This window comes from Prunus persica, chromosome G1 (assembly GCF_000346465.2).
Source record: "Prunus persica cultivar Lovell chromosome G1, Prunus_persica_NCBIv2, whole genome shotgun sequence".
Classification (NCBI taxonomy): domain Eukaryota; kingdom Viridiplantae; phylum Streptophyta; class Magnoliopsida; order Rosales; family Rosaceae; genus Prunus; species Prunus persica.
In genome coordinates this window covers 13,600,945-13,741,979 of record NC_034009.1, presented here as the reverse complement: position 1 = coordinate 13,741,979, position 141,035 = coordinate 13,600,945, and the positions used below count along the sequence as shown (strand labels likewise).

The 141,035-nt window shown below is 37.6% G+C and overlaps 15 protein-coding genes across 26 annotated transcripts in view; 12 read left to right on the top strand and 3 right to left on the bottom strand.

Annotated features, from left to right (window-relative positions):
• LOC18787839 (agamous-like MADS-box protein AGL90) lies at positions 7,213–8,430 on the top strand. Its single transcript, XM_020554201.1, has one exon. It carries the CDS (start codon positions 7,213–7,215, stop codon positions 8,428–8,430), a length of 1,218 nt encoding a protein of 405 aa, XP_020409790.1.
• LOC18787845 (receptor-like kinase TMK4) lies at positions 14,548–18,458 on the top strand. Its single transcript, XM_007221241.2, has 2 exons — positions 14,548–17,268; positions 17,516–18,458. Exons 1-2 carry the CDS (start codon positions 15,006–15,008, stop codon positions 18,028–18,030), a joined length of 2,778 nt encoding a protein of 925 aa, XP_007221303.1. The 5' UTR covers positions 14,548–15,005; the 3' UTR covers positions 18,031–18,458.
• On the bottom strand, positions 21,781–24,897 carry LOC18787842 (receptor-like kinase TMK4). Its single transcript, XM_007221247.2, has 2 exons — positions 22,632–24,897; positions 21,781–22,247 (listed from the first exon to the last, which is right to left on the bottom strand). Exons 1-2 carry the CDS (start codon positions 24,895–24,897, stop codon positions 21,781–21,783), a joined length of 2,733 nt encoding a protein of 910 aa, XP_007221309.2.
• Positions 25,545–29,201, top strand: LOC18787838 (probable glucan endo-1,3-beta-glucosidase A6). Of its 2 annotated transcripts, none has more exons than XM_020555503.1 (4): positions 25,545–25,566; positions 27,402–28,412; positions 28,694–29,005; positions 29,164–29,201. In XM_020555503.1, the coding sequence occupies exons 2-4, from the start codon at positions 27,494–27,496 to the stop codon at positions 29,199–29,201; spliced, it is 1,269 nt and encodes a 422-aa protein (XP_020411092.1). In that variant the 5' UTR covers positions 25,545–25,566; positions 27,402–27,493. The 2 variants fall into 2 exon arrangements, with proteins under 2 accessions (XP_020411092.1, XP_007221306.2); XM_007221244.2 differs by lacking the exon at positions 25,545–25,566 and adding an exon at positions 27,248–27,293.
• LOC18787843 (probable acyl-activating enzyme 16, chloroplastic) lies at positions 33,888–49,672 on the top strand. 2 transcript variants are annotated; one of them, XM_007221240.2, is made up of 18 exons: positions 33,888–34,315; positions 34,727–34,918; positions 37,004–37,118; positions 38,098–38,185; positions 38,650–38,855; positions 39,893–40,011; positions 40,410–40,559; positions 40,876–40,943; positions 41,646–41,751; positions 44,149–44,307; positions 44,631–44,684; positions 44,765–44,845; positions 45,619–45,756; positions 46,422–46,581; positions 47,615–47,694; positions 47,831–47,976; positions 48,373–48,430; positions 48,510–49,672. In XM_007221240.2, the coding sequence occupies exons 1-18, from the start codon at positions 34,073–34,075 to the stop codon at positions 48,600–48,602; spliced, it is 2,256 nt and encodes a 751-aa protein (XP_007221302.1). In that variant the 5' UTR covers positions 33,888–34,072; the 3' UTR covers positions 48,603–49,672. The 2 variants fall into 2 exon arrangements, with proteins under 2 accessions (XP_007221302.1, XP_020409723.1); XM_020554134.1 differs by lacking the exon at positions 33,888–34,315 and adding an exon at positions 35,675–35,951 and having other exon boundaries at positions 34,830–34,918.
• LOC18787823 (F-box/kelch-repeat protein At3g06240) lies at positions 50,796–56,627 on the top strand. 2 transcript variants are annotated; one of them, XR_002269573.1, is made up of 4 exons: positions 50,796–50,945; positions 54,223–54,957; positions 55,481–55,680; positions 56,126–56,627. XR_002269573.1 is itself a non-coding variant. In XM_007221232.2 (3 exons), the coding sequence occupies exons 1-3, from the start codon at positions 50,882–50,884 to the stop codon at positions 56,158–56,160; spliced, it is 834 nt and encodes a 277-aa protein (XP_007221294.2). In that variant the 5' UTR covers positions 50,796–50,881; the 3' UTR covers positions 56,161–56,627. The 2 variants fall into 2 exon arrangements, 1 of the variants encoding a protein (XP_007221294.2); XM_007221232.2 differs by lacking the exon at positions 55,481–55,680.
• LOC18787832 (F-box protein At3g07870) lies at positions 61,589–74,750 on the top strand. Of its 7 annotated transcripts, XR_002269859.1 has the most exons (7): positions 61,589–62,887; positions 64,066–64,105; positions 64,185–64,352; positions 73,228–73,317; positions 73,880–74,016; positions 74,167–74,301; positions 74,414–74,749. XR_002269859.1 is itself a non-coding variant. In XM_020555584.1 (4 exons), exons 1-3 carry the CDS (start codon positions 61,729–61,731, stop codon positions 64,089–64,091), a joined length of 1,056 nt encoding a protein of 351 aa, XP_020411173.1. In that variant the 5' UTR covers positions 61,589–61,728; the 3' UTR covers positions 64,092–64,105; positions 64,185–65,101. The 7 variants fall into 7 exon arrangements, 2 of the variants coding, with proteins under 2 accessions (XP_020411173.1, XP_020411172.1); XR_002269856.1 differs by having other exon boundaries at positions 73,880–74,301; positions 74,414–74,750; XR_002269858.1 differs by lacking the exon at positions 73,228–73,317 and having other exon boundaries at positions 73,880–74,301; positions 74,414–74,750.
• Positions 77,154–81,006, top strand: LOC18787819 (zinc finger MYM-type protein 1). Its single transcript, XM_007221224.2, has 2 exons — positions 77,154–77,554; positions 78,648–81,006. Exons 1-2 carry the CDS (start codon positions 77,154–77,156, stop codon positions 81,004–81,006), a joined length of 2,760 nt encoding a protein of 919 aa, XP_007221286.2.
• Positions 83,586–84,704, bottom strand: LOC18787854 (F-box/kelch-repeat protein At3g06240). Its single transcript, XM_020554181.1, has one exon. It carries the CDS (start codon positions 84,702–84,704, stop codon positions 83,586–83,588), a length of 1,119 nt encoding a protein of 372 aa, XP_020409770.1.
• Positions 86,095–87,993, top strand: LOC109946434 (exopolygalacturonase-like). The gene is made up of 2 exons (XM_020554176.1): positions 86,095–86,310; positions 86,353–87,993. The coding sequence occupies exon 2, from the start codon at positions 86,767–86,769 to the stop codon at positions 87,991–87,993; it is 1,227 nt and encodes a 408-aa protein (XP_020409765.1). The 5' UTR covers positions 86,095–86,310; positions 86,353–86,766.
• Positions 90,742–91,980, top strand: LOC18787847 (F-box protein At3g07870). Its single transcript, XM_020554172.1, has one exon. It carries the CDS (start codon positions 90,874–90,876, stop codon positions 91,978–91,980), a length of 1,107 nt encoding a protein of 368 aa, XP_020409761.1. The 5' UTR covers positions 90,742–90,873.
• Positions 107,143–117,603, top strand: LOC18787848 (probable acyl-activating enzyme 16, chloroplastic). Of its 2 annotated transcripts, XM_020554905.1 has the most exons (19): positions 107,143–107,377; positions 107,529–107,798; positions 108,799–108,990; positions 109,425–109,539; positions 110,332–110,419; positions 110,853–111,055; positions 111,810–111,928; positions 112,277–112,426; positions 112,697–112,764; positions 113,122–113,227; positions 114,097–114,255; positions 114,565–114,618; positions 114,698–114,778; positions 115,233–115,370; positions 115,682–115,841; positions 116,527–116,606; positions 116,699–116,844; positions 117,228–117,285; positions 117,373–117,603. In XM_020554905.1, exons 2-19 carry the CDS (start codon positions 107,562–107,564, stop codon positions 117,463–117,465), a joined length of 2,247 nt encoding a protein of 748 aa, XP_020410494.1. In that variant the 5' UTR covers positions 107,143–107,377; positions 107,529–107,561; the 3' UTR covers positions 117,466–117,603. The 2 variants fall into 2 exon arrangements, with proteins under 2 accessions (XP_020410494.1, XP_007221278.1); XM_007221216.2 differs by having other exon boundaries at positions 107,143–107,798.
• Positions 125,012–126,050, bottom strand: LOC109949789 (uncharacterized protein K02A2.6-like). Its single transcript, XM_020566118.1, has one exon. The coding sequence runs from the start codon at positions 126,048–126,050 to the stop codon at positions 125,013–125,015; it is 1,038 nt and encodes a 345-aa protein (XP_020421707.1). The 3' UTR covers position 125,012.
• On the top strand, positions 135,254–138,070 carry LOC18787816 (pentatricopeptide repeat-containing protein At4g14050, mitochondrial). Of its 2 annotated transcripts, XM_020555857.1 has the most exons (2): positions 135,254–136,179; positions 136,348–138,070. In XM_020555857.1, exons 1-2 carry the CDS (start codon positions 135,810–135,812, stop codon positions 137,640–137,642), a joined length of 1,665 nt encoding a protein of 554 aa, XP_020411446.1. In that variant the 5' UTR covers positions 135,254–135,809; the 3' UTR covers positions 137,643–138,070. The 2 variants fall into 2 exon arrangements, with proteins under 2 accessions (XP_020411446.1, XP_007221312.1); XM_007221250.2 differs by having other exon boundaries at positions 135,254–138,070.
• LOC18787828 (selenium-binding protein 2) overlaps positions 139,668–141,035 on the top strand; it is a 4,352-nt gene continuing 2,984 nt past the window's right edge. Inside the window, exons 1-2 of the mRNA XM_007221218.2 lie at positions 139,668–139,965; positions 140,461–140,656. Of these exons, the coding sequence (XP_007221280.1) occupies positions 139,809–139,965; positions 140,461–140,656 (353 nt within the window). The 5' untranslated portion in view covers positions 139,668–139,808. The remainder of the gene's footprint in view (positions 139,966–140,460; positions 140,657–141,035) is intronic.

Below are 141,035 nucleotides of genomic sequence, written 5' to 3'. Positions count from 1 at the left end.
GGCGTCCTCTGGGCTCTCCGATCACTTTTTGTCATCCAATCCAATGGCAGCCAATTTTTTTGTGATAAAATAATGAAATCAATTCGAATTTAAAAAAAAAATTACCCAAAATTTAATGAATTTTTTTCTATAAATACCAACCAATACTCTTCACTTTTAACACCAAATCCTCATATATTTTCTTCTCCTTCAACTATTTTTCACTTTCTACTCAATATTTTCACTTTCAAGTTTTATTTTTCTCTATCATCTTATGGCTTCTTTTATCGAAACCGGAGAGGCATGGAGCATCATGGAAGATGTTTTGTTGTGTGAGTGTTGGGTCCAAATTAGTCATTGTCCCGTCTCAGGCAATAAGATGAAATTATGTCATATGTGGATAAAAATTCATACCGAATTTTGTGAAAGATCGGGTTCAACCCATACGAAAATGGCATTGTTCAGTAGGTGAAAAATTCTCAATAAAGAGTTGGGGAAATGGAGAGATGCCTTGGCAAAAGCGATAGACAACCATAGAAGCAGGGAAAATCTTAGCAATGAGGTAAATTATTTGTAATTTTCGTTTTATTAATTTTAATGTCCTATTAATTTTTTTTAAATGTTTCTTGCATTTCCTTTATTTATTTAAATGTTTCTTGCATTTTCAATATTTTGTTAATATGTCTTGAATTTCCAATAATTTGTTAATATTTCTTGCATTTCCATTATTTTGTTTATATTTGTTGCATTGCCAATATTTTTTTAAGTTTCTTGCATTTCCAATGTGTTTTTTTTTTATATAGATTATGCAAGCACAAATGTGGTATGGTGCTATTGAGCAAGGCAAAAAAATTTCAACCGTCACCAATGTTGGGAAGTTGTGAAGAAGTGTAAGAGATTTCGAATTATTTCAACGGGTCCAACCGTGGTGTTGAACGAGATGCCATTCCATGATTCACCGGCATCGGATTTGTTTATATATTCCATCCAAAAGGAGCCGAGGCCTATTGGGAGAAAGGTGGCAAAGGCAAAGAGAGGGAATAATTCTACTAGTAATACATCTAAATTTTTGGAGGAAATTGCAAGGCAAAGCGCCATGAGAATTGAAATAGACATGAAAACCAAAGAAGACGAGAGGGCAATTCAAGTAGAATATGCAAAAGAAAGGGAATATGTACTCAAAGAAAACATTGAGAAGAAGGATCGGGAAACCATGGCCATGGATACAACCCATATGTCCCCTGAAACAAAACAATTTTGAAAGCTAGAACGATGAGATGTTATGAGAAGAAGACTTTTCCGTGATGATGGACCTAGCAACACGGATTGGTTAAATGATCAAAACCATTAAGTAAGTTTGTTTTTTTTGTTTTTTTTAAAGTTCATTGTATTTTAATGTTTTGTTTTAAAAATTAGTTATGTGTTTTATTTAATTAGTAGTAATTCTTAATTACTTGTAATGGTTTTCTTTGAGTGACTAAAGAAAGCATTCAATAAAATACCTTTTTATTCAAAACATTCCGTACATAAAAAATCACATCCAAAGGATAACTACAAAACAAACCACAACCAAAGCATTAAAAAAAAAAAACCACAAACAAAACATAACTAAAAATAAAACACAACCAAAGCAAATAATTTTTTTTTTTAAAAAAAAACACACTGTACTTCATTTACCGTCATTGCCTTTCACCGCCCATAAATGCTCCATCAAGTCAACTTGACGTGTTCATGAATATAAGACGATTGCATCTCCGTATATTGATCAATCATACGGGTCATGAAACGACCGTCCCTAACCAACGGTTCATGTTCCAATGGTTCTCCATTTGGCCCCATGGATTTTTCATAAATTCTTGTCAAGGCCATGTTCATAGGATCCGGTTCGTATACATCTGCAACATCGAAATCATACTCATCCTCCACAATCATGTAATGGAGGATGATGCATGTCATCATTATGCTCCTCAATTCCTCCTCATCAAATATATGTGATGCACCCCTAATAATAGCCTACGGGCTTGGAGGATACCAAAGCACCTCTCCACATCTTTTTTGTAACCCTCTTGATAGGCATAAAATAATTTTTGCTTCTCGGATCGAAGATGCTGAATTGATTTCACAAATGTGGTCCACCTCGGGTAGATGTCGTCTGCTAGATAATACCCATTATGGTAGACAATATTGTTGATTTCATAGATGATATTCGGGGCTTCACCTCTCAAAACATCATTGAACTCCGGGCATTGACCCAGCACGTTTAAATCGTTTTGAGATCCGACAACTCCGAAGAAGGCATGTCAAACCCATGTATCGAATCCAACAATGGCTTCAAGGATGATACTTTTTTGTCCTTTCTTATTTCCAAAATCTCTTTGCCAAGCAGTTGGGCAATTCTTCCATTGCCGGTGCATGCAGTCGATGCTACCAATCATTCCTGAAAATCCTCGAGCTTCGGCTTTTTGTAGAAGCCATTGAAGGTCTTTAGGCGTAGGTCTACGCAGGTAGTCCCTAGTGTGTAGAGTTTCAACTGCATCACAAAATCTTACCAAGCTCTCCAAAGTAGTGGACTTCTCCATCCGAGTACTTCCCCATCCGGGTAATCTCATCCACCTGATCAACAGATGAACCATACGCCAGTATTTGTATAACAGCTGTAAACTTTTGCTTGAGAAAAAGTCCCAAAACGCCAGCAGCATCACACTTTTGAACATAGTATTCATCATAATTGCAAATATCATGCATGACTTTATTGAACAAATGAGGTTACATTCTATATCGCCATTTAAAATGAACATCAGAGTATAGAGAAGTTGAAATAAAATAATCTTTCATAATATTATTACCCTGAAAATGCATATGTCTGTCCACATTCGAGCCACGGCCGACTTGTGAACCATGGTGGTGGCCTTGGTTTTCTTCATTAAGCAAAACCACTGTTATGACAATTGGTTGATCTAGTTCTCCATGCACCCTTTTGCCTTCAGCTCGTCCACGCCTTCTTTATCTAGTTTCTCGCTCTTACCTCTCTAAGACCTAGTTCTTGTCTGACATTGAGAATGGAGTATGAATTCTAAAATATGAGAAATGAAAATATAGGGAAGATCTGGTGTGGGAGGTATGAGCTGAGCTTCTGGTTTTATAGAAAATTTAGGCCGATAGAGATGACACGTGGCGCAATTTTAGAAGGTAAAAATCTTATCTGAATTTTGAATTTTGAAATTTATCTAAAATTTGAAACTGAAAATTTTATCCAAAAATTTTATCCGATTATGATTTATGAATTTTATAATAAATATTGACACGTATGAACCCAAAAATCTTATCCGAAAATATTATCCAAATTAATTGTTTAGGTAAAAAATTTGTAAAAAAAACAAAAAAAATGAATAGTATTTACCCTTTGCCATGGCAATGGGTGGAAACACACATTGCTTTTTGCAAGGACAGCCACTATTTACGTGAATAGTAGTTGCCCTAGCCCTCCCCTTGCCATGGCAAAGGGCAAATGGGTGGAAGTGCTCTTATGGGTAACATGGGGTTGCCACCACATGCATCTTGTGGCAACACTTTCATGATTTTGGAGAATGTAAAACGAGAAAACAAATTTGCATTTTCATGATTTGAGAATGCATCTAATAGATTAATTTGAAAACATATTCAAAAAATAAAAATAGTGAAAACGTATTGTATCAGATAGTATAATTTGAGAATAATAATATTTGAGTTATTTTTCAAGTATGTTTGTGCTACGTTGGTAAAAAAAAAAAAAAAATTTAAAACAATAAGAAAATTCTAATGTGAAAAAAACCTAGAATTATCTTTAATAATAAGTGAAAATGATAAATAAAAATGTTGAATTTTGTTGGTTAATTAATAAACTGAACAAGTATATGCATCTAAGAATAATTATTTATCCATCCAAATCATTATTTTGTCAAAATAAATACAGATTATCCCTCAACCCATCCCACCCCCAAATCCACAACAGTCCCTCTCTCTCTCTCTCTCTCTCTCTCTCTCTCTCTCTCTCTCTCTCTCCATCTCTCTCTCCTAGTCATCTTCTTCACCAATCCATCATACAGAAACACCCAAAACTTTAACATCATCATACAATCACAGGAAATCCCATAAGCGTGCACATCATTGAATATGCTCATGGGTCATGGCCACCTCCTCATATTCGGATTTTCTCAGCAATGGGCAGTAGGGGAGAGAGAGAGAGAGAGAGAGAGAGAGAGAGAGGAGGAGGAGGAGGAGGAGGGATGTGGTGGCGTGTGTGGGTTTTACTTTTGGGAAAGAGAAAGAGGCGAGAGGCGAGAGGCGAGAGGGAAAGAGCAGATGGACTTGGATTGCATTTGTTTTCAGAAAACGCCGAGAACGATATTTTATCGTTTTCAACTTTTGTACACAAGGAAAACGATTTAAGCTTATTTCTCAAAAAAAGTAACCGAACACATTTTCTAACTTTTGGGTCCTAACTATAACTGATATCATTTTTCTTTCAAACTTCAATAAAAAAGTTAAGAAAGTATTGACAGCCCCAAAGTTCTTACATTCTCTCACTAATATAAACATCCTTAGATATAATCAAGAAATAAAATATCGATAATATCGATGAAATATTGAGGATATTATCGTTTTTTTGGGTATATGATATTTTGAAATATATCCATACACATATTGTATAAGTATCAATAATATCGAAAAATATCGACATCGATAATTTTTCTCACACTTCAGTAATATTTGGCCAAAATATCGCTATAATATCAATAATATCGAGATGATGAAGACAATGAAATATTTGAAGATTTACTTACACTAACACCCCATGAGGTTTCTTCTGTTTTCACAAAATCCCTTCAGGTCTAAAAAATTACATGAACACCGCTTGAGGTTTTAGTTTGTTTTCATAAAACCCATTTTTGCTGATTGTTTATCCAAAAATTGATGATTTCATTGAAAAAAAAACTTACGCAAATGGCAAAATTAACCTTAATGAAGTATTTGCAATCTAATCTCAAAGGCCAACTTTGTCATTTGGAGAATATTTTTTTATAAAATCATCAACTTTGTCTAAAACCTCAAGGAGTTTTGTGAAAAAGCCGAAAACCTCAAGAGGTGTTAGTAGGGGTGGGCACTCAAACCGGCGAACCGGAAATCCAAGCCGAACCACACCGAACCAAACCGGAAAAAAACCGAGTTGACCAAAAAGTCAAAAACCGGTCAAAAACCGAACCGGACCGGTTTGGACCGGTTCTGGATCCGGTTCCATGTCGTCAAAAACCGAATCGGGCCGAACCGAACCGGTAAAACTAAAAAAATATATAGTTACAATATATATTTATATTTAGTGCTATATTTTTAATTTCATTAAAAAAAAACTAATATTTATCCAAGTTCAATGTCAAAATATCTCTCTTTTCTCACTTTAATATTTATTTTTTATATAAAATTGAATAATTTGTTAATTTTCAAGTAAAAAAATAATATTTCAGTTGAGAATTGTATTAAAAAATAATTTTTATAATCCGGTTCAAAACCGAATCGGAACCGGAATCGGACCGAAACCGGTTCAAACCGAACCGGGCAGTTTTTGAAATTTTTTTTATTAAAACCGAATCGAACCAAACCGGATGAATAGTACCGGATCGGTTCTAATTTGAGACAAAAACCGGTCCAAACCGAACCGTGCCCACCCCTTGGTGTTAGTGTAAATTACTCAAATTTGAACCTTATAGGAACTCTATATGGTACTAAGTCACTTATATATCTTATAATGCAATGTATAAAGTATAAAATATTGTAGTAAATTATTATAAATAAATGATTATGGTGCGTTTAATCTTCTTTCATGGTTTTCATTCAATTTTATCGATATCGAAAATATCCCGATATTTTTATCAAAATTTCTGTAATTTTAAACTACCGATATTTCTAAAACCATCAATATTAAAACCTTGGATGTAACCATGAATAAATCAATTATGCACCAATAAAGATAATTAACCATAATGACCGAAATAAGTTTATATCAAACATGACTAACCCATACAAATAAAGGAGTATGATATATTAGTCAAGCATGTCTCAAAGACTATTGTAATCGGTCCTCCGAAAGATTTGAGTAAACTCTCCACTACTCTTACCAACTATAGGTTATTCAGGTCTAATAGAATATACAACATATTAGAAGAAAAAAAAATACAATGACATAATCACAATGGGAAAACTGAAACTTTAATTGCATAATCTCATGATAAAAAATAAACAATTAACCTTGTGCATATTCAATAATTTTAAGTTATTTAAAAGAAGAAAATAAATTTTTTTTTTTAAAGAAAAAATGGTTGGAAATGGGTTGTGTCGTGTCAGGATCATTTACATGTCAAGAATACTCAATCCAAACCCGACCCGTTTAATAACGTGTCAAGTTAGATTGACCCGCTAATTTTTCATGCGAGTTTCGAGTCGTGTATTGAACCCACTAAGTGGTAGGAACTAAAAAAATTAGAAAAATTAAAAAATAAATGAAGAATAAACAAATAAATGAGGTAGCAAGTTGGCGGGTTACAAGCGTATTTTAACGGGTTGGCGGGTTATATAAGTATTTTAGCAGGTTGGTGAGTTGACCCAAAATCCACCCGTTTTATAAATGGGTCATGGTGGGTTGACCTAAAAATTTAATCGTGCGGGTTTCGAGTCGTGTATCGGGTCGTATCGAAAATTGCCACCCTAGTAATAGCTACTGTCAGGATGGGGCGGGAAAATGATGTCTATTGAAAATCAAATTGGCAATGAGCGTATGATAGCCAATCTGATCTTTTCTCACCCCTATTTTCATCTCTAATTTTAATTTCCTAATTTCTTACCAACGAATTTATGTGTGGTTTAATACGTAACATTGAATCTTTAAAAGTACAACTGGTTTACGTATGGAACAAATATATTTCCAACACTAGCATATAATAGTAACAAATTGCGTAACTTAGTCAGACAAGAGATTAAATTCTTTTACTTAATAGTAAACGCCATAATTACAAAATCTATAACATAGATTTTATAACTAAAATGCATAACAATTTGGATGACCAAAATGGAATTGCATCCTTGATTTCTAAAATGTCGAATTTATCTTTACAATGAGGTTGTTGAGTCTTCTTCATATTCCTATATAATTTCCTTGGTGTGGGTACAAAGAAATCCCATCAATAGAATAGCATATCAACCATGACTAGGAAGAAGGTCAAACTAGCATGGATAACGAATGATAGTGCTAGGAAAACCAGCTTCAGAAAAAGGAAGGAAGGCCTGTTGAAAAAATTGAGTGAGTTGAGCATCTTGTGTGACGTGAGTGGCTTTGCTATTATTTATGGCCCAGACGACAAGGAGCCGGTTGTGTGGCCTTCACGCCCAATTGCGGAAGAATTGCTCGCAAGGTTTCAGAGGATACCAGAAGTAGATCGGTGCAAGAAGATGATGAACCAAGAGACATACCTTAATGATAGATTAGCTAAATTGAAAGAACAACTGACAAAAACTCACAAAAAGAACAAAGAGATGGAGATGAACATCATCATGTCCCAAATTCAAGAAGGTAAGCCATTGAATGAATTTGGAACTTGTGAACTAACTTGTTTGGTTTTGTTTTTGGAGGAGAAGATAAAAGAGATCTGGAAACGGATCAAGTACCTCGGGCATGAGGCAAATCTTCCCTTAGGTGCTTTTTCTCCTCATGAGGGTGGGGATGCGGAAAACACCACTGTCCCCGATGAATGGAACCCTACAGAGTCTTTGTATAATTATTTTAGCAAAGAAAATGGGAAGCAAAGTCAGAACATGTCTGTTGTTACTGCTAGCATTAGCAATGTTATGGGTAACATGGGTTTGCCACCACATGCATCTTTTGGCAACACTTCCGGTATTAATGTTTCTAAAGAGATGAGGCTGCTTAGTGAGAACTTTGGAATGAGTAGATCAAGTGATATAGGGTTTATGTATGGAAATATTAAGGGTGACATGAGCAATGTTGGAAGTGATTTCGGCACGTCCTTTGGGAGATTTGGCGACAGAAAATATAGGAATGATATAGAGTGGTCTTATGAGAATTTGGGAGCGAGCAGTGATGGAAGTGGTATAGGGTTGCCTCATGTGAATAATGGGTTACTGCAAACTCATTATGGGAATGTTAATGGAAGTAGCAGTGGTAATGTGAGAAATGATGCGGAGGACATTGGAGGGATTAATGGAGGATATGATAATATAGAGGGGCATATACCTCATCCTAGTAACATAACAGGGGGTTTTGGAAGCAATGTTGGGGTGCCTCATGGAGCTGGTAGTGATACAGGACTTCCAAATGGGTTATCTGGAGAAAGTAATGCTGGAAGTGATGCTGGGGTTCTCAATGATATTAGCAAAACCCGGAAAAGATCATTCTCTCCTTGAATTGCAATGCACCTTTGATCCTAAAAGGAAGTACAAAAAAATGCAATGTACTTCTCTAGTGTTTCCTTATGTTGTTTTTGGTGTTTTTTCCTTTCTCCTCATCATGTTTGACACATGTGCCAATGTCTCCTTTTTAATAAAATAAAGTATTTTCTTATCATAACTTTATTTATTAGTCTTGTTTCTTTTCAAGTGCTAACATACACATACATACATGAATGCTTTAACACACTTGCCAAAGAATTTGATCTCATGTAGCACTGAGAATGGTGGGCACAAGTTTATGCACGAGGTGTTGAGACTATATCCTATAAGGGCTAAAATATCAATAATATTTACGAAATATCGAAGATATTATAATTTTTTCGAATATAAGATATTTTAGAACATATTCATACACATATTATATAAGTATCGATAATATCGAAAAATATCGACGTCGATAATTTTTCTCACACTTCAGCAACATTTTGCTAAAATATCAATATAATAATGAGATGATGAAGACAGTGAAAATTTTGAAGAGTTATTTATACTAACACCCCATAAGGTTTCTTGTGTTTTCACAAAACACCCTCATGTCTCAATAATTACAGAAATGCCCCCTCAAGTTTCAGTCTGTTTTCACAAAACCCCTTTTTGTTGATTGTTTGTCCAAAAATTGATGATCTCATTAAAAAAAACTAATGTAAATGACAAAATTAACCTTAATGAAGTATATGCAATCTAACCCTATGTTGGGTTTGAGCCATTTTTAGGGGAGAAGCTGCCAGTTTTCCAGTAGAAGTCTAACCCTAAGGTGGTTTGGAATTTGGGGGCAAGAAGGGTAATTTGGTAATATGGGCCAGACACCAGCAAGATGTCAGACAGGTTCAGGGTTCATCACGAGTTCCCAAAGGGAATTAGGGTGAGTCTTGTCATAAGGTACCTTGTTTAGGAAAGATTCTTGCACCCACAAGCTCCAAGGATATAAAGGAGTAGAGATCGAGGGTTTGGAAAGATAGAATAGCAAGTCTGGCGAGGGGCTTATTTCTAGTGGTTATGGATGAGTTCCTCATTCTAATTCATGAGATAAATAAGGGGGTTTGAAGAGACACCGAGGGGAAATAAAAGGCCTTGAAAAAAAACATCTCGACGACAGCTAAGGGTGGCAATTTCCTACACCACCCGTTACACGACTCGAAACCCGCAAGGAAAAAACACGCCAACCCGCGAAAAAATGAAGAGAAATGGAGACTTCAAAACACACACAAGGGGTTTCAAACCCCCATTACCCTCATTCCTCTCCAACACCTTATCCACCATGCTACATACAACTTTGTGATTATATACTATGCCTTTTAATATTTATAATGTTTCTTTTTCTTTCTTTTCCGTCTATCTTCTCCTCTCTTTTTTTCTTTCTTTTCCTTCTCTCTTCTCTCCTCTCTTTTTTTTTTCTTTCTTTTGCTTCTCTTTAGTTTTCTCTCGTTTTTATTTTTTATTTTTTATATATAATTTCTTTCCTTCTCTCTTCTCTCCTCTCTCTCTCTCTCTATTTTTTTTCTTTTCCTTCTCTCTTTCCTCCTCTCTTTATCTTTTTTTTCTTTTTCTTTTCCTTATATTTTCTCTCCTCTCTCCGTTTTTTTATTTAAATTTTTTTAGTTGTGAGTTTTGTAACATGTATGTTATTATTTATGAATCCATTACAATACTCGAAACCCGCACGATCAAAGACGACCCGAGACACTAAACGTTTATTAAATGGGTTGGGTTCGGGTTGAGCTTCTTGACATGTTTATTATCCCGACACGACACGACCCATTGCCAGCCCAGCGTTACAATACACGCGGGAAGAAAAATGTCACGTCACTGCCAGTGATTTGATTTTTGGGCTGGGTTTGATTATTTAGCCCACTTTACTGCACATTGGTGGCCCCAATAATCAAGGAGGCTAATGTTGAGGACCCAAAAATTCAAGAGAAGGCCCAAATGTATTTCAACCCCAATGCAATACTTTGTTGTAAAAAAAAAAAAAAAAAAAAGCCCAAATGGGGTATGCAAAAATCTGCCACAATTACAAAGTGCCTACATGAGCTTCGATATGCGTGCCACGCCAAGCAAATACATAACCTACAGATAACGCGCAACACCAAGCAAAACCCCTTATTTTCTAGTGCCAAACCACCTGACAGGTTTAAGTGGTCCCAAGCCACGTAAATACATGGGGCTTGTTGAGTGTGTTGTGGTGTGGATAGGTATGAGTGTCCAATAATGCTCATTAATAATTCAAAAGGTGGAGGTTTTGGCTGCTTAGGAGAACCAAAACTCAGGCCCACTCCTTGAGCCCAATCACAAAATCAAACTTTAAAATCAAACTTTAAAACCAAACCAAACCAAACCTCTTTGGTTTGGTAAGCAAAGAGAGAGAAAAGAGATCCTAGCACCTCTTTAAAATCAAACTAAAACCAAACCAACAAGTTATAATCAAACCAAACCCACATGCACGTTGATACACGGGCTGCTGAAAGTGAAGCACCTTTTAGACCATCACCTTTACCTATTTTGACCTCTACAAGCTCATGTAAGAAACGAGGAAAGAAAAGGAGAGGGAGCATTACCAAGGATGGAAGGTGTTGCATAGGCCAGCTGCAAGACGACTTTGGAGCTCCAAAAAACTGTCCTAATGTGCTTGGATTAAGCAAGTTTCACTTAAAAGGGTGAATTGGAGGAAGTGAATGGAAAATGGAGAAGAAGACTTGACAAAATTTGGGAGAACCAGCTATGGATTTATGGAAATAAGAGGCTTCGAGCACCTATAAAAGGAGGCATCTGCTACTTATCAACTCAACGCATCAAGAGCGAGCAAGTAACTTCTCTAGCTACTAGAATACCCTCAAGCTTCCCCTTCAATTTGGTTTTTCTCCTTGAAATCCCAATTTCCAAACACCACCAAGCTTTTCCATTTCCCTCTAAAATAGCCCTCTCTCTCTCTCTCTCTCTCTCTCTCTCTCTCTCTCTCTCTCAACTTGTGGATGATTAGCTCCCTACACCATAAGCTACTCAGGGCAAGCCTAAGATTGTGATTCTCTATAGTCATCAAATCCTTTTGTTGAGAGAAACCAAAGCACTCCGTAAGAATCCATAAGCTTTCGAAGTGCTTTTGGGGTCTAATTCTGGAACTCAGGCAAAGAGACAACATCACCCACTCTCTGTTCATAGTAGCCTTGGCCCATCTAAAGCTGCCAAAACAAAAAAGCCCTTACACCCCCCAACCATTCCCCTTTCTCCCTCATCAACAAAATTCATTCTAGATTCCCTTTTGGATTTGTCGCCACCCCAAGCCCCAAATCTTTCCCCACCCTTAGGTGTCATAGACCCAAAACTCTCCCCATCCCAATAAATCAACCCCTAAATACCCTTGATCCAATTACCCAGCTCATGCTCCCCTCCATGTGATTCTTTTTGTTGTTTTTCTTTCTTTTTGTACCAGTTTATTCAAGACATGAATGAGGACGAGAACTTATCCAAAGCAATCAGGTTCGGTTTTTTTAGCATAGTTGACATTTTTGGTCAACACGGTTTTTTTTCATTTTTTTTGGACTCTGCTCAACTCAGTTCATTGATTCAAATGCCCACCCCTAGGTGAAAGAGAAAAGTTCGACATGTGAGTGAGAGCATCTCCAATAGTATTAGCAAATTAAACTCTTCTAATTAAAGTTTGTTGACTTATGTTACAATTTGAAGGTTTATTTGCTACTTGAATAATTTTTACTCCAACAAACTCTTCAATTCAATTAATGCAATGTCGTGAAAAAGAATAAAAAATATGAAAACATGTGAAGAATGTCTATGTATTTATTATCTGAAAAGAAAACATGCATATTTTTAACATTTTCAAGGTAGGTTTTATTTTATCAAAGTAAAATTGAATGTTTTGAAGAGCCAAAGTCAACTTACCAGTCCTGAAAAGAGAGAAAAAGATTGCAGCTTTGATAACTGAGTTTAACAAGGCTGTTGAAGAGATTTTTTTATGATATAGCTCATATATTTAAGCATCCCAAAGTGACTGAAGAGGTCATTGAAGTTACTTTGAGGATATGAAAATCAAAAGATGAAAAGACTTGAAATTAATTTAGATATTTGTAAACAAATATTTAATCGTTTTATTAGTCCCTAAACTTAGACTCGATTTGCATTTGAGTTCCTCAATTTCCAAAATCATTCTCGTGGTCCTTCAACTTCAATTTCGTTAGGAAAAATGGTACTGCCGTCAATTTTGTTTACTTTTCTATTAAATGAAAGGGTAAAATGGTATTTTTGTATTAAATTGATTAAAATATAAATAAATAAAAATTTAAACTCTGTCTCTCCCACTCTATCCTAATATCTACGCCCCTCAAACTTGAATTTTTTTGGTTGATTTTTTATTTGATTTTCTTTTATTGTTATTTTAAAAATATATATTTTATTATTTTTTGTTTTAATATAAAAATACTATTTTATCCCTGAATTTAATAGAAAAAGTTAACAAAATTAACGGTATGACTATTTGTCCTAACCAAAGTGAAGTTTTGGAAACGATTTTAAAAATTGAGGAATTTAAATACAAATCGGGTCTAAATTCAGGAACTAATTAAACGATTAACCCTTTAAACAAAATTGAAATAATATTAGTGCTACTAGCTACTGTGGTATGTAACAAAGGTCTAGAGACGCGTTGGCCACGGCCTGCGACGTCTATTTGGTCGTGAATCGGCTCGGCCGGCTCAGCGCTCATCGGTTGGAAGAGAACGTTGACGGATGATGAAACGAGAGAAATGGCGTTAATTAACGGAAACCTCCGAAAGAAAAACCAACCGTGGGGGTATACGGTATCAAGTCCACGCGTTATCTACTAAGGACCAACTGTCATTTGCGGGACCCATTGCCAATTCAAATCCAGAGTATCATTTTGCGTCTGTGGGCCTCACCTTATTCAGGCCCACATCAAACTTTTGTTTTTGTTTTTCTATTAAAAAAAAACCATTGCTGGGGAAATATGAATGTTTTGATTATATTTCATGGTACATTGCTTTTTATAGAATAATAAGTGCGTGATTTATAAGGTACTAGTAAGAAAAATTAAACGCTTACTAGGATGAAATTTTAACCAAATCATTAGATATTTCTTATTCATTAAAGGGGAAATTAGATTTCGTATGATTTTTTTTTAAATAAAAAAAAATGACGATCTATTAATCTATTCAACGTAAATTTAATGATTTTTAAGCAACACATCTTGCTTAATGTTCTTCAATAAAAAAAACAATCCACACTAATAAGGATTTGTAGATAAAGTGGTTAAAAGGAGTTATCCATACACCTAAGGTCTTGTGTTCGAATTTCTTCTTCTCTAATATCATTTGTGTCGAAAAAAGAACAACTCACACTAGTAAATGTAGAATAGCAAGTTAGTCTATGAACAACACAATTAGTTAGCCTAACACAATTGACTTCTAAAAATTATGGCAAAACTGCAAACATAGAAGATGAGAGAAAAATGCCTCCTAGCATCTAGTGCCCTTGCCATGTACATTGGGTAAATTAGCCTACAATTCCTTTCTATTTTTTTAAAACATTAATTTATAATTTACTAAATCATTACTTGCAGTTGTAATTTAAATTGTTCTTTAAAACGGTTGTTTTTATTAAAAAGGCTAATTGTTTAGGATTTTGCTTTAGTTTACTACTAAATTCAAACCACAAAAATAACGCATATACTATCTATAAATCATTGAATAGAAAAAATATGCTATGTCCCCACATAAAAAAAGAGGAGAAAAGCATAATGATCATAAGAATGTATGTTTTTTGGCTAACATGCCTAATTCAGTTGAGAATAACCTTGACTTACACATCAGAAGTATTAAGTTTGAATTCACACAGCATCATAGTTGTGTGTGTGTGAGAAATCACCCTCCTATGTAGTTTAGACTATCACGTGTATTTAAAAAAAAAAATTGTACAAACAAAAGAATTGATGAGATTATTAATTTATTAACACAAAGTATTTTGATGTGAGAATTATAATTTTATCTGACAACTAATTACCTAGTTGTATAAAGTTCAATCACATTACAAGTCCAATTCATTAAATAAGGGTTCAGTTAACTAATTAGATAATCAAAACAATTTTATTTCTATTTATTGCATTAACCTCTAATTTCATATTTCAATCTCAAAATTATAAATGATTAATCAAAATAGTCAGTTCTCCATGTTTTTCCCAAATATTTTAAGATCATAACAGCTCATCATTACCGTATATAGTATCCAACTTAACAAAATCTCAGAAAAAAATAAAAAGATTAAAAAAAGAAACTATAGAAAAAGAAAAAGAAAAGAAAAGAAAGAAAACCCTATGGTTTCAAGAGCCGTGAGCAGAACTCTGTCAGCCTAGCACAGCCCATTCCCCAACAGAGCAGCACCCTTCCCCAGCTTGCCTTTTGTTTGTACAAAACCCCATTCACTCACAAAACCGGAGGAAAAAACCAAACCCATCTCTCTCTCTCTCTCTCTCTCTCTCTCTTTCTCGCTCTCTCTCAAACCCAGAAATGGGTCAGCTGAAAACCCTACAAGCTCTCTGCCTAACACTCTCTCTTCTCCTCTTGACCACCACCAGCACCACAGCAGACGACTCAGATGTGATGTCGAAGCTTGCAGAAGGCCTCAAGAACACACCCAAAGACTGGTCAACAGGCAAAACCTACTGCGACTGGGAGGGCATCAAATGTGACGGAAACAGTGTCACCTCCATCAACTTAGCCTCCAAGTCTCTCTCTGGCTCTCTCCCTTCAAATCTCAACTCTCTCACTAAGCTCACCACCCTCTCACTCCAAAGCAACTCTCTTTCTGGCCCCTTTCCTTCTTTAGCCAACCTCTCTTTGCTCCAAGAAATCTATCTTGACACCAACAATTTCACTTCCATTCCTTCTGGGTGTTTTCAAGGCCTCTCAAGCTTGCAGGTTTTGAGCATGAGCCAAAACATCAATCTTGTTCCATGGGTTTTGCCCACTGAGCTCACTCAAGCTTCAAGCTTGGTCACTTTAGCTGCAGGTAATGCAAACTTATATGGGTCTTTGCCTAATATCTTTGATTCCTTTCCAAACTTGCAAAATCTGAGGCTTTCTTACAATAATTTTTCTGGGTTTTTGCCCAAAAGCTTTTCTGGATCTGGGATTCAAAACCTCTGGCTTAACAATCAGCAATTTGGGTTATCTGGTACGATTGAAGTTTTATCAAACATGACCCAGTTAAACCAGGTTTGGCTCCATAAGAACCAATTCACTGGTCCGATCCCAGACATATCAAAGTGTAAAACTTTGTTTGATCTTCAGCTTCGTGATAACCTGTTAACTGGCATTGTGCCAGCCACATTGATGTCCTCAACTGCCATACAAAACGTTTCTTTGGACAATAACAAGCTGCAGGGTCCTCTGCCTGTGTTTGGGTCCAATGTGACAAAAGCCACATTTGATGGTACTAATAGCTTCTGCCAAACCAAACCAGGACCTTGTGATCCGCAGGTCAACACTCTGCTTGAGGTTGCAGGGGCTTTGGCGTACCCAAGTTTGCTTGCTGAGTCTTGGGAAGGAAACAATGCTTGCGATGGATGGAGCTTCGTTGTTTGTGATACGCAAGGAAAGGTTATCACTGTGAATTTTGAGAACAAGCATTTCACTGGCATCATTTCGCCTGCATTTGCCAATTTGACATCTTTGAAAAATTTGGTGTTGAAGAATAACAATTTGACCGGGTCGATACCGGCTAGCTTATTAACCTTGCAGCAGCTTCAGCTTCTTGATGTTTCCAATAACAATCTTTTTGGGGAAATTCCAAAATTCCCATATACGGTGAAGTTAATTACAACAGGCAATGTCTTGATTGGGACTACTCCAAGCTCTGGAGGTGGAGGAGGAGGAACTCCATCCGGGTCTGGTTCGAATGGAACTACACCTAATGGGAGTCCAGCTCCAGCATCGGGTGGTTCTTCAGTGTCTCCTGGTATGATTGCTGGTATAGTTATTGCTGTTGTAATATTCATTGTGGTGGTATTGTTTGTGTCCATCAAATGTTATGCTAGTAAAAAGCATGGGAAATTTGGAAGGGTCGATAACCCAATGAATGGGATCGAAATTGCTAAGAGTGATGTGATGAGTAGTGCAAATGGGTATAATGGAGTTCAAAGCGATTTGCATAGCCAGAGCAGTGGTGATCTTCATGTTTTTGAGGGTGGGAATGTTGCAATTTCGATCCACGTTCTTAGAGATGTGACAAACAACTTTAGTGAGGATAACATTTTGGGTAGAGGAGGGTTTGGAGTTGTTTATAAAGGTGAATTGCATGATGGTACTAAAATTGCTGTTAAGAGGATGGAATCTGTGGCAGTGGGAACTAAAGGGTTGAATGAGTTTCAGGCAGAAATTGCAGTCCTCACTAAGGTCAGGCATAGGCATCTGGTTGCTCTTTTAGGATACTGTATCAATGGCAATGAGAGGCTATTGGTATATGAGTACATGCCACAAGGGACATTAACACAGCATTTGTTTGATTGGCGTGAGATCGGAGTACCTCCACTTACTTGGAAGCAGAGAGTAACAATAGCATTGGATGTGGCAAGAGGAGTGGAATATCTGCACAGCTTAGCTCAACAAAGTTTCATTCACAGAGACTTGAAACCATCTAACATACTTCTGGGGGATGACATGAGGGCAAAGGTTGCTGACTTTGGTTTGGTTAAAAATGCCCCCGACGGAAAGTATTCTGTTGAGACACGGTTGGCAGGGACATTTGGGTATCTTGCACCAGAATATGCAGGTAAGAAAATTTCTAGACTCTCATCCCTTAATTGAAAGAATCATGCAATTTCCTAAGCTTCGAGATACAGATTTTCAAGCTAATCCTATACATGTATGTTGCAAAACTGCAATTTAAAATGCCTATTCAATTACATAGGGCCTACTGTAATCCCTTGTAAATTTTTTGATATGGATTCAGTTTGCTTTATGATATATATGTCGTGATGCTAGAATGTTCATTTTTGGATCTATGTTTCTATGATCAGCTACTGGCAGAGTGACGACAAAAGTAGATGTGTATGCATTCGGAGTAGTGTTAATGGAGCTGATGAGTGGCAGAAAAGCCCTAGATGATACCATGCCAGATGAAAGGTCTCATTTGGTATCATGGTTCCGCAGAGTCCTTGTCAACAAAGAAAACATTCCAAAGGCTATCGACCAAACTCTTGACCCTGATGAGGAGACAATGGGGAGCATATATAAAGTTGCTGAGCTGGCAGGACACTGCACTGCTCGTGAGCCATACCAGAGACCAGACATGGGACATGCAGTCAACATTTTGGGTCCTCTTGTTGAGCACTGGAAACCTACCACCAATGAAGAAGAAGAAAATTCTGGCATTGACCTGCACATGAGCCTTCCTCAAGCATTGCAAAGATGGCAAGCCAATGAAGGTACTTCCAGGATGTTTGATGATCTGTCCTACTCTCAAACTCAATCAAGCATCCCTTCGAAACCTTCTGGATTTGCTGATTCATTCGATTCGATGGATTGTCGATGATATAAAAGCTAGAGATCAATTCACTTTTAAAAACCAAGAAAAAGAGACCCAAAAATGTCGGGTTGAGGAAGATACGATAGAGTAAAAAAGCAGGTAATGCATCAAGAAGTTTTGATCCCAGCGGATCACCCGTGTATCGAAGATTCTTGTATTTATTCTTTTTTCATGTTGTTTTCACAATCCTTATGTTACTAATGAGCTTGCATGAAACCTGCAAAAACTTTATGTTGTTGATTCTTTGATAGCTAACAGATTGAGTTGGTGATCATGAGAAAGAAAAATGAAGGAAACTAAAGAAAGTTTGTTGTATAATATTCTATTACCGTACTCATTAAAGGCAATTTTTCTAATGATATTCTTTTACTTTGAATAATGCTTGTTGGCTGGACTGTTGCCAATTTGCTCTGCTCTTATGACAAATCATTCATTATGTTTGATGTGTTTGAATGATTCTCCAGGCTGTGTAACAACAGGACTGCTTAGGATTCAAGTTATTATTTTGCAAGATTTGATGACAGAGAAAAAAGAAACAAAGATTTTGGTTGTTAAAGGGTTAGGTTGATATGCGTGTGAGAGAGGGAGAGAGTTGTGCATGTTAGTATAGTTGATGTGCATGTTTGTAGATGTATTGTTTTAAATATTTATAAGGGAATTCGGTGTTGGTGTTGAAGCTGTACGTAATTGCACATGGGGAAGAGAAGAGAGGATTTGGAAGGAAACATGTTAGGTGGCTTGAAAAGTGGACCTTTTGTTTTGAAGATGACTTTTGTAGTGCTGCACATGTTGTAGGGACCTTAATATAAGCATATATTTCCTTTCAATTGATATCGGCCAGCCTTTATTTTTTTCCAACATGTGAATTGCTTGTTAATTTAGCGACGTAAGAAAGAGGAGACAGAGACCAAGAAACCAATAATCTGATTGATTGCGTTATGTGGAATGATATAATGACAAGGATTTTATGGTTGAATGTCAAAGCCACAGCAGGTCATGGATAAGCATAGATCCTGGTTTGGGCCTCTTTGAGCTGTCATGTATAAAGTAAATTGCAGTTTGTTGCAATCATAGGCCAGACAAGGTGCTTTAACTTTGGCTAACACATGCATAGGAGAGAATATGTTTTTTTTTTTTAATTTAAAAAAAATAATTATAGGATAAGATTTTTATTTTATTTTTTATACAAGGGATATTGGGGGATGAGAGGTTTCTGACACATTGTCAATGTGTTATGCAGGTTTGAACCTGAGACCACTGATTCGCAAGTCAAGGTCATTTCCAATGTGCTAGCTTGCCAACTTTTTTTTCATTAAAATCGAGTGGAAGACTAAATTTTGATTATTACCTCATGATTAGGGACATTATTTTGGATATATACATAGGTACAAAATTGTTGGCATACTCACATTTATATGAAGGGGTTTATGTTGAGGGTGTCTTGAGGAGTTCAATCTTGCCGTTCAATAATAACTCTGCAGTTCAATAACAATTTTCTACCAATGAAGTGTAGTTGGATTGGTTCAAGTCTTTGGTGTACTCTTATTAAGTGGTTTGAGTTCAAGTTTTTATAGTATCTGTGTGTGAGTTTTTCCCCTCCCCTTTCTAAATTTGGCAACAACAAAAAAAACATAAATTTTCTTTTGTTATAACGGTTTTCTTGGTGAAAAAGTCTATACTCCGTAATAAATTACTAAGTTATGAAAATACTGACATCTGGTTCAAACCTCACCACCACTAAACATGCTATGATATTCGGTGTTTGTGATTCAACTGCTTACTAGCTTCGCTCCTCGACAACCATTTTGGCGTTGGCAACTTGGCAGTGCTTTGCCTTTCTGAGTTGCAAAAAAGAAAAGTTGAGTCAACCATTTCCTATATTTTTTTCCCAAAGAAGAAACCCCATGAACACGTTAGTTGCTATTGCTAAGCTAAATTAGCCCTTCAAAGCCTCAATGGATTCCATTATACTTTGGCACCATGTGAAACGCACCAAAAGACATTTTGCCTGCAAAGTCACGCTCTCAAGATAGCAACCGTTGTTATATTTAGTCTTCATTGAGGTCAAGAACAACAACCTTAGTCTTTTCCCACTATTAAACATGACCTTGTGTTTAATTTTCTTCCTTTTTCTCCGCAATTTTCGAAAGAGAGGTGGAGACATATGTATAATTTTGACAAAAATTCAGTTTTTACTTTGGTTTTTATTGTTTCATTTATGGTGATTTGACCCTTATAATTTGATATATCTATCGCAATTCAAGGACATGTCCAAATTTCCGTCCAATTTCATGATCGAAAAAGAACAGTTCCCTCACATGGATGGATATTTTTGGACGAAATTGGTTATCTAGGCAGCATATAAAGAGTTATATTTAGAGCATAACCAATATAACATTCCAATTACCCAGCAATTTTAATTGAGCATGGTTATTTAGGTCACATGTATGTTGAAAATACCCACAACATTCATTCATTTTCTCAGTCAAAAGAAGTCAAGCTTTTATATCAACATCTGAAAAAAGAGTATGACTGTATTTCACTAGCATAACCCATAGTAATTCAAAAATAGTATTTATCTAGACATGGCGTAACAAAGTTATCTCTCCCAACAATAAACACAGGAAACCAGTTCAGTAATAATAAAGTCAACATCAATAGCATCAATTCAAGTGAAGAACTTACCAGTAAGACAAAGAATCATATTCTCCAAAAGCAAGTAGGATCATCTTCTTTTTCATTTTGGTCATATCAAAAGCAAGAGCTCAATTTGATAGAATGGCAAGAGGACATCCATGTCATTACCAAAGTATATAAAAAGACATAACCGTCCTACCATTGAACAAATCACCCTTCTATAAAATGTGTAATTTCCGAAGGACTATGCCCCCATTTATGCTTATAAGTGTTTTTTTTTAAAGCGTTTTTATTGGAAGCACTACCAAATTTATATTAAAAATTGAGGGCATGTTTGGTGTTCAACTTGAATACAATTTTTTAAACTCAAAAACAAAATTTGAGTCCTAAACAAAGAAAATCTGTTTGGTAGTCCTATTTTTAAAAACTCAGACTCAAGAACAACTAAAAAACACCCCAATTATTAAAAACAAAAAATATATATTTTTTCAGTTTTTTTTTAACAACTCACAAGTTCTCAATTTTTTAAGATTTGAAAACAGTTTTCAAGTTGCATACCAAACAAGTTTTTGAATCTTAAAAATAGATTTAAGAACTCCTTGTTTATAAGAAAAATCAAAGTTTTTGAGTTTCCTATTTGAATAGGATACCAAATGCCCCCGAAGTGATGTTTTCTTTAAAATGACTTGGAAGTGCTTTCTGATGCTTCTTAAAAAGTGCTTTTATAACCTACAATCAACTTTAAGTTTTTCTGCCAAAATCTTTTAAAGACGCTTTTAATTGCTAGAAAATGACCAAAAGCAATTTCAAGCATGCCATAACTCGTTCTCTTTCGTTTTTTTCACAAAAGGTTACATCTTAGCTCTTACCTGGTTTTGTTTGTTACACCGGATTAGCATTTCGATTGGAGTATTTTATTCTGATCCTTAAGAAGAAAGGTTGGCTACTATTAAATTTGTTAAATGAGAATTTAGTTGCTGCTTCAAAATGTCCACCAGTAGGGAACTTGTAGGGGAAACCATTAGGGACCCCAGAAATTTTCTTGCTTTCCATATGTGGAAAAGAGGCTCACATATGAGGGGAAGTGATAGAATATAAAACAATTGTTGGTCCAAAATCCTAACAACTTAAACTTCTGGGAAGACTGGTAAGCCAAGAGACTTCAACATCAGAAGCATCTTCATTGGCTTGCCATTCCAATCCTTGAGGAAGGCTCATGTGCCGATCAATGCCATACTTTTCTTCTTCTTCATGACTGGTAGGCTTCCAATTCCTAACCAGAGGAGCCAGCATGTTGACCACATAGCTCATCTCTGGTCTTTGGAATGGATTATGAGCAGTGCAATGTCCTGCTAGCTGAGCGACTTTGCATATACACTCCATTGTCTCCTCATCATGGTTCTTAAGAGTTTCGTCAATAGCCTTTGGAATGTATTCCTTCTTAATAAGGAATCTGCGGAACCATGTAACCAAGAGAGACCTTTCATCTGGAATTGTATAGTCTAAGGCCTTCTTCCCACTCAAAAGTTGCATCAACACCACTCCAAATGCATAAACATCTACTCTTGTTGTCACTCGTCCGGTAGCTGATTATAGAGACAGATTCAGAGACATCAGTTGTCTAGCATAACTACATTACTGCCATAGAGTTCATAAATTCTTGAGAGGTAATAGAAGGGGATTAAAATTTTACCACATGTGTGCTATACTTTTTGAAGGATGAATTAAACCAAATTATGACAATTAGACAATAGTAGCATCAATTCCAAGTGAACTCAACTGTCTGTTTTTCCTTCCTTTTGTGGAGTTCTCAAAACTTGTGAAAATAAGCATGAGATTAGCTTGCACTTATGCAACAGGCATAAGATTAGCTTTGAAAATCTGATATCCTTGAGGTTTAGGCAGTGCTCCTTGATTCTTTCAACTAAGAGATGAAAAGATAAAAAATTAAGAGTGTTTTTATTCTTCACCTGTATATTCTGGTGCAAGATAACCAAACGTCCCTGCTACCCGAGTCTCAACAGAATTCGCATCAGGGGCACATTTTACCAAGCCAAAGTCGGCCACCTTGGCCCTCATGTCATCCCCTAGAAGAATGTTAGAGGGTTTTAAGTCTCTGTGAATGAAACTTTGTGGAGCTAAGCCATGCAGATATTCAACTCCTCTTGCCACATCCAATGCTATTGTGATTCTCTGCCTCCAAGTAAGAGGAGGTACGCCGGTCTCGCGCCAATTAAACAAGTGCTGTGTTAATGTCCCTTGTGGCATGTACTCGTACACCAAAAGCCTCTCATTTCCGTTGATGCAGTATCCTAAAAGAGCAACTAGATGCCTATGCTTGACCTTAGCTAGGAATGCAATTTCTGCCTCGAACTCATTCATTCCTTCAGTGCTCTCTGCCACAAATTTCATCCTTTTAACAGCAATTCTAGTCCCATCATGCAATTCACCTTTATAAACAACTCCAAACCCTCCTCTACCCAAAATGTTATCCTCACTAAAATTGTTTGTCACGTCTCTAAGAACGTGGATCGAAATTGCAACATTTCCACCCTCAAAAACATGAAGATCACCACTGCTCTGGCTATGCAAATCGCTTTGAACTCCATTATACCCATTTGCACTACTCATCACATCACTCTTAGCAATTTTGATACCATTCATTGGGTTATCGACCCTTCCAAGTTTCCCATGCTTTTTACTAGCATAACATTTGATGGACACAAACAATATCACCACAATGAATATTACAACAGCAATAACTATACCAGCAATCATACCAGGAGACACTGATGAATCACCCGAAGCAGGAGCTGGACTCGGACTCCCATTGGGTGTAGTTCCATTCGAACCAGACCCGGATGGAGTTCCTCCTCCTCCACCTCCAGAGCTCGGAGTAGTCTCAATCAAGACATTGCCTGTTGTAATTAACTTCACCGTATATGGGAATTTCGGAATTGCCCCAAAAAGATTGTTATTGGAAACATCAAGAAGCTGAAGCTGCTGCAAGGTTAACAAGCTAGCCGGTATCGACCCGGTCAAATTGTTATTCTTCAACACCAAATTTTTCAAAGATGTCAAATTGGCAAAAGCAGGCGAAATGATCCCAGTGAAATGCTTGTTCTCAAAATTCACAGTGATAACCTTTCCTTGCGTATCACAAACAATGAAGCTCCATCTATCGCAAGCATTGTTTCCTTCCCAAGACTCAGCAAGCAAAATTGGGTACGCCAAAGCCCCTGCAACTTCAAGCAGAGTGTTGACCTGCGGATCACAAGGTCCTGGTTTGGTTTGGCAGAAGCTATTAGTACCATCAAATGTGGCTTTGGTCACAATGGACCCAAACACAGGCAGAGGACCCTGCAGCTTGTTATTGTCCAAAGAAACGTTTAGTATGGCAGTTGAGGACATCAATGTGGCTGGCACAATGCCAGTTAACAGGTTATCACGAAGCTGAAGATCAAACAAAGTTTTACACCTTGAGATGTCTGGGATCGGACCAGTGAATTGGTTCTTATGGAGCCAAACCTGGTTTAACTGGGTCATGTTTGATAAAACTTCAATCGTACCAGATAACCCAAATTGCTGATTGTTAAGCCCGAGGTTTTGAATCCCAGATCCAGAAAAGCTTTTGGGCAAAAACCCAGAAAAATTATTGTAAGAAAGCCTCAGATTTTGCAAGTTTGGAAAGGAATCAAAGATATCAGGCAAATACCCATATAAGTTTGCATTATCTGCATCTAAAGTGACCAAGCTTGAAGCTTGAGTGAGCTCATTTGGCAAAACCCATGGAACAAGATTGATGTTTTGGCTCATGCTCAAAACCTGCAAGCTTGAGAGGCCTTGAAAACACCCAGAAGGAATGGAAGTGAAATTGTTGGTGTCAAGATAGATTTCTTGGAGCAAAGAGAGGTTGGCTAAAGAAGGAAAGGGGCCAGAAAGAGAGTTGCTTTGGAGTGAGAGGGTGGTGAGCTGAGTGAGAGAGTTGAGATTTGAAGGGAGAGAGCCAGAGAGAGACATGGAGGATAAGTTGATGGAGGTGACTCTGTTTCCGTCACATTTGATGCCCTCCCAGCCGCAGTAGGTTTTTCCTGTTGACCAGTCTTCGGGTGTGTTCTTGAGGCCTTCTGCAAGCTTCGACATCACTTCTGAGTCGTCTGCCGCTGTGCTGCTGCTGAGGAAGAGTACACAGAGTGCTAGAAAGAAAGCCAGCCTGGTTTGCAGCAGCAGAACCATTTTTGGGTTAGAGTGAGTGAGAGATGCGTCTGGTTTCTTTGGTTAATTAGGTGATAACTTGTGGACTTAACACCAAATGCTTGGACCATTATCCATTTTCGTTGCTAATTCCTTGACTTTACTTTCCGATGCCTCCATTCCGGCGGTTGGAAGCTGCCCTGAACAAACGCCATTTGGCGCCAGTTTAGGCACAGTCAGCTTCTTGCCAAAACTTGAAAAAATAATTTTTTTTTTTTGTCACAAGCTTAAAAAACTACTTTAAGCTAACTTTTTCAACAGGAAAACATTTTCTAATGCGAGTTTCAGTCCGTAGAATTGAGTTAGTCTAATTTCCAAGATGAATGTAGTGATAAATTAAGATTGCTGCTAAACGAATCCTAAAATTAATTGAGTACACTCTACTATTAAACTACTTATTGAATTACTAATTTACCATAATATAAAATGACCAAAAAGGATATATTGAATTGTGAAACAAATAAAATTTTAATAAGTACACCTTACTTACTATATTCAACCCTTATCAGACGTAGAAAAATTTTCGTATTGCTTGGTGCTCACGAATAACGTAGCGAGTACTAGTTTAGGATTGGTATTACGAAATTAAAGATTTTGATGAAACCCAAAATCTGAAAAGAGGGCACAAATTCATGTAAAAAAGGAAACCTGGTTTAGGATTGGTATTAGAGTGTTGTACTAGGGCTATTTTTGGTAGTTAAATAGGGTGTACTTAGTTAATTTTATATTTTGATTAAAATATTAGGGTTAACTTAGATTATAAGGTGTACTCAGTTAATTTTAGGGTTCGTTTAGCAGCACTCTAAATTAAACGTTATTTCAATTTATTGATGTCCAAAAATGGAGTCTAACTTAAAGTAGCCCTCAGTACTTGAGAATTTAACAAAAATAGCGAAAACTTGATTCCTAATTTTAAAAATGTCAATTTTTGTAAAAAATTTCAAATATAACAAAAAAACTCATCTAAATAGACACAAATACCCTCAAATTTAAAACCCACATAAACCTATTAAAAAAAAACCCCTTATTAAATAAAACTTTGGAATATTTTCTTCAAACACTTTTCCACCCCTTATTAAATAAAACTTTGGAATATTTTCTTCAAACACTTTTCCAATCACCTCTCTATTTCTTTTTTCTTTCTTCTTCCGCTTTGTCTCCAGCATCACTCCCTCTCTTTTCCTTTTTTTTTTTTTTTTTTTTTCTTTCTTCTTCTTTCCATCTCTCTTTCCCTTTTCTTCTTCTCCCATCTGCATATCTCTTTTCTTCTTCTTCTCTCCCATTTGTCTCCAAAATAAAATGTATGTATTTATTTGGCCAAAAAAAAAAAGTATTTAGAACCAAAAATTCAGAAAATTATTGAATCAATGCACAAGTATAATTTCCTCCTCTCACTTAAAAAATATATATATATTTCACGTAACTTTAATTCTTCAAAAATTGTCACAAATTTAGAGGTAGCCTGTAGAACAAAAAATTCAATAAAATGATCTACATTAAAAAAAAAAATACTTAATGCAATTGGATGAAGTGCAATCGAATTCTTGCAAGTTTGTCGATAATGGCCAATTGAACCACATCTTGAACACTTACGAGTTTATGGTTCTTCTCCTTGTGATGGGATTCTCTTTTACTTACGCCTGCTGTGCCTTCTTCGTGTAATATTGGTGGTAGCACAATTCTATCTCGTACATCATCAGGCACCACCCAATATGTTTGATCCTCAACTGGCCATATAGGTTCTACATACGCAATTACCAATAAGTTTGTAGTATAATATTTTGAACACAATGGGTAGCACGAAATTTGTCGATGCCTACATGCAGCACAAGCATGTGCACATGGTAGTTGGTCAAGATCAAATTCTCGGCACTAGGTAATCGTTAATTCGCACAAGTACATATGTAAAATTAATTCCCTAATCCACACTTCTGCTAACTTAAGGTTAGCTTTGTATGTGATCCAATTTGAAACGATTTGTATGTATAATGAAAGAACGAGAAAATTAATGGAACCCAAGAAAACTCCATATCACCTATATGCTTTTATATCACAATCTTTGCCTTCTACTTTATGAATCAATACCACTTGTTTCTATGCTTTGCTCGTTTCTTTGACCACATATTAACCAATAGAAATCAAGATTTCTTTTGCACACCCTCACAAAAGATCACTCAGGTAATAATTTGCCAAATTAGAACTTCTTGCATGGACATTTAAATTATCTAATCTCAGCTCTATTTGAACATACTCACACCTTCTGCACACCCTCACAAAAGATCACTGCAGTATATATCCCAGCTCTGTAACGATCAAAGCAGCAAGAGATCAAATGGGACCTCTGGTTTTCTTTCTCTTCCCTCTCCTTGGTCTTTCATGTAAGTTTGTGAGGCCATATAGTTAAAATCATCACTTTGCTACTTGGTACATTTATGCAACCCCTTTTTCATGTCTCTACTAACTCCTTTTTTGTTTCCACTTGACAGTTGCAGAGATCTCAAGCAAAATTGGCATAAACTATGGGCAGCTTGGCAACAATTTGCCATCCCCAAACAGCTCCGTTGAGTTCATCAAATCCATGAATGCAGGGCGTGTGAAGCTCTACGACGCCAACCCGGAAATCTTAAACCTCCTGTCTGGCACCAATCTGCAAGTCTCAATTATGGTCCCAAACAATGAAATCTCAACCATTGCATCAAACCAAGCCAAAGCCGATGAATGGGTTCGAAACAATGTCCTTCCCTATTACCCCCAGACCATGATCCGGTACCTCCTTGTAGGCAACGAAGTCCTTAGCTACAACTCCTCGGACCAAGATCGCCAAATGTGGCTTGATCTTGTCCCTGCCATGACTAAATTCAAGTCTTCCCTCAAAGCCCAAAATATCACAAACATCAAAGTAGGTACCCCATTAGCCATGGATGTGTTAGAATCAACATTCCCACCATCGAACAGCATGTTTAGGCCCGATATCTCCAATTCGGTCATGGCCCCAATGCTAAGATTTTTGAACCGGACCAACTCCTTTATGTTCATTGATGTGTATCCTTTTTTTCCATGGTCTTCAAACTCCACGAACATTAGTCTAGACTTCGCATTATTTAGAGGAAACAACAATACTAACTACTACACTGACTCAGGAAGCGGATTGATCTACACTAACCTCCTAGACCAAATGCTTGATTCATTGATCTATGCCATGGCCAAGCTAGGGTACCAGAACATCCGGCTCTTGATCACGGAGACCGGCTGGCCTAATTCCGGTGACATCGAACAGCCTGGTGCTAATATACATAATGCAGCCACATATAACCGAAATTTGATACATAGAATGGTCGCTAAGCCACCTCTTGGGACACCAGCTAGGCCTGGTGTAGTCATACCTACGTTCATATTTTCATTGTTTGATGAGAATCAAAAGACAGGGCCAGGGACAGAGAGGCATTGGGGCTTGTTGCATGCTGATGGAACTCCCATTTATGACATTGACTTGACAGGCAAGCTCCTAAAATATGTTCATTTATCGCATGATTTTACTTAGAATTTTCATATAATTTCTATTCATATCGAAGTAAAATTATTTGTACCATCTTAATTGACTGTTGAGTGTAAAATCTCTCTCTCTAATATATAAACCAAAACATATTTAATTAGAAAAATGATACACTAGATAGTCAATTGAGATGATACAAATAACAAAACTCGTTCTTTCGCTAAACCTACATTTTTGAAATTTTGGTATTTTTATTAATATTGATATTTAAGACCTTGGTTATAGGAAAAAGGCGATTGGAGGACTACAAGCCCTTGCCGGAAGCGAATAATAACAGTCCTTACAAGGGCATGGTGTGGTGTGTGGTGGCTAAGGGTGTAAATAATGATGAGCTGGATTCGGCGTTAAACAATTTGTGCAGTAGTAGTTCAGGGAATGGTACGTGTGATGCGCTTTCACCAGGGAAGGAGTGCTATGAACCAGTTTCAGAGATTTTGCATGCGAGCTATGCCTTCAGTTCCTACTGGGCCAAGTTTTGGAGCCATGGAGCTACTTGCTATTTCGATGGGCTGGCAGAGCAAACAACTGTGGACCCCAGTAAGTTTTCTTTCTCTGCAATTAATGGAATGGAAGATGTTCTTTACCTATGCGCTCAAGGGATTAACAGTATTTACCCTTACGTTCATTCTAAGCGATTAATTAGTCCTCTCGATTTTCTCTTCCGGTTTTTTACTTTTGATATATAATTTAAGCAGGTCATGGATCTTGCAAGTTCCCTAGTGTGACTCTTTGAGGATGACCAGAAATATACGCTTCTCAGCAAAATAATAGCATCAGGCCAAGACATATACTTTTAGGGACACCTCTGGATGATATTGGAGCCGTGTTCAACCACTTTGTTCACAGTTTCGTCATACTTTTTGGGAGGCTATTAACAATGTGGTGCATTTTGTATCAGATCGAAAAAGAAAGAAAAAAAAGAAAAAACAATGTGGTGCATTTTTAGTTTGCGCTCTCAATTTGTGAGGTCACTCTAATATAATTTGAAGGATGTAAGTAGCATGATCTCTAAGATGGCATATAGATATAAATCAAAAAATAATTCAAATTTTTTTTTTTTTCGCACTGCTTGCTTGGAGAATCAAATTTTTATTCGGATAATTTTCTTTTGAGGCCTAAAATAAAATTACTATTAAAGAATAAAAATAAACTTCTCATTAGATGCGACATAACAATGCGGGGAAAAAAATAAATTACAAAACAAAACGACCTCGTCAGCTTCTTTATGAAGGGTTAAAACACAGTTTAAAAACCTTCAAATGAAGTTTTGTTCGACATTGTTTGAGTTATTTTGCTCAATTTTTTTTTTTATACAATTTTTCAAACTGGTGGTCATCAGTGGCGGATCCAGGATTCGTAACCCAAGGGGTCATAGTGTAAATGTTCCAAAAAAATATTTTAGAGAGTTTTTCATTTTTCTTATCTATTATTTCAAGAGCTGTATAAAAATCACAAGTAAATGCAATACAATACAATACAAAACAAATTAACACTATTTGAATTTAAAATTTTATCATGCAAAGATTAGATTAGAAGTTTTAAATTCCTCAATTATTGTTGCATTATCGAATTAAAACATTACTTAAATATTTATAAATTTCTATATATTTATATTGATTGTTAAAATAGTTTTTTTGTTTGTTAGATAATCTTCTATTATATTATATTGGCCCATAGGATAAAGTTTATAAATAATTCACCCATTACCATGAAGCCAAACCTCATAAAACCGATAAAACCAAAACTAGCCCATTAAACCCATCGACAATGACGAGGCAGCCTAATGTTGAACACTAAACCCACCGTTTCACTAAAGGAGGCTAATCACAAAACGGTGTGTTTCGTTTATAAGGGCACCGAGACAACCCAGACATCATCTTCCTTGCCAGGCACACACAGTGCCTCCTCTGCAACTCCGAAAACCTTATTAAAGGAGGCTCTGCTACCCTATCAGTAACAAAGGTCTGGTGCGTTCGGTCTCTGCTTCGTGGAACAGAGCCATCACAGACTCAGAGACAAGCTGGGACTTTCATCGAGCACCTGGTGTGCACACAAGGGGTCGCTCCGCAGCTGTCCAAGGGGTCGTCCATGGAGTCCACAACCAAATTTCAGGCATTCCAAGGGGTCGTTAGACCCCTCTTGTCCCAACGTGCGTCCGCCTCTGGTGGTCATGATTCTGTTTGGTAGTTACTAAATACGTAATGCTCAAACAGTCTTGACAAAATCTAAAAAATATTATTTTAAAGGCAAGGGCTTAAAACGTGTCTACATTTTAACTGATTAAAAGCAATTACCCTTTAATGTAGAGGTACTCGTCTAATCCTCTAGGACTTAGCTCAGTTTTTTATATTTGTATCTTTCCTACTACTATCAATAAAATACTATCGCTTTTATGTTTTTTTTTTTTTTTAAAAGAAGGGCAATACCCCTTTAGTATGTATTAATTTTTAATTTTTTGCTCTTGCACATAAAAAAAAGTGGTTACAGGTTGGGAATGATGAAAATAAGAAGTGCCATGGGGATGTTGGCTCCCCCTCTAACTCAAGTGACCAAAAGTCCATTTGGGGAAAAGTGTGGTCCCTGGAGGTACCTCCCAAACTCAGTTTTTTTAATTGGAGGGCCATTCATAACTCTCTTTCTTGTAAAACTAATTTAGTCAAGGGCCATTTGTAACGTAAATTCTGAAAAGTTCTTTCATGCAGTTTTGGAGTTGTCCTGGCGCTCAAAAAGTCTGGGAGAAAGTGAGATTTGTGGAGGTTTTTAAAGGGCTGCATTTGTCCGCCATCTCCAATGCAAGGGGCTAAACCTAAAATTTGGGATTTTAGTCCAAAAATTCTCCCCAACGCAGGTATAAGTAAATTATTACCTAGCTAGTTTTTCAAACGGAATTTGGGACTATTTAGCAGTCCAGGCAATAATTTTTGTGGGGCCCAAACTGAATCCACTTGAAGGAGTAGGCACATCATGATAAAAAGTCGTCCACTTTCACTTATAAAACTGGACACATGGCATGCGCCGGAATATTGACCATTTACATCCAATGGTTGTATTTGAACTTGCTCCTTTTGGTTTTTTTTTAAATTATTATTTTAAAGTGAAATAATTTTATGGTTGTATTTGAACTTGCTCCTTTTGGTTATTTTTACTATGCTCCTGCACTCATTCTCATTTTAAGTGAAATAATTTTATATTTTGGATTTTTTTAGGTTAAAATTCTCAAAAAATCAATTCACGAAGGTTGAAACAAAAAAAATGTCAATAAAAATTAACGAGAAAATAAAATTAAGGGTTAACTGTAAGATCCCACATCAACCAACGGAGAGGGGGTGATGTGCCTTATATGTGCGCACCCGCATCCATCTAGCACGAGGCCTTTTGGGAGCTCACTGGCTTCGGAGTCGTAGGAACTCCGAAGTTAAGCGAGTTGGGAGCTAGAGCAATCCCAGGATGGGTGACCCACTGGGAAGTTGCTCGTGAGCTCCCAGAAACAAAACCGTGAGGGCAGAGAGGGGGGCCCAAAGCGAACAATATCGTGCTACGGCGGAGCCGATCCCGGGATGTGACAATTTGGTATCAGAGCCACTCTGCCGTGTAGTGCGAGTGTGCCGACGAGGACGTCGAGCCCTTAAGGGGGGTGGATTGTAAGATCCCACATCAACCAACGGAGAGGGGGTGATGTGCCTTATATGTGCGCACCCGCATCCATCTAGCACGAGGCCTTTTGGGAGCTCACTGGCTTCGGAGTCGTAGGAACTCCGAAGTTAAGCGAGTTGGGGGCTAGAGCAATCCCAGGATGGGTGACCCACTGGGAAGTTGCTCGTGAGCTCCCAGAAACAAAACCGTGAGGGCAGAGAGGGGGGCCCAAAGCGAACAATATCGTGCTACGGCGGAGCCGATCCCGGGATGTGACATTAACTTTTTTTAAATAATTTAATAAAGTTGCAGACTCAAATTATGAGTCTACATGATTGGAGGAAAAAACTGTTTGAGTCCGGACAATACATGAATAGTTGTATTTTAAAAAGAAGAAATTTGGGTTTAGCCTCATTTGGATTGGAGATGTCATTATGGTGATTTCTTTGAGGCTGCTATTGTTTTTCTTTCAAAATTTGAATTGCATGTATACATTTGCCGGAGTATTTGGCAAAACAGAAACAAGGTTGTGTTTGAAGCCTGCTCTCAAACAGAGGAGATGATTTTTAATAGAGCATTGCAGCTGGCTGAGGAGTACGGAGGAAGGCTAATGAGAAGGGAGTCTAATATAGTTGTTGAGAACACATCCATTTAATATAGATGCTCCTTATATTCCCGGTGTTGGTGGAATTGGTGCTGTCATTAGAAATGACAAAGGTGAAGGAATGGCAGCTATGACGCTTCCCCTTGACACCGCCACCTCCCCCAAGCATGCTGAGATTAAGGCACTTTCAAGTTGAATTTGACTTGGGATGCTGGGTTCTCTTTGTTAGATAAACAAAAATTAGTGACTAATAAAAATGATTATATGTATAAACAATATATAAACACCAAAGAAATTGAATTTATAACAAATTGTAATTTGAAATACAATAAATAATAAATAAATGAATTGTCTTGGCTTCGAGATAGAGGCTTGCAGATTTGATGCAATGTCCTAAAGACAGTAATTTCACCCCTTTTCGGTGCTTAAAATTCTATAGGTGTCGCCTCCTATGATTTTGATAATTAAAATAGGGTTTGTCCACTTGAGTGGGAAAATTAGCTTCCTTAAAATATTATATATTATCTATATAATATTCAATGCCCAAATCGAATTTGAAGCCCAATTTGCTTCTATTTACTAAGTGTGAGACTTCCACACTTACAAAGATTTCACTCTTTCTTCTTTCTACCAAATGTGGGACAAATGTCCTTGAATTTCATTCAAACTTCCAACACTCTTCTATCATATATTTGAGTCCAATTCACAAGTAGTGATTAGTAACTTAATTATTGATAAGGAGGAGTCTTTTGCATCGTATGCGCATCGCATTGATGATGTTAAGAGGAGTGTGCAATAGTTTGAGAATATTTCAGTTTTTTTTCATTCCAAGGGGTTGTAATCAGGTTGGTCGTATGTTAGCTAAACATGCTTTAAATTGCATCTCTATTGTAACTTGGATTGAAGAGCCTTTGGTTGGAGCCTTTCCTACTTAATGATACTGTTGTACTCTCTTAATTTGGTTAATGAATTCCAATTTGCACAAAAAATAAAAATAAAAACTTGTCTACTTTTCAAAATTTCACGTGATTGCCCTTAAAACATTAATGTTTGTGGTCCGCGCGACAGGTTCCACTTGATGCACTCTTTTTTTGGTCGAAGCGATTGATGCACTTCGATAAACTTCCCCTAGTTCTTCTCTCTCGCTATTTAAAGTCGGTGGTTGTAACTTGTAATGGGCGAATACTTCAAAGATCCCAATCTATCACTATCACACTATATATATTTGGTCGGCTAAAGATCCCAACCATTACACTTTGTCAAACAGTATGAGCTCTTGTCTTTGTTTTTCTCGCTTCCTATCTGTGTCCTGATGCCTATATCCATAGTCTATAGGAAGTCAAACCTACAGTTACAAAAACAGAGCTATGTTTGGAGCTGTGGTAAACCCAATTTCCACAGTTTCTTCTTCTGCTTCTGCAAATCAAATGGCCACCATTTCCGTAAGGAACAACTTGGTCTTGGTTAGCTCTTCTCAATGTGGGCATGCCCTTCAATTCCTCTTTTCTAACTATAAATTCAGAACCAGGCAAGTCTTTCTTGGAACATGGAATGGAAGGCGAGGTGGGTTCCCTCTGAATCGTGGGTTCCGAGTGTTTTGCCAATCAAAGGTGATTCTTGAACACCCTTATAAGAATTTCGATGAATTTATTACTTTGATTGGTCTTTTTTTGATTTGTATTGTCATTTTTCTGCTCTTTTTAATATGTTTTGGTTCGTAATGTTGCCTGCCAAATGTTACTAATTCTATCAGTGTTGGTGAGAATGTGCATGAGATGGCATTTTCCTGAAATAGAAGTTGGGGTTTAGATCATTCATAGACATTTAAAAAGTGAGGTTTAGTTTATGCCATCAGGTGCTTGGTATTAGAGAAATTGAACATGTTCATATCAGATGCTTTGCAGATTAATTTTTAAGTACGGAATAAGACAACGTATATGCTCTGATGATCCAAAATATATGGATTGAAACAGAGATAGAGGGAACTGACGTATATATGTATTCAAAATATTCTGTTATAGACAGAGGAAATGCAGATAAGAAGGTATTCACCATTTCTAGAAAGTGCGTTCCTAGACAGGAATGGTGCCTTTGTGTCCGGTGAGTGGCACGCAGTGCCAGACATTTGGAGATCTTCAGCTGAGAGATATGGTGATCGCATAGCATTGACTGATCCATACCATGATCCACCTTCAAGTATGACTTATAAACAGGTTAGTTTTCTTTCCGCTTTTAATTCTCCCCTTCATATTTGTTTTATCACGACTATTTTTTCCTTTTTCTTTTTTAAATGCTGTATCCCATTGCCTCCATATTCAAGTGTCTGAACTTTGAACGAATTGGGTCCCAAAGCATCATTCCTTGCACTTGTAAATTCTCCAGTGTCAATAAAGAAAATGGCTTGGGGATTAGTTTCTTCCTTCAGAAGGGGATGGGGGGTCTTTCCATTGAGAGGATTACCTCCTGGTTCTTCTGCTAGGATCTTACTTGCTGTTCCAGAACCCTGCATGGGCCTGCAATGGATCAAAAAACTGTTTTTCCTCTTTTTTGTTTCTTTACTCCTTTGTATATTAGTGAAGATTGTGCCTTAGGATTTAGGAATACTAATACTCATTTTAGCATTTTCAGTTTGTTTGTGTGTAATATGGAGTTTGGGATCAATTTTAAGTTAACACAAATTAGAAAATGGTGATAATTTGAAGGGTTTGACTGTGCGAATGACATAAATGTAAACTTAATAGGGTGGCTAATTTCTTAGTGTTGTTGTCCACTTGATTACTGTCAAGTTTGTGGGTTGAAGTAGGATCTGTGAGCAAGAATGAAACTGCATATTGAACTTGATGAAGGTACTGGATATTGTACTTAGCTTAGCTACCATATATTATTTAGTTTCAAAGACATGGTATTTGAGTCTTGAAAGTAGAGTTTGATGATGAACTTAAGAAAATAGGTGTGGATTGTTGTTTCAGTCTTACAGGTATGCTGGAAATTAATACGGAAGCGAGATTCTTGTTCATCTGATAATTTTAAAAAGAATGGAGAAGCCCAAGTTAGAAGAAAAAATTACTCTATGCAGTTGGCTGTCTAGATCATGGCTGTGGTTAGAGATGCCTTCTCAAAAGGAGCATAGTTTCTTGAAGATTCTGCTTAATTCTTCTATATTGAAAGATTTTCAAAAAGAATGAGAGGAGACGAGTTGGAAGAAAATATTTCTTAACACAGATTTCTTTGGAGATTGTGATTCTGGTTAGAACTGCCTTCTCAAAAGGAGTATAGTTGCTTGAAGATTTTTCTGAATTTTTTCTTCACTATATCGAAATATTTACAGACACATGATTAGGGTACTAAATATTTTCTAAGTTCTAAATCTGACGTGAGTTGAAGACTAAATTCAGGAACTGTGAAAGTTGATACTATCAAAACTACTGAAATCCCTATAAACAGACTCGCAATTATAGTTAATAGAAAAATTAATGAACTCTTAGTACTGCCTATGTTCTGAAATTTTGGAAATTATAAATAAATTGACCTTTAATTTAAATAACACTTAACTACTGGGCAGCTTACAAATTAAAAGAAATCTGATCTTGAAAATTGATATCTCTTAGAAAAGGCTCTCAATGTTCCTAAGTTGGGATGATAGTGATACCAAATTTAGATCGAAATTCTACGATGTTTTTCTTAGTGGAATGCGAAGGCAAGGGAGGGCCGTGGTTTACCAGGTAAGCAACACGTGGGTCATTAGACATGTTGAGGAGCGTGCTGTTTCTTTATTACTTTAAATGCATCAATTTGCAGCTCTCACACACTAAACCTGAAATTTTGAAAAGAAATTGTTCGGGATCTTTTTGAAAATTCTGGCTGTAAACTCATGTATCATGGGTCAATGGCATGGCTTTCGGATGATAATTCATTAACTACTTCAAGTTTTAAAATCCTGTTTTTTTTGTACTTTCCAAGGTTAACTCCTTTTTTTTTTAAAAAAAATGTAGTTTTGCTTCACTATTTAAAGTCTTAACTGCATGTTTTAACAAGAAGGAAAATGTTTCTGTTAGCTTATATTTGATTTTCTGGATTATGCTATACTTTTTGCATGGATTTGATATGTCCTCATCTCTCAGTGATAAGTATTGAGGGTCGACCAACTTAGTTCATTTTATCAATTTACTCGTCTATCAAATAATTTTAGTGATTTCATTTACCTATAAGATTATTTCTATGCTTACTTTTTATAAATCCAATAAGCATCTGTCTTCCAGTGTTAATAAGAAGATAAAATACCTACTTTGAAATTGCAGCTAGAAGAGGAAATTTTGGATTTTGCTGAAGGCCTGAGAGTTGTTGGAGTAAAGCCTGAAGAAAAAATTGCACTTTTTGCTGATAATTCATGCCGTTGGCTTGTTGCAGATCAGGGTACATTTTTACCATTTTTGGCCTATAAATGTGTGATTAAAACAATCCTCTATTCCATCATGTATTCTTCTCCATATTAGATTTATGGCTTTTATAGTTCCTTGGTTTATGCCCTTTGTGGTAGTAACTGCTCCCAAGTTCATCCAGCTCTTCCTTTTGGATAAGGCTTTTGAGGTTAAATTATGTGCAAGCAGTTGAAGGGGTGCAGTAATTCTTTTTTGTGAAAACGTATGTCACCTATCAGAGTAACCTAAAGGAGTCTTTCTGTAAGTTTACAGCAGCTTTAGTTAGAGCTGTAACACAGAGGAATCTAATCAATTGGGATATGATTGGACTTATTTGATGTTAGATGTGTGAGTATGATTGCGGAATTAATTTCTTACTTTTCCAGTGTAGTCTGCTTGTGAATTATGGTTGTAGGTTTTTATTTGGCTTGATTTCGTTTATGTTCAGATCACTTTGCAACTAATACGGGGTCAAAGAGGAAAAGTGAGGAAAGTGTTGTTGGGATATCAGCCCTTTATGCTCAATCTAATCTATTTCACTAGTGTACTAAATGCATAGGATTTTTGTTTTAAGTTTGTTGTTAAGATTTCACTCGTTGCTTAAAATGGTATTATGGGAATAGTTTTCGTTGTCGTTGGTTCATCCAAAATTTGAGTTGTTGCTTACTTCTGTCCATTGACATCTTGAATTGTGCTCTTTGTTATGAGAGGTGTCTTAGTTTTAAGATTTTGGTTGTTGTATTTTGGTGGATTTCTTGTTCACTATTTGTACTTTATGGTTTTTTTATAATAAAATTGTGGTTTCTTATAAAAAAGTATGAAAGTTGACAATGCTTAGCAGCTCAATCGTATTCTAGGGAAACATGAAAGCAATTTAAGCTACTACACATGATACTTAATTTTATATTTTTGTTTATTAATATAGTTCATTAGTGAATAGTAATTCTCATCCTCATGTTTTGTTTTTCATTTAGGTATAATGGCCACTGGAGCAATCAATGTGGTAAGAGGTTCAAGGTCCTCAGTTGAAGAGTTATTACAAATATATGATCACTCTGAGAGGTTTGGGAAAAACTCTCCCTTTAGTTTTATGTTTTGCTTATTCAAGTCAATTTCCACCGTCGTCGTCTCAATAATATATATGATTCATAAGATATCTTATGTTTTATAATATGCATCTTTTAATTCACTTCCAATCTTAATGTGTAACATGGCTTGTCTCATTGAGTTCTATTTTGCTACTCATTGTCATGTTTAGTTTTTTATTATTATTTTAATTCCTAATGTTGAAGTAGTTAGTCTTTGACAATCAATGCATTCTATGAGGTTAGTAGGAGCTTTTTTTTTTTTTTTTTTTCCTTTTAACTCAAAAATGGCTTTGAGATCATTAAAAACCATTGGGACCTACCAAAACATGCGTATCATGTGCTGATGTACATTTATGTATTTGCGAACACATGCTTCCTTCTGTTTATCCTTTATGAAACCATGAAACTATCTTAAGTTTAACTTCATCGCTACTACAGTGTTGCACTTGCTGTGGACAGTCCTGAATTATTCAATCGGATTGCAGAAGCATTCAGTTCCAAGGTTGTCATGAAATTTGTAATCCTGCTTTGGGGGGACAAATCAAGTCTGGCCAGTGAAGGGAAGATCCCTGTTTTTAACTACAGGGAGATTCTAGATTTGGGCAGAGAGAGTCGTAAGAGTGCTCCTGATTTTAATGATGCACGTATGTCATCCATCTGTCTACCTTCCTGAACTTCGGTTTCAAACTCCTGTACCCCCTTTTTCAACTTTATGTTTTCCATTCACTTGGTATCATAAAGCATGCATTGCACAAAACATAAGTTTTTTGATGTAAACATGGTTGAAAATGTTGATGTTGGTAGAAATACGGGAAGTCCAGATTTATAGAAATATAAATGAAAAGTTTTAAAACATGGAAATGTTAAATGAAACTTTAGAACATGCACATGTAAAGAGAAAATAGTGTGTGCCATCGACACGTATGACAGTAAACTTGAATATTATTAACGTAAAAAAACATCTGTAATTTATTGATTTTTAATCTTTGACAGATGATTAACATTTGTTAACACGTAAGATACCTAATTGCGCAGTAATTAGAAACTTAGCACTAGAGATTAGTGACAATGACCTGACCTTCAAGAGTTTACTAAAACCAAAGGCATAGAAAAGTAGGATATAAGTCCTAAACCTTGATTTGGCATATACAGGGTGGTATTCTCTTACTGAAAGTTGACATGTTATGTTGCCAAAAAATTGACGCACATATTTAAATAAGAATCTGCTTGATGAATGATTGAGATTAACAGTCTAGAAGCATAATATGTCGCTGTCTGACAAGAGAACATTTCCTTATATGTATGTATATATGTATATAAAGATAGATCATTGCAAATTCACTTGGTGTTTAGACTTCTTCTCTATATTTCATATACAAAAGGGAAAAAAAGAGCAAAATTTTCTTGGTGTTTTTCATGTTTATTATGTATCAATAGCGGTAACCAGACAGAGATATGGCCAGTATGGAAGATTTTTTTTGGGGCTAAAAGTGTAATGGAAGATTGATTATAGTGTGATCAGACTTTGGGAATGCAAATAATGTTTGGCATACTTGATAGCTGTATTTCTTTAATAAAAATTACTGTGCTGTTAATTCTAGTTTCGATGCACTACTATCAGTTATAGAATATTCTTCTCTTGTGGTAAATGGGCTGTAATTGGCATGTGGCTTAATTTCAGGGCAACAGTATGTGCATGAAGCCATCAACTCAGATGATATTGCTACACTAGTATATACAAGTGGAACAACTGGGAACCCAAAAGGTGTCATGCTTACTCATCGAAATCTGTTGCATCAGGTTTGTATGTCAAATAACCTTGGTATTATTGACAACGCAGTAATATCTAGAATAAAACAAAACCCGAAAAAAAAAAAAAAAAAACTCATTAGGGAACCCTTCCTCAAACCTTACATCATATCAAATGCCAAATTGACATAATTAATCTCTTAAAGAATTTCTCCACATAATTTGCAAACCTGGTGGGTAATATGGAACTTCTATCTCACCATGAGTCCATTAACTTATGATGTATGACTTAATGTACTGACAATGCCTTGCTTTGCAGCCTATTTACTGCATTTTGGAATACCCTCCCCAGTTTCATTTATTTATTTATTTTATAATTGAAGCCAATGAATGTCTTTCCCGCAGTTCTTAACTCGGTTTTGAGGCCATTTGGTTTGTTCTTTTCACAGATAAAAAACCTCTGGGATGTTGTACCTGCTGAAGTTGGGGACAGATTTCTCAGCATGCTTCCACCTTGGCATGCTTATGAACGAGCTTGCGAGTATTTCATATTTACGTACGGAATCGAGCAAGTATACACAACTGTGAGGAACTTGAAGGTATTACTATTTTGAATTGCTGCTGATTTTCATGGATGTTAGTTTGCTTTACTATATTATTATTTTACTCCTAGGAAATGTTATTTCCAGAGCAAGTACATGAATGGGTGGTTGTGGATGTGACCTGCATATTGCTCCAATTCTAACAACTTTTTCTTTGGAAATAACTTTACCTAAACTTTTTCCTGTAGTCTGAAAAATTACAAGAATATTGTCAGTGTGATATAAAGTGGGAAAAAACTAATTATTTCACATCCAATTATATGATATGCTTCTTTGGTTTTATGATGTTCTAATTGAATATATTATTTGATAGGATGATTTGCGACATTATCAACCAAATTACATAATTTCAGTTCCTTTAGTGTATGAGACACTTTACAGGTATGTCCTTTTCTTGGGAATTATGGTATTGCAGATGTCTGTTTTTTATTCATGAAAAAGTGTTCCGGACAACTGTCTTTTTTTCTTTGTGTGAACATGTGTCCTTTTCTTTACCTTCTGTTCTCTTTGTTTTGGTTTTTAACGTTCGTCACAGAATGTGTCTCACACATTTGTTACAGAGAAAAGCATTTGTGATCTCTCAAGTGGTTACAACGTTCACATATCATCAACTTTAAAAATATTGTAGAAAAATTATTCATTTCTTGTGTTTGTTAAAGATAGTTTTTCATTAGGGTTACTGTTAAAACCTCTTTGTTTTTTGTAATTATTATTTTATTTTTGTTTCTAAAGGTAGGTATAAATAGAGCCTTGAATGGTTACTATTATGACATCAGAGCACTAGTTCTCTTTTCAGATTTCTTCTTGAAGAAGGTTTAGCTTTCTAAACTTTAACTTTTCAGCATTTTAGCATATTAAACGACATGATTTTGCTTATCTAGACAACAACAAAAATTTCATTCTGAGCAAGGCTGAGGAGTTTTTCGGTTGTGTTTCTTATTGTTATAGATGAACTTGCTTATCTAAACGACACGATCTTGCTTATCTAGACCCTTTTTTTTTTTTTTTGGTACAGTAAACTATTTCCTTCTCATAGCTTCCTCCTTTCTTTTCTTTAATATTTTTGTTACATTCCCTTTGCAGTGGGATTCAGAAACAGATCTCTACGAGCTCTGCAGCTCGTAAGTTTATTGCACTTACATTCATAAGGATCAGTTTAGCATACATGGAGTTTAAAAGGATTTATGAGGTACAATACTCAGCATTTTCTTGTGTTTAAATCCAGCTATTTTCTATTCTCATTGGCCATACTAAACAGATAATATGAACACTGGGGAAATGGGAACACATTTTCCCAATAAGATATTTAAACATGGACTCTATCAATGCAAAGAGATGGAAACAACCTTGACCAAGAAGTTGGAAAGAGCACACAGCTAATTACACATTAATTAGGTTGTGAATGACGACATTCTGGAGGAAGCTCCTTTGTTTTATAAGGTAAAACTTGGGCCATGCATTGGGCCAAGAAATCCCCTGTCAAACCCAGACAGGCTTGAGGGTAATAAGCCTGAAAGGGCTAGCAAGCCTTTTTGGGCTCCACGATCGAAAGGAGATCATTGGAGCCAGACCATGACTGGTTAAAATTCCCATCAAGCTGTTAGTGACCCATTAAATTTGGGTCACTCCACCAAATAACCACCCGCACTCCCAAGCCAAATGGCTAGTTGGCAAGGGAGACAGGACGTTTGAGTTCAACTCAACCTCTAGACTCACGCCACATAACCATCAATGGTTGAGAACAATCCAGACTACTTGGAACAGTATAAATAACCAAGGCCTTCAACTATTTGAGGTACATGATCTAAAGTTACAAAACTTAGTACTCTGGAATCTCTCAAGTCTAACTTAAGCATTGGAGGTTCTTTGATTTCAGGTCATAGAGGTCATGTTACTTAACTCGTGAAAGTCAGCTATAAATTGGCCAATTTGAATAATTGTGACTATGAGTCATGAATTTTCTTTGAATGTGATATTCTAAATTTAGGGAATCAGTTTGTCACAATTTCAACCAAAACTTCTAAATTTAAAATTTTGATGCTCCACTTGAGGAACCCGCTAAAATTAATTTTGCCTACTATAACAACTTGGACATCATGTGCCTACCTACAAGATGGATGATGTTACTTGCGTCTACAACACAAAGACATTGTGTGCGTTCATGGCATCATGTAGTTGACTGCAATGACAGGGCTAAACACTTTTTGGCATCAAAACAGAGCAGATATATATTTTAAATTTGTGGGTAGGATTATCAATAGCCAAGTTTGAATCACAATGTAATACTTTGGGTCCCACATCAGCTATGCGGTGGAGAGATTTAGACTTTTCGAGTACCTTAAGTGAGGCATTAGATTCCAAATGTCAACTCAGATAGCAGTTTTGGAGGATGCTTTTGAACTCATGCTCCAATACCATGTTCAGAAAAAAAAGGGAGAATAGAACACAGTAATTATAACTCTAAAAGGGTTCAAATAGAATACTAATCACACCTGTAAACAAACTAGGAAACCACTCCAGATTCCTAGTCAAGGATGAAAATATAGGCCAATATCCTGATATATCCCTATTTTTAGGTGTCGATACAGATGCAGGAGGGTAAGCCTATTTCTTCCTCCTTATCGGCAATATATCCCCGATATCCTCGATATTTACCGATAATTCCCGATACCAGACAAATAACCCAGAAATTTGTCTTCTGTTTTGAAAGTAATCATAGGTCCCAGCCACTGATTCAATGTAAAAAACCAAGCTTTAATACTTAGAGCTTCTCCTTTCTTCTCTCCTCAGTCATTTCGGCTATCTTTGGCTCTTCCTTTCCTCTCTCTGGTTGCTCGGTTTCTTGTGTGTTTGATTTTATTTTTCACCTAATCTTCTCTCTCATTTCCTTTATCATTAAATCTAACTCTTGTAATATAATGTGGGTTATATATTAATCGGTTGGGTTGGGTTATGTTTGAATGATGTTGTCTTTGTTGTGTTAAGTCTAATTGTATTTATTTTCAGGATTTTCATCGCACATTATATACACGTAGATTTCATCATATGCATATCTTATACTTAGTATATTTTGAAATTTATTTGTTCAATACATTCATTGATAATGTGCTTAATATCTGTGAAAGTTTCACTTCAAAATTCCGTGTTTTTAAGCCAATATCTGTCTTTTTTGTCCATTTTCCGAGATACCTAAAATGACATCGATATATCCCCTGAAATATCCGTAAATTGAAGGCCCGATAATGTCTGTATCGCCAATATTTTCATCCTTGATCCTAATTAGAATATACGTTCACTCTCCGAAAACATCAATAACTAAATCAGTTATGCAGCCTTGAAAATGTGTGACCCCCCAGTTAAATTGGTATTTTGTAATAAATCTACTGCTTCATAATTTTGTTTGACTGTCCTATTGACTAATGTATTTGAATCTTCTGGTAAATCTTTCGCTATCATCTTGTATCAAACTGATCTACAACTGGTTTCGAACTTGATTATTGATCTTATTATGTCTAATGTGTTGTTTGTTGACAATTAGTTTTCCTTTCGACCTTATTGTATCCGATTCTTTCAATTTGGTTGATAGGGGACATATTTGACAAGGAACCAGAAGCAACCATCATATCTTGCTTCAGTATATGATTGGTTGTGGGCAAGAATTGTTGCTGCAATCTTATGGCCTTTGCATATGTTGGGAAAGAAACTAGTCTATAGTAAAATTCACTCAGCTATCGGAATATCAAAGGTTGTCTCTTTTCTAAATCATTTCTTGTGGTCACCTTCTTTTTATTGGAATTTAACATTGTGAAAAGTGGGTATAACAGTCTTATCAATTTTGTGGGTTTCTTTCACATATCACCGGAATATCAGTGGTCATCATATTTTTAGATTATTTATTTTACTCAGTTAGTTTCTACATTTTGTTTCTCATTTGCAAAAGTCTCTATGCTTGTGAGGAAAATTTGTATTCTCTTGTTGCTTTTTCTGGATCTTTTTAAGTATATACCGTCCATAAACTAGCAATTTTGCTGTTGACTGGAATGACGGGGTTTCCTTCACATCCTTCAGGCTGGCATTAGTGGAGGAGGCAGTTTGCCGCCACATGTTGATAAGTTTTTTGAGGTCAGACTCTCAGACATATTTTTCTGGCCAGAGAGAAGTTTTGGACAATCAGCTCTCATATTACTGTTGTACACTTGCAGGCAATTGGTGTGAAAGTGCAGAATGGATATGGTTTAACAGAGACTTCTCCTGTTATTGCTGCTCGTAGGCCAAACTGTAATGTAAGAAATACAATCTAATTCACATTAAAATGTACAAGATCTACTTTTTGGTTAATGGCACCTCTGATAATGCATTTGATAACAGAAAATAGAATAAAATAAACAAGTACCGTTCAGAAAAATTTATCGTTGCTTTGTAGGAGTTAAATTCAAAGTTGTATTGACAAAAATATTCTAAGAACTATAATGATCATCAATAGGATCACTTGGAGTCCCCTAATTTGTTCTCAGTGCTTGTAAATGTCAAAAAAAGAAAAAGTGATTGTAAGTGATGAAAGGCGCAATATTTTATATATTGTGGTGCAAGGCTTGGAATTCCCAATGTGGGATTCTATTCTCAGTATGCTCCCTCAAGTGTGGCATGACTGAACCAAACACTTGGACAGATTATATTGGGTGAATAAGCATATGTCACCAGTAAGTTTGGTACTCAGTTTGCCTGCTTTGATACCATATAGAATTATAGTACCCCAAAACCAATGAGCAATGGGTGGAAAGACCGAAGATCTATATATTTTATGCATGGCTGTGAATTTCTGGGTAAGATAGTTTGTTCTCAAACAGAATCAGTTTTGAATATGACAAGTTCACAAATCTTGGCTGTTATCTTGTTACCATAAACAATCACTGACTTACTTCCTTTGTTGCTAGAATTAATCCTATTCCTAATAGAGAGTTATTTACCATATCTTAATTTAAATTTTTAGCTTATATAAATTATTTTCCAAAATATTCAATTGTGTTTTAGTTGGTTGAATTTTTTTTTTTTGAAGGTTCTTGGTTCAGTTGGGCCTCCAATTCGACATACAGAGTTCAAAGTTGTAGAATCTGAAACCGGTGAAGTTCTCCTACCAGGTTCAACTGGCATTGTAAAAGTTAGGGGCCCACAAGTGATGAAAGGATACTATAAGGTGACATTAATTTTAGTTAATCAAAATATGCTTTCTAAATTTTGAATTATTCAGATATATGCTAAAACATTTGTAGTCATTTTGTATAAATAAGTTCCATGGATTTAAAATGCTGCAAACTTGGTAATGACATAAAACTTTGGGTATTATAATACTGTGAAGTTATTAAAGCTTATCTTGTGCATTCTTCTCGAGATGCTCTGTTATATCTAAATTGCATGAGTGTGATCTGGAACCAGGGAAATCTTCGTAAGACATAACATAGACATTCTTAACGGAACCTCATAACCAGGAATCTTGTATGTTCTTTAAGAGTCTTTGTCCCCCCAGAAAAGATTTTCTAAACTCCTTTGTAATATCAGCAGTAGTCTTCTAGTATTCGTTAGGGAGCAACCCAAATTAATTTTTTTTACTATGTGAGGTACTGAACTGGTTTAGCATGGTAAGTGTCTGTCTTGAACCAAATATTTGCAGGCAAGCATAATACATATATGATTTCCTCAAGATGTCAAGTGACCTTTCTCTTCTAATTCTTAGTCTTCTTCTGAACAATGTCTGATTTTTTGCACTTTTGAAATTTATTTTTAATATTATAATCAGAATTCACGAAACTTTTTCCGTACCTAAGATGTCAAGTGACCTTTTTGCATTCACACTTCAACTAGAATCCAGGTGCTACAGAGCAAGTACTAGATGAGGATGGTTGGCTGAATACTGGAGATATTGGTTGGATTGCTCCTCACCACTCAACAGGGCGAAGCCGTCGTTGTGGAGGTGTTGTTGTCCTGGAAGGACGCGCAAAGGATACTATAGTCCTTTCAACAGGTATACTAAAATCTTAATCTTCTTCTGCTACACTGTCATGGATCTTCTTGCTAGGAAGTGAATACTTGAAATAGAAACCCTAAATTTCATTTGATTTTTTTTATTGAAAAAGAAACCTTCATTAATAGAAATCAAGCAATACAACCTGTGGACAATAAACCCACCTCAAAGTACAGAATCAAAAGAAAATAGTGGAATTCCTATCCTGTCTTATCCGTATACCCACTAAATCATAGCTTATTGCTGCCTTCCCATCTAATAGGATTGCAGACAGATATCTAAAAATATTATTAATAGATACCCATAAGGATGACAACAACTTCACGCTATCGTGCAGCTCCTCCACCTCTGCCTCCTAAGACTCTTTGAAAATTCTTCTGTTCTTGTCATTCACCCAAATTACCGCTAAAACTCTGCACCTGAATAATACTCTAACTCTCTTCCCACCTCCAAAAACCCACTTGTCTCACTCAATGAGGTTGAACACCCCACCTGGAATTACCCAAGCCAATTTCACTTACTTGAAAATTGCCCGCTTCCCTGAAATTGCCCACATGCCTTTTACCTTCCATGCCATTTGGTTTAACTTTCAGCGTTTTCTTTTTCTTGGGCTTGTGACACTCATACTTTGTATAGATCTTTTATATGTATGTGTTGTGTAGTGCCCGTTTTATATTGATGGACATCCTACATGAAAATTTGTGTTTCTTCAAGAACGGGTTATTAAAGTTGCCAGCTCCCCTCTATCTATTTATTCATTTACATTTCAAATTAAGAGATCTTAGTTGCTTCCTCATGCCGATCGCAAATTTACTTGGCTTCACTATTCCCAAAAGTTTTAAGTTGTTTGGATGTGGGTCAGGGCATCTATGGTTTCCATGTTCTAAAATCTGAAAACAGTCATTTAGTGAGAGGTATTTTAGTTGATGCCGATCTTATACCTTAGTACTCATTTTCATTTCTTTTTGTTTCTTCTTAATACCCTACTTGGTATTTTTGGTTGTTCTTTGACACAAGTTGCTTGAAAAATTAGGTGAAAACGTTGAACCAGTAGAGCTTGAGGAGGCTGCCATGAGAAGTAGTCTCATTCAACAAATTGTTGTGGTTGGCCAGGTTGAGTTTCAGCAGCTTTCTTCTGTTCTTTTCCTTTTTCTGTATTGGACTTTCCAGAACTGTAGTTATCTATATTCTGCCACATTTAAGAGGCCACATACTGATTTTATGCATTTGGTGGCATTCCTGTATGTAGGATCAACGACGACTTGGGGCAATAATTGTTCCAAACAAAGATGAGGTTTTACTTGCAGCCAAAAAGTTGTCTATTGTAGATGTTAATGCCTCAGACCTCAGTAAGGATAAAATGACAAGCCTGCTATATGAAGAACTAAGAAAATGGTAAAATTTATTTTTCAATTATTTCGGATATAATGGATGGACCATGTGACTGTGCATGTCAAACCTTGGCTCAACGTGCAACTTATTGTGCTTACTAGAATTAATTACTCAATCGTGGGTTATCTTGGAAATAAAAATATGTTTCTTCTTATATACTCGTGCAAATAATTGTCATAATTAAAAAACGATCAAACCCCCTCGTATCGTCGAGGTTCATTAAGAAAAAACATAAAGCCATATTATTTCCACAATCATAGAAACTTAAGAAACCAAAAAGGACTATGGCCTATGGCCATCAGAGGCCATCCAAATCCAGTAAGGAACAATAGCAGACCTTGTAGGCTATTGCATTCTGATGTTTTCTTTTCCTTATAGTTTTCCTTTAATTTCATGCAGGACTTCAGGGTGTTCATTTCAAATTGGACCAATCTTGATTGTGGATGAGCCTTTTACGGTAAAATATCGTTGCAAGTCTTGTCATTCCAGTTACAGATGTGACTGGCTGGCTGATTAATTGTACCTTTTTATTGCAGATTGATAGTGGTTTTATGACTCCAACTATGAAAATACGAAGGGACAGAGTCGTGGCACAGTACAAGGAGCAAATAGAGAATCTGTATAAGTAAACCTCTAATCTAGGAATTTGCAGAAGCACTTTGAAGTGCATGTACTTTTTATGAAATAAGTTTAGCAAGCCCTTGGTATGTAGCCTTTCCAATATACTTTTGAGTACTTGTTTATGTAAGTTCCTTGCTATCTCTTCAAACCTCGTTCATTAATTAGAATCTGTAGATTTGCATATCTGTATATGAAAAGCAGCATATATCCTAGGTACAAGGAACGGTAGCCAGTGCAAGACTTTCAACTTCCTTTGTTTAGTTCCTGGCTGTAATCTTGTATACGTTTATATGTAATATTTGTAATAATTTAATGTAAGTTGTACAGTACGTATATTTGGTCTTCGTATTCTGTAACAATAACAGACAAGAATGCTTACATGTGCATTTCTTACTTCTTACCTGCAAGGGAGGTAACTGTGTGCGGCAGCAGTTGCGTACCCTACTCAGCACATGATGGAAAGGGCCGTAAATCGGCTTGATAGCTCGAATTCGTCTCCTTCTCATGCTCAGTTTGCTGTGGCTCATTCGAGTTCAAATGTAAGAGAGTATAGCTTGAATAAAAGATTAGGCTAGGCTCATCAACAAATTTGGCATGATCGAGTCGTAAAGCTTGTGAACAACTCAGTATTAAACTGTAAAAATGGTTCGGAAGGACAACTCAATATTATTACCTTCTTACCCAATTGCCGTTGCCTGTAAAAGTTTTTGTTTTTTTTTGGATTTTCAGCCAGCAGTCTAGTATCACCAAAGGGTTGGAGCTCGATATGTCAAACCTAAGCATTTTGTCCACATTTTGTATATCACATCCTATATTGCCTTATGTGACACTTGAGGTGGGAGCCACATCAATTAAAATTATTTTAATTTTTTATTTCTTTTAGCATTTATCAATTGGCAAAAAAGAAAAAGGAAAAAAAAAGAAACAGAAAAAGCCTAACGAGCCAACGCGAGGGCTGGTTCTCCCTCCTCTCCTTCGTTCCTCTCCTCTTCTACAGTCAGCGTCTCCTCTCGCCCTCTTCATCGGCTATCCTCCTACACCATCAATTGTCCCTCCACTGTCCCTCCTTTGATTATTGGTGAGTATATATGATTTTTTTTTTCTTTTCTATTCTTTTTATTTATTTATTGGGATGCTATATTTTCATGTTCGTTCGCCTCCATTGATGACTTATGGTCGTTCTCCATTGTTTCTTTTCATGCCTTTTTAAATAATTTTAACCTTTTTTTTGTTCTGAATCAGTTAGAACCTGCAAGTATGAAAACATAAGTCAGAAGCTTTTACTCTTTATGATCTATGGATAAATTATCAAATTTGAGTCATAAGATTGATTCATGATCCATAAAAGAAAATTTCAAATCCTGATTTGTTTATATTGCTAGGATAATCAATGAGGGTGCCAATTGAATGGAGATATCCATATTTCTTCTATATACCTATCCAAAACAATCCTCTGTATTTTATTTGTATATTTTGTGTATGTCATATTTTTAGGGACTTGATTTCTGTACGCGATGAAAACATGATCTTGTATGCGTGAAATCTTAAGTTTCATCTTTGCATCAAACCTGTTTCCCACAGAAAAATAAAAAAGTTGGGAGGCGAGGCAGGCCGTCAGACACCAACACACCAACTAGAGACGGTGGTGGTCTCTTGACCCAACACTCAGGTTCCACCGCTCGCGATCCTATCTTAGCAGCCAAGTGAGCCGCATGATTTACACTCCGAGGAGCCCACTTCCAGCACACCGCCAGGCCCATTAGTCATACCCATTTTAGTTCATTTCAGCTCTTCGGTTGTACCGAAGCTTTGGGTTGAAGAAGCTTTCTTCAAGCTGAAACTCTGAGACGCTTCTCCGATCTTAGCCAGCCTACCGCAACTACAGCGCTTCGATCAATGAAGAGAATTAAACTACCACCAACCAACAGAAACGGACCCCCAAAACAAGAAGTCGACGATGAAGAAGAAGAGCATGATCAGAAACCCTACCTTCTGCAATTGCCAGGGCACATAATAGCGGAGACCTTCTGCAAAATCCCAACAAAAACTCTCATCCAATGCAAGCGAGTTTGCAAGTCTTGGCGTTCTTGGCTCTCAGACCCTCAATTCACCAAAGAACTATTTTCACGAACGCCCACTTCCATTTTGATCACTGGATACTCGTGCCTGGGTCACTTCTTGGTCGACCTCGACAGGACCTGCAACCCAAACGACGTCGTGTTGAAGCTTTTCTGTATAAAAAAAAGTCTCCGAACTATAATAAGACCGACCATTATAGGCTCGTGCAATGGCTTCCTCTGTCACCACGAAGTCCATCTTGGGGGCGATCCATCATCTCCACATCTCCAATCCTGTTAGGGACAGACTCACAGTGGGGTTAATGGGGTCAAACGACCCTATGGACTCCATGAAAGCAAGATAGAAGGTCCCTTTGAATTGGGGTGTGACCCCATGAATGGCTGAAGGGAGGAGTTGCAAGCACTGAGGAAGAAGAAGCTGAACAGGAAATCTGTTTTTTTGTTTTAAAGAAGCTGGCCAAAACAGCGTCGTTTTGGCCCAGCTTCTAATTTTTTTAAAAAAATAGGCTGGACAAAACGGCGTCGTTTTGGACCAGCAACGATTTTTTTTTTTGAAAACTCGCTGGCCAAAACATCGTTGTTTTAGACCAGCAGTAACGAATTTTTTTAAAAGACCTGGCCAAAACGACGTCGTTTTGGTCCATGTCTTTAAAAAAAAAACAGAACAGATTATATTTGCTGCACAGACCTTCCTCCCTAATTTTCATCTCCAAAACACCTATTTTCTAAACCCTCAAACCTAAATCCCCAATCTCCACCCCCCACAAACCTTTAACCCTCTTCCCCACCAAGCCTTTAAGCCCCAAATCCTCCATTGTCGTTGCTGCCAGCAGCTCCACCACTTCCAAAAGCTTGCCTCCACTTCCACCACCTCACAATTCAAGGTAAATTCTAACTCTAAACCTAAATTACTTGAATTGAAATTGAATTTATGATTGTATTATATTGTTTTGATTTATTGGATGTTTCATTTATGAATTTTTTGTAGTTAATTGGTATAAATTTGGTGTTCTCTTTAATTGATTTTAGTTATTATTTTGAATTAATTTATGTAGAATTATGGAAAGATTTTTTAAGAGAAAGTCATCATTGGGTAGTTCGGATAGTGTGGGTAGTTCAAGAACTTCAAGTTCAAGACAAAGTGAGTTAGATGAGGTTTTGGTTAATCTTCAGGCAGACCTGAGACTAAGAATTCGTATGATTGAGTATGATACTAATATTAGAGATGAGGTTCGAAGAGCATATCTACAAAAAGGACCTTGTCAACCTAGAGGTCATTCTTTCCCACAAAGTAATATCTCAGGAATTAATCGACGCTTCATTCCCCAATGGGTTGATGAATTTGATTGGTTGGAGTATAATGTATTTAAAGATGCTGCATTTTGTCTTTATTGCTATCTCTTTAATCCAATTTTGAACAAGTGGGTAGTGAAGCCTTCACTGGAGCAGGGTTTAAGAATTGGAAGAAAGGAAGAGAAAGAATGAAGGTGCATGTTGGACCGGTTGGTAGTGTTCATAATAAAGCTAGAGAAGCCGCTATAAATTTGATGAATCAAACTACACATATTGAAACGGCTGTGAGCAAACACTCTAAACAAGCTCGTATGGCATATCGAAGATGCTTAATTGCATCAATCAAGTGCACTAAGTTTCTATTGAGACAAGGTCTTTCTTTTCGTGGAAATGATGAAAGTGCCACTTCAAGCAATAGGGGAAATTACTTGGAGCTATTGCAATTCCTTGCAGACAATGATGAGAAAGTTAAAGAAGTTGTGTTGGAAAATGCTCCGGGGAATCTCAAGTTAGTAGCTCCAAAGATTCAAAAAGATATTGTCAATGCATGTGCCGGGGAAACACTTGATGTTATCATGAGTGGTTTAAAAGATAGATTCTTTTCTATATTGGTGGATGAAGCACGTGATATTTCTGTGAAAGAGCAAATGGCTATGGTGTTGTGTTATGTGGACGACAAAAGGCATGTAATTGAAAGGTTTGTGGGGGTTCAACATGTTACCGACACTACTTCAAGTTCACTAAAGGATGCCATTGACATATTCTTTTCTTCCAATGGTTTGAGCTTTTCCAAGTTACGAGGACAAGGTTATGATGGAGCTAGCAATATGAGAGGTGATTTGAATGACCTTAAAACAAAGATTTTGAGAGAACAACCTTGTGCATACTATGTTCATTGCTTTGCTCATAAACTTCAACTAGCACTTGTTGCCGTAGCAAAGAAGAATATTAATATTGCCTCTTTCTTCACAACCACTAATAGTGTGGTTAACCATGTTGGAGCATCGTGTAAGCGGCGTGATGCACTTAGAGCACAACTCCAAGAAGAACTTGTGATAGCTTTTGAAAATGATTGTCTTATAACAGGGCGAGGTTTGCATCAAGAAACAAGTCTCAAACGTGCCGGTGACACACGATGGAGCTCACATTACGGTACCATTATTAGCATCATTTCTATGTTTTCATCTGTGATTCATGTGCTTCAAATGATTATTGATGATAATCCCAATGATAGTGCCGGTGAAGCAAATAAGATTCAAAGAGAAATGCTTACTTTTCAGTTTGTGTTTCACTTATTCTTAATAAAGGCTATATTGGGACTCACAAATGATGTGTCACAAGCATTGCAAAAGAAAAATCAAGAAATTGTGAATGCAATGGCTTTGGTGAAATCATGTAAGGAAAAGCTACATTGGATGAGGAATAATGAGTTTGATGCATTGGTTGAAGAGATGTCTTCATTTTGTGACAAACATCATATTGATGTTCCTAACATGGATGAGGCCTTCGTACTTCCAGGGAGGTCAAGGTATAATGCTCCAATAAAGACAAATCGTCATCATTATCGTGTGGAGCTCTTTATTTATGTAATTGATGAGCAACTTACGGAGTTAGATGATCGTTTTAATGAGACAAATACTAAGTTGCTTATTTGTTTCGCATGTTTGAGTCCGAATGATTCGTTTGTAGCTTTTGATAAACAAAAGCTACTTCGTCTTGCTCAATTTTATCCTTAAGACTTTTCGGATGGGGATCTTTTGACACTTGATGATCAACTTGAGCTTTATATTCATTATGTGAGTTCGAGTAGTGATTTCTCTAACTTGCAAGGGATTGGTGATCTTGCAAAAAAAAATAGTGGAGACAAGGATGCATCGAGCATTCAATTATGTGTATTTGCTTATTACATTGGCTCTAGTTTTACCGGTTGCTACTGCTTCAGTCGAGAGGGCATTCTCCGTCATGTATATTATCAAAGGTCCACTTCGGAACAAAATGGGAGATCAATGGTTGAGTGATAGCTTGCTTGTTTATGTTGAGAATGGTGTTTTTGATTGTATTGAAAATGAAGCTATAATGCTACGTTTTCAAAATATGAAACATCGCCGTGGCCAATTGTAATTTGTAATGTTGTTTTTTACATGAATTATGAATGAATGTACTGTAGTTTTATTTTCAATGTTATTTTAATCTTTAAAAAAAAAATTGAACTTTTACACTATGACCCTACGACATAAAATTCCTGGGTCTGTCCCTGCTGTTACTGGTGAGTTTTTATCTCTCCCAACACCTTCAAAGCCTGATACAGTTCGAGGCCGTTATGGTTTTGGGTTCAGCCCCATCAGTGATGTCTATAAGCTAGTTCGGATTGTGCCTACACATAAACAAGTAATGGTTTTGACTGTTGGCTCTGGGATTTGGAGAGATATTGGGCACCCTCCCGACTCTTTTGATGGAGGAACGTTGGGGAAACCTTGTGTCTACCAAAACTATTTTGGTAGAGTGAATGATCATGGGATTTATGTCAATGGGTTTCTTCATTGGATTGGGTACAGGGACCCGTCTCGTTTGGCATGGGCCTTCGATGTTGAAAGTGAGCGGTTCCAAGAGTTACCACTACCACCTTGTTCCTATGATCCGAGAACAATTTGTTTTAAGCTCGGAGTATTGAAAGGTTGGCTCTCTGTCATTAACTTGAGTGATGTTATCAGTGTTTGGGTGATGAAGGATTATGGGTTGAAGGAGTCTTGGACTAAAGAGCACGAGTTTAAAAACCCAGTTGGTTATTTTGGCACTTTCATGTTGAAAGCTATTACTGGGGAAGGGCAAGTTTTGGGGATACATCAGGATAGATTGCAGGCTTATACTCCCACAACAACGGGCCTTGTGACGGTTGAGGTTGATGGATTACCTTCATGGATTTCGGGGGCATGGGACCTTGTTCCAAGCTTTGTTTCACTTAAGGATATTGCCAGAGGGTTGCAGCTTGAAGGGACCATATGTCAATTCTAAGCATTTTGTAAATTTGAACTTTTCAAAGTCATTTTTTGTTTAGTTTCTTCCATTTAGTTGCATAACCCCTTGTGTTATGTTGGATCCATCCAATTATTGTTTTGTCAGCTGTTACTGAGAAATGGGTATTAGAGGAAACAGATTTTATTTATTTATTAATTAATGGCTCAACATTCTAACTTCTGTCAAATGTTATTCTAGATACGAAAGCTGCAGTGTCATAATTAATTTTTCCTTCTTAAGCAAGATGTATTTGTCGAATTAATGTTCTTTTCTCTTCTTTGGTGGATTACTTGTCCACTAAATTGCACAGTTTTCTCAAACGATGTAAAGTTTCATCTTTTCGTTTCAGAAAAACGTACTTCTGACAAATGTTAGTTTGGATCTTGTCATTTGAATTGATGGAGAGGAGAGTATTTTGGAATTGGTTTCCATTGTTGCGGAGTTGGAATATTTTATTTTCCTTGCCCCTGTTCTTTACAATTGTGGTGGAAATTGTTTAGGGAGATGAAGCCAGATGGGTTATCCCAAAGGGGTGTTTTGAATTTCTGAGCACCAAGTTTGAGGGTTTTGGAAGGGGAAAGAAAGCCAAAACATTATGCGGGTGCTGCTTGTCGGCATTTTCCTGGAACAATTTGGATGGAGCGCAATAAGAATATTTGAGGATTATAAGGGCGCGGGGGTAAATAAACTCTGGGACAGAGTGAGTTTCTGGGAAGCTTTCGGCAAAGTTTAGGGATTTTTACCATTCTACTATAATGTTGGATTTGTGAGCAATTGCGAAGTGATATTAGATGTTTCAAATTTAGAGCTTTTTCTTTCTTACCTCTTTTTTTTAGTGTTTTCTCTTTTACCTCATATTGTGGATTCCTTATCCACTCTTTCTAATTAGCTTTTCCACTTTAATAATTTTCTATTTTTCTTCAAAAGAAAACAAAAAGTTCTATCAATATCCAGTTGATGGGATTGTTCATACATTTATCTGTGTTCGATTATAGATAAAAATGGGATAAGAAATGTCGCCAATGCTTATTATATTATAACTGGGACTTTTGGATGGGGTGGGAGTGAATTTAAATGTATCACTTTAACTTTTAAGTAACCTTTTTAACCATTGCACTCTAATGTTTTCCTTCTATTTCATGCAGGACTTCAGGGTGTTTCCAAACTGGAACAATCTTGACTGTGGATGAGCGAGGCCTTTACGGGAAAACATGCATTGCCATTCAAGGTATATATGTTACCGGCTGGCTGATTAATAGTACATTTTCATTGCAGATTGATAGTGGCATATTGATTCCAACTATGAAAGTTCAAAGGACAAGAGTTGTGGCTCAGTACGAGGAGAAAATAGAGAATCTGTACAAGTAAACCTCTTATCCAGAAATTTAGAAAAGCACTTTAAAATGCAGGAAATTTATATGAAAGAAGTATTGCAAAGCATAGATAGGTCGCCAGTCCAATGCTTTTTTAGTCCCATTTTAGGTCAGTTCCTTACTGTCTCGTCAAACATTATGTACTAGTTAAAGTTTTTGGATTTATAGTCTGTAACAGTGAGAGACAAGAATGCTTGAATTCTGTGCATTTCTTACTTCATTTCTAATAGTTTGCAGCAGCAGTTGTGCAGCACACCCTGCATAAGGTTGTAATCATGTATAGGATTGAAATTGGTTTGATAGGTCGAGGTCGTCTTGTGCTTAGCCTGCTTTGGCACATTTGAGGTCATACTTAAGGGAACCAAATCAAACATGAATAAAATATTAGACTCGTTCACAAATTTGGTATGTTCAGCCTCTAAAGCTTATGAATAGATTTGGAAGGAAGGAACAAACAAGAAAGAACTAGTTCAGGGGAAATGGATGAGAGGTGAAGGGAGAAGGCTGCTGAGAGGGATGGAGTGGGAGGAGAGAGTTGAGTAAAAGTGTTTGACAAATATGCCGTTAAAAGGTGATAATCAGTGTCATCCGCGAATAATGTTGACAGTATTTCAGACGGAAGTATATGCTCATGTATATAAATACAAAGGTTTTAGAAAGCCTTGTCTCGGTTGGCCTTGAGGCAATGTCGATCATGAGGTCTTAAACGATGCAAAGCAAAACAGATAAGGCAGTTGCGAATAGCGGCCGATGCAGAAGGGAGGTGGGGGAGAAGACTTCATTTCGTGCCCTAAGGTGAAACCAGTTCTTCCCTCACGAAAAAAGAAAGGATTAAAAACAACCCCTCTTATTACATCTCAACTCCCACCCATTGCCCCCTCTTCCCCGTCCAACCCCCAGCTGTACTCTTCAACCGGCTCTTCGTCGCATTCTTCAAACAACTCTTAGACTACGACGTTCCAATTTAGAGATCAAGGGAGATTCGAAGGTTTTAATACAAATTATCAATAAGGATATTCAAGTATTCTTAAACATTCATTCTGTTGAACATGATATTTAAATCAAATCTCCCATTTTGTTTTCGATGTATCTTTCGAGAAGCAAATATGGTTGGAGATAATTTAACAAGTGTTGGACAGATGTATGATCATCCGTGGATTTGGTTATATAAGAGTGTAAATTTGAATTTCCCAAGTGAAAATTAATTTAAAAGTTGGAATGTACCTGAAAATGAAATGTAGAAAAATATACTAGCTAGGCCAGGCCCATTAGAGCACTTCCAGTGCTACACCCCAGTTCGGACAGGAGGCCCCCTAGGCCTGCGAAGCAACCTCCAGCAAGCAACAAGCAGCCTGGCCAGATGTGGGCTCCAAAATCCTGGGCAGGCACAAAGGCAAAAACAACCTGAGTTTAGGGATGGCAACGGGTCGGGTATGGGCCGGGTATGACAATACCATCTTTGTCCCCGTCTTCGAACCCATCCCCGTTTAATAGGTTTCAGGAAATCCTCGTCCGAGTCCTTGTTGAGGGACTATCTCCCATACCCTCCTCTAATCCCCCAATTTTTTTTTCTTTGTAAAATCAAATTAATACAAAGCAGGTGGACAAGATTCTCCTAAGAACAAATCTCCACCAAAGGCCTCTCTATGAATTTAAGACTTTCAACTTGAACAATATTCTCTTTACACATAAAAAAGCCATTTGCCAAGCACATATAAATTATATATAGAAAAAAAAATTACGGTGGATTTGTAATGAAGACTTGAGATACAGTTTATATACAAAGAGACTTGAGACTAGAGATATAGAGAAGATTAGGATTAGGAAGAATTAGGAGCAGAGGGAGGGAGAGAGAGGTGCAGTTGGAGATTAGAGAAGATTAGAAAGAATTAGGAAAGGGAGGTTAACTTAGGGGTAAACCTAAATGTTATAATTATATATATATTTATTTAAATATAAACATATATATTTCGGGTCGACTTCGGGGACGGGGACACCAATACCATCCCCGCCCCGTACCCGTCGGAGATTTTTCAAGTTCGGGAATCCCTATATTTGATACCAATTTTACCTCGAAATCTCCCCCTATTAGGGTCGGGCACCCGCCCTCGCCGAGATTTATGTCATCCTTACTTGAGATGTTGCCTGAGGGCGATAACATTAGAGCTAACGTCATCAACGTAAAAAAAAAAAAAATTAAAAAATTAAAAAAAAATCTGAAAAATTTAGAAACATTTTTTTATACATGCCTAGCAATTTTATTATTATTAATCTCACACATATAAATAAAATTAATCTCATGTAAATAGGGATTGCTCTTAGGTTGTCATGGTAATGGGTGAAAACACAATTTGCCCTTTGCAAGGGATGCCACTATTCATGTGAATAGTGCCTGCCCTTACTTGCCCTTGCCCTTTGCCATGGACCATGGGTGGAAAGGTAAGGGAAGGCAATGGCTGTTACTATTCACATGAATAGTGTCAGCTCTTGCACAAGATTTGTTGTGTTTCCACCCATTGCCATGGCAAATGGCAAATATTATGCACTTTAATTTTTTTAAATTTAACTTAAACGATTAATTTGGAAAAGATTTTTAGTTGCTACGTGTTAATATTTATTATTAAATTCACATCTCATATTTTGGATAAAAAATTTTGAATAAAATTTTCTAATAAGATTTTCGGTTACCACATGTCCATTTTTATTATAAAATTCACATCTTAAGTTTCATCATTTACCAATTAAATAAAAGACAAGCAATACAACTAATGAAGTAAAAGACAAGCAATACAACCTAATGGTTTTCATCATTTAATGAATCATTGTTGCTTGGTCCATCGTCATGGAAAAGCCTTCTTCTCATAACATCCTTTCGTTCTAGCTTCCAAAATGACTTTGTTTCAGGGGACATATGACTTGTATCCATGACCATGGTTTCTCGATCCCTCTTTTTCATGTCTTGTTTGTGTGCATGCTCCCATTCTCTTGCAAATGCTTCATCTATTGCCTTCTCATCCGCAAATCTTTTCATGTCTCTCTCAATTCTCATTGTGCCGTTCAGAGTAATTTGCTCCAAATTTTTTACACAATCATTGGTGGAATTACTTCCTTTCTTGACCTTTGCCTCATATCTCCCAATAGGCCTCAGCTCCCTTTGGATTTTTGAGTCTTGATTCATCGGGGACTCCAACGGCAAATCCGATACCGTTGAATCGTGGAGCGGCGCCTCATTCAACACAATGGTTGGACCCGTAGGAATCATTTTGAATTTCAAATAATTTTTCACAACCTCCCAAATATTAGTGATTGTTAAAAGATTTTTTGCCTTGGTCAATGGCATTGAACCACATTTATGCTTGCATAATCTATAATATAAAAAAATTGAAATGTAATAAAATTTAAAAAAATAGGACATTAAATTTAATAAAATGGCAATTACAAAAAATTTACATTGTTGCCAAGATTATTTTAGCCGATCTGAACGTCGTCCCTCGCTTTTGTCAATGCATCTCTCCATTTCCCTAACTGTTTATTCAAAAATTTTCACCTACTAGCCAAGGCCATTTCCGTATGAGCAAAACCCGGTCTTTCACAAACTTCGGCATGAATTTTTCTCCACATATGAGTGAACTTCATCTCATTGCCCATGACCGGGCAATGACCAACTTGGACCCAACACTCACATAAAAAAACATCTTCCATGGTTGTCCACGAGCTTTCGGCTTCAATGGAATATGCCATTTGTATATTTACACAAATGAAATTTGGAAAGGGAATAAAATTTTGTGTGGAAAGTGAATAATACTGGTAGATATTTATAGGAAAAAAATTTCCGAATTTTTTGGGTTTTTTTAAAAAAAAAATTTTAAAAAATTGAAAATTTTTTCAATTTCTTTTTAAGACACAAAAATTGGCAATTGTTGGATTGGAGGAAAAATTAGGATTAGAGACACCAAGACATGACACGTGGCTTGTAGCCGTTGGCAGAAAGCAGGGATGATGCTAGACTGGTGTCAGCGCATGCAATTTTGAAATTTCCACGCTCCAACAGTAAAAAAAATTGAATACCGTGCGTTGACACTAGCTTGGCATCAGTGCTGACGTCATCAACCTTGAGCACAAGCTCGGGCTCGATTTACCTTTGAGCTTGCCTAGTTTGTAGGTCCCCCCCACCACCAGCCCGTTAGAACTGTGCAACGGACCTCGAGCCCCCTTTACCCAGGCTAGCCCAAATTGTTGGAAGTGCTCTTAAGCCTAGTTTGGGATTGCTGTCACTTTTAAAAAAAGTTGCTTCTGCAGTTCTTTGAAAATAATTAGCGGTAAAGTAAACCAGCTCCGTGTTTGGTAAACAATATTTTTAAAGTGTTGTTAGTACAAAAAGCAGTGTCAAAACCATTTGGTAAATTTTAATATAAAATTGTTGTAACTAGGGGTGGGCACTCAAACCGGTGAACAGAAAATTCGAGCCGAACCACACCGAACCAAACTGAAAAAAAAACGAGTTGACTAAAAAGTCAACAACGACTAAAAAGTCAACAACGGCCAAAAACCGAAATAGATCGATTTGGACCGGTTCCAGATCCAGTTCCATGTCTTCAAAAATCGGACTGGGCCGAACCGAACCGGTCAAATTAAAAAATATATATAATTTCAATATATTTTTATATTTAATGCTATATTTTTAATTTCACTATAAAAAAAACAAATATTTATCCAAGTTCAATTTCAAAATATATCTCTTTTCTAACTTTAATATTTATTTTTATATGAAATTGAATAATTTGTTAATTTTCAAGTAAAAAAAATAATATTTCAGTAAAACAATTTTAAAAAACAATTTTTATAATCCGATTCAAAACCAAACCGAAACTAAAACCGGATCAGAACCGGTTCAAACCGAATCGGATAGTTTAGCAGTGGTGGTGGTGGAGTTGGAGGTGGAGGTGGTGGAGGAGGTAGTGGTTGTGGTGGTAGTGGTGGTGACGGTGATTGTGGAGGTAGTGAATGTGATGGTGCAAGTGGTGGAGTTGGATGTAGAAGTGGAGGTAGTGTCATTTAAAAAAAATTAATGATGATATTTGAAAATTAAAAAAATTCATTAAATATTTATTTGTACTTCTTTTGAAAGCAGCTTTGAAAAACAAAATAAAATCTACTTTTAAAAGCTGTTATTAAAAAGTCACTACTTTTAAAATAATTGAAATATTACCAAACATCAGTCGAACTGCCTGTAAAACAGATTTTAGCTCATTTCTGCTCTTCGGTTCTAACGAAGCTCGGGTTGAAGAAGCGTTCTTCAAGCTCAAACTCTGAGTCTCTGAGTGAGGCGCTTCTCCGATCTTAGCCAGCCTACCGCAACGACACCACTTCGATCAATGAAGAGAAATAAACGAGCGCCAACCAACAGAAACAGACCCCCAAATCAAGAAGACGACGACGATGAAGAAGAGCATGATCAGAAACCCTACCTTCTGCATTTGCCAGAGCACATAATAATGGAGATCTTCTGCAAAATCCCAACAAAAACCCTCATCCAATGCAAGCGCGTGTGCAAGTCTTGGCGTTCTTGGCTCTCGGACCCTCAATTCACCAAAGAACTATTTTCACGAACACCCGCTTGCCTCTTGGTCACTGGCGTCCGCTCGCGCTGGGGCCACTTCTTGGTCGACCTCGACAGGGCCGGGTGGCAAAACGACGTCGCCTTGAAGCTTTTCAGTATAAGAAGTCTCCGAACTCTTTGTATGACCATTGTAGGCTCGTGCAATGGCTTCCTCTGTCACTACGAAGCCCATTTTGACTTGAGCCGTCATCTTCACATCTCCAATCCAGTTACTGGTGAGTTTTTATCTCTCCCAACACCTCCAAATCCTGATAGACGTGACTGTTATGGTTTTGGGTTCAGCCCCATCAGTGAGGTCTACAAGCTAGTTCGGGTTTTGTCTCCATACGGAAAGCCTGACCAACCTGACCAAGTAATGGTTTTGACTGTTGGCTCTGGCATTTGGAGAAACATTGGGCATCCTGCCTACTCTTTTGATGGTGTAACTCCTCATGGGATTTATATCAATGGGTTTATTCATTGGATTGGTCACAGTAGTAGTGACTGTTCCCGTTTGGTATGTGCCTTTGATGTCGAAAGCGAGCAGTTCCAAGAGTTACCACTGCCCCCTTGTATTTATGATCTGGATGAAACTTATTTTAAGCTCGGAGTATTGAAAGGTTGGCTCTCTGTAATTCTTAACTTGAATGATGATATCATTGTTTGGGTGATGAAGGATTATGGAATGAAGGAGTCTTGGACTAAAGAGCACGAGTTTAAAAATCCAGTTGGTTTTTTTGGCATTTCAGTATTGAATTTTACTGAGGAAGGGCAAGTCTTGGGGTTACATCGTAATCGATTGCAGGCTTATGCTCTGGTAACAAAGGGCCTTGTGAGGGTTGAGGTTGATCAATTACCTTCAGTGGTTTCGGAGGCATGGGACCTTGTTCCGAGCTTTGTTTCGCTTAAGGATATCGCCAGAGGGCAGCTTGAAGGTACCATATGTCAATCCTGAGGCATTTTGTATTTCTTGCTCTGTGCAATTTGAACTTTTCGAAGTAATTTTTTTATTAATGGTAGTGATAGAAGGCCTAGTTAGTGTAGTTTTGTTTAGTTTTTTCCATTTGGTTGCACATCACCCCGTGTGTTATTTTGGATCCATCCAATTACTGTTATGTCAGTTGTTACTGAGAAATGACTCAACATTCTAACTTGTGACACATGTTATTCTAGATAGGAAAGCTGCAGTGTTATAATTAATTTTGCCTTCTTAAGCTAGATGTAGTTTGTCGAATTAATGCTCTTTCTCTTCTGCTGTTGGTGGATTAAACGTCCACTAAACTGCAGTTTTCTCTTACAAAATAAAATCTTTTCCTCTAAAAAAACAAAAAACAAACTTCTGACAAATGGTAGTTTGGATCTTGTAATTTGTATTGGTGGAGAGGATAGTATTTTGGAATTGTTTTCGTTGCCCTTGTGCTTTATAATTGTGGTGGAAATTGTATAGGGAGATGAAGGCCGGTTGGGTTATCCCTAAGGGGTGTTTTGAATTTCTGAGCACCAAGTTTGAGGCTTTGGGGAGGGGCAAGAAAGCCAAAACATTACGGGGGTGCTTGTTGTTGGCATTTTCCTGGAACAATTTGGATGGAGTGCAATAAGAATATTTGAGGCTTATAAGGGCGCGAGGGTAGATGAACTCTGGGACAGAGTGAGTTCCTGCGAAGCTTTATGGGCATCGCTTTCAGCTGAGTTTATGGATTATTATCATTCTTCTATAATGTTGGATTTGTTAGCAGCTGCGAAGTGATACTAGATCTTTCAAATTTTGAGGTTTTTCTTACTCGCCTTTTTGTGTGTTTTCTTTTCTCCCTTCTCTTTATATTGTGGATTCCTTATCCATTCTTTCTAATCAGATTTTCTACTTTAATAAACTGTTGTTTTTCTTCAAAAGAAAAAGAAAAGTTCTTTCAACATCTAGTTGATGGGATTATTCATACATTCCTCCGTGTTAGATTATAGTATCTAATATTAAAAAAATGGGATATGAAGTGTCACAAATGCTTATTAAATAATACCTGGAAATTTTGGTTGGGGTGGGAGCAACTGTAAATTTATTGTTTTAAGTAATCTTTTAGACCATTGCACTCTAATATTTTCATTCTATTTCATGCAGGACTTCAGGGTTTGCATCGTGTATGAGCGAGCCCTTTACGGTAAAATGTCCATACCCGCATTGTCACACGAGGTATACATGTGACCGTCTGGCTGATTAATAATACCTTGTAATTGCAGATCAATGGTGGTTTAATGACTCCAACTATGAAAGTTCGAAGGAACAGAGTTGTTGCTCAGTACAAGGAGAAAATAGAGAATCTGTACAAGTAAATCTCTTATCCAGGAATTAACAGAAGCATTTTGAAGGGCAGGCAATTTGCATGAAACAAGTATTGCAAAGCATAGGTAGGTAGCCAGTCCAATAGTTTTTCGATTCCCCCTTTTGTTTATTTTTTTTTATTTTATGCCTCTCCTAATGAAAGGTCGATAAATATCTACAAACTCACACACACGCCGATGCGGGTGGTCAAGCCTAGGACCGCTCCTAGGAAGGGGCAAAGCCCCAGCCACTGTAACTGTGGTGCCCAGTCGCTTGATTCCCTGTTTAGGCAAGTTCCTTGCTGTCCTGTCTCTTCAAGCATAATATACTATTTAAATTTTTTGGATTTATAGTCTGTAACAGTGACGGGCAAGAATTCTTGAAATTTGTGTGCATTTCTTACTTCATTCCTGCAAGGAAGGTAATAGTGTGAAGCAGCAGTTGGGCAGCGCACCCCGCATAAGGTTGTAATATTGTCTAGGATTGAAATCGGCTTAATAGTTCAAGTTCGTGTCGTGCTTAGCCTGCTTTGGCTCATTCGAGCTCCAACTTGAGAGAACCAAATGAAACATGAATAAAAGATTAGGCTCGGTATTGAATTTGGTATATTCACTTCTAAAGCTTATGTATAGCTCATGAATAAAAGGATGAGGTGAAGAGAAAAGGCGTATAGAGAAAGATGAGGCAGACAGAGTGGGAGGAGACTTGAGCGAAAAGTTTTGGACAAAAATGCTGTTAAAAAGGTGATAATCTTGTGTGTCGTCCGTGAAGAATTTTAACAAAATTTCAGACGAAATGTATATGCCTATGTATATAAATAGGACCCTTTGTATTTTATTTTATTATTACTTATAATAATTAAAATCAATAAGAACATTTTTGTAAATGAGGTGCTTCAAATTCCCCAAGATTCTTTGCAATCATATTAACGGCGACCTTGCTAAATTTTGGTGGGGAAACTCTGAGTCCGGATCCAAGATGCATTGGAAGGCTTGGAAATTCTTGGGTGCTAGTAAGGAGAAAGGAGGCTTAGGATTCCGAGACTTGAATAGCTTCAATATGGCTTTGCTGGGGAAGCAATGTTGGAGAATTTTGATGAATCCCCAAGCTTTATGGGTAAAAATCCTAAAAGCACGTTATTTCCCAAATGTGGATTTTATGCAAGCTGGAATTGGCCACAGACCGTCATGGATTTGGGCGAGTCTTCTTGATGGTCGGGATCTGTTTAAACAACATATGACTATGCAGGTTATGGATGGAGGGAGTATAAATATTTCGGAAGACAACTAGATTCCTCATTCTCAAGGGGGTTATACCCCTCTGCTCGGCCCTCCTCCTCCCTCTGGCCTTGTTATGGTTAATCAACTACTGGATCTTCCTCACCGAACCTGGAATCTTGATGCTCTAGAAGGAAGCATAAGACCAGATTTGATTCGTTTGATTATTGATATCCCTGTTGGCATCACGGACTGTCCTGATAGAAGAATTTGGCCATGGACGCCTGATGGATCCTATAGTGTAAGATTGGGGTATCACAGAGCTCATATTGGCATGGAAATAAACATTAGTGGGAGTGAACATTCATCACATAGAGTGGCTAATGTGGTTTGGAAGTGTAGGGGTCTTTTTATTCTAGTAGCCTGACGAATGGGCTTGTGCTGCCAAAAAAGAGAAACAGGTGAAGCTGCCCTTGTATCTGAGTTCAAGGATCAGGCTCCAAGAGTGCTTCGAAAGGGTAGCTGAGCCTTAGGAAACACTTTGGTCTTCTTCACTAATGAAACCAACAGTCGCTTACAAATAAATTCTTGGCTTGGCATGAGAAGCTTGTGGCATGGGAGCTGAGCATTCATGAGTTTAGCATGTGAGAGAGAGAGAGAGAGAGAGAGGATGAGATGGAGGAATATGGCTCAAAATTGTAGGGGTTTCAGGGATGAGAGATGATGATTGCTCTCAGGATGTGTGTTTATGGAAAGAGAGGAAGAAGATGGAAGCATGGGTGGCTTTAGCATATTTCCAGCAGCTTGATGAAAACTTTGTCAAGCTCCTGGGTGATTTGACAGAAGAGAAGATGGGAAGCAATGGAAGAACAAGGCTGGGAATCGAAGGGTTCCAGAGATGAGAGATGATGCTTGCTCTCTCTGGATGCGAGTTTTGAGAGAGAGAGGAAGCAGATGGAAGAACAAAGCATGAAATTGAAGGGTTCCATAGGGGATGCTTGCCTTCGATGATTTATCCTGGTTGCTGGGAGGCTTGCAGCAACGCAGGTGATTTTTGAGATCAGATCTCAGATGTGTTTGCTGGGTAGAAAGTGCTTCCTTTTGATAGGCACTAAAAACCTTAATTTTGTCAAGCTTCCTTCCCCCATTTTCTTCACTTTCTTGTATTTAATCTTGTTTGGTGAAACTTCTCTAGCCTGAGCATGTAGGCATGAAGCTTTTTGGAGTTTCAAGACCCTCAGGCAGCTGGACTTCTCCATGTGGGTGAGGAGCCGCCCACTTTTGTTTCTTGTTTTCTTACCAAAGCTTGAAGAGGAAAGAATAGGTAAGGGTGCTAGTCAAAAAAGGTGATCAGCACATGGGTTTGCTTGGTTTTGATGGTTTTGACAAATATGCTAGATATTTTCCATGATGCTGGGCTGGGCTGTTTTGTTTTCCGGAGGCTTGTGAGTTTCCTTTGATTTTGTCAGACTGCTGGAAACTTTGGCTGATGTGGGATTTTTTATGGGCTATGACTATTGGATATTTTTCTAAGTTGTTTGGGCCTTTTCTTAAGGTGATGAGCTATTGGATTTTCTCTTTTTCTCTCATGCTTACCCATATGTTTGGACTCAAGGAATGAGCTTGAGTTTTGATGCTCCCAAGTAGCCCAAAACTTCCACTCCTTGGACCGTCAATGGGCCTCGTGAACGCTTGTAACCATCCATACCACAGCCTGCTCAGTAAGTCCTAGGCATTCACGTGGCTTAGGCCCACTTAAGCTTGTAGCGTGGCATGTTGTTTAAATAAAGATTTTTCACTTTGTGTTGTGCTGGGCCGAAAATATATTTGGCCCAACCTGGGATTTTTGGGCCTCAACAAGAAGGAGCTGTGGAAACTTAAAACTCTCCCCAAGATCAGAATGTTTATCTGGAGAATGGTGGCAAACATCATCCCCACTAAGCTCAATTTATTTAGACGAAAAATCTCATTCAACCCTGCTTGCCCCTTTTGGTGCCTGCATGAGGAATCTATTGAACATATGCTTTTTATGTGCTTTTGGACCTTGCCAGTTTGGGTTGGAGCCCCTTTTTCTTACCTTGTCGATCCCCGATCCATTACTACAATTGATAACTAGCTGAAAGACCTTCTGCAATGGGAGTTCTCTTCGACAGTTGAAAGAGATTGGCCTCTTATTCACATCTGCTTCTTCATATGGGAAATCTGGAAAATGAGGTGCAAATTCTATTTTGAAGGAACACAGCCTGACCCACACAGGGTCATTTCGAATTCTATGGAGACGGCGGGAGATTTCTTATCTGCATCTATTCAACCAACCAGACCATCTGCCTTTGTGATGAGCGAAACTAACGAGTGTCTCTGGCTGCCTCCCAGAAATGGCTAGATTAAGGTGAATTTTGATGCAGCATGGGATTGGTCTTCACACAAGGCTGGCTTGAGAGTGGTGGCAAGAGGCTCAAATGGCTTATTGCGAGGTGGTATGGTTGTTTCGACACGAAGTAGTTTAGTACTGATAGCTGTGGCGTTGGCTGCTCTCCATGCTTTGGCGTTAGCAAAACTAATGAAATTTGATCGTGTGTCTTTTGAAACTGACTCTAAGATTTTGTGTGATGGGATCAAATGGGCTGTTGGAAATAGAATCTGGACAATCTATCCCCTTATTCAGGAGATTAGGAAGGTCTCATATGCCTTCCCCCATATCGAATGGAATTGGATCCCCTGCAAAAGGAATCGAGCTGCCCACATCGCAGCATCGATAGGTGCAAGACCGGTGGAACTGGAAAGTTTGGTCAATCAACCACCTCCGTCCCTGATGCGTGTCCTTGTTTCTGATGGGCTCCCATGCCCTCTATTAATTAGTTCAATTTTGTTTGGGTTAGAAGCTGTGTTCTTTGGGTTGTTCAATGACATCAGATTTCGACAAAAAGAAAAGAAAAAAGAAGTAGCTGATTCTATAAAATGATAGGGAGATTGAATTCTTAAATGAAGACTTTTGGTCTTTTGGGGATCTGTGATGGTGGCACTGCGGTAGGATGGAAGTAGGGCCTGCATTAATGCTGGTTGTGGTACGGTTATCACAAATTTTGAGCAAAACCTCAAACTGCCTGACTATTTGCGGTTTCGTTTTTTTTTTTGAAGCAGTAAACCGCCCACGTTTTGTAGTTAATCGCTTGGTGGTACAACTGCAATTTCAGTTGGTTATTGCGAATTAACGGTTTAAATCGATTGACATATTTTGGGCCTAAATTAGAAAGTTTTAGGTCTTTTAAGTTGGGTCTTTTTGTGTCATAAAAATCCAATCTTTTATGTACTTTTGTAGGCCTAGTTTTGAAGCTTATTTTGAAGCCCTTTGAGTTCAAGTATACTTTGCAAATTTAAGCAAATAAACTCACAACCTAAATAAATAAATTTAAACCCAAGAACATAAAGTTAAAATTTTGGTTATAACCCAAAAGAAAAATGCAAAATACAATGCAAACTTAATTAAAGTTACAACCTAAAACAAAAATGCAATACAAAATTAATTAAAGTTACAACTCAAAAGAGAAGTTACAAACCAAAAGAAAAATGCAATTCAAATTTATGGGCACCAATACAAACCCAAAAGAGAACTCAAGTGTTGGTGGTGGTCGTGAGTGGATTTGAAGGACCAGGTGTGATGTATGAGCACCAATGCTATCTACAAATAAACCAACACAAGTTTAGTACATTTTATTATAAGAAGAAACATAAATAACATGAACATAAATAAACTAATTACTTATAAGTTGTAACATGTTCCATTTCCTTGTAGAATTCAATGTCATCATCTGTGGGTTCCTTGTAAAATGAAAATTTGTTTGCCCTAAGCCAATCACAAGTACACACTAATGCCTTTATCATTTTAGGATGCAAGGAGATTCTAAAAGGATCTACAATTCTCTTACCTGGGCTGAAAGCAATTTTACTAGCAATTGTAAAACTTGGAATTGCAAAGATCTCCTTGGCAACTTGTGAAAGAATAAGATATCTTCTTTGGTTCTCTTTCTACCAATTCAAGAGATTGAATTGTTTGCTCAAAGGGCTCTCAAAAGGGATCCGTCAAGTACTTATCTACTTCATTGGATATCTCAACGGATTGTTCATCCTTCCTTTTTTGCACAAGTTGTTTCATTAGTTGAAATATGACATCAACAATGTCACCAATTTGTGCAACCTCATCATCAACCTCATCCTCATCAGTTTGGCCCATAAAACCCACAACCCCTTTATACTTATTATACAATTCATTCAAACACTTTACAACCTCCTTAACAATCTCATCATGCTTTCTAGAATTCGCCCCAAGATTGCCAAAGCTTATTTGGAGCATTTGAAGCATCATCCTTGGTCCTGCATATTGCCCAAAATATAAGCTTATTCATAACCTCAAAAGCTCCCCCAATATTTGTCAAATTTCAACTTCATTGAAGATGCTACCCGTTGCATGGTAAAATTTCTAGGATCCTTCATTTTTGCTTATATTTGAACTTGTAGCCCAACCAATTCTAGGAAAATTATTGGGGATGTACAAGTTTTGGTTGCAGTAAGTTTTAATGTTGCATCATAAATTTTATTGAGAAAATGCACAAAAGCTAATGCCTTCTCCCAATCATAATCTTTCGGAGGTCCTACTCTCTTAACCATCACTTTCTTAACTTTTTCTTCCTCTAGAAGGTAAGCTTGAAACACTTCACAAGACTATGCCATCTTGTCAAAGACTTGCCTATATTTGAGTGCACCTTCACGCATTTTATAGGTTGCATTCCACCTTGTAGGCACATCCATTTGCACATTTTCCATCTTGTCCGTCCTACATGAAATGGAAAGTTCTCTAAACTTATCCAACCTCACACGGAGAAGAGTGAATAAACTTCACACAATTTCTTATACCTTCTATTGAGGCACTAAGCTCCTTCAACCCATCCTTAACAATTAAATTAAGAATGTGACAAGCACATCTCAAGTGCAAGTACTTCCCATCCAACATTAAGGTGTTCATTGCCTTTAGGCTTTGTGCCATGTACTCAACCGCCCCATTGTTGACGGAAGCATTATCAATGGTAATTGTGAACACCTTGTGTATACCCCAATCCATCAAACATGCATCTAGAATTTTTCCTATGTCAAAGCCCTTATGACTAGTGATCTTTGTGAAGCTAATTATTTTTTTGTCAACTTACAATCAACATCCATGAAGTGGATCATCAAAACCATGTGATTTATGTTTTGGATCGATGTCCAAGTACTGGTTGTGATACTAACTCTTGGCTCTCCAATCACACTTATTATCTTTGCCTTTCCCACACCCCCTCGGCAACCCTCTTCCTACTTGATACCTTCAACCGAGGTTGCACCTTGTACATCATTTCCTTAAAACCCGAGCCTTTAACGACTCTAAAAGGATGCTCATCCTTAATGATGAACTACACAAACTTTAACTCACATTTTTTATTTATTGAATGTGTGAGGGACCAATCCACTACCCATTGTGTTAGTTGTCAAGGCAGGTTGATTTGCATCACCTTGTTGATAGAGATGAGATCCTCTCTATGTGATTTTTTAAACCCGTTGTCCCATTTTTTCTAGGGTCCTCCGGCATCTCCACTTTGCAATAATTGGAAATCCCTATAATCTTCTCTACCCCATTATCTTCATTCTTGATTTGTTTTGTGCAATGTAACCACACAAATCAATTTTGGGGCTTTCCTCCTATCTCCCACCACAACCCCCTCATGTGTGAGATTTTGTGTTTGAGTTGGAAGTTGTGTTTTGGGCATTTCGGTTTGTGTTTGGGGATTAGAGGCATTAGGTGTGTTAGAGTGGCTAGACTCCATCTATTAAATACAACACAACACAACAAAAACAACATAGAGGCATATTAATAACAAATTAAACACAACCAAATTAAAACTAAAAACAACAAATTAAACTTTGAAAATCATAAAAACAGAAACCAAAAAGAACATAGGCATAAATCATAATATTTAACTCAATTCAACAATTTAATTCAACACAGGCATAAATCATAATATTTAACTCGATTAAAAAGACAAAAAAATAGAATCCAAAACAAAACACTCCCAAAATCAAAACTCTATTATTCCCAATTCCATAATCTATTCAAAATTCGAAACCCTAATTTTGAAACCCTCAATTTTAGAAATTAGGTTTGCTTGAGGCTTTACTGTTTGTAGCTCCAAATCCACGACAACTTAGGATGAGCTTGACTGATCGTGATGGCGAGGTTGAGTGCGAAAAGCTTGCTGCAGCGAGGTTGACTGGAGACAGACTTGAGAAAGGCTGAGGTTTAGGGTAACAGACAGACTTGAGAGAGGCTGAGTTTGAGTGAGAGTGGTGGCGAGATTGAGTTGAGACAGAGATCGAGAGAGGCTTGTTTGAGAGAGAGAGAGAGAGAGAGAGAGAGAGAGAGAGAGAGATTAGATTTGATCATAGCCGTTAGATGAATTCTAACAGATATTACTTAGTATCAATTAATTATAAAAATATATTTTAATTATTAATTAAAAATAGATTGCGGTTTGCTGTAACCGCAAGTTTTATTTTTTCAAACCGCAACTGGAATTGCCGGTAGATTCCTCAAACTGCAAATTATAGTTAGTTTTCCCGCATGTTCGGTTCAAATGCAGTAATACCTCAAATTTTTTTTTGTTTTTTCAGTTTTGCAGTTTTTTGGTCTAAATTGCCACCCCTAGGCTGCATACATTGCTGTAGGGGTACATAATTTGAGTAAAGTTTATTTATTCCTTTCTTTATTGTGTAAGATGTGGATTCCGTGTTGTTGGTTGGTTATTTATTTATTTAATGTTACAGTATTAATTTTTTTTTGGTACACGTGATTGGGGAAATGAAGTTTGCACTAATATTCATTTAGTGTTTTGGTTTTTTAATCTCTACTTGTAAGAGAGTGAAAGTGAAATAACTCAACCAAATTAACTATACTCACTAGTATGCTACTATCTTAAATTTGAGTACATATAATATTTTCTCAAGAATTGTGAAACATTGAAAATACCAAAAAATGCCCTTGGTTAATTCAAACATTAAGAATTAAAATTATTAATTAAATGAGGATAATATGGTAAATTTACATATTTTCATATTAAAAAATTAAAATTAAAAAAAAAATCAGATAATGAATCCTATTTTTATAGAGTACTTACTCATTATCTTTTTTAATTCTAAAAAAAATAAAAAATTTTCCGCGTGCAGAAAAGGTAATATACATAAAAGATCAAGGTCCGCATTTTTGTGGGACGCCAAGGGCGTCCAAAAGCACTTATTAAATAAATAAGAGTAATGCTATTTAGACACACAATATTGACCACCTTAGCTGATCACCTTATGTGGCAGTTGATGTGTCTTGCCATATCAATTAATGAATGTTGCCATGTGTATTCTATTTTTTCTTTTTCTTTTTTCAATAATTCTTAAAAAAAACAAAAACATTAAAAATTAAAAAACAAATTAAAAAACCCTAACGTCCCTGGCAAGTGGCCTCACGTCGTTCTCAATTCTTCCTCGTGTCTCCATAGCACTTCGTTCCTCCATTGTTGCTACACTCTGATAAGAGTATCACTAGAATGTGGCTGAGAGTTGGAGCCCCCTCAATTACCGTATTCTCTACTCTGCTTCTCTCATACTGCTTCTCATTCTCTACTCTGCTTCTCTACTCTGTTTTTCTCAATAAGAATGAAATTTGCAGTCCTAGGCAATTGGGTGGGTTGAAGAATGGAGAGGTTCGCTGGTCTATTTTTCTCCAAAAGCCTGTCTGACAGAGAGGTTGAAGATTGAGGTACATACCCAATGTTTAGTGTAATTTTGTTGTAAAAATTGTTGTACAGGTTCTTAACTTTGTGCGCCCTGCTGTTATTAATAACAGATGCCTATAATGCTTTGAACAATCAGCCTTATAGACGCCAAAAGGACAAGGAATTTACAAGTACCTTACAAACAAGGAATTTTAGCTACCTCAAGATTTTTGTCTTAAAAATTGTCATCTACAGTAAAATTCATGTTTGCTTGTCTTCTTTATTTTCCTTTTTCCCGTTGAAGAAACATGCATTGAATGAACAAATATTTATACTTTGTGAATGAATGAGGTTTTGTTATTCTTAGTCTGTATTTTATTTTCTGGTTATTATTTAGATACCATAAAGAAGACTCTACGATCTGATGAAATTTTGAGTCAATGAGTTTAGATACTATTGCAAATTACTGTTGCTGAACAATCACTTACTAGGTATGTTTGCTGAATGTGTATTATTGCAATTTGTTGGGGTCTAGCTAGCGTGTAGTTCATGGGTACTGGTTACTATAATGTCAATTGAATGTGTATTATTGCATATGTATTACAGGAAGTTTATATTAATATTTGGAATCTTCAAGAAGCCATTCAAATTTGGAGATGAGTGAAGAAAATGATGAGGTTGAGATTGGTGAGACTGGACTGGAAAATATAATGAGCCCGGAAGAAACAACACAAGAACCTAAGGTACATATGATTTTGAACACAGCTGATGAGGTGCTTGATTTTTATAAAAAAAATATGCAAATTGAGTAGGTTTCCAAATGAAGAAGAGATCATCGAAGAAAGGAGATTGTGGGGAGTTGAAATATGTGACTTTATCATGTTCTCGATCAGGGATCCCGCAAAGTACTGCAAGCAATGTCTTAAAGCCATATCCAAGAGTAAAATGTAATTGCAAGGCTCAAAATGCACAGGATAGTCATGGTCGTATGGATGATGATTAATACCCCTACATTTCCCATTCAAAATGTGAGTTGTGAAAAGATTCATCTGATATTGTTCTATTACTTTTGTATTTAATTGTTTGATTTTTAATTTAGTGATGTATTTGAAATTATTTGGTTACTGGATTTGTTTATAGAGTTTGCTCAAGCAGATCGTCCACATCACTTGAATGGAGAGTATATGATAGAAAGCACACAACACCCTCCTGTTGTTTATCTACAACCTCACGAACACATGAAATAAGGAAGTGCTCAAGTCCCATTTTAGTCTCCAGAAGTAATGGAGTTGATCTTGTACTCAACCACAAAATTAGTTTTTTTTTTTCTTTTTCCTTTTCATTCATATATATCACTATTGTAGCAATTTAATCTGCATGGTACTGTTAATCATGTCCATTCGTGGATTGGAAATATCATTATTAATTTCTATAGTTATTCTTCCAATATCAGTGTTGTCTAATTACTTCCAGCATTTCTATTAAGAGTTACGTGGGCCTCCCTGCATTGTTGCCTAAGAGTAGGATGGTTATCATCCAGTCAGAAAGAACCACATTCAAAGAAACGCCAATACTGATCCAAAGAACCAAAACATATATGAGTTTCCTTACAAAAATATATGAGTATAGCCATTTATTCATCAGTGAGCATTTACAATCAAGACAGAGAAACCTATCTGCAATTGTAGGAAAAAAAAAATAAAACAAAACTTGGGGTTGCAGAATTTGGACTTGTAAAATCTCTCAATTTCCTTGTCATTGTAGACCAAGCTATGCAACGTTCAGATTACAGAATGTAAATATACTGCTTCAGAATCCAGTGTCACCTGAGCGACCCCTTGTGTGTAAGTATACTGCTACAGAATCCAGTGTCACCTGTATTGAAGTAGAACTTTTCCTGGTAGCCTGCAGCAGAAAAATAGTGGCTTTTATCATAATTAAAAGATGAGATCAAATAAGAGGAACATTATGCAACTTGAAAGAAACTAACTGAGTTGTAATGGGCATTATTTGCCTCTTCAAAGAAACTAACTGGTATTACCACACCCAACTCTTTTGCAAGTTTTTGCATCCTACAAAGCAAGCAATAAAATACATAAGTATTACTGCCAAAAAAGTGTTCCCAAGTCAATTAAGAACCTTTTTTTTTTTCCTCCATTTTTCTTTTTAAAGGTTCTCCTAGTATGTTACTAGCACAATGCAGAATCCAGGATGAGGACAGCTAGGAAGATCAAACCAAAATTGAAAAGCTATTGCCCAATGCTTTCACCTAAGTATTGTTGGATGATCTTTGTAAGGCTTTGCTCGCTGAAAGAAGTCCTCCTTTTGTGCCTGACAGAAGTAATGTCCCTCAAAAAGTTCCTGCAACAATCCAGCACCAATAAAAAGAAAAGACCACATATAAACTATCACAATTTGCATTCAATCACAAGTGTTATGATCTTTATAATTCAAATATTATCACATTCAGTGACATTATAGCCACCCAGTACCCACGAACTACATGCTAGCAAGACCCAACTAATTACACTAATCAATTTTTACAACAAATTGCAGATTCAAGAAACAAAAACTAAGAACCTGTACAACAATTTTTACAACAAAATTACTCTAAAAATTGGGTATGTACCTCAATCTTCAACCTCTCTGTCAGATAGGCTTTTGGAGAAGAATAGACAAGTGAACCTCTCCATTCTTCAACCCACCCAATCGCCCAGGACTGCAAATTTCATTCTTTTTTAGAAAACTCTTAACTCTCACCAACAACAGTGGAGGATGGGGATGGATAAATTTAGTGGAGGAAGGGAGGCAATGAGAGAAGCAAAGTAGAGAATACCGGGGGACTCCAACTCTCAGCCACGTTCTAGTGATTCCCTTATTAGAGTGCAGCAACAATGGAGGAAGGGAGTGTTGTGGAGACGCGAGGAAGAATTGAGAACGACGTGAGGCCATTTGCTAGGGACGTTAGGGTTTTTTAATTTGATTTTTAATTTTTAATGTTTTTGTTTTTTTAAGGATTATTGAAAAAAGAAAAAGAAAAAATAGAATATATATGGCAACATTCATTAATTGACATTGCAAGACACATCAGCTGCTACATAAGGTGGTCAGCTAAAGTGATCAATATTGTGTGTCTAAATAGCATTACTCAATAAATAATATACTAGCCGGGCCCATTGGTGATGCCCATTTTGGTTGTTTTCAGCTCTTCGGTTAAGCTTGGCTTGAATCTTCAAGCTCAAACCTTGAGACGCTTCTCCGATCTTAGCCAGGTACCGCAATTACAGCGATTCGATCAATGAGGAGAATTAAACGACGCCACCGCCACCGACCAACCAACAATAACAGACCTCCAAAACAAGAAGACGATGATGAAGAAGAAGAAGAGCATGATCAGAAACCCTACATTCTTCAATTGCCAGTCCACATAATAACAGAGATCTTCTGCAAAATCCCAACAAAAACTCTCATCCAATGCAAGCGCGTGTGTAAATCTTGGCGTTGTTGGTTCTCAGACGCTCAATTCACCAGAGAACTATTTTCACGAACACCCGCTTCCCTCTGGGTCACTGGCCACTTCTTGGTCGACCTCGACAGGATCGGGAGCCAAAGCGACGTCGTGTTGCAGCTTTTTAGTAATCTCAGAGCTCTTTGTATGACCGTTGTAGGCTCGTGCAATGGCTTCCTCTGTCACTACGATTTCAATTCTGACTTTACCCGTCATCTTCACATCTCCGATCCTGTTACCTGTACGTTTTTCTCTCTCCCAATACCTTCAAATCGTGATAATGGAGACTGTTATGGTTTTGGGTTCAGCCCCATTAGTGATGTTTATAAGCTAGTTCGGGTTTCGTCTCTAGGCGGAGAGCCTGACCAAGTAATGGTTTTGACTGTTGGCTCTGGAATTTGGAGAAACATTGGGCACCCTGGCTACTCATTTTATAGGGTAAATCCTCGTCATGGGATTTATCTCAATGGGGTTCTTCATTGGATTGGTCGCAGTTGTAGGGACAGGTCCCGGCGTTTGATATGTGTCTTTGATGTTGAAAGTGAGCGGTTCCAAGAGTTACCACTACCGCTTTCTTCTCAAAATCTGCGAAGAACATATTTTAAGCTCGGAATATTAAAAGGTTGGCTCTCTGTAATTCATAAAGTAAATGATGTTATCAGTGTTTGGGTGATGAAGGATTACGGGGTGAAGGAGTCTTGGACTAAAGAGCATGAGTTTAAAGAACCAGTTGGTTCTTTTGTCACTTCAACAATGAAATTTACTGACCAAGGGTAAGTCTTGGGGTTACATCATAATCAATTGATGGCTTATACTCTCGCAACAACGAGCCTTGTGAGGGTTCAGGTTGATGGATTACCTTCAACGATTTGGGAGGCGTGGGAACTTGTTTCGAGCTTTGTTTTGCTTAAGGATTTCGCTGGAGGGTTACAGCTTGAAGGTACCATATGTCAATCAGGGACGGAGCTACAGTGGGGTCAATGGGGTCAAACGACCCTATGGACTCCAAGAATTCAAGGTAGAAGGTCCCTTTGATTTGGTGTGTGACCCCATGGGCTGAAGAAGAGGAGTTGCATAAGAGTGAGGAAGAAGAAGGTGAACAGGTTCTGTTTTTTTTTTATAAAAGAAGCTGGCCAAAACGGCGTCGTTTTGGCCCAGCTTTTAATTTTTTTTAAAAAAACCGGCTGGCCAAAATGGCGTCGTTTTGGGCCAGCGAATTTTTTTTTAAAATGCGCTGGCCAAAACGCAGTCGTTTTGGACCAGCAGCAGCTTATTTTTTTTTAAAGACCTGGCCAAAACGACGTCCTTTTGGTCCAGGCCTTTGAAAAAAAAAATAAAACAGATTGTAAAGGGAACAGAACAGCCAGCCTCCCTTCGTGAAAAATCCCCACCCTCAGCCAGCCTTAGACCTCCAAAACCCCCATTTCCTAAACCCTCAAACCTAAATCCCCAACCTCCACCCCCCACAACTCCTCCATTGCCGCCACTACCAGCAGCGCCGCCACTTCCAAAAGCTTGCCTCCGCTTCCACCACCTCACAAATTCACAATTCAAGGTAAATACTAACTCTAAACCTAAATTACATTGTTTTGATTTATTGTATGTTTCATTTATGAATTTGTTGTGGTTAATGGTATAAATTTGGTGTTCTATTTAATTGATTTTAGTTATTATTTTGATTTATTGAATGTTTCATTTATGAATTTTTTGTGGTTAATTGGTATAAATTTGGTGTTCTCTTTAATTGATTTTAGTTATTGTTTTGATTTATTGAATGTTTCATGTATGAATTTTTTGTGGTTAATTGGTATAAATTTGGTGTGCTCTTTAATTGATTTTAGTTATTGTTTTGATTAATTTATGTAGCATTATGGAAAGATTTTTTAAGAGAAAGTCATCATTGGGTAGTTCGGATAGTATGGGTAGTTCAAGAACTTCATGTTCAAGACAAAGTGAGTTAGATGAGGTTTTGGCTAATCTTCAGGCAGACCCGGGACTAAGAATTCGCATGATGGAGTATGATACTAATATTAGAGATGAGGTTCGAAGAGCATATCTACAAAAAGGGCCTTGTCAACCAAGAGGTCATTCTTTCCCACAAAGTAATATCTCAGGAATTAATCGACGCTTCATTCCCCAATGGTTTGATGAATTTGATTGGTTGGAGTATAGTGTATCTAAAGATGCTGCATTTTGTCTTTATTGCTATCTCTTTAAATCCAATTTTGAACAAGTGGGTAGTGAAGCCTTCACTGGAGTAGGGTTTAAGAATTGGAAGAAAGGGAGAGAAAGAATAAAGGTGCATGTTGGACCGGTTGGTAGTGTTCATAATAAAGCTAGAGAAGCTACTACAAATTTGATGAATCAAAATACACATATTGAAACGGCTGTGAGCAAACACTCCGAACAAGCTCGTGTGGCATATCGAAGATGCTTAATTGCATCAATCAAGTGCACTAAGTTTCTATTGAGACAAGGTCTTTCTTTTCGTGGAAATGATGAAAGTGCCACTTCAAGCAATAGGGGAAATTACTTGGAGCTATTGCAATTCCTTGCGGACAATGATGAGAAAGTTAAAGAAGTTGTGTTGGAAAATGCTCCGGGGAATCTCAAGTTAGTAGCTCCAAGTATTCAAAAAGATATTGTCAATGCATGTGCGGGGGAAACACTTGATGTTATCATGAGTGGTTTAAAAGATAGATTCTTTTCTATATTGGTGGATGAAGCACGTGATATTTTGGTGAAAGAGCAAATGGCTATGGTGTTGCGTTATGTGGACGACTCCGGGCATGTAATTGAAAGGTTTGTGGGGATTCAACATGTTACCGACACCACTTCAAGTTCACTAAAGGATGCCATTGACATATTCTTTTCTTCCAATGGTTTGAGCTTTTCTAAGTTACGAGGACAAGGTTATGATGGAGCTAGCAATATGAGAGGTGAGTTGAATGGCCTTAAAACAAAGATTTTGAGAGAACAACCTTGTGCATACTATGTTCATTGCTTTGCTCATCAACTTCAACTAGCACTTGTTGCCGTAGCAAAGAAGAATATTGATATTGCCTCTTTCTTCACAACCACTAATAGTGTGGTTAACCATGTTGGAGCATCTTGTAAGCGGCGTGATGCACTTAGAGCACAACTTCAAGAAGAGCTTGTGGTAGCTTTTGAAAATGATTGTCTTATCACGGGGCGAGGTTTGCATCAAGAAACAAGTCTCAAACGTGCCGGTGACACACGATGGAGCTCACATTACGGTACCATTATTAGCATCATTTCTATGTTTTCATCTGTGATTCATGTGCTTCAAATGATTATTGATGATAATCCCAATGATAGTGCCGGTGAAGCAAATAAGATTCAAAGGGAAATGCTTACTTTTCAGTTTGTGTTTCACTTATTCTTAATGAAAGCTATATTGGGACTCACAAATGATGTGTCACAAGCATTGCAAAAGAAAGATCAAGAAATTGTGAATGCAATGGCTTTGGTGAAATCATGCAAGGAAAAGCTACATTGGATGAGGAATAATGGGTTTGATGCATTGGTTGAAGAGGTGTCTTCATTTTGTGACAAACATCATATTGATGTTCCTAACATGGATGAGGCATTCGTACTTCCAGGGAGGTCAAGGCGTAATGCTCCAATAAAGACAAATCGTCATCATTATCGTGTGGAGCTCTTTATTTATGTCATTGATGAGCAACTTACGGAGTTGGATGATCGTTTTAATGAGGTAAATACTGAGTTGCTTATTTGTTTGGCATGCTTGAGTCCGAATGATTCATTTGTAGCTTTTGATAAACAAAAGCTACTTCGTCTTGCTCAATTTTATCCTCAAGACTTTTCGGATGGGGATCTTTTGGCACTTGAAGATCAACTTGAGCTTTATATTCATTATGTGTGTTCGAGTAGTGATTTCTCTAACTTGCAAGGGATTGGTGATCTTGCAAAAAAAATGGTGGAGACAAGGATGCATCGAGCATTCAATTATGTGTATTTGCTTATTACATTGGCTCTAGTTTTACCGGTTGCTACTACTTCAGTCGAGAGGGCATTTTCCGTCATGAATATTATCAAAGGTCCACTTCGGAACAAAATGGGAGATCAGTGGTTGAATGATAGCTTACTTGTTTACGTTGAGAAGGATGTTTTTGATTGTATTGAAAATGAAGCTATAATGCTACGTTTTCAAAATATGAAACCTCGTCGTGGCCAATTGTAATTTGTAATGTTGTTTTTTACATGAATTATCAATGAATGTACTATAGTTTCATTTTCAATGTTATTTTCATCTTTAAAAAAAAAAAATTGAACTTTACACTATGACCCTACGAGATAAGATTTCTGTATCCGTCCCTGATGTCAATCATAAGCATTTTGTATTTCTTGCTCTGTGGAATATGAACTTTTCAAAGTCATGTTTTATTAACAGTAGTGATAGAATGTCTAGTTGGTGTAGTTTTGATTAGTTTTTTCCGTTTAGTTGCACATAACCCCTTGTGTTATTTTGGATCCATCCAATTACTGTTTTGTCAGCTGTTACTGAGAAATGGCTTAACATTCTAACTTGCGACACTTGTTATTCTAGATAGGAAAGCTGCAGTGTTATAATTAATTTTGCCTTCTTAAGCTAGATGTAGTTTGTCGAGTGGAGAAGAGAGTAGTATTTTGGAATTGTGATGCGGACATCATTAGTTAGTTTCCTTATTTATTAGTTTTTCTAGATTTTTTAGTTTTCAGATTTTACTAGGATTTGAGTTTCCAGATTTTAGTAAGATTTGATGGGGTGTATTCAATTGAGATTTTGATAGATTGTTTTGAAGCTTAAAAATCCAGTGGTATACAATTAGGATTTTTAAGTCATCAATAAAAATACGTAAGTATTCAATTATGATTTTTAAGTAGTCAATAAAAGTATTGTGGTATTAAAAAACCCTTTTTACAAGTTTAAATGAAATAACTCTCGGAGCGGTGTGTCTTTGTACAAGTTTATTTTTAATAAGAAAGAAATAAGAAAGAAAGTGGAAGAGGAAAGAGAAATAGAGAGAAATAAGAGAGAACAAGGGAAAAGAAAAAATAAAGAGGAAAGAGAAGGAAAGAATCGGAGAGAGGGAAGAGGAGAGGGAGAAGAGGAAGAAAATCAGTGAGAGAAAAGGGGAGGGAAGAAAAAAGATAAATGAGAAACATAAAAAAAGTTTTGGGCTGCAGAGGCTTGGAGATGTGATGGGCAAAATGCTTTGGGTAGAGCAAATGGCAAAAACAAAGAAGTAAAATAACCATACTAACCCACCAAACGCACATGACCACTTCGGAAGGAGAGATTTGCTATTTGTGTGGCAGGTTACAATATTATATTGAAAAATTACTTTCTTTTTTTTTAGATGTCAGCCATAATAATTTGTGATATTTAGGTATTGAATATGAATTATATTTTTAAATATATATAAGTATATAGCTATGGGCCAATATTATATTTTGTATAATACATATACATATACATATATATATATATATATATATAATTTCAGGCTCCTTTAGTTGGAGGCCCATGGCCGTCGCCCTCCTTGTTCATGCCTCAGGGCCGGTCTTGAGTTTATTTTTAGGATATAAGAGTTATAAGGACTTATCTCGTAATAATTCTAAAAGTAAAAAGACAAACTATTTCTGAGGAAGATGCTTTAGGATATGATGTTGGGGTATATATTTTGAGCTTGCCCCTTTGTTTACATGTAACATGTATTATGCTGTTGTTTAGGCTTCAATGATTGATTATTGCCTCCCATTTTATAACTCCGGTCTCACTTTACCTCATTTAACATCACCTAACACCCATGAACTTTATCTTTGTATCCTTTAAATTTACTTTATTTGAGCATAAATTATATTACTCAATTAGTACTAGGTAGCTACCCTAAAATTAATTAATTATACTTTATTGAGATTATATTTATGTCCCCGTTTATTGGGGATTCTTAAAATATGAAGGACACTTTGCGGGGTTCACTAAGTTTTCTATTTCAATGAACCAAAGTGTCAATTTGATTTTGATTTTGATTTTTAGAGAAAAACAATAATTGTACTCATAAATTATAGGCACAAAAACCATAAGACACAAGTACCAGTACAAATACCCCAAAAGGTTAATACAAGGAAGGATGGAATGGAAACAATGCAATTCATGTCGTACCTCACGACCAATTCCCTCTCAAATATTGTCAGAATTCATCACGGGTGCAAAGTATTACCTTCCTAGCAGAAATTAAGCAAGAAATGCACACAAATTTCAAGCATTCTTGTCTGTCACTGTTAACATATTTTAAATCCAAAAAACTTTCACTAATATATTACAAAGCGAAACAGAAATTTGTTAAAGTAGAAGAGCTAATTAGAAAGAGTGGACAAGGAATCCACAATCTGAAGGGAAAAGAGAAAATACAATAAAAGACCACTCAAAAAACAGGTAAGAGAGAAAGCTCTAAATTCGGAAAATCTAGTCTCACTTGGCAGCTGCTAACAAATCCAGCGTCAAATGTTCCAGAAAACTTCCCACAATCTCAAACTTGGTGCTCAGAAACTCAAAACACCCCTTTGGAATAGCCCAACGAACTTTCATCTCCCTAAACAATTTCCACCATAATTTCAAATTACAAGGTCCAAACTAACGTTTGTTACAAGCTTCTTTTTTGGAAATTAAAAGATGAAGTTTTATTGCACTTTCGACCAAAAGAAGTTCAAATTCCACAGAGCAGGAAATACAAAATGCTTAGGATGATAGACATATGGTACCTTCAAGCTGTAACCCTATGGTGATCTATCCTCAAGCGAAACAAAGCTCAGAACAAGGTCCCATGCCTCCGAAATCGTTAAAGGTAGTCCATCAACCTCAACCCTCACAAGGCCAGTTCTTGCGAGAGTGTAAGCCTGCATTGAATGATCATCATAATTTAACCCCAAGACTTGCCCTTCCTCAGTAAATTTCAATATTGAAGTGCCAAAAGAACCAACTGGGTCTTTAAACTCATGCTCTTTAGTCCAAGATTCCTTCATCACCCAAACACTGATATCGCCATTCAAGTTAAGAATTACAGAGAGCCAACCATTTAATACTCCGAGCTTAAAATAAGTTTTATCCAGATCATAAAAAGGAGGCGGTAGTGGTAACTCTTGGAACTGCTCTGTTTCAACGTGAAAGGCACATACCAAACGCCGAGAGCTGTCCCCACAAGTGCGACCAATCCAATGAAGAAAACCTTTGTGATAAATCCCATGACAAGGAGTTATGCCACTAAAAGAGTAGGCAGGGTGCCCAATGTTTCTCCAAATCCCAGAGCCAACAGTCAAAACCATTACTTGTTTAGGCACTATCCGAACTAGTTTATAAACACGACTGACGGGACCGAACCCAAAACCATAACAGTCTCCAAGTGTACCAAGCTCTGAAGGTGTTGGAAGAGGTAAAAGCTCACCAGTAACGGGATTGAATATGTGAAGATGATGTCTCGAGTAGTGACAGAGGAAGCCATTGCACGAGCCTACCATGGTAGTTCTAGTTCGGAGACTTATTTCACTGGAAAGCTTCAAGGCGACGACGTTTGGGTTCCAGGTCCCGTCGAGGTCGACCAAGAAGTGGCCCCACTGCCAGCGGAAGCCAGTAACCAAGAGGCAAGCGGGTGTTCGTGAAAATAGTTCTCTGGTGAATTCAGGGTCTGAGAGACAACGCCGCCAAGACTTGCACACACGCTTGCATTGGATGAGAGTTTTTGTTGGGATTTTGCAGAAAATCTCCAGTATTATGTGGTCTGACAATTGCAGAATGTAGGGTCTCTGATCATGCTCTTCCTCTTCATCGTCGTCTTCTTGTTTTGGGGTTCTGCTTCTGTTGGTTGCTGGGTGGCGGAAGCATTGTATAATTCTCTTCATATTTTTTCCCACTCAACACTTTGACACGCCAAACAGAGAATGCGGAAGGTGGTGCAAGTACCCGTGTGCGTATCTTGTAGCCCTGTTATGTAGTTTGTTTTGTTTCCTGTTTATCCCTTCGTCTTTTTTTGGTTTGTTCATCTACTTACTCTTTTTTGGTCAATAATTCATCTACTTACTAAAAATAAAAAAAAGAAACAAATTTTATTTACAAGAATGTTAACTTCCTTCACATCTTGCCTTTTTTTATTCCTCATTAATGTTAACTTCCTTCACATCTTGCCTTTTTTTATTCCTCATTTTATGCCATATGCGTGGCATAAAGTGAAACGAAAATACAGAAGGGGGAAGACAAGATTGAGGAGGAAGCAGGAAGCTCGTGGGAGCTTTTATACGTTTTCTCTTTCTATTTTTCATGTAGAAATAAAAATATAATAACATTTAATATTAACTACAAATAGCATGGTGCCACATTTTTTTTTATTCCCTACCAAAAAACATCATGTATTAAGGGTGAAACTCTGTGTACTACAGTGTATTTGAATGAGGTAAAATAACTCGGGATTTTCACAAAAGGTGGGATTTAAAGCATGGAAAAGGGAAAATTCAACGTTTGGAAAAATCAACTCAGGATTTGCCAAATTATACGCAGAAAATACCATATTGTTGAAGACAAAAAAATGTTGTTACTTCTAATTAAATTCTAATTCTCTTATGAGTATCTAAACATGTGAAATTGTAATTTCTGTAATTTCTTACATTCCACATACATGACATTCAAACACTGAAATGTGCAACTGACGGAATTTTAAATGATGTAATTGGAATTCCCATCATTTACAGTTTCTATGGAAATTAGAACTACTTCATCCAACACACTGTCAAGGTACTAAAATGAAAATTACCCTATTAGATAATTCATAAGAAATTGGGTATTTTTATAAAAGAAAAGGAATCTAAAAAAAAAAAGAAAAAGAAAAAGAAAGAAAAGAAAACACGGTTGAAGTTGAAAAGCTTACCCAACCACACCGGGGTCTACAAAAGAGGCCCATGATAGACCTGGAAATGGCTTCGAGGTCCTTGATTTGCCCTTGGCAACCATAGGAGACAACTCCATGGGAGCAATTGCTCCAAAACACTACACTAGTGGGTCCCTAAACCCTCACACTACTCTTAATTAGTCTATTAGATTACAATATTCCCTAATTAATGATAATATCCCCAAAATAAGACAATATCTAAAATTAGTGATATTATCTTTAATTGGTGTTTATATTCTCAAATAAAGATAATATCTCTATTTTTGGTCTTAATTAATTGGCCAAATAAATGGGAACAATTAATGACCTAGGTGATATTCTTCTTATCCACATGGCGCCTTGTGATTGGAAGCCGGAACATTTGCTCACATACCATGAATTTTCTCTTAATCTTTAATGGATATTTTTTACACAGAGAGTTCATGGGTGTTAGGTGAGGCAAAATGGGATAAAGTGAGACTAAACTTATATAATATTGGGAGGGTAGGGGGGGAGAATCATTAATTAGTTAAGCCTAAAAAACATAAAACTAAAGTAGTTTAAAATTGAAGTTCAAAATAACACATGCTTCATATGAATAACTACCACTCTCTTTCACCTATACCCAGGCTAATTAGGTTGGATGATGGATGATTAGAAAAAGTATATATATAAATGGGCCAATTATTTAGGCATGGTCTTTTCCTGTTGATCTTGTTAACTCTATCCAGGTATGTATGCATGGTTTTGGTCCTCCTTTTCTAGAAATTTTAAGTATATGAGGAGGATAGCAATACTACAAACAGCTTAGCACACGTTCTAGATAGAGATTTGGTGATGAATATTCTTAAGGCTAATTATAGGATGTAAGCCTGAACTATAATGCAACTTGGTATGAAAATAGTTAGTGATTGGTTGGATAGTTTGATGGTGTTGAGCCTTCCCAATCGGACTATAAATTGGCCTAAACTCAAAATGGAGTTGCATCATCCTTCCAAAGAAAAAAGAGAGAAGAAAATTAACAAAGTGGAAGGAAAATCAAAATGGCTCTGAAATTAAGATTCTTGGCAATGCTTTTGTTCTTATTGTTAGCATCTACAGCTAAAGCTAATCCTAGTGTATTTGATGTGACAAGTGCAACATACGGTGCAAAGCCTGGCTCTGATGTCACAAAGGCCTTGGCCAAGGCTTGGAGTGATGCATGTGCATCGCCATCGGCAAGTAAAGTTGTTGTTCCGAGTGGGACATACAAGTTAAAGGAAGCAACTTTCAGAGGCCCCTGTAAGGCTCCTATTGAGATGCAAGTTCGAGGCACATTGCAGGCTCCAGCAAACGCTGGCCAATTCACAAGACCGGATACTTGGGTTGGTTTTCAGTACATTGATAAGCTCACCTTATCAGGTGGTGGGACTTTTGATGGCCAAGGAGCACTTGTTTGGGGTCAAAATGACTGCCACAAAAACAAAAATTGCAAACCAATGCCCATTAATCTGAGGTTCGAATTCATCACCAATTCCAGAGTTCAGGACATAACTTCACTTAATAGCAAAAATTTCCACATGCATGTTTTTAGATGCAAGTACACTACATTTCAACATCTTACCATCACAGCACCTGAAGAGAGCATAAATACAGATGGAATCCATATCGGGGCTTCAACTGGTGTCAACATTACTCATGCAAAGATTAGAACTGGGGATGATTGTGTTTCTATTGGTGATGACTCCCACCAAATCACAGTGACTGATGTTACTTGTGGGCCAGGCCATGGCATAAGCATTGGAAGCCTTGGAAGATATAAGGAAGAAAAGGCTGTGACCGGGATCATAGTTAAGAATTGCACCCTGACTAATACGCAGAATGGTGTGAGAATCAAAACATGGCCAGATTCTCCTTCTAGCAGTACTGCCTCAGATATACACTATGAGAATATTATCATGGTTAATGTCAGTAACCCTATCCTCATAGACCAATTATATTGCCCATATACTCGGTGTGACCAAAAGCCTCCGTCAAAAGTTAAGATCAACAATGTCAGCTTCAAGAACATTAAGGGCTCATCTTTCACTCCACTTGCAGTCAAGCTTGTATGTAGTAGGGGCCTACCATGTGAGAATGTGAAGTTGACTAACATTGATCTCACCTACAGTGGAGACCAAGGCCCTCTTACCTCTCTGTGTTCTAATGTCAAGCCCACAATTACTGGCATGAAAAAGGCTCTTGCTTGTGCTACATCGTCCTTGGCACCTCTTCCTTTATCCAAGAAGTAGAAAGTACTAATTAATGTTCTCTATACATAAATTGATGTGTTCTACTTTGCCTTTGTGCTACATGTTCTCTCCTTTGTATCAAGATAAATAAATAAATAACATGTAGACCATGTACAAAGGAGAGAAGCATTAATCCGGAGCAATTAACATGGAATAAAGCCTCATATTTCAATTCATATGATGTCAAAAAGATAATGCGTACAAGGACAGAGAATTAACATACTACAATCAGAAAACCAGAAATGTACAATGTTCTCAATATTCAAGCAAGCATGCAGAAGAAACTACCATTACTAGAGACTAAGAATCCACATATGAATTAAATTTCAAATAGAAGTAACAGGAATGGCATTGCAGATTCTCTGGGTTTCAAATCCCAAACTCAACTAACCAGAAACGAAGCAGAAACAAAGCAGCCATGGCGAACAACAATACCATGCTTAACCAAGAAACAGATACAAAATCCTTAACCACAGACAGAGAAACGATACAAGAGAACCACACCACACTTGAATACTTGATAGTTAATACAGAAACCAGATAATGGAAATATAGCAATATTACATACATGATACAACACTGGGATTTCAGTTGGGTAAAAAATTACAACATCTTAGATTCTTAACATTGGGATTTCTAAGCAGCTCGATTTTTTATTTATTTATTTTTCTATTGAATGCGAGAGAGCTCTCCATTGATGTTGATTTGGTTCGTTGTTTGGATTATAATTCAATTTGCTAAAAAGTCTATCTGTAAGATGTTATTATTTTTGTTGGTGAAAGTAACCAAGGTGTTTCCTAAAGCTTCACTATCCTTTTGAAGCATTTTTAGGGCTTGATCTTTGAACTCAGACACAGGGGATAATTCCATCAATTCACTCATTACGGCAGCCCAACCCATTTGTAGCTGCCAGAAGAAAAAGCCCCTACAGGCACTTAACTCGGCCATGGTTGGTTGAGAAGGAGAGAATGAGTCGGTGGTGCTACTTCCATGAGGGTTGAAAAAATCATTTGCCTCCATAGCGATGGCGAGGGCTTGAAACTAGAGTCAGCAATTCCAAGATAGCCTCTCTAATACCATGTTAAATTTCAGAGAGGCAAGTCAGCGACCCACTACTAGCAACATCGATATTGTCCCCAACTTAACCACCTATAAAGCCCAATAGGTGTGAGGTTTTATAACAAAAGGCCTCGGTGATATTAATAGTGGAACCGTTCATTATATCTTGTATTTTATTTAGTCAAGCTTCTTATGTGGGACTTATATTCTTCAACAATATATTCCTATAACTCATCATGGCCTTTATCTGAAAGGATTCCTTTACTGGATTGGTCGGCGGCGTAGAGATGCTTCTTTTTTTATGTCTGCCTTCCACATTGAAGGAGAGCGCTTCCAAGAGTTACCACTACCGTCTTGTCACGTGGAGATAATTAATTTTAGCCTTCAAGTCTTGCAAGGCGGGCTCTCTTTCATTGTTGGCTCGAGAGGTGATATCAATGTTTGGGTGATGAAGAAGGAGTCTTGGACAAAAGAGCATGAAATTAGAGACCAAGACGGTTTTAATATTATTCATACTCGAATACTGAGATTTACATAAGCAAGGAAAGTCTTGGCGTTACATTGGGATAGGATTGGTCTCTTATGATCTTGCAAGTTGCAACATCGGTCATGGTGGAGGTCGAGGTTGATGGTTGCCTAAAGTAACGGGCGTATGGGACCTATGTCCAAGCTTGGTTTCATTTCAACATATATAACCAAAGAGAGCTCCAAAAGGGACCATGTATCAAACCTAAAAAGCTTTTGGTTTTTCTTGCTATCTGCAATTTAAACTTTTCAAAGTCATTTATTTTTTTTACTCATGGTTATTTAAGGGTCATCATTTTCATTTGTTTTCGGTTCCTACTAGTTGCAATTTGAAAATAATCCCTGGGTTAATTTGTCTGCATCCAATTTTGACTGCTTCATTTCCCTACATACCCTAATTTTATTCCTGATACAAGAACAGGACAGATTCGATATGAAATGAGTTTTCTTTTATTTTCTTTTATTTTCTTTATATTTGCTTGACTTTTCTTCAAATTTCTCTTTGGTTTGTCAGAATAATACAGAAAGATAAGTTGCAGTTTTGAATTAAAATTGACAACTAACCAATATGATTAAAATTGGCAAAATGGAAATGACATATACCAAACTAAAAAAATAAAAATAAAAAGGCTAAACCACAAGGAAGAAAAAACAATTTGTTAATTTGGCATAAACAAAAATATAAAATTACTCACCCATTTCTTAACCCTAACCCTAAATAAAAGTCAAATAGTTGTATTTTTCACAAGGACAAATGCCACCTACTTGCTTATTTTTATTATCTTCTTTTGCAGCCGCTTGCAGAATTTTGGCAATGTCTCCGACATGTCTTAGATTGAATTTAGACAACTTATAACAGCTTCTGTTTAAGATGGCACGAATTCATCGGGCAACCCGTTAACAGATCAGAATTTGTTTTGATGCTCAAGAGCATCATTTTTTATTTTTTATTTTTTGCGCTCCTTTTTATAAGCACACAAGTGAGAAGAGGCTAGGGTTTTCTTTGCTTGCAACGCACTTCTTTCTTTGCTTGCAGGCAACCCTACTTCCCCCATTTTATTTTTCTTGGACACCAAATTACTTTATTTTGAGAGATAATTTATAATATTATTTTTATCTTTTTGAGAAAACTTTACTCCCAACAAAAGTCAAGAGAACGAACGAGGCTTTCAATTTTAATTCAAACGCGTATTTTTTGCTAAGTTGTTAACTCCTTGTTCGTAGGATCAGTTCTGTATACCCTACATACTCATATCAATATAAATATATGATCACACAATCGACAGTGCTTCATCGATGAAGAAAACTCAAGTGTGCCACAGCCACCCACCAACCGACAGAGGTGGTCCTCCAAGTCAAGAAGATGAAGAGGAAGAGCATCATCAGAAACCCTACATTCTGCATTTGCCAGACCATATAACAATGGAGATCTTCTGCAAAATTCCAACAAAAACGCTCTTCCACTGCAAGCGCGTGTGCAAGTCTTGGCGCAGTTGCCTCTCAGACCCTGAATTCACCAAACACCTATTTTCACGAACACGCCCTTGCCTTGTGGTGTCTGGCTACACCATCCCCGAACCCGCAGGTCACTTCCTGGTCTACCTCGACACAGACTTGAGCGCAAACGACGCCGTGTTCAGGCTTTCCACAAGAGTAGGCCGAGATTGCAGTACATTCATTAGGGGTTCGTGCAACGGTTTCATCTTCTACGACATAGAACGTTTTGATGGCAGCCATCAACTTTACTTATCCAATCCCATCACTGGTGAGTCCTTAACTGTTCCACAACCTACCAAACCTTGTTTTAAGCCAATTTTGGGGTTTGGGTTTGCTCCCATTGCTGAAGTCTACAAAGTAGTTTGGATTGATGAAAACCAGGATGTAAATATTTTTACTGTGGGATCTGGGATTTGGAGAGAAATTGGCTCTCTGCCCTGTACTCCTCTAAGGCATACTGACTTTTATTTGAATGGTTTTCTTTACTGGATTGCTCGGCCTCGAAATACCATTTTCGTGTCTGCCTTTGATGTCGAAAGAGAGCGCTTCCAAGATTTAGTACTACCGCGTTCTTGGTGGGTGGATGAGGAGGTATTTAAGTATAGTCTTGGAGACTTGCAAGGCTGTCTCGCTTTCTTTGTTATCAGGATATGTGATGTGAGTGTGTGGGTGATGAGGGAGTCTTGGACAAAAGAGCTCGAAATTAGAGACCCAAATAGTTTTATTGGTGCTCCAATATTGAGATTTACAGAAGAGAGGAAAGTCTTGATGTTACGTTCGGATAAATTGGTCTCTTATAATCTTGCAACATCGGGCAATGTAGAGGTCGAGCTTGATGGGTTTCCAAGCTTTGTTAAGAATGCGTGGAACCTAACTCCAAGCTTTCTTTCACTTCAAGATATATAACCGAAGGGTGATCAGAGCTCCAAGGTACCATGTATCAAACCTAAAAAGCTTTTGGTTTTTCTTGCCATATCTGCAATTTAAACTTTTCGAAGTCAGTTTATTTTTATTACTGATGGTTAGTTAAGGGTCAATTTGATTTGTTTTCGTTTCCCATTAGTTGCAAATAATCCCTGGGGTTAATTTGTCAGCATCCAATTTTTATTCGTGATACAAGAACAGTTCGGATGAAATGAATTTTCTTTATATTTGCTTGACTTTTTTTAAAATCTCTCCTCTTTTTTTGTTACATCTCTTGAGGAAAAAAAATCCCTTGGGTTTTGATAGTGGTGCCATGGCTTTTTAAAATCTTTCTTTGGTTTGACAGAGAGTGCAGAAAAATTAATAAGTTGCAGTTTTAAATTAAAATACATATTACACATAAAAAGTCCAGACTGGCACGCCAACAGTTATTAGGTAAAAAGAGGGGGGAAAGAAGAAAAAAAACCTAATCGTTCTCTCCTTGAGTTTTAAAGGAAAACTTCATAGAGGGGGAGGAGGAAGAAGAGTCACTGCCCCTCCTCCCCCTCTTCTCTTTTCTTCTTTTCCTTTTAGGTTAGTGAATAAGTTCACTAGTGTCTTTTGAGCCATGCTTAGATTGAAGTTCCCTATAACCCTTTTTAGTCTATGTTCTCAATCAAATCCTTTTTCCAAAACCCACTCTCTAATGCCGTTCATGTTCTCTAAATCTTTGACAGAGGTTGTTATAAATCACCCAATTGTTCATTGATAGGGTTCTTGTTTTTGTTTATTTATTCTCTCTTATGCACAAGTTGCTTGGAAATCATATTTTCCCTAGATCTTATACGAATGAGGTGGTGGGTGTGGCTGCGACGGCCCTTCTTTAGGTGGTCATGGTAGGGTTAGTTTAGGCTCTTGAGTTGTTTTAGGATTTTGATTTTATTAGGTTTGTAGGCTTTGTTTGGGCTTATGGTTAATTATGGTGATGTGAGTTAGTAGTTTTAACGCAGCTTTTATCCGCTTTAGTTTTACTTTTAGCACGTTAGTTTGTTACCCTCTTAAAATTGATATTTTAAATATCTTGTTAATGTCTTTAATTATTATAATGTTTTAGTTTATCTAATGAATTTTCTCTTTTAATCAAATGATAAAAAAGAAGTATGGACCACATATACTTAGCACTAGCTATAGAGGTTTTATTTGGTGGGTACCAATACTATATTCGAAATCATGTTTAGTGGCTCCAATGAGAAGGTTCTATATGAGGGAAAGAGATGAAATTCGGTAAGTCCCACTTAAAGAATACCAAGTCTCAGTTCTGTTATCAAATTTGGTATAGCTATATGAATTTACACTTAATTCCAATGCATTGGGGCAATGCGAAAGCCATTGGAGTTCCAAATTTGAGAATAGAACTCCTGATTTTCTGGTGGATTGGAGATGACATAGTTTATTTGTACAATGAAAAAAAAGTCAAATTACAGTTTTGGTCTCGTAGTTTGACTTATTTTTCACTGGAGTAGTTGGGTTTTGCTCGCACTCAAATTCAAAATCATAAATTTTATCCAAGTAGATGAAATTTGATGTGGCAATATGCAACCACCACATGCAAGGACAGATCCATGTTTGGGCTAGAGTGGGCTTTAGCCCAGTTATGACTTTGAAGAGAGACAAATTAGGCTTAGTTGTGTAAACTAAATCCAAAAAAAGTTTAAATAATAGCCCACCATTTTTTCTAGAAAACAGCCCATATCTACAGCCAAATACTTCAATACTTCAATTATTAAAGACTCTTTTTCTCTCTCTCTCTTCTTTGGTTTATTCAACTTTTGATTTGGCTCAAATAATGTTTATATATCCCTCTGATTTTTTTTTTTTCAAATTTATTGAAGTTGCCTATTTTGGAAATTTTGAAATATGGACCCTCCCTAACTAAACCACTCCGTTGAGCCAGTCCTCGAGCTTCAAATTATTCTTCGTCTGAGCCTCTGAATATTGGTTTTTCCAGGTTTTCTTTGTTTGTTGTACGTTTCTTTGTTCACATCTCTCTGAAAATAGGAATATATTTTTTAGGGGTGGCAATTTCAGATATGACCCGATACATGACTCAAAACCCGCACGAGAAATTAGCGGGTTCAACCCGCACGATAAAAAAACAGGTCAATTTCGGGTCAACCCATTCTGACCCGTTTAATAAACGGGTGGGTTTCGGGTCAACCCGCTATAATACCTATCTAACCCGTTTATTTAACGGGGTCGTGTCAACCCGCATCGAACCCATTAACCCGTTTTATTTGCAAACTCTAAAAAACTAAAACCCTAGCAGAATACTTATTAATAATTTAATACCCTCTTAAAAAAAAAATTAACACACATATATATTCATAAGTTCATAACCCTAGCCTCTCACTCATACGCTCTGGATACAAACGAACGACCTTTCCAGTTTCCACACAGCCGCCTAGCCTTAGTCTGCTCAGTGCTCACCAAACCAGTTCCCTCCTCTCTAAGTCCAATCCAAGCCTCATCTCTTTACTCCCTCTGCTTTGGTCTCATCTCCGTCTACCTCTCGACTCTCTCTCGTCTACCTCTCAACAAATAACAAGAGGGTTGGTCTCGATACCCAGATCAGATTCAAAGGTTGGTTCTTTTTCTTGTGCTTAGTTTGCATTTGACGGAATTCCTTTTGTAGTTTTCGTTTATTCTATTGGTTTCTGATTATTTTGTTTGGGTTGTCTTAGAATCTTAGATTGGTGGTTTTCTGAATTTTTTTTTTTAGGGTTGTTAAAGAGAAACTAATTACTATAATATTAGATTGTGAATGTGATGATAGTGGTGAAATAAAGGTCGCGAAACCTATCAATAATGTACTGGCAGACAATAGCATCAAGATTAATAGTGTTTTTTTTGTTGTTCTATTTCTAATTTATTTATGGTATTGGACTTTTGTATTTCATTTCAGGTTCGATTGGAGGTGTTGGAATTTATAATTTTGTAAGTGTTTTTTTTTGTTAAATTCGTTGTTGTTTTGTTGCACAGATTCTGCTTGATTGTTATTATTTTTAATATAAAATTATTATGTTTCATATAGGTGGAATGGATACTTTTGACGGTGTATCCGAAAGTGCTGAAGGTGGAGTTGGAGTTGGAGAAGTTAGAAACAATGTGGTTGATTCAGATCCATCAAACAACAACAATGCAGTGGTAACTCAGATTGGTAAGCGGCGTAGAAAACTCACATCAGCGGTATGGACTCAATTTGAAATTCTTCCTATAGATGAAAATAATGAGCAAAGAGCAAAGTGTATGAAATGTGGTCAAAAATATTTGTGTGATAGTAGATATGGTACTAGGAATTTGAAGCGTCATATTGAATCTTGTGTGAAAACTGATACTCGTGATTTAGGCCAGTTATTATTATCTAAATCTGATGGGGCTATCTTAACAAGGTCTTCCAAGTTCGATCCTATGAAGTTTCGTGAATTATTAGTGATGGCAATTATCACGCATGACCTACCCTTTCAGTTTGTTGAGTATTCTGGAATTAGGCAACTGTTTAATTATGTTTGTGCTGATATTAAATTGGTATCTCGTAATACTGCAAAGGCTGATGTGTTGAGTCTTTATAATAGAGAAAAAGCTAAGCTTAAGGAAATTTTGGATTCAGTTCCTGGAAGAGTTTGTTTGGCATCTGATTTATGGACGTCTATAACCACAGATGGTTATCTTTGTCTCACTGTCCATTTTATTGATGTTAATTGGAAATTGCAGAAAAGAATATTGAATTTTAGTTTTATGCCTCCTCCTCATACTGGTGTTACATTGTGTGAGAAAATCTATAAGTTGTTGACTGATTGGGGGGTGGAAAAGAAACTTTTTTCAATGACTTTAGATAATGCATCTTCAAATGATACTTTTGTTGAGTTGTTGAAGGGGCAACCTAATTTAAAGGATGCATTATTAATGAATGGAAAGTTTTTTTATATTCGATGTTGTGCTCACATTCTTAACTTAATAGTGCAAGATGGGTTGAAACACATTGATGATTCGGTGGGGAAAATTAGGGAAAGCATTAAGTATGTTAGAGGTTCACAAGGGAGGAAACAGAAATTCCTAAATTGTGCTGCACAAGTTTCTTTAGAATGTAAAAGGGGATTGCGTCAAGATGTACCCACTAGATGGAACTCCACATTTCTTATGATTGACAGTGCACTTTATTATCAACGTGCGTTTCTGCATTTACAATTGAGTGATTCTAATTACAAACATTCTCTTTCTCAAGATGAGTGGGGAAAATTGGAAAAACTTAGCAAGTTTCTTAAGGTGTTTTATGATGTGACTTGTTTGTTTTCTGGAACTAAATACCCAACAGCAAATCTGTATTTTCCTCAAGTTTTTGTTGTGGAAGATACTTTGAGAAAGGCAAAGGTTGATTCAGATAGTTTCATGAAATCTATGGCAACTCAAATGATGGAAATGTTCGATAAGTATTGGAAAGAGTATAGTTTGATCCCTGCAATTGCTGTAATATTGGATCCTAGATACAAAATTCAATTTGTAGAATTTTGTTATAAAAGGTTGTATGGTTACAACTCCGAAGAAATGACTAAAGTTCGTGATATGTTGTTCTCTCTCTTTGATTTATATTTTCAGATATATTCTTCTTCTGAATCTGTTTCTGGTACTTCAAGTGCCTCAAATGGTGCTCGTTCTCATGTTGATGACATGGTTTCTAAAGAATGCTTGGATGTTATGAAGGTAAATAACTATTTATTTTTATAGGAATACATAAAAGTTTAATATACATTTGACTGTTTGTGCTCATATTAATGTTATTATTATTTTTGTATAGGAATTTGATAACTTTGAAAGTGAAGAGTTTACCACTTCTGCCCAAAAGACTCAGTTACAATTGTATTTGGATGAGCCCAAAATTGATAGGAAGACAAAGTTGAATGTTCTTGATTTCTGGAAAGTGAACCAATTTCGATATCCTGAACTATCAATTTTGGCACGTGATTTATTGTCTATTCCAATATCCACAGTTGCATCTGAGTCAGCATTTAGTGTTGGTGGTAGAGTGCTTGATCAGTATCGTAGTGCTCTTAAGCCTGAAAATGTTGAGGCACTAGTTTGTACGCGTGATTGGATATTTGGCAAAGGTATATTTGCTCAAACTTTAATTCTTATTTCTTGTATCTGTTTCTTTTCAACATCACCTTAATCCTTATTATTTACTTTGTAGAAAATTGTACTTTAGCACCCAACCTAGAAGAATTGACTGAGGATATTAGCAAGATGGAAATAAATGCTACAAATTCTGCAGGGGGCTCTAATACTGTCACTGTTGGTGGACAGAGTTGATGTGGTTGAATGAAAGATGAAGACTGATTATTATTAAGTTGGTTTTTATTTGTATTTTGTGTTGTAATTATTTCACTCTTGTAACTTGATTTGAACTTTTCTGTTCAATTTGGAGTTGAACTTGAACTTTTCTATTCAATTTGGAGTTGAACTTGAACTGATGAATATGTATTTGTATTTTGTGTTGTAATTATTTCACTTTTGTAACTTGATTTGAACTTTTCTGTTCAATTTGGAGTTGAACTTGAACTTTTCTATTCAATTTGGAGTTGAACTTGAATTAATGAATATATATTTGTATTTAATTATTTACTTAGGTTGTATTTGGGGGAAGTTTTATCAAACTGTTAAAATTATTAATTTAGTTATAATAAAAAATGAACAGGTGGCGGGTTACATGGGTTGGGTCGTGTCAACCCGTTTATAAACGGGTCGTGTTTGAGTTGACCATTTCTGACCTGTTTAAAATCTCGACACGACATAAACCCGACACGACACGACCCATTATCACGCCTAATATTTTTTAATGAATTCTGAAAATATTTTTTAATTTGAAGGAAATATACTGAATTAGTCACAAAGTATACCACTTTCATTAATCTGAAGGAAATATTTCTTTATATATATATATTTGTTTTAAAATAGGGCTTATAATTGATCCCAACAAAAAAAAAAAAAATTAGCCCACCTCTGTAAATATTCCTAGGTTCACCGTTGACCACATGCACAGTAACTTTTGTCTCTCCAAAACATTGTAGTTAATCTAAAACTAGCCTCTCTGCACGCGCTTCCGCGCTTGCGAGAGGCATTTTTTTAAAAAAATTTTAAAATTTTTTTAGAATTAAAAAGTGTTCCATAAAAATAGGATCCATTATTTTTTTATTTAATTTTAATTTTTTTATAAAAAGTGTGAATTTACCATATTATCCTCATTTAATTAATAAGTTTAGTTCTTAATGTTTACATTAACCAAGGATATTTTCTGGTATTTTGAATGTTTCACCATTCTCTGCCTTTTGCTTTATATATATAGATGCAAGAATTTTGTCTATTGTCTTAAAAAAGTTAACTAACCAATGCTATATGACTAAACTTGACAAAATACAAATGACATATGTACCAAACTAAAAATATATATATATAGGATAAACCAAGGACAAAATGTAAATCTGAGCATGAAAAAATTATATAATTTACTCCCTCTTTTCTTAACCCTAACCCTAAATAAAAATCAAATATTGTGATGACCATAACAGGGATATGCATCCTTTGCTTAGATTTCCGCTGCTATGATCAAATATTTTGGGGGGAGAAATCAAGCAGATCTTATGAGAGAAAATCCAGGCAACATCCACTTGGTAGGTGCTGATACAATAGCCATTGAACTGTGCAATCATGGATCCTTGTAGCGCCCTCCAGAAGGAATACTTCTCAGTCCACTTAGGCATATAAGATTAAAAAAACAAATTAACATTTGTTCCTCAGTTCACTTTGTGCAAGCAATAGGTTCCATTAAAATAAGTTAATCACGTTATATGAAAAGGATTCATCACTAGAAAAAACAAAAAGAGAAAAAGAAGGAAAATGAATGGTGTAAGATTTTAAGAAAGGTAAATTGTGTTAATTTTTCTTCATTTTTTATTTCTTAAATCAAAATTTAAATTTAAATTTAATTTAAAAGGCAAGTGGAGAAAATAAGAATAGAGGTCAAATAGTGCAACCTTGAAAAAATTCATTAAAGGCTTCTTGTGAAAGCAGCTTTCAAAAGCAACTTTAGAGGGTGCTTTTAAAATCTACTGTCAGGAGGCCATTTGCTTTTAAAATAATCAGCATATTTTATTTTTACCAAACACCTTCAACTATTTAACTTTAAAATGATACCAATTTTTGGTGAAAGAAAGCAATCCCAAAACGGGGCTTAAGGGCAAGTTTAGGATTGCTATCACTTTTTTTTAAAAGTTGCTTATGTTTTGCTTTGAAAATAAGTAAGTAGCTCCATGTTTGGTAAACAATATTTTGAAAGAGATGTGTTAGAACAAAAAGCAATGTCAAAATTGTTTGGTAAATTTTAATATAAAACTGTTGTAACAATATATTATGACTAAAATAGACATGATCTTGAAAGTGTTATGCGCTAATCATGTGGTGCTAGTGGTGGTGGTAGTGAAAGAGATAGAGGTGAAGGTAGTGGTGAAAGAGGTGGTGATGATGAAGGTTGTGGTAGTGGTGGTGGTAGGGATGGTGATTGTGGAAGTGGATGTGGAGGTGATGGGATTGAGGAGGAGGAGGTGTTGGAGGTGGTTTATTTAAAAAAAAAATTAATGATGGTATTTTGGGAATTAAAAAAAATCATTAAAGGCTCATCTCTACTTCTTCTGAAAGTAGCTTTAAAAAGAAACTTAGAGCCCGCTTTTAAAAGATGCTGTCAAAAGGCGACTACTTTTAAAATAATCGGGATATTTTATTTTTACCAAATACCTTAAACTACTTAACTTTAAAGTGAAGCAGGTTTTCAATGCAAAAAAAGCAATTAAAGTGTGTTTGGCTCAACTTTAAGGTATGCAGTTCAAACCTGCCCCTAAGCATCCTCAAAAACCTCTTTTGCTAAAATCATGTTATGTTTGACATTCAACTTAAAAAAAAAAATCTTAAAGAAAAAAAAAAGACAGAGAAAAAGGGTTTAGTGATAGTTAAGAACAAGGGATTTGTAGCTCAAGTTATTAAGAGCATTTAATCCTACACACGAGGTCGTAGAAAAGAGAGAGAGAGAGAGAGAGAGAGAGAGAGAGAGAGAGAGAGAGTGAGAGATAGATTAGTGGTAGTTTTTTTTTAAGAATGAGATATCATTCATATGCCAAAACGGCAAACAAATACTGGCATGAATACAGTAGCCTCATTAAAACCTTTCTAGGAAAATCATTTGAGACAAATCCCAGAGTAAGAAAAGAATACCACACATGCCAAGGACTGACAAGAGAGTTTGACCCAGACCCCAAAAGACTAAGAACATAAAAAAAAACCAACTAAACAACAACACAGTAGACACATAAAGAGAACCGCTTCGCATCCCAACTATCAAAAAAAGCCTTCCCTGAGAAAAACTCGTAGTTCTTTGGGCGCCCATGAACTACAAAAATGCACCAAGGACAGAAACACAGGAGAGTACATGGAGGAAGAGCACAAAAACAATAACAAGAGAGGCCTTTGAAAAGCATCCCAACTCAAATCAGAACTTGACAAAGAGAACTCCTACGACCAAACATAGGTTTTCGGTAGTGTAGAGCAAAGATGAGCTGCAAAGGAGCAACATAACAATGGAAAAAGATAGCAAAACATAAGCTAAAATCGAAGACGAAACCAATCAGAGGGCACACCACTGCTAAAATATGAAAACCTATAAGAGAATATTGTTTGTGGAAAATTTCTATGTATTCTTCTCCTTGTAGGAGGTCATATTTATCATACAATAAATCCTTGTGGGTCAAGGAAAGTAAGAACTCCTAATTCTATTTATAGTAGGAAAATATGAATTAAAGTAAATCAATTATATTTAATATAGGAATCCTTGGTGTGAAAGGAAAGTAAATGGGGGTTCACAAGTCATGCCAACATTCCTCCTCAAGTTGGTGCATAGATGTCACTAATGCTCAACTGGTCTAGTAAACGCTCTACTGGAAATTGCCTTTGTCAAAATATCTTCCAATTGATCATTGGACTTTACGAAAGGAAACTGAATCACTTTAGCTACAAGCTTCTGTTTGATATAGTGTCGATCTACATCAACATGTTTGGTGCGATCATGTTGAACTGGATTCTATGCAATAGTTATTGCAGCCTTGTTGTCATAAAAGAGATTCATTATAGATGTAGGTCTATACCCAAGTTCAGTAAGCAACCTCTTTAACCAAATGAGTTTGCAAATTCTTTTGATCATACCTCTGAACTCGGCTTCTACATTGGATAAGGCAACCACTTTTTGTTTCTTGCTCCTTCATGTAACCAAATTACCTCCCACGAATGTGAAGTAATCAGATGTGGATTTCCTATCCGTTATACTTCCTGCCCAATCTGCATCTATGTGACCATCAATATTTAGATGACCATGTTTTGAGAACATAAGTCCTTTTCCAGGTGCAGACTTTAAATATATAAGTATTTGAAGAACTACATTCATGTGGTCTTCAGTTGGAGAATGCATAAATTGACTAACTACACTCATTGCATAAGCGAAGTTTTGTCGAGTATGTGATAAATATATCAATCTTCCCACTAACCTTTGGTATCTTTCCTTGTTAGTTGGAACCTAATCCGGGTATTCTCCAAGATGATTCCAAGATGATGATTATGAACAATAGGAATGTTTGCAAGTTTGCAATATAGCATTCATGTGTCTGTCAGCAAGTCCAAGACATATTTCCTTTCCGACAGAAATATTGCTTACTTTGATCAGGCGACCTCAATCCCCAAGAAATACTTGAGTCCACCTATTTTCTTCATCTCAAATTCAGTATCTAAATAGTCTTGCAACCGAGATGTTTCATGTTCATCATTCCCAATAATAATCTTATCATCAACATAAATTATTAAAGTTGTTACCTTACCTTTCTGATGTTTCAAAAACAGAGTATGATTTGAATTGCTCTGTTAGAACCCATAATTCCTCATTACCAAAGTGAATTGTCCAAACCATGTACGTGGTAACTGTTTCAAATCATGTAGTGCTTTTTGCAACTTGCACACCATACTAGTCTGAGTAAATGTTGTATATGCCGGTGGAATTTCCATGTAAACTTCTTATGTGAGTTCACCATGCAAGAAAGCATTTTTTTTTTTCATCAAACTAATAGATTGGCCAATCCAAGTTAGCCGCAAGTGATAGTAGTACTCTGACTGTGTTAAGTTTTGCTGCGGTGGCATCTTCATAATCAATGTCATAGGTCTGTGTATACCATTTTTCCACAAGTCGGGCCTTGTATCGTTCAATGGACCCATCGGCATTGTGTTTGATAGTAAAACACCCATCTGCATACAACTTTTTTTTACTGGGGGTAATATCTCCAGTGTCCACATATGATTTTTCTCCAGAGCCTTCAGTTCTTCCTTCATCGCTTAGGTCCACTTTGGATCTTTAAATGCTTTAGGCACCTTAGTGGGAATGGCAACAGCACATAACTGATGCACAAATGCCTTCTGTGGTTCATGCAGTCTTTGAGTGGACATATGATTAGCAATTGGGTACTTTGACGTCTTCCCAATATCAGGAGAATACCGGTTTGGCTGTTTTCCGCGGTTGTGCCTAAAAGGTAATTGGTATCCAATATAATCATCAACTAAATTCACACGAGTTGTAGGAATATTTACCTCAAGGATATTCTCAAGAGATTGGTTGTTTGGTACTGTTGAATAAGAGGGGTATTTAGTGTGTTCATGTTCGTCTTCTTTCTCAAGGAAGTCAAAAGTAGTCAAATCGGGAGACGTTTCAAACACAGGCAACCGATCGAATTCTTCAGGGCTACTGGTCATTTTATCCCTAGGCGAGCTATCTTGTTCTACTGTTCGAGGCGGCCGGTCATTACAATCAGAACGAATGGTCTTTTTTCCACGAAGCTTACTGTTTGAAGTGACCGGTCGTTATTGTCAGAACAATCGATCATTTTCTTCCGAACGTCGAATTTTCCATCTTCTAAGGTTCTCCAAGTTTGTGCTTCACTCTGTGTCTCCCCCTGAAGCAAAGAATTGGATACTGAGTCATGAAAGAATGTCTCGAACTCCAAAAAAGTGACATTCATAGTGACATATGTGTGTCGGGAAGGAGGATGATAACATCGATAGCCTTTCTGATGAGTGACATATCCCACAAAAACACAACGATGTGCACATGAACCAAGTTTGCTACACTGATTTTTGTGAGGATGAACGAAGGCCACACATCCAAATATTAGGGGTGTGAGCACCAAAACAGAGGGTAAGGGCCCGTGTTTTGCGAGCACTTATAATGGAGTTTAAAGTTCAAGACACTAAGAGGCGCAGTTGATTAGGTGAACTGCGGTGACAATAGTATCATCTCAGTTATGACTAGGAACATGAGCATCAATTAGAAATGCTCGGCCTATTTCAAGAAGATGTCGATTCTTTGGTTCTATGACACCATTTTGTTGTGGTGTTTGAGGACAAGTCGTATCTTGCTGAACAAAAGGATCCCCAGACATCAGAGTGAATTAACGTAAACGGATAGGGCATACAATGACTGTTGGCCAAAATACAAGTGTCACATTTGAAGTTGGAGCCTTTGAAACATGATAATAAATCTTGTTGAACATGCTTCATATAACTAAAGGATGGATGTCACAAACAATAGTGCCACAACCATATTTTTCTTTGTTTGCTATCAGAGGAATGCTTTGCAATGTTAACCATGTCTATACTGAAGCCATCTACATAATATAGTCCTCTCTTTTAGTATTACGACCAATAATCTCCTCAGTGTGAATATCCTAAAGCAAACAAAAATTCAAATAGATTAGTGCATAACAATTCAATTGTTCAATAACCTGACCAACTGAGATCAACTTATTAGATAAAGATTGAACAAGTAAAGTATTAGGTAATAACATAGAGGATGAGAAAAGCAATAGTGCTAGCCCCTGTCACAGCATAAGTAGCTCTATTGGCGTTAGCAATACTAGTTTGTTTGGGTTAGGTGGCACTCAGAAAATCATCAAGATCAAACGTCATATGATCGGTTGAGCTAGAGTTAATGATCTATCCCGTTGAATCACTTGTATTCGAAGTATGGAACACATAACCAGAACCACTCGTGGTGACTTCACATCGTCTTCGATCTTTGAGTTCATCCCACCAATCGGGGTAGCCATTCAATTTAAAACAAGTCTCATGAATGTGTCTCGGATCGCCATATTTCGTGCAATCTATTCCATTTGTCTGGAGCCCTGTTTGACAAGTCATAATATGTGCAGCGAAAAATTCATTTGGTATAGTCTGGGTCGGTACCTAGGTCTGGATCTGGGTTTGAGTCTAATTCAGGGTCAGGATATAAGTCTTGGCTAGTATATGGGTCTAAGTTTGAGTCGGAGTCTGGGTTTGGGTCTAGGTCTTTTCAGTAACTAGGTCATTCTTTACATTAATTCTACTAAGATCAGGTTAGGGTCGTGGTCGAGGCCTGGTTTTGTATCTTCAAAAATTGGGTTATCTAGGTGGTCAATTCTTTAAGGTTTTGGGTCGGGGTTTGATTCTGGATTTTCAAAAATTGGGTCATCTGGGTCTTCAATTCTTCAAGTTTCTGGGTTTGGGTGGTAGAGGAATCAGTAGTGCTACCCCCATGGGGGATGATTGGATCTTGATCCCCCATGGCGACATCAGCATGTGGTTGGCTAGAGTTTAGTAGCAATCCCAAGATCGCACTATGATACCATACTAAAATAAGAATATTGTTTGTGGGAATTTTATATGTATGCTTCTCCTTGTAGGAGGTCATATTTATAAGGGTTATTTACTGTAAACGTCCCTGAACTTAGCCCCCAGTTGCAATTGGGTCCATGAACTTTTTTTTTCCCAATTACATCTTTTAACTGGACAAATAGTTGCAACTGGGTCCTACCGTCCAAGTCTGTCAATTTGTCCGTCAAAATGAGGGGTAAAATCGTCTTTTTGAGTCTGAACCAGAAAACCTCCAACTCCTTCCTCGCAAAAAACTGCCGCCATTTCCAACCAATCAACCAATGGAGCCCCTTCGCGTAAGCCTAGCCTATTCCCCACTTCTCTGGTCACAAGGCCTCCAGTGTCACCTCCCCAATGGGCCCTATAAGCTCAACACCCGCCGTCCGATCAAGCCCTTTTTTTTCGCCACGCTTTCCCAACAGACTGCCGAGGTTTCCGCCGAACCCTCCACCTTCTCTGCTTTCTTCGAGACCAAAACGACGCCGTCTCCGCCTCCCAACCGGGTCTCGGCTGATTCGCTCCAATACCCGCCGGGCTTCCTCGGAGCCGTACCCGACCGTACTGCCACCGACGGAAACGACAATGGGAACATTGTTGACGCCATAAAGTACTTGACGAACATACTGTCGTCGAAGATGTATGACGTGGCCATCGAATCGCCATTAGAATTGGCCACGAAGTTGTCGAAGTGATTGGGAGTGAGAGTTTGGATGAAAAGAGAGGACTTGTAGCCTGTAAGTGTTGTTCCAAGTGTTCAATTGAATAATTTGGATTGGAAAAATTGGGGATTTTTGACAGAAACTTTTTTGTTGAATTTGCAAGTCTTCTCAAGCTTCGGGGAGCTTACAACATATGGCAAAGCTTCCAAGGGAGCAACTGGATAGAAGGGTTATTTGCTCCTCAGCTAGAAATCATGCCCAAGGAGTTGCCTTGGCTGCTAAGAAGTTGAATTGCAGTGCTGTGATTGCAATGCCTGTAACCACACCAGAAATTAAGGTACACTTTTTTCTCTTTTTTTCATTTTGGAGCTTAATTTCACAATTCTAATGGTTTGGCTTATTGAATTTTGTGGAATTTTGTATTGCTTGTTTGCAGTGGAAATCTGTTGAGAGATTGGGTGCCAGGTTGTTCTTATAGGATTCATATGATAAGGCTCAAACTTATGCTAAGAAGCGGGCTCAAGAGGAGGGAAAGAGCTTCATACCTCCTTTTGATCACCCAAATGTTATTATCGGACAAGGAACGGTTGGGATGGAAATTATGCGTCAAACAAAGAGTTCTTTTATCTTTCGCGCGTTATTATTCATATTTGCCCAAGAGTTCTTTCATCCTGCCTCGAGAAAACCCTTCCTCCCAAGCTTCAATTTTTCAGCTCTGTTGGAGTTTCAAGGGAGGACCTTGCTAGATCTGTGACGGCTAATCCATGTCTTTTGATAGTAAGCTTGAGGGAACGAATTGTGTCCACTTTATTTTTATTTTTAAAGTTTTTTTTTTCCACTTTTTTCAATTTTTGTCTTCATACTCGAAGGATGCTTTTACCCCTCATTTTGATTGACAAATTGACAGAGTTGGACGGTAGGACCCAATTGCAACTATTTGTCTAATTAAAGGATGTAATTGGCAAAAAAAAAAAAAAAAAGTTCACGGACCCAATTGCAACCGGGGGCGAAGTTCAGGGACGTCTATAGTAAATAACCTTATTTATAATACAATTAATTCTTGTAGGTCAAGGAAAGTAATAATTCATAATTCTATTTATAGTAGGAAATCATGAATTAAAGTAAATCAATTACATTTAATATAGGAATTTTTGGTGTGTAAGGAAAGTAAATGCGGAAAGGGGAAATGGAAGGAGAGAGGATGAGAGGGAGGGAAAACGATGAGAGAAGAGAGCGGAAGGGAGAAGATGGGTGGAGGGGAGGAGGGGCAGTGGTCACCTTCCCCAGCTTAGAAAGGGTTGGTTGTCGGCAACCCTATTTGACCCGATATCTAATTGTATGTGTCAGATTAGTGGTAGTTATTGTATAAGAAAAGCTACTGAAAATTATGGAAAATTTTTTTTGTTTAAAAACAAATTCTAATAACTTGTGTACTCTTATTATGTTTGTTTTTGTTTTCTTAAGGAGAGGCAAAATTGGTAAAAGAGGAACATAGGTAATTTTAGGGGTGTAAGTTGGATAGCAAGTCCAAATCAATTCTAACATAGAACCTCAAAATTCTGAAATATATTTGGTTTTCACCACGAACACAACTACTAATTTCTTGCGGGACTAAATATAATTTGACCCTTCAGGAAACGACCGCAGCAGAAGGAAACCAAGAAAAACTTCGCTTATCTGGTATCTATATAAAAGAAAAGTCGTTCTGTTTGTTTCTTAGTGACCGTTTAAGCTCCTGGCTATTAAGAAATGTAAGAGCCTCTCCATCTCATGCGTAAGACAAACACGACTTCATGTTTAATTAATAGCCAATTTATATCTTCTTCATAAATTATCAAATATAAAACCTTTATCTCTTTCACGTTCTTGTTCGGACGTCAACAACTTCCATCGACTCGGCTGAAAAAACGTTGTCCTTGGTACTCATTCATTTTCTGCAGTTTTTGTTTTCTCTTTCAACTTCCTGTAATCTCTCACAGTATTTTTCACAAACACTATCACTACTCTCATCTTTTAGTTTTTCTCGCTTGTCGTCTTCTTTTCCCTCTCTTTCTGTGCATATATGAAAAGGGAAGCACAGACAAAGCTATATTAGGAGCTCAGATGAACCCAGTTTCCATAGTTTCAGTTTCTGCTTCTGATTGGGTCAATCAAATGGCCACCACCATTTTCTTAACGCCCAACTCCATTCTGAGAAACTCTTTTGATTGTGGGCATGCCCTCCAATTCCTCTGTTCTAACCATAAATTCAGAAGCAGACAAATCTTTCTTAGAAAATGCTATGGAAGCCGAGGGGGGTTTTCTCTCAATCGTGGATTTCGTCTGTTTTGCCAATCAAAGGTGATTTCTAAATACCCTTTTCATTCGCAGTTGATTTCGTTATTTTGGTTGGTCTAGCTGTAATACTGTTGGCGAGTCTAGTTAGGATTTTGGTTTCTTAATTAGTTAGAATTTTGGTTACTTACCAATTATTATTTAATTTTCTATTGTAATTTAGATTTATTTTCTATTTTATTTAGGTCAACACATCTTTGTACTGTATAAATACGTCCATATTGGAGAAGAATGAGAATATAGCATATATGAGCATAAAAAATATAAAAAAAGAAGGAAATATATCTAAATTACAATAGGAAATATATCTCTATTACAATAGGACTAAATAATAACTGGTAAGTAACCAAAATTCTAACTAAATAAGGAACCAAAATCCTAAGTAAGTAAGGACTCGCCAACAAATACAAATTTATGTTTGGTATTTTGGCATGTAATGTTACTGTGTCTCCAATTCCATCAATATTCTGAATTAGGAGCTTAGTTGACATTTCTAGACTTTTAAAATGAGGTGTAAGATATTATTTTTTTGTTGTTGAGGAATATAATGTACTTCTGACTAAACGTACTAGGCAATCCGGTTCTGTGTTTGTCACCTTTGGTTTTGTTAAAGTTCTTATATTGATTCTTTTCAAAAATGGAAGTAGAACTTGATATATGTATTAATTCCAGAGTTTTCTGGAGCTATCATCTCTCTGCCTAGATGATTTGCTCTGTTTTTCTTATCCCTCTGCTGGATTTCTTTAAAGTATTCCACATTCATAGAGGCAGTAAGTGTTGTGCTCTAGAATTTCAAAAAGTGAGATGCATGGAATTTCTATCTTCATCATGCCATATTCAAAAGGATACAACCATTTTGGTTCTTATTGATCTCATTGTGCATATGTTATAAAGTTTTTGTTTGTTTTCCCTTAACTGTAGAAGGCTTTGAATGTCTGATATACAGATGGTTATACAGCTAGCGGGCACTTTCATGTATTTTTACTAAATGAAACTCCTGTTTCAGACAGAGGAAATGCAGATACGAAGGTATTCCCCATTTCTAGAAAGTGTGTTACTAGATGCTAATGATGCTTCGGTATCTAATGAGTGGAGAGCAGTTCCTGACATTTGGAGATCTTCAGCTGAGAAATATGGTGACCGTGTCGCATTGGTGGATCCATACCATGACCCACCTTCAAATTTAACTTATAAACAGGTTAATTTTCCTTTCTTGTTCTTGATTATCTCTTTTGTGCTTATTTTATCATGACTTCTTTGCTCTTTTTGTTTGTCACCCACTCATCAGGATATGGGGATTTATTAATGCAATGATTAAGGTTCCTGTTTTGTAACTAGTAGATCTAGTGGGAGTACATTGAACAGACAAAGATTCCTTGTTCTTTCTTTGACTTTAATAAATTTTCTTTGATCGTGAATATAAATTTCTACTAAAAATGAATAACAATCAGTGACATACATAAACTTTTTGTAACATTGACGTGGCCATCAACTTGGTTGTTTATATCAATCTACTCTTGCAAAGTTTTTATGATCTTATACTCTGACTTTATTTTTCAGTTAATCTATTTTCATGTATAGCATTTTACAGATCTATTGAGTGTCTGTCCTTTTGTTTCTTTAATTGCGCAGCTTGAGCAGGAAATTTTGGATTTTTCTGAAGGGCTGAGAGTTGTTGGAGTAAAGCCAGAAGAAAAAATTGCACTTTTTGCTGATAATTCATGCCGTTGGCTTGTTGCGGATCAGGGTATGAATTTTTCTTGACATTGTAGCTTAAAAAATGTTTCATTAAATCAATTCTTTATGGCCATCTTGTATTACTTCTTTAGGATGTGGTATGCTCATTTTCTCTATGGCCACACTATTGCTCTGATATTGTCATTGTGCTCCTCAGGTTGTTGCTTGGAATATGAACTGAAAGCATGCTTGACAGGAAGTCAAGTGCATAGTCTCTATGTAGCAAAATATAGCAGAAAATCCTTAAGATAATCTTTTCTCAAACATCTCACCTGACATCGTTGTGCATATTAATCTTAAAGAAATTAGTTCTATGTTTTAACTTTTGCTAATAGAGGGACTGTAAACTTTGCACTTCCCTTGTATCATCCATTCACTATATTTTTGTGGCCAGTATGCAGCTGTTTCAATCCATGCCATGCACTTGGCAAGCTATTAGTATCTGTTTTATAGAACAAACTTGAACCTGCTGGGTCTAAACTCTTATCTTTGGAGAATACAAGTTGAGGAATATAATGCTATATTCGTATGACATGCGGCTATCACAATATCACTTAACCCATGTGTTTGGCTAAAAAAGCACTTCCTATTTTTAGATTAATCTTGAAACAGTTTTTTTATTTATTCTGTATGATACTTTGGACAATGCTTAGCTGATTAGTTCTATTCTAGGATCAAATTCATTAAAGAAAATTTTAATATGCTAGGGCATGATATATTGTGTCTGTGCCAATTTATTCATATATCTCCTTTGTGCATCTCTGAGAATAAAAGCTTACTGTCATGATTAATTTTGATTTAGGTATAATGGCAACTGGAGCAATCAATGTAGCAAGAGGTTCGAGATCATCCGTTGAAGAGTTATCACAAATATACAATCATTCTGATAGGTTTTCTCCCTATAAAATTCTATTTATTTCAAGTATAGTACCGAGGTCTACTAATATATGATTTATGCATTATGTTGTATGTATTCTATTCTTGGTTTTTTATTTTTGTTCTACACCATTTGTTTTTTCAGTGCAACTTGTTTTAGTAGGTTCCTTTCACGTCAGATCTCTTTTTAAGAGTCAACGAGTGCAAATTTGTTTCTTGAATATATATATATATATATATATATATATATAATGAATAAGATAGTTCATATCTGTTTGAATTCATTGTGTATCTTAATCTGAACTTTCCCATTCTAGCAAGTTAGTAGTGGGATTTGGTTGAGATCAATGAAAAGTACGTGGAATTATAATGAATGAGTTTATGTATTTACAAAAGCATTGCTGACTCCACGGAATAATTTTGAGTTTAACTTCATTGCTACAACAGTGTTGCACTTGCTGTGGACAGTCCTGAATTGTTAAATCGATTTTCAGAAGAATTCTATTCCAAGCCTATTAAATTTATTGTTCTGTTATGGGGGGAGAAGTCAAGCCTGGTCAGTGAAGGAAAGGTTCCTATTTTTAACTACAAGGAGATTCTAGATTTGGGACGAGATAGTCGTAAGATTATGCTTGATTCTGATGATAAACGTATGTCATCCATCTGTTTCTGTTAGTAATTTCCTTTTTTGCCTTGAAATACATTTAAATCCTTTACCGTGCTTAATTCTGATGATGCTTGTACGCCAATCATCTCTTTCTTTTTCTTTTATCCATTAAGCCCTTTTCATAATTTCAGTGTTGCTATCACAAAGCATGCATATTAGACAAAATAAATCATGATTTAGGGCTGGAACATAATAATTAAGTGCAGGCAAAGCATAATACGCAATCCCATAAAAATTACAACACCTCATTAAAATACCTAAGTTTATGAATTGGATTGGGTTGGTTTTTTGGTTTTTTAAACTCCAAACTTGACAGAACAACTGGTTGAACCAGTTGGTCTTGTAACTTTCAAGTCTGACCCCAAACAACTTGGATTGGATTGTTTGGTCAGTTTCTTCTGTTTTTTCTTTTCTTTGTCTTTGCTCTGCCCCAGATAAGTAGTAAGCTTTTTTTGTTGAATTACAAATTCACCTAAAGGGTTAACCTTGGGGCTCTTGTGATTATAGTTTTGGCATTAGTCATCTGGTATGCCATAAAGTTTATAAAAAATTTAGGCGAAAGAATACCCTCTGATGGAAAGGCATGCCACTTAGAATTTGGAAAACAGAGACAGTTATTTCATGGAATGACTTGTATTCTACTGGTTATCTTCTAAACATTCTTCTATTGTTTCTGTAAATGGACTATGATATGGTTGGTCAGTATGCAGCCTCTAATGTAAATATTCTGATTGCAGAGCAGTACTGTCTGCATAAACCTATCAAACCAGATGATGTTGCTGCATTAGTATATACAAGTGGAACAAGTGGCAACCCAAAAGGGGTCATCCTCACCCATCGAAATCTGATGCATCAGGTTGGTATTTGGGGTGTATATTTTACGAAGATATAATATCTAAAATAGTAGGCCCCACCTTTGAACGTTCTATGATAGAGATAGATTTTGGGTACTTTTGTTTTGTTTTTAGTTGTATTTTTTCGAGATGATTATGTGAGTTTGTATGTCAATGATTGTTGAAAGAGGCAGTTCTATTAACTATTTCTTTTGTTTTCCACTGTTCTTACTTGTATTGCATTTTGGGCAAGTATTTGCTGCATCTTGAAACACCTTCCTCAGTTTCTTTTTGGTATAATTGAAACCAGTACTTGCCATAATAAATTATATTTGACACATATTGCGGCTATTTTTGTTGTTTTTTCCCAGATAAAGAACCTCTCAGACATTGTACCTGCTGTAGGTGGGGACAAATTTCTTAGCATGCTCCCACCTTGGCATTGCTATGAACGAGCTTGTGAGTACTTTGCTTTTACGTGTGGCATTGAGCAGTTTTACACAAATGTGAGGAAATTGAAGGTATTATTATATTGATGCTGATTTTCTTGCAATATGTTATTTTCTTTGGTATATTCAATTTTTTGGAAATGCTATTTCAGAGCTAAAATTTAGTGGCAAGACACTCTAAGGGCTTGCCTTAACAATTCTTGCTTTCTATATTAACTTTATACTATTTGGCGGTGATTTTGTAGTAGAATTAAAAGAAAATCTGTTAGTTTGAAATGGAATACTTAAGTCTCGTTATGATTCTATAAGTTGAAATTGATTGGTGCTTTTATTGTGTGATAGGATGATTTGCGGCAATATCAACCAAACTATGTAATTTCAGTTCCTTTAGTGTATGAGACACTTTACAGGTATATCTTTTCTTGGGTTCATAATGTTTGTTTAAAGTTGATGCTCATATAGGGTTATCTGTTGAAACCCCTTTCATTTCTTTACCGGTAAGGTTGGTTAAAATCATGTGGTGGATGTGCCAAATAAAGATCAAATTAGCTTCACATGTTAAACTGAGATGTCTGTTTAGATCTCTTTTAAATTTCCTCAATTCTGAAATGTTGTACTGTAATTATAAGGATGGAATGATGAATGCTCTGCATAGTTTACTGGTATATCTAGACCTTTGTTTAGGTGAGATAGAATAGATTCCTTTTTTACTTTTTCTTTTTTTCTTTTTTTGTTGATGTTAAATTCTTTATTTTGTCTCTTTGCAGCGGGATTCAGAAACAAATTTCTTCTAGCTCTACAGTTCTTAAGTTTGTTGCACTTACATTCATAAGGATCAGTTTGGCATACATGGAGTTTAAGAGGATCTATGAGGTTCATTATCTGAGATTTTAGTCTTCTTTAACAAGTCTTGTTATTTGTTATTCTCATTTCCAAACAAACATTCAGTACACACCACGTTTATTTTTCTATTTCATTTTCATGTCGATTACTGATAATCTGATTGTTTTAATAATTTATTATTTTGTGGAAAAATCAGTTAATAACATATGATATAAGTCTGCCATGGTATGACGTAACTATTTCATTGTTCTTTAATGGGTTCATGGCGTCTTATTGCTGTAAGACAACTAAATTAATACCTTTCTGTATGGTCGAATTGCTCCCTGTTAGTAATTAACAGGGACATGCGTTTTGCTTCATATTTGTGGTTGTGTTTTTTTAAAGTTAAAATATGTCGATACTTAGTAAACAGAGATTGTTGTAAAAGAATAAAACATTACTGCTGGTCAACCACTGTACCCAAAGTAAATGATTGTGGGTTCCCTCAAGGTAACCCCACTTATATTTATCTCCTTCATACTTAGCTTAGTTTGTGGAGATAGGAAAGGGTTCTGTAAATACCCCAATGGAAGATGCCGTCAACAGACCTATTATCTTTGATAGATTTGGCTACATATCGTTGGTCAATGCTCATGTTCATGCACTATGGTCCAATAACGTATTATGCCTTGACATCAAAGAGGTTACACAAAGAGAAATACCAGCTTTGTTGGAATCTATATACTAATTTAAATAACCTTGAAATGCATGACCCAACCGTTAAATGGGTCTTCATAACAATTCAATTGCTCTTTTTTTTTTTTTTTTTTTAACGGAATCTATTTAAATCGTATGATCAATCTGGATCAATCTGTTGAGCCAAACTTAATTGCATTGACTGATTTTGATTTGGTTTATAGGGGACATATTTGACGAGGAACCAGAAGCAACCGCCATATCTTGTTTCAATATCAGATTGGTTATGGGCAAGAGTTATTGCTGCATTACTATGGCCTTTGCATGTGTTGGGAAAGAAACTAGTTTATAGAAATATTCACTCTGCTCTTGGAATATCAAAGGTCATCTTATGTCTGAGTTTTATTTGTAGCTTCTTTGTACAATTACATTACTTTTTGTAAAGTGGTATTCCATGGTTACCTTCGTAGATTAAGCCAGATAAAAAGTTCTTGAAGTGATTACTTTCACTTAAAGAAATCTTTTTACATTTCGTTTTCTCATTTGCAGAGGTAACTCTGTTTCAGAAGGGAATCTGTACTCTCTCTTTACTTTTATTGATCTTTTTAAGCATATCTGATTGATAAAACCAGATATTGTGGTGTTGATTAGAAACTGAGGCACTAATAAGGGAATTATGTGGCTTCCTGCAGGCTGGCATCAGTGGAGGAGGTTTTCTGCCTTCACATGTTGATAAATTTTTTGAGGTTTGGTTTTCACTCATATTTTTCTTGCCCAATAGATGTTTTGGATAACAGCTATGATTTTAGTGTTGTATGCTTGCAGGCAATTGACGTGAAACTGCTGAATGGATATGGCTTAACAGAGACTTCTCCTGTTGTTGCTGCTCGACGACCAAACTGTAATGTAAGAAATATTATTTAAAATTATGTGTACGGCCCAATTTGGTTTCCTTGTTCTGTGGACTTAGTCAACAAGGGGAGTGTTAGTTTGTGTTGTTGAGTTGCACTTGATATACTTTTGTTTGTCTTCACCTGAGGAATCAATAGCAAACATAAAAGAGTTCACAAATGAGGATGCCATTCTGTTTAAATTAATGGTCATACCATGAACAAGCAATCACATCCCATACTGCTAGAAGTATCCTACGGCTAGTGCAAAGTTATTACTCAGTTTCCGTATATCAACTTTATCTTTTTTTGGTTATTACAATTGTATTTGAAATTTACAATGATTACTTTGTGGTTGTATAAGTCTCTTGAAATTGTTGGCACTGGATTCTTCAGACATTTCAGACTTATCTTTTAGTTCTATTCTTAAAAGACTTTTCTTTTTCTCTCTTTTGTGTACTTTCTTAAAGGTTGTTGGTTCAGTTGGGCATCCAATTCGACATATAGAGTTCAAAGTTGTAGATTCTGAAACTAGTGAAGTTCTCCCCCCTGGTTTAAGTGGCATTTTAAAAGTTAGGGGGCCACCAGTGATGAAAGGATACTACAAGGTATCAATAATTTTTATTGTTATGTGTGTGTATCTATATACATATCTATGCCTGTTTGTCTATTTGTAGACTTCCATTGTCCTTAAATTTAATCTACACCTTCTTGGTTATACCTGAAGTGCAAATAGGGTTAGGAATGCGGGTGGATAAATATATTTGAGAAATCTCATAGTTATTGTCTTCATATTTCGAATTTCTTTTGAACTTAATTCATACAATTTGAATTTGCTTTTTAGTACTATCCAAATTCAACATACTCTTCCCTTACCTAATTATATGTTTTGTGACCTTTTTGTTCATGTTTGGACTAGAATCCAGGAGCTACAAAGCACGTTCTGGATGATGATGGTTGGCTAAACACTGGAGACATAGGCTGGATTGCTCCTCACCATTCAACAGGGCGAAGTCGTCATTGTGGAGGTGTGGTTGTCCTTGAAGGACGTGCCAAGGACACTATAGTTCTTTCTACAGGTATACTAATAGCTTAATTTTCTTCTGCAAATTTATCATGGATCTTCTTACTAGTTACTTGAAAATAAAGAAAATTTGAAACTAAAAGTATAAAGAAATCCCATGATTAGTATTGAAGATGTATAAAAATTAAAGTGCTGAATGTAATCATTTGTGTTAAACTTAAATGCCAAATCTTAAGTTTTTCCGTCACATGCAAATAGTCTTGCGTGTTTATATTTTATGGAGATAGATAGATAGATAGTTATGCTATTGTGGTATATGTATTCACTTGCATCTTTCCAGATATCTCAACTATATGAATTTATGTGCACAGAGAACTTTGCTCATTCTAAAATTCATTTGTGTTTATGGTAATGGTGAACTTGAGCTTATTCTATTTCATAAATGTTTTAATTTTTTCTGGTTAAGCTATGTTCTATGCAAGAACAAATTATTGCAGGCTAGAGCCTGACACTATCCAGTAGCAGGCTGCTCTTATTTATTTATACGTTTGGATCTCAAGAAAAATATTTAGGTGTTTCCTTTCTTGCTTCTCTTAACTATCTTTTACTCTAAGTTTCTATCTTTGATTGAAGTCTACTTTATGAATGTGAATGCAACTCATATGATTTTGTGTTTTTTTTTTTAATCTCATTCTTTTTCCTTTTCCTTGACACTGAGCTTGTCGGCATTTTTCAACTAGGGGAAAATATTGAACCAGCAGAGCTTGAGGAAGCTGCCTTGAGAAGTAGTTTAATTCAACAAATTGTTGTCATTGGCCAGGTTAATCCAATATCAGTTTCAGTTTGTTTTCATTCTCCCACTTATATTGTTGATATACTGATTATGTATGTGGTGGGCGTTCATATATGTAGGATCAACGACGCCTTGGGGCAATAATTGTTCCAAACAAAGAAGAGGCTTTACTTGCAGCAAAAAAGTTGTCTCTTGTAGATATTGATGCCTCTGACCTAAGTAACGACAGAATGACAAACTTGTTATACGAAGAATTGAGAAAATGGTAAAATCTTTCTAGGTTCATTATTTGGATAATACTGGACAAGGTTTGCATGACTGCAAGTTTTGTTATGTTTGTTTTATCTTTTTTTTCTCATTGGGTTCAGTAAACGAAAGTCCCATAGAAGTGCACTAAATATTGCTACCTTAGCAATGTCGTTTCCTTAACAGCTTAAGTTTTTGGGGTCTAAACCAAAATGTTGAATACTGCAAATTATTCCGAGACGATTAATTGTAATTTCTCACAACCCTTAGTCTGCCTTAATGTACCAAATGGCCTATAACTTTAAGCTTTGGACAGGTTCTGCCATGTTTGAGACTCAGTTGTCTAAGAAGGTTTAGCTGTTTGGTAAACATGCTCATAATTTTCCTTCTATTTTTGAGCAGGACTTCAGGGCGTTCATTTCAAATTGGACCAATCTTAATTGCGGATGAACCCTTTACGGTAAAACATCCATGCCATCAGCATTGTCCTTAGCCTTGCAAGTTACTGCTGTGACTTCTTGACTGATTATATCTGTTTCTATTGCAGATTGACAGTGGCTTAATGACTCCAACCATGAAAATTCGAAGGGATAGAATCGTGGCTCAATACAAGGACCAAATAGACAATCTGTTCAAGTGAAATAGCAAAATTGTATCTATTTTTTCATGCTAGTATGCATGGATCACATATATCATAGTGAATTCTTCATGAAAATATTGGGCTTTTTAATTATTTTTCGAGTATCGGGCCTAAAATAAGATTTTATTTATTTATTTATTTTTTTCCTTTTTGTTACATATTACACACAAAAAATTAGTTTAGTGATTAAATTGTGACATATTAAATTTTGGGTCCTAATTTTGGACGCATATTGAAGTTCAATTACAAAAAGTGAAAAGAAAATCGAACAAAGTAGAAGTTAACTTGTATTGCTTTGGGTGTGCAGAGATGTCAAATGTATGTTATTCAGGTTGGGTTGGGTCAGTTGGTTTAATCAATCTGTTTGTGTCATATTAGTCCATTTATCAAAATCTTTGATCCTGGCTCAAAATCCAAGTCCATATTGAATCACGCCGTGCTCATGTCGTGCTTGAGTTGGGCCTGTGCTTCACCCATTTAACTTGAATTTCTTTTATATATAAAAAAAACTCATGCTAGCATATTAAATTTATAGAAGAAAAAAATTATAATGCGTTCATACCTTTTTTATATGTAATATGAGATTAAAAATTGAGGATTTCTTGAAGTATTTATTTATTGAGGATATATGGGACTAAAAATTGAGGATTTATTGTAGTATTTATTTAATATAAAAATATATGATTTGTTGGAAGAAGCCACCAAATCAAAGCCCATATATGTAAATATCGAGAGAGGAAGGAGGCTAATAGATGGTTTACCTAAAGTGGGCCTTGATAAAATAAAAAATCAAAAACAAAGTTAAGTGGGTCGATCAGGCTTGAAGTGGGCCACGGCCCATGTTGGGCCGGCTCAATCCATTGGGCTTATTTTCTAATCCGGGCATGCCCCATGCTTTTGTGTCCTGCCTAGCACGACTCGCCAATAATCATTCTTAGGCCATGTCGTGCCCTATTTAAAAAGGCTAGGCTAGCGCCGTGCTGGGCTAGCCCAACCCATTTAACACATCTATTGTGTAGTTTGCCCCTTTTATGTTGTTAATGCTTATTATTTAGACCTTTTTGGGTCTGCATGCTCTTGTGGGTCTAAGGGCCAATTTGGCATTGCTGTACTGTGAAAATAATCGCTGTCAGATTTGCTGTGAGAAAAGTAGTTTGGCGTTTGGTAAACTTTTTGTTAAATGTATTGTTGGTACTAATTCCCGCATAATCCTTAAACCTAGCGTCTCTTCGAAACTGATTCCTGCATAATTAGAAAATGAAAGCACTCATTAGCTATTTTCCCTTATAGCTCTCTCTCACAGCAATTTTTTCATAATTTACCAAACGGACTGGGTTTCCCAAAATTTTTAAAAAATCACTTATCACCCCAAATAAGCAATGCCAAACATGCACTAAATGTTCGATTATTTTTCTGCGTCAAAATATCCTTAATGTTCCAGCCTCTCTTTGCTCACTACAAAATTTATAGGATATATTATCTCAAAAGACGGGTATAACCAAAAAGAAAATAGTCTTTTTATTTATGTAATTCTAATCAAGCAAGTTTGTTTAATCGGCTCACCCACAAATTTGTTGAGCTCCAGCATAAGAAAACATCATTAAATAATTTCTTCCAAAAGTGATGCACACTAAATTAATAGACATTAAGGATGGCAATGGGGTGAGTCGGATATATTGTTATCATCCCGTCCATTGTGTATTATATGTGTGAACACATATTTCGGTAACCAATAGATGAACGACACATGAAAAAGGAATATTCCTTAGGTGAACTAAATATCCTAATTAAATTTTATTTAATTAGAAAAATTATCTTTGATTTAAGATGGGAATATCTCCCCAAAGAAAGGATGAGATTTCCATCAAATTTCCTTGATTAATTCCAATATCTTATTTATGGGTAAGAATAATCCTAACCAAATAAGTGTTCACCCGTTTTCGTGTTTAACTCCTGATGTGGAAGGGCGAAGTTCCCCACTGGCTTGGAGACCACTTGTTGGTCGACAAGTCAGCTTTCTTTGGTGTGCGAGCGTGCCACTGCTAGCAATGTAAATTCTAGCAGACTTATTTTTAGAGTGGATAACTTGCGCCTCAAGTTACTGACTTCTAAAACAAACAATTGTGAATTTGGGTGAGGAATATCTCCCAAGTAAGTTCTTTTCTTGCCTCAGACTGGTGAGGACTTTCACAATTTATCTCAGTATCAAAAATGGTTGTTCTGGCCAGAATAGATAATAATAAAGTACTGTTTCAGGCAGAACTGCCTTTTACAAAATTAAGAAGGGAGAAATCAACTCTAGAAAGGCAAAAGGATGGCTGGAATCCCATTTCTGCCTAGGTAGAAACTTCTTATCCGGGCTGGACTGGGTATGTCTATGCTGGACTGTACTGTCAACAACTTTAGCTGCTTGGCTTCAGCTGTAAATCGATACCAAAGTTCGATTTTGGCGGAGCTTCAATCTACTTCAAGCCTTGGGAGGCTCTTGAGCGGGCAGAACTGTGACTTCTTCAGTCTGAAGGGACAGAAGTGGCTATTCTCGAGGATTTAGCAAGCTGGAACCATGCTGTAAAATTTGTTGAGGTTTTCATAGTTGTGAAAACTCAGACTATGTTTGTCTTGGCTTTTGCTGAACCAAATTTGTAACGAGGGATCTCGTTCTAGGAAATTTGTTTTCTAAGTCTGAACCTTGGAATTCTGATTTAAGGTTGGTTTCTCTTGGAATTTAAGTGAGCTCTTGGCTGTTTTTCTTGCTGTTGTTTTTTTTGGTTGATGAGTTGAGTGTCCTTTCTTTCTTGCCTGCTTCTGTTTTTATAAGAGACCCTCCTTTTGAAGGTGGTTTTATATTTTAATAATGGGCGGCAAAAGATTTCTCAAAACGTAAAGCAGGAAAGATTTTTATCAATTATGGCAGATAGACTCCCAGTGGTCACTTCCTATAGCGATCCCTTCCCTGGTTTCCTGGCTGACGGTTTTTCTATTTTAATGCCACCGTCTGTGTGAGCTGATCCTATGGCGGTTTTGATTTTTCTTTTGTATTTTCTGAACAACTCCCTGTTTCCTGCTTTTGAAAACGTGATTTGCGAAATCTTTTTAGAAGATGGTGTGTTGCTTTGGAGCAAAAAAGTCTCTGATCATAGACGCCCCTTTGATTTTTCTTTCTCGGCAGTGTTTTCAGAAACGTCCCTTCTCACATAAAAACTCTAGTTGGAATTGCTGACTTTCCAGAGAGGTGAGGTAGCCACGTGAATGTGTCTTTAGTCTCTTGGGCTTGAGTTTAAACAATATTTTGTGGGCTGATCTTCAAAGGCCCAATATGACAGCTTTCTACGCTTTGGGTTTTTTGGGACTGGATAAGTATTTCACCATGGGCCTGTTTCTGGATCTCTTTGGTGTGTCAAATTTAGGCCCAAACAATGCCCCCATTAAGTCTGAACTTGTTTTTGGAACGGTTTTTCAGACTTAATGTTTTTGCCATGAATTTGCGCGCCAGTCTTTTCCGCTTCGTGCGTCTGTCACGTCCGCCCATAATGATCTAGAGTTCGTGGGAGAAGAAAAACGGCTATTTATTTGGCTAGTTACTAGCCAATAATCACCAGCTGCCGTATCTTCTTCTTCCTCTCACGTTTCGAGCCTTCCCTTTAAAAAGAAATTTCAGACCCACTGCCTCTTAGCCTTTCAAACTTGGAACTTCTCTTCGGGTTTTCATCGTTTCCTTCGAACTTCCCCCTTTTCTCTCTGCTTCCTTCCTTGAATCCGAAATGTCTTCCCCAAGGTCCCATGCTCAGTCTTCTTCAGCTTCAATCCCTCCTGATTACATTACTGGGAGCGGTATTGATGCCCACGCAATAGAGGTTAGGAGCAAGCTCCATCCTTTTGCTCAGAAGAATCTGGATGAAAATGTTCTTCATTTGTTCGAGAATACCCTGGTGCTGGGGCCTCACTGGTTTGGCCCTGTTCCGGCTGAGGCGGCAGAACTGCTGAAAAAGGACGCCGAGGCTCCTTTGTGCTTCGAGAGTACTTCCGCCCTGGCTTCTCATTCTTGGGTTAGCAAGAATTTGAGTCGATCTTTCCCGTCCAGCGAGGTGAGGAACAGTCCAGTCAAATGGGCAGACTGGATTGACAGACTTCTCCCGAGATATGGGGGTCACTGGAGGAGAGCTGGGCTCTATGACGCCATTCTTCTGTCCAAGCAGTCGATTAACAGAGATGAGAACCTGCTTGCTGCTGCCTTGTGTTTTTGGAATTCTGCCAGCAACACATTTGATTTCCGTGTGGGTCCCATGGCTCCAACTCTGCTGGACATGGCTCAGATTTTTGGGTTTAGGCCTCATGGCAGACCTGTTGATGCTGTTGGGGATTATCACAGGCGAAAGAACCAAGAGAAAGTGGCCACTCCCTTTACTATCTCTCCAGCCACGATCAACCAGAACTGCTCCTTCTCCAACTATCTGAAGAGATTCAGCGCTGAGAAGGACAAGGATCAGCAACATATGTTGTTCCTTCTGTATTGGCTGAACCGATTTGTCTTCCCCAATCGGTCTTCGGCAGTTCTGCTTGAATACAGACATCTGGCAGAAGCACTTCACAATCACACTGATGTGGGGCTTGGACCAACAGTTCTGGCCCACCTTTTCAAGAATCTGTATACTGCCACTCTTGAGAATCCATTGAACCTGTCTGCTCCTGGCGCATTCTGGATGGATCTGGCTGCAGGTATATTTCCCCGAGTTAAGGTTTCCAGACATAGTTCTGCCTGAAGACCAAGTTCTGGCCCTTTCCCTGATATCGGCAGAAGTGCCCAAGCGCTCTCTTGAGGAGTATTTGATGCTCTTCAGGCATTGTACCAAGAGGTCGGCTGCTCAGTGGCAAGTGGTGATCAGAAGGACCTATCCTTGGTTCCAGACTGGATCTCGGCTTTTCGAGAAAGAACCAGAAGACGAGGCTGCCAGAACAGATTTCAGGAAGAAATTTCTAAGCATTACTTTGCCCAGAGATCTGCCCCATGGTGGGGGCAAACCTCCAAACTATCATTTGGGGGCAGAAGTTTATCATCCCAACTTCTGTGCAAGACAGCTTGGCTGCCCTCAGCTCATACCGTTGAAATCATATCGGAGTTGCAATCGGGCCTCTTCCTGGAGGGATGTAGATGATCTGGAGGTGCACAAGGATGCCCGGTGTGCAGTGAACAAGATAAATAATAGCACGGATGCCCTCTATCCCTCATGGGAGCCAAATTCCTGCAGTTCTGCTGATTTTGACGCCTGGTGGCAAACCAGATTCCAAAATCTACCAGCTTCTGTTACTGCCCTCAAGACGCTTTTTGACGGTTGGGAGAACTGGCATCTTTTTGCGGAGGGGGAGGCCAAAGCGCATATGATCCAGACCATCAAGGACATTAATGCACAAATCATAAAAGGTAGATACTTGATTCTGTCTGGGACTTGTTCTGTCTTGATAATCTGTTTTTAACCTATGTTCTGCCTGTTATTAGATCCTTCCCTGACAAAGAACGTGGGTGGACAGTCTGTCCAGGCTGGAGAAGTGATTGGTAAGCCTTTCCTTTTTAATTTTCTTCTGTCTTTTCCTGTTGGATTGGCCTCTAACCTCTAACTGCTTGGTGCAGTCTCTTCTGTCATTGCCGCCGGGGATTTGGAGCTCCCTTCTGCTGATGAAGAGGATGATGTTGAGGCAGAACAAACCCCTGCCGAGGCTGTTCCTTCTGGTAGAAGAAAAAGAAAAGGGCCTGGTCCCCCTCTGGATAATACCGCGCGGCCTGGCATTCCTGGTAAGTTTGGAGCATTCCAACTGTTCTCTCTGGATTTATTCTGTTTTCTCTTTTCTAATCTTTTCCTTTTGTTCTGTCCAGCTGGGAGTCCTTCTCCTCCTCCTACTAAGTTAAAAAAGCTTAAGAAGAGGGGTGAAGTGGAATACTTTGCCGCAGAAGAAGCCGCAGCAATCCCAGCCACTACTTCTGGGACGGACGATGAGCTGCGAGAAGCCTTTGAGGAGGTGGAGAAGGAAAAAGAGCTGCAAGAGCTGGAGGAGGTGCCCCAAAGAAGGTGGCAGCGGTGGAAGACGAGGTGAGTTTTAGTCTGTGACTCGCATTAGTTCCTCTTTTGCTTCATTCCTTCTGTTCTGACCCCTTCTTGTAGGATGAAATTCCTGCTGAGGTGATAGCGGAGAGCATTGCCTTGGCGCAGAAGCAACAAAAGGGTCCGAGTGCTGAGCTGACCAGCTCAGAACTGGCTCTTTTTGAGGATGCTGATGCAGAACACTCCACTGCCGCTCCAGAGGCCGAGGATCAGGTGGAGCCATCTGCATCAGACCCCGTGGATCAGGCAGAATTAACCGCTGTGGTCCCGGAGGTTGAGGTGGGAACGACTGCAGCTGCTCCTGTGGTTGTGGTAATTTTCCCCTTCAACTGTTCATGTTTTCCTGGTGTTCTGTCTGTTCTGTCTTTTTAACATTTGCAGTCTTTCCAGGTGGAAGTGCCTAAAGCTACTGGTGCCCTGGCTGCGGTGTCCAGCCCTCTGAAGCCTCCCATTGTCGCTGTAAGTTTTCATAACTTTTGAGCCTCCTTTATCTTCCACTTTCTGTCTGGTCTTAACTTATGTTCTCTTCTGCAGATGCCTATTCATTCCTTTCCAGGATCATCTGTCACGGCTTCTTTTGCTGATCCAGAGCTGGAAGAATTTGAAGCCATGGACCTGGATGCTCAACTGGAGAGGCTGGAGAAACTCAGCTCTCCTTCGAGCAAGGCAAAATCTAGAGCAGTGCAGGAGGCCATGGAGAGGTTAAAAATCTGGCAGTCCACTGAGCTGGAATTTGATGAAGATACAGGGGTTCTAGATCAGTTGATGAAGGACCTGGACCTGCTGCATAGACAGAACATGGCTCCGAGGCCTATTCTTGAGATGGGCCTAAGCCTGGCCAGAGATGTGCTTAATCTGCATGATCGCTATGAAGATCTTAGGCCTACGTTCAAAACTTCTGCAAGGCCACACATGAAGCTAATCTGGCTGACTTTGCCAGGCAGAAAACAGAACTGGATCAGATGGTGGCTGGATATAAGGAGGCTAAGGCTACCGCGGATAAGTTGGAGAAGCAGATTGAAGAACTCCAAAAACAGCTGGCAGAGTGTAGGGAGGTGCAGAACAAACTTGGGGCTGGACTGAGTTCCAAAACCAAAGCCACCTTTCTTGTGCAGAGCATGGTTGCAGCTTCCAGGCCAGCATTGGAAATTACAGAAGCCTCGATTCATCAAGGAGTGTTGCTCCAGAAAGAACTCTCTGTCAAGAAGGCGAATCTGCAGGAAACCCTTAGAAAATTAGGGTTTTAGTTTTTCATTTCTGTTTCTTTATTTTTTTTTATTTTTTTTTATTTTGGACACCTTTGCCGCTAAGGTGGCTATTTTTAAATAAAGTTTGTTCTTAAATAGCATTTTACTATTTTTATTTACCCTTGACGTAATAAACAAAACAACACTGTAAAAGCAGAAACGAAACAATCTTTAAAGCAAAAATGGATTCAAAAAATAGAAGAAGTCAGCCTTGTTCCTCTTCTATCCCGGGATCTGTCTGTACAGCTTGTGAATCCCACATGGTTGGGTAGAATTTCTTTAACCATTTGCCATTGATTGGGGCGTTGTGAATAACTCCATCTCTGTCCTGCAACCTATATGCCCCCATTCCGAGGATCTGGTTAATCACAAAAGGACCTTCCCACGTAGGTGACCATTTTCCATATCCAGCTATGTGTGCTCCAAGGGGCAGAATTGCCTTCCAGACTATTTCCCCCTCTTCAAAACTCTTATCTCTGACTCTTTTGTTGTATGCCTTTGACACAGCCTGTTTTCCTGCTAAGAGTTTGTTGAGGGTGTCAATCCTGCTTGCATCCAATTCTTCTAATTCAAGTAGCATGGCTTGAGAGTAATCTTCTCCTATGAGATCGTGCTGATGAGCAATTCTAAGAGACTGGACTGCTATCTCCATGGGCAGAATTGCATCATGGCCGTAGGTCAGAGCATAGGGAGTCATGCCAGTTGCTTCTCTTTTTGAAGTTCTGTATGCCCACAAAGTTTCTGACAACTTCTCATGCCATTGCTTCGGATTCTTCTCCAGCATCTTTCTGATGATATTGATAATCACCTTGTTACTTGATTCTGCCTGTCCATTAGCTTGAGCATAATAGGGGGTAGATTGAAGCAGCTTGAACTTGAATGTTTCTGCCATATCTAGCATATCCCTAGATATGAAAGAAGAACCCCTATCAGTTGTGATCGATTCTGGAATGCCGAATCTCTGTATGATCTGTTCTTCTATAAAGGTGATGATCTCTTGAGAAGTTGTGGTTTTGATTGGCTTGGCTTCTACCCATTTGGTGAAATAGTCTGTAGCAACAATGATAAAACAATGCTGCTGGCTGCTGGCTGGATAGATTTTGCCAATGAGATCCATTGCCCATCCCCTAAAAGGCCATGGTTTCACTACTGGATTCATGGGGACTGAAGGAGCCCGCTGGATTGGGCCGTGTCTTTGACAAGCTTCACATCCCTTGGAATAGTTGATGCAATCCTTCAACATGGTTGGCCAGAAGTAGCCATACCTTCTAATTAACCAGCACATCTTTCTTCCTCCTTGGTGAGCCCCACAGACCCCTTCATGGGTTTCCCCCATGACTTTCATATATTCTGTCTTTCCGAGGCACCTTAATAGCACCTCATCCTCACTTTTTCGGACCAAATCTTCATTCCACATGAGATAGTTTGTAGCCATGATTCTGACTCTTTTCTCAGAGGGTAGAGTGGGGTACTGCAAGTAAGTCATGATAGGTTCCCTCCAATCGTCTTTAGTGATCAAGGCAGAATTGACTTCTATCTCCATTCCTCTAGTCAGAACTGACGGTAGACTTTTCCTTCCTACCTTGATGATCCTCTGGACGCAGTCTTCAGGCATTTGTATGCCTGATGCTACCTGAGCCAGTTCATTGGCTGCGAAGTTTTTCTCCCTTGGGATGTGCTCCCAAGTAGCTTCTCTAAATTATGTTAGCAGATTTCTAGCTGCCACTAGATATACAGCCAGAGAGGGATTCAGACACTTATATTCTCCAGCAATCTGTTTTAGGACAAGCATGGAATCTCCCAAGATTTCCACGGACTGGACTCCTAATTCTACCAACATTTCGAGCCCTATAATCAAAGCCTCATATTCGGCCCTGTTGTTGGTGCATTGGAAATCTAGCTGGAAAGAATAGCAATGCCTGACCCCTAATGGTTCTTCCAGAACAATCCCTGCTCCTGAAGCCTTGTCTGTCTTCGATCTATCAAAATATAATTTCCAAGGTGTGAGATGAATCGAGTAGATTGGATTGTTAAGGCAAACATGGGCTCTAGTTAACAGATCTGCATTTGCTATGTCCAAAGAATCCATGTTTTCAATTTCCTCTCCCGGGTGATCTGCCAAAAAGTCTGCCACAGCTTGCCCTTTGACAGCTTTCTGGGGGACATACCTGAGGGTGAATTCTGTCAAAGCCAAAGTCCATTTCCCAATTCTGCCCCTCAGCATTGGTCTTGTTAGCATGTATTTGATTAAGTCTGTTTTGGCAATGATGTAAATAGTGTGTGGCAGCATGTAGTGCCTGAGCTTTACAGCAGTGAAATATAAGGCCAGGCAAAGCCTTTCTATCGCGGAATACCTTCTTTCCACTTCTGTCAATGTTCTGCTTAGATAGTAGACTGCCTGTTCTTTCCCTTCTTTGTTATCTTGAACTAGCAGACTTCCAATGGATACTTCTGATGCAGATACATAAAGCTTGAGGGGTCTGCCCCTTTTTGGTGGGGACAAAACTGGCGGATTTGAGAGGTAATGCTTTATTTCCTGGAAAGCCTGTTGGTGCTGTTCTTCCCATTTGAATGTCTGTTCCTGCTTTAGTCTTAACAGGGAAGAAAAGGGTTGGATTTTTCCTGCAGAATTGGATATGAATCTCCTTAGAAAATTGATTTTTCCTAAGAGACTTTGAAGTTCTTTCTTGTTCCGAGGTGGTAGAGCTTCTATGATGGATTTTGCTTTATTTCTATCAACCTCTATACCTTTCTGGTGGACCAAGAATCCTAAGAAATTCCCTGCCTGGACTCCAAAAACACATTTTTTGGGGTTCATTTTTAGCTTGTGCTGCCTCATTCTCAGGAATGCCTTTCTCAGACTTGCTACGTGATTTCCTTCCTCAGGGGATTTAATCACCACGTCATCTATGTATTCTTCCAAAGAATGTCCTATCATATCATGAAAAATAGAATTCATTGCCCTTTGGTAGGTAGCTCCCGCATTTCTCAAACCGAAAGGCATTACAGTATACTCGAAAGCACCTATATGTCCTGGACACATAAAGGCTGTCTTGTGGATGTCCTGTTCTGCCATCATAATCTGGTTATAACCTGCATTGCCGTCCATGAAAGATAGCATCTGGTTATGAGCGGCTCCATCCACTAACATGTCTGCCATTGGCATAGGATATTCGTCTTTAGGAGATGCCTCATTCAGATTCCTGTAATCTACGCAGATTCTAACTGCCCCTGTTTTTCTTTTGAGAACAGGTACAATATTTGCTAACCAATCGGCATAGACGGCTGGCCTGATGAATCCTGCCTTGAGCAACCTTTCTATCTCTTCTTTGACCTTTAGTTCTGTGTCCATAGACATTCTTCTTCTGGCCTGTTTGACTGGAAGGTAGCCATCTTTAATTGGCAGCTTGTGCTCCACTAACTGCCTGTCCAATCCTGGCATCTCGTGGTAATGCCAGGCAAAACAATCTCTGAACTCCTGCAAAAGTGCCGTGAGTTCAGCCTTGAGTGGTTCCTTTAATAGTGTACTGATGAAAGTAGGCCTTGGATCTTCTTCTGTCCCTAAGTTTATCTCCTGTAGAGGGTCCTCTACTTCTGGCAGGGAGTCATCTAGTGCTGCCGGTGCAAATTCCAACACTTCCTCCTGTAAAACTTCTTCCTCTTGTTCTTTTATGCTTTCATGGGTGAATTCTGCCATATTAATGGCTGGATTCTGTATGAAAAGTCTCCTTTCTCCCCAGTATATCAACAATCTTTTTGTGATGGATCGGATTGTTGCAGCTCGATCCTTGTCCAGTTGATTGGGACTAAACATCAGAATTCTGGAAGTTCGGCACAAGAAAGTCTATTCCAGTCCTCTAAAGAACTGGCTAGACCTTCTTCAATGAGTCTTTGGGCCGTGACACCATGGGGGCGGCCGTTCTGATTGACTCCAAGGAAAGTGTAGGGACCGAGGTCATCATGATAATACCTTGCTTCAAAGCACATGGCAGAGGGTAGGAATGGCCGTGGATCGGCCTCTATAATCTCCATGCAGCCTTCTTCATTCCATATTGCTAACTGCTGGTGGAGGGTGGAAGGGATACAAAGGCTCTGGTGAATCCAATCCCTGCCGAGTAGTGCATTGTAGGTGGTGGAGGTAGTGTCTATAATAAAGAATGCTATTTTCAACTCTTTGCTTCCGACTACGACATCTACATCTAAGATGCCGTGTATTTTGGTGATGCCCCCAGCGAAGTTGGTGACGGTTAATCGTGTTGGAATTAGATCCCTCTCTGTCCTGCCCAACTTGGTCAGCATTCTGTGGGGTAGTAGATTAATGGCTGCACCTCCATCTACCATGATCTTGGAGATAGGAATACCTCCAAGATTTGCCGTTATAAACAACGGTCTGAGGTGATTTGCCATTTCTCTGGTTGGCTTGGCGAAACAAGCCTGCTCTGTAGCTGGTTTATTGGCTGTTTTGCCTGTCCTAAGGTCGTCTGCTTGCTGTTCTGGCGGCTCCTCTGCTTCTGCCAACCTACACTCAAAGCTCTCCTAGGAGAAAACGTCCCCTTCCAGAGTGCTTTTTTGTCCTTCGGTAGCCCTGAACTCACTTGGTAGGATGAATACCATGTTAATTCCCAGATCACCCTGTAGGAGGTCTTCTAATTCTGCGCCAAAAGCTTCTGTTTCTGGGTCCAATTCCTCACCAAATTTCATTAATTCTTCCCCATATTCTTCCGTCCAATCATCCTGTTCTGTTACTTCGAGGGGCTCTTTCTGATCATCTGCAGAAGGTTCATAGTCTAATTGTTCTTCTTCATATTCTTCAGCGTAGTCGTCTTCTTTTTGTAACGGGGTAGACCCGGATTTCTCTAATGTCCGCGTGGTGTCAGGATGGCTGCCGGACGACGAGGCTATATGGATAGGAGACTTGGCTGGTCCGCTCTGTTTTCAGCAATTCCCTTGACTGGCAAGCTTTCTGTTCTGTCTGGGGAAGTGTTTCAGGATCCTTTCCTTTCCTGGCAGAACTGGGTTGTGAACGTACCTGCGTATTATCTTGGCTTTTAAGATATGTGCAGTATTGCCTCTGGATTCTTCTTTTCTGGGTTCTGGTCAGCTCCAGAGTCGGTCTACCGCTTCTTCCTACGGAATACCACCTCCCTTCTATGATCGTTGCCAAGGGTCTTTCGTTTCTGGGCGTCTTGACTGATATTTCCTTCCTGGGTTGCTCCATCCTCCTTTCGCCGTAGTGTGTAGGCCTAAGACAGCTCTTCTGCCTTGTCTTGTCTTGGGATATAGTTCCAATTCTGTCAAAGACACTAGGTGTGGGCTGATTTTGCTTGTCTAGGACCACCTCTAGCTCTGTTTCACACTTGCACCTACTGCAGAGCACTACCCCAGCCGAGATGGTCGCTCTTGGTATCTGACTGGTCTCCCTTATGATTCTTCTGCCTCTGCTGCAACCAGCATCTGTAATAGGGTCGGTTTTCCTCTGTTCTGGCCAATTTAAGTTGACCATATTGACCTGCGGTTGAGGAAAAGGATCCGTCGTGACGGATAGTGGTTTTTCTGCCAGCTTCAACCTTCCTGCCGTTATTCCTTCTTGTACTACGTCCCTGAAAACGACACAACTATTGGTAGAATGGTTCCAAGAGTTGTGCCACCTGCAGTACTGTCTGCCTTTGAGTTCTTCCGGCTTCGGTATTCTATGAGGCGTCTCTATTGCCTTTTGCAGTAGCATTTCGTCGAACAAGGCATCGACCTTGGTTAAGTCAAAAGAGTAAACCTTGTTTTGTGTTGGTTTGTTTGGAACGAATCCTCCTGTGAATGGTGGTGGCTTTTGGTCTTTGGGTGGCTTTGTGAGGGCTTTGCAACTGATGGGATGTTTCAGTTTTGCCATTTCTGCCACTGAAACCTCTTTCTCCTCTGATCCCTCTGTATCTTCTTGCAACTCCACCTCGATCAGGTGGACTGAAGAAGAAGGGGTTTTGTAGTATGTACCTTTGGAGGAGTTCCTCCTTTGCTGCTCTTCCCTGAGTAGCTCTTCATATTTGGATGCCTTATCAGCCAGTTCTGCCAGATCTCCGAACAATATCCCGTCGAACCTTTTCCTGAGGGAGATTTTAAGGGCGGCTTGGGCCATCTGGATGAAGTGTCTTTCTTCCATTGGGATTCGGCACTTCATCTTGAGCCTTCTGAACCTGGTTATAAAATCTTGCGCCGGTTCATCTTCACTCTGCTTGAGGGCAGCTAGATCACTGATGGTGACTTCTGGCTGAATCCTGTAATAGTAGTCATGGAAGACATTTTCCATCTGTTCCCAGGTTTGAACAGAGTTAGCTGGCAGGCTGGTGTACCAGGTAAAAGCTTGCCCAGAGAGAGAGTTGCCAAAAAGCCTTAATTTCAGCAGAGGGTTGTTTTCTATAGCTATGCATTGGACGGAGAACCTGCCTATATGTTCGACTGAGGAAGCATGGGGGTCTTCCCCGTTGAACAAAGTGAAGTTTGGCACTTTGAAACCTGGAGACAACGGTATTTGATCGATGTAGGCTGGGTATGGCTTTCTGTAAGTAGGCCTTTCCCCTCTTCTAGCCTCGGGTTCCATGATCTCTCTGACCATTCTTCGCAATGCCCCTACGTCATTTAAAGCATTGACTGGGGGAAAATTTTGTCCCTGTTCTGGCTGAACGTAATCAAACCTGGGTTCTGCCCTAAGTGGTCTGGGTGGAACTTCCTCCCTGTGTTCTTCCTGCTCTTCGACTTCTGGATGATTCCTCCAGTTTGCCCCCTGTCTATTCCTGTCATGATTAGCAAAAAGGTTGTTTCCCCCTCGGCCTCTCCTCCCTCTTGCAGGTGGAGGGAATGGATTAGGGTCCATCCTTCTGGGTCTATATGGCAATACTGCCGGTGGTTCAGGCAGAAGCGCCAAAGGTTGATCATGCGGGGCTGCATGATGTGGATTGGGCTGAGGTCCTAGCTGGTTCTGAGCCAGTGTCAGGTTATCTGGCTGGGCTGGGGCCTGATGTTCTTGATTAGGAAGGGCTCTCTCCCTCGGATCAGCCTGAATTTCTGTGTGGCCTGGCACTCCAGCCATCTGTGCAACTAGAGGACTTTCCTGGTATGGCCATATTAGTCCTGGCGGAGGGCCATAAGGAAGATCCAACTGCTGGATTACAGGATCTAGGTTTGGATTTCTGGCCATGGCGGATTCTCGGTCCTTCCGGAACTGCCTGTTTACCTGCCATTGCATCATGGCTGTCATGTTATCGAGAGTGTCCTGGCTCCTTTGTACTGTGATCTCTTGTCGGAGTACTGACTCCTTTATTTGACTCATCCTTTTGGAGCCAGTCCTGGAACGTCTGCTTCCTGTACTGTAGTGGGCAGACTGCCTAGCGTCGCTTTCTTCCGATTCGAGGCCTTCTCTGAGAACCATCTTGTTTTTCTCCATGTCTGGTGTGGGTTCTGACTAGATCTTCCGGCTTTTGTAAATCTGTGAATGACTCTGTCAGAGTATGTATACTGAGAAGTCCCACTGGGCGTGCCAAATTGTTCACCCGTTTTCGTGTTTAACTCCTGATGTGGAAGGGCGAAGTTCCCCACTGGCTTGGAGACCACTTGTTGGTCGACAAGTCAGCTTTCTTTGGTGTGCGAGCGTGCCACTGCTAGCAATGTAAATTCTAGCAGACTTATTTTTAGAGTGGATAACTTGCGCCTCAAGTTACTGACTTCTAAAACAAACGATTGTGAATTTGGGTGAGGAATATCTCCCAAGTAAGTTCTTTTCTTGCCTCAGACTGGTGAGGACTTTCACAATTTATCTCAGTATCAAAAATGGTTGTTCTGGCCAGAATAGATAATAATAAAGTACTGTTTCAGGCAGAACTGCCTTTTACAAAATTAAGAAGGGAGAAATCAACTCTAGAAAGGCAAAAGAATGGCTGGAATCCCATTTCTGCCTAGGTAGAAACTTCTGATCCGGGCTGGACTGGGTATTTCTATGCTGGACTGTACTGTCAACAACTTTAGCTGCTTGGCTTCAGCTGTAAATCGATACCAAAGTTCGATTTTGGCGGAGCTTCAATCTACTTCAAGCCTTGGGAGGCTCTTGAGCGGGCAGAACTGTGACTTCTTCAGTCTGAAGGGACAGAAGTGGCTATTCTCGAGGATTTAGCAAGCTGGAACCATGCTGTAAAATTTGTTGAGGTTTTCATAGTTGTGAAAACTCAGACTATGTTTGTCTTGGCTTTTGCTGAACCAAATTTGTAACGAGGGATCTCGTTCTAGGAAATTTGTTTTCTAAGTCTGAACCTTGGAATTCTGATTTGAGGTTGGTTTCTCTTGGAATTTAAGTGAGCTCTTGGCTGTTTTTCTTGCTGTTGTTTTTTTTGGTTGATGAGTTGAGTGTCCTTTCTTTCTTGCCTGCTTCTGTTTTTATAAGAGACCCTCCTTTTGAAGGTGGTTTTATATTTTAATAATGGGCGGCAAAAGATTTCTCAAAACGTAAAGCAGGAAAGATTTTTATCAATTATGGCAGATAGACTCCCAGTGGTCACTTCCTATAGCGATCCCTTCCCTGGTTTCCTGGCTGACGGTTTTTCTATTTTAATGCCACCGTCTGTGTGAGCTGATCCTATGGCGGTTTTGATTTTTCTTTTGTATTTTCTGAACAACTCCCTGTTTCCTGCTTTTGAAAACGTGATTTGCGAAATCTTTTTAGAAGATGGTGTGTTGCTTTGGAGCAAAAAAGTCTCTGATCATAGACGCCCCTTTGATTTTTCTTTCTCGGCAGTGTTTTCAGAAATGTCCCTTCTCACATAAAAACTCTAGTTGGAATTGCTGACTTTCCAGAGAGGTGAGGTAGCCACGTGAATGTGTCTTTAGTCTCTTGGGCTTGAGTTTAAACAATATTTTGTGGGCTGATCTTCAAAGGCCCAATATGACAGCTTTCTACGCTTTGGGTTTTTTGGGACTGGATAAGTATTTCACCATGGGCCTGTTTCTGGATCTCTTTGGTGTGTCAAATTTAGGCCCAAACAATAAGGATTATTCTTCAAACCCTAGTATACAAGGTGTCTATAAATACATGGCTACACAACACACAAGAGGTAATTATAAACCCTAACCAAAGCTCTCTTTCTCTCAAGCCATTCTTGGCTCTCTCTCCCTCACGACTCCGGCCACCCACACACAAGATTCTGGTCACCCGGCTCTTCCCTTGAGAGAAGACCTCCATCTTTTCTGTTATCTCATAATCTTTCTCAAGAATATATAACTAAGTTAGGTATCGGAGGGCCTTTGGCCAACACCACTCGAATATGGTCTATTTACTCCAACTTTTTTCGTAAGGATCAAGGAAGAAGAGAGAGAAGGAAGCTCAAAGGGCAAAGAATCTACACGCGACGGAAATTTGCTCAAACATTATGTGCCTCAATAATTTTTTTCATGGGGTAATTACATATTTGGTCATTGGGGTTAGGGTCGAATTTAATTTTGGTCACAAAAATTTCAATTTTTCGATTTTGGTCACCGTATTTGCAGCTGTTAGCAATCATGTCAAATGTTTCAATTCAATTTCATATTTAAAAAAAAATTCAGATTATAAAAAAATTAATTAAAAAAGAACAAAAACCTATGTGCCCATCCCCTCCTCTCTCTCTCTCTCTCTCTCTCTCTTCCATTTATGTCGCTTCCCCCCTCTCTCTCTTCGACTGGGTTTGTTCGAACCCAAAACCCACAACCACCTACCCTCCTCATCCCACTCCAACGCAACCCATAACCCACCCCTCTCTCTCTTTGGCTAGTTTTTTTTTTTTTCCTTCCTTATTTATTTTGCATTTTTTCCTTCCGTATTTGCCATGACACACCCTAATACTTCTGCAATTCTCTATCCTGGTTTTGATTGTGGAAGACACTCCTTTGTGAGGAGCTGGGAAATGGGAGGTGGTGGGGTGGGCAGTGATGGCTGTGAGGAGGTGGGGGAGGTGGGAAGAGACAGAGGAGAGAGAAGGCTTCTGGGTAAAGCCGGTCCATTGATTTTGGAGGCCTTCGACAAAAATGAAAAATGAGGCCTTTAACACTTACCTCATTTTGAAGAAAAAGTTTCACACTTAGGTGATAAGTGGGTTAGTTTAAGTAAAAAAGGACCATTTATTTGAAAGATAAAGGAAAAGGCCCAAAAAAGGTTCAAAAGGAAAGCCAAAAAAGCATTAGTTTCACACATAAAATGCTTTTTTTTTTGCTAGCATACTTAGAGTCATTCTATAGTGAGGGCCTTATATATGACTCTTAGGTGACGTCATATCTCTTAATCGTTGAATCATGGTAACCAATTTGATTCAAAGGTTAGGATGCCTTATTTTTGTGTGTGTGTGTGAGAGAGAGAGAGAGAGAGAGAGAGAGAGAGAGAAATTAAAAAAAAAAATTATTTAGTTTTAATTTAAATATTAAAAAAAAGTAAAAAATAAAACTGACAGAATTAAAATATTTGACCTGATTTGCTAACAATTGCAAATATGGTGACAAAAATTGAAAATCTGAAATTTCGATGATCAAAATTAAATTCAACCCTAACTCTAGTGACTAAAAATGTAACTATCCCTTTTTTAATTAAATTTTTTGCTTCCATTAAATCATATAATAATCATAAATGTATATAATACAACATATAATCATACAAGTGTTAGCATATGTGAGTTAGGTTAGTTGGCTAGGAAAGTGAGCACATCCTCTTACGCTCAAGTTTGAGTCTCCCTTCCAGTAAATTTAATTTAGAATAATTTAAACTTTGTATCAAAAAACAAATAAAACTTTTACAAAATAAAGACGGCCCGAAGAAAAAAGTGGGATCTAAGAAATACAAGTGCACCACAAAACCGTAAAAAAAATAAAATAAATATTTAAACGACATAGGTAGAAGAAGAGGGAAAAGTAAGAACGCTTAGCCCTTGTACTTGTGATAGATAACTTTGGCAATAAAAGGCTGACCAGCGGGTGGGCTTTTATACAGTGAAGGTCATGAATGCCAGCGTCTCACTTTCTACACCAACTGCAACTCTGTGCCAGACGCCGGACGCCTTCTACCGCCAAAAGACTCCACGCTCAACTCATCAAAACAGCCCTGCATCTATGCGTTCCTCTACCCAACACCCTCTTGGATACGTACGGCAAATGCGGTCTAGTCGAAGACGCGCTCCACCTGTTCGGTGAAATGCCTCATCGAGACCATGTCTCGTGGGCTTCAATTCTCACTGCCCACAACCAAGCCAACATGCCCCACCGAACTCTCTCCATGTTCCCCGCTATGTTTGAGTCTGATGGTTTGCAGCCGGACCATTTTGTGTTTGCCAGCGTTGTCAAGGCCTGCTCTAGCTTAGGGGCTGTTAGACAAGGCAAGCAAGTGCATGCCCACTTTTTTTTGTCCCCATTTTGTGATGATGATGTCGTTAAGTCGTCTCTGGTTGATATGTATGCGAAATGTGGATTACCTGATAATGCTCGTGCAGCTTTTGATTCAATTTTGTCCAAAAGTGTGATTTCTTGGACTGCTATGATTTCAGGGTATGCCAGAAGTGGAAGGAAATCAGATGCTTTTGAAATGTTTGAGAGTTTACCGATTAAGAACTTGTTTTCTTGGACTGCGTTGATATCTGGGTTGGTACAAAGTGGACATAGTGTTGATGCATTTTATTTGTTTATTGAAATGAGAAGAGAGGGAGTTCATATAGTAGACCCATTAGTTCTCTCCAGCATTGTTGGAGCTTGTGCTAATTTGGCAGTATTGGAGCTTGGAAAGCAGGTTCACAGTCTAGTTATACGTCTTGGCTATGAGTCTTGCTTGTTTATCAGTAATGCACTAGTTGATATGTATGCGAAATGCAGTGACATTTTAGCTGCTAAGGATATTTTTGGTCGAATGCATCGAAGAGATGTAGTTTCTTGGACTTCTATAATTGTTGGGGCGGCTCAGCATGGGCAAGCTGAGAAAGCATTGAGTTTATATGATGAAATGGTTGCAGTTGGAATAAAGCCAAATGAAGTTACCTTTGTTGGATTGATTTATGCATGTAGCCATGTTGGTTTAGTTAGCAAAGGACGTGCTCTTTTCAGGTCCATGATTGAGGATTATGGAATTAGCCCCTCTCTGCAGCACTACACATGCTTTTTGGATCTTCTTAGTCGGTCTGGACACCTTGGTGAAGCTTCAAATGTCATTGATTCAATGCCCTTTGACCCGGATGAACCCACTTGGGCAGCTTTATTAAGTGCTTGCAAGCATCATGGGAATACCCAAATGGGAATCAGGGTTGCTGATCATCTTTTAAGCCTAAAACCAGAAGACCCTGCAACTTATATACTATTGTCTAATGTCTATGCCGGTGCCCGTATGTGGGAAAATGTAGCAGAGGTGAGAAAGTTGATGGCAGCTAGAGAAGTTAAGAAGAAGCCTGGTTATAGTTGCATTGACATTGGAAAGGAAACCCAAGTGTTTTATGCTGGAGAGACATCTCATCCTATGAAGGATGAGATGTTCAGTTTGCTTAAGGAGTTAGATGCAGAGATGAGGAGAAGAGGCTATGTTCCTGATAGTAGCTTTGTTTTACATGACATGGAGCACCAAGAGAAGGAAAGGCAGTTATTTTGGCATAGTGAGAGGTTGGCAGTGGCTTATGGGCTGCTTAAGGCTGTTCCGGGGACAGTTATCCGGATAGTGAAAAATCTTCGTGTCTGTGGAGATTGTCATACTGTACTGAAATTCATAAGCAGCATTGTGAAGAGGGACATTGTTGTTCGAGATGCCACTAGATACCACCATTTTTCTAGCGGGGAATGTTCATGCAATGACTTTTGGTAAAACTATATTTTTTTGGTATGCCTTCCCTTTACAAGTTCTTCATCAGTTTCTAAGAGCATCCACAATGGATTCCCTAAACCACATCTTTATACAAATTTGAGGGAGGAATTGGAAAAATACAACTCCAACCATGCTCCATATCCACCTTCTAAAATAAGGAGACCTCGAGGAGCTACTAAATTTGAGGAGAGAGAAATGACTCTTAGTGGCTCTCTATAATTTAATGTTGTTTTGTTTTATGCATATTTTAAACTTTTAATTAATGCAAACTATTTTTTTATATTATTTTGTATAGAGATGGACTAATTATATTGAATTAAAAAATAATTATAGTATTTATGATTCTCTAAACTAGGGAGTATGATTGGAGTTCAAATTTTATAGAGAGCTCCTAAAATAGTTTTTGTGTGTTTTTAGCTAAATTTTAACTAAAAAATAGTGAACATGATTGTATTTGTAGATGCTTAAACAACGTGTGCACTAGGGCCCTGTTTGGTTCATGGGAAAGGAGGCTTGGGAATGGGAATTCAATTGCTTTTCCATGTTTGGTAAGTCCAGACATGGGAAATGGTTGCCCGGCACATGGGAAAGTAGAAGGGAAAATGAAGCCTCCTCTTAACTTGGGTTTTGTTTTCCCTCATCATGGGAAAGTTTGGGAAAATGACCCAACATTCAATGCACAATTTTCATGACTATTTTGTCCCTATGAACAATTTATAATTACAACGTATCATTAAATGCATTCTTTTTTTTATTTGATTTAATATGTGTATAATTGAAAAATTATACAAACTTTGTTTTCCATTCCTACTCAAAACAAACATGGGAAAGGAAACAAAGTAACATCTCATGGTTACTTTCTCGACATTACCAAACATGGAAAAAGAATCTTTCATTCCCATTCTTTGGGAAATGATATGGGAAATGATTTCCCCTCAAATCCATTCCGTGAACCAAACGGGACTTAGGGGTTTAACCTTTCTAATGTATGTTGAATGGTTTTCCCAATGTTCTATAATTAGCATCTTGACTAGATAAATTACTAGTTGGTAAAGTTATAAAAGTAGTTGATACATAACAAAGAAATTAAATGAGTAAATAAATTAGCTTATTCAAACTCACACAAAATTCATTGAGCAACTAGCTCTTGATCAAGTGGTATTTCTCTTTTTGATGTTTGAAGAGGTATGAAGTTCAAAACCCTCCAACCACATTAATTATAAAAAAGAAAAAAAAAACCCCTTGCAATCATTGATTAACTCAACTCTGAGATTACTACATGTGCTTTTATTTGGACAAAGATCTTCCACCAAGCATTTTCAGATCTGTGGTTATCTGGTGCTTAATAAATTAGAATAGTCATGGCTCTAAAATTCCTCAAACTAATTTTCTAAGCCAATGCCATCTTCGTTCTTATCTTTTATGTAATTCGGTCAAGATTCCAACAAGAAAAATCACTAGAAGCCCAAAAGCCCTAACCAATCGAATCACAGACCTTATCCAAACAAAGTCAATTTAAGAAAAGGCCAAAGAGATTAAAAATGACATTTTGAAAAAGACTAAAGAAGAGAGAAATATTTTTAAAACAAGTTAAAATGGACTTTTATTTATTTTTAAATTTTTTAAGAAATTCTTTATATTTGTATCTTTTTTATTTGAAAGTTGAGAAATTTTTTTTTTTTTTTTTTTTTTAAACTAAAACTTAAATTTACTTATAAGGAGAAATCTCTGTAACCAAAGTCTTTGCCTCGGCCACTCCGCTCCTAGTTCACACACTTCGATCACTCGCATGATTGTCATCAAAAGCAAGAGGCTTCATCTACTTTTATGATGACACGTGGTGTAGTTTCAGCCGTACGATTGAACACAGTAAAATGCATTTAGACTTTCCAAACCTAAACAGCGAAATACCCGATACATCCCCCCTGGACACATGCGAATGAAGACAAAAACGTTGACCAAATACAGACAAAAACGATTTATAGGGACCTGCTACGTCATCTTTATGTATTTGTTGTCCATCCCTCTGCTTCTTCGCTTCTTCACGTGTTGTGTGCGAGTGGAAAGAGCCCCTTTTCCGTTCTTCTTTTTCTTAATTTTCATCATCTTCTTCTTTCTTCATCTTATCACAGCCTTTTAGAAAGAGAGTAGATATAGGAGAAAGAGATGGCTACAGATGTGGCGGTTCCGCAACATGGGACAGTAGGGAAGAGGCAGGGCAATGAAGCAGCATGCTGCAAAACTGGGCCAGGGTACGCCACCCCACTGGACGCCATGTCTGGTCCAAAAGAGGCTCTCATCTATGTCACTGCCGTTTACTCAGGTACCCAATTCCACTTTTGGTCTCATCATGAAGATTTGAGCTTTTGTTCTTCTTGGTTATGTCTGAGTTTCTTGGTTTTTCAATTTGTTTTCTGTGCTTGGGATGATTTTCTTGGTACAAGCCTGAATTAGAAGGTGCAAAGAAAACCCATCTTGATGATCTAGTTTTTGATTAGCCTAATACAATAAAAGATTTGAAATTTAAAGAGGTATAGGGTAAGAGACAGTCAATTTGTCAAGGTGAAATTGGGTTCAATGGCCTTTTTAAGTGTTTGATGGTAGAAGAATTGCTTTGTTATCTTTTACAAATGGTTTGAGAGGAGAGAATTGAACCTTTTGCTTGTGTGTGTTTTTGTTTATATGAATTTATCTCCTTGATTTGTTCTTTCTTTAAATTATTGCTTATGGAGATTATATGGACTTTTCTTTTTTTTCCCCTACATTTGACATGAAGTTGTGAATATGATGTTAATTCTTCAAAATGAAAATATAACAGGAACAGGAATACAGAAGCCTGATTATCTCGCCACAGTCGACGTAGATCCAAGTTCTCCTACTTATTCGAAAGTCATCCACAGGCTGCCTGTGCCTTATATTGGTGATGAACTGCATCATACGGGCTGGAACTCATGCAGCTCTTGCTATGGAGATCCATCTGCACAACGTCGTTTCTTGGTCCTACCTGGATTAATGTAAGAGATTAAGTTTTATGTCGCCGGTTTTTATTTCTTACTTTTTGTTTTTAATCGGAAATGAGTTATTTTGATAAGACAGTCCTTTTGTTATGAACTGGCAAGTGAAACATTTGGTTGGGCAGCCAACTGTTAAGGACAGAGACAAACGAAAACTGAGATTTAAGAATCTGCATAGATCAACTTTTCAAGCTTGAATTTCTTGATGCTTGTAGACTGTAGCAATTCAGAATCTGTCCCATACTTGTGATTCTGAAATGGTCTTTTTAAAGCACGACTGATGTATGCGAATGTGGTGCAACTTTGGTAGAAGGAGAGAGCACATATAAGTTGGCATGTAATCTTTTTTCAAAGCTACCTTTCTTAATTTGAGTCAAGA

What these genes read in the sequence shown, in the direction of transcription:
- LOC18787839 (XM_020554201.1), top strand. Translation starts at nt 7,213, where the DNA reads ATGACTAGGAAGAAGGTCAAACTAGCATGGATAACGAATGATAGTGCT.
- LOC18787845 (XM_007221241.2), top strand. Translation starts at nt 15,006, where the DNA reads ATGGGTCAGCTGAAAACCCTACAAGCTCTCTGCCTAACACTCTCTCTT. An exon ending in TCTTGCACCAGAATATGCAG is followed by an intron (nt 17,269 to 17,515) that starts GTAAGAAAATTT and finishes TTCTATGATCAG; the next exon opens with CTACTGGCAGAGTGACGACA.
- LOC18787842 (XM_007221247.2), bottom strand. Translation starts at nt 24,897, where the DNA reads ATGGTTCTGCTGCTGCAAACCAGGCTGGCTTTCTTTCTAGCACTCTGT. An exon ending in TCTTGCACCAGAATATACAG is followed by an intron (nt 22,248 to 22,631) that starts GTGAAGAATAAA and finishes CTCTATAATCAG; the next exon opens with CTACCGGACGAGTGACAACA.
- LOC18787838 (XM_007221244.2), top strand. Translation starts at nt 27,248, where the DNA reads ATGGGACCTCTGGTTTTCTTTCTCTTCCCTCTCCTTGGTCTTTCAT. An exon ending in TTATGACATTGACTTGACAG is followed by an intron (nt 28,413 to 28,693) that starts GCAAGCTCCTAA and finishes CCTTGGTTATAG; the next exon opens with GAAAAAGGCGATTGGAGGAC. An exon ending in GCAAACAACTGTGGACCCCA is followed by an intron (nt 29,006 to 29,163) that starts GTAAGTTTTCTT and finishes TAATTTAAGCAG; the next exon opens with GTCATGGATCTTGCAAGTTC.
- LOC18787843 (XM_007221240.2), top strand. Translation starts at nt 34,073, where the DNA reads ATGTTTGGAGCTGTGGTAAACCCAATTTCCACAGTTTCTTCTTCTGCT. An exon ending in TTGGCTTGTTGCAGATCAGG is followed by an intron (nt 37,119 to 38,097) that starts GTACATTTTTAC and finishes TTTTTCATTTAG; the next exon opens with GTATAATGGCCACTGGAGCA. An exon ending in ATATATGATCACTCTGAGAG is followed by an intron (nt 38,186 to 38,649) that starts GTTTGGGAAAAA and finishes TCGCTACTACAG; the next exon opens with TGTTGCACTTGCTGTGGACA.
- LOC18787823 (XM_007221232.2), top strand. Translation starts at nt 50,882, where the DNA reads ATGGCTTCCTCTGTCACCACGAAGTCCATCTTGGGGGCGATCCATCAT. An exon ending in TCATCTCCACATCTCCAATC is followed by an intron (nt 50,946 to 54,222) that starts CTGTTAGGGACA and finishes GGTCTGTCCCTG; the next exon opens with CTGTTACTGGTGAGTTTTTA. An exon ending in CAGAGGGTTGCAGCTTGAAG is followed by an intron (nt 54,958 to 56,125) that starts GGACCATATGTC and finishes TATTTCATGCAG; the next exon opens with GACTTCAGGGTGTTTCCAAA.
- LOC18787832 (XM_020555583.1), top strand. Translation starts at nt 61,729, where the DNA reads ATGAAGAGAAATAAACGAGCGCCAACCAACAGAAACAGACCCCCAAAT. An exon ending in CGCCAGAGGGCAGCTTGAAG is followed by an intron (nt 62,888 to 64,065) that starts GTACCATATGTC and finishes TATTTCATGCAG; the next exon opens with GACTTCAGGGTTTGCATCGT.
- LOC18787819 (XM_007221224.2), top strand. Translation starts at nt 77,154, where the DNA reads ATGGTTTTGACTGTTGGCTCTGGAATTTGGAGAAACATTGGGCACCCT. An exon ending in ATGAAATTTACTGACCAAGG is followed by an intron (nt 77,555 to 78,647) that starts GTAAGTCTTGGG and finishes TAATTTATGTAG; the next exon opens with CATTATGGAAAGATTTTTTA.
- LOC18787854 (XM_020554181.1), bottom strand. Translation starts at nt 84,704, where the DNA reads ATGAAGAGAATTATACAATGCTTCCGCCACCCAGCAACCAACAGAAGC.
- LOC109946434 (XM_020554176.1), top strand. Translation starts at nt 86,767, where the DNA reads ATGGCTCTGAAATTAAGATTCTTGGCAATGCTTTTGTTCTTATTGTTA.
- LOC18787847 (XM_020554172.1), top strand. Translation starts at nt 90,874, where the DNA reads ATGAAGAAAACTCAAGTGTGCCACAGCCACCCACCAACCGACAGAGGT.
- LOC18787848 (XM_020554905.1), top strand. Translation starts at nt 107,562, where the DNA reads ATGAACCCAGTTTCCATAGTTTCAGTTTCTGCTTCTGATTGGGTCAAT. An exon ending in CTCGACGACCAAACTGTAAT is followed by an intron (nt 114,779 to 115,232) that starts GTAAGAAATATT and finishes ACTTTCTTAAAG; the next exon opens with GTTGTTGGTTCAGTTGGGCA. An exon ending in TGATGAAAGGATACTACAAG is followed by an intron (nt 115,371 to 115,681) that starts GTATCAATAATT and finishes TGTTTGGACTAG; the next exon opens with AATCCAGGAGCTACAAAGCA.
- LOC109949789 (XM_020566118.1), bottom strand. Translation starts at nt 126,050, where the DNA reads ATGTTGAAGGATTGCATCAACTATTCCAAGGGATGTGAAGCTTGTCAA.
- LOC18787816 (XM_007221250.2), top strand. Translation starts at nt 135,810, where the DNA reads ATGCCAGCGTCTCACTTTCTACACCAACTGCAACTCTGTGCCAGACGC.